The following is a 135,866-nucleotide window of genomic DNA, read 5'->3' as shown; positions in this document are numbered from 1 at the left end:
TTTCTCCCTGAAAGATTGTTGAACTTTGGTGCAAAATGGTCAGTCTACAAAGAAGACACCAAAGACTGAATCCTGCTATCAAAGTCCATTGTAGCTGCACTGGAAATATTTTGACATGGCATACATTTGCCAGGTTATACACAGGATGTTGTGGATTGTGTGTGTGTGTGTGTGTGTGTGTGTGTGTGTGTGTGTGTGTGTGTGTGTGTGTGTGTGTGTGTGTGTGTGTGTGTGTTAGGATGGTTTAACAGGTTATGTGAGGAGCAGCTCATTAAACAGATTGGGGAGGTAGTTTGTTTCCTAGTTGCCACGTTTACAGCATGTGAGCAGTAGTCACAGTGGGGGGTCAATGCTGAGTTGCTTTTGTGTGTGTGTGTGTGTGTGTGTGTGTGTGTGTGTGTGTGTGTGTGTGTGTGTGTGTGTGTGTGTGTGTGTGTGTGTGTGTGAGTGAAAGGACACTTCCTCATTTTAAATGGCTAATAGATATAGTGCTGATTTGTTTGAAAGGTAACATATTGCTTTTGACCATTTGAAAGGTAAAATAGTGCTTTTCACTCTTAGTACAAATGAAGCCTGCGTTAGTTCATTCAAGACATGATGTCATAGGCTACGCCCCAGCTGTACCAGCTGACAGCTTCTGTTTGGTTCACCGTTTAACCAATTCTCCAATCACAGTCATTCTCACAACAAGGCGGTCCGTTTAAATATGGCAGCCTCTCACTCACTGATCTGTTCCCCACCTTGCTGATCGTTGCGGCTGCTGGCAAACGCTTTGCCCCCTCCACCCCAGCCTCCACCTTTTAGATCAATGCTATCATGTATTATAGCTCTGGAGTCTGCATGGCTCAAAAAATGAACATGTTCCCATGTCTTGCTTTTAGGCTCCCTCTTTTACTTCTATTGTTTAAATGTATCTGGAATATTTTATTCCCATGGGGGATTCTGCTTGCTCTTCCTGCTCGGCGTAGCATGCTGCTGAGCCGAGTTCAGGGAGAATTAAATTAATTAAATATTAAATTAAATATTAAATTAATTATAAGAGCGGAGCCTTCAACGCCAAACATAATTGTATGCATTGTATTCATAATACAATAAATGGTTAATTCTATGACTTGAGTGTTCTTGAATGAATTAGCAATACTGTAATATAATGGAATGTGGAATGTGACTTTGGATAGAATTTTCTTTTTTATAGATATTTATATCACTGCAATTACATATAGGCTAACTTGTTGCAAAATCAGTCAGTGGTATGCATAATATTTCTGTCATGATTTTAACACCCTTTGCTCCTCATGGTAAACCATTTTGAGACAACTAGGAATCCTATGGTGGAGACTTGACAGACAGACAGACAGACAGACAGACAGACACCGCTATACCCACCTAGGCGCCATCGTGCAACCGTGTGCCATTGGTTCATACTACATCACAGTTGCTCAAATGACATCACTGATGACATCACAACAATTGCTCGAGTGACATCACTGATGACATCACAATTGCACAAGTAACATCACTGATGACTCTGGACGGAGCTAGAGGGAGAGCGGTGACATGGAGGGATTTGAGTGACTGATGATTCAGTGGGAAATAATTAGTCTTTTTGGTTGGAATGGTGGCTGATGGATGGTATGACGGGATTTTTAAGGATCCACATGAGGTTGGGAAGTTTATTGGAGCAAAAGTCTGAGATGTTCACTCGATGAGGATCTAGAGGTGGTATGGTTGTGATTGAGTGTGTGTCTGAGAGTCAGAGGAAGAAAGCCTTGAAGATTAGTGAGATTCGAGAGTATCGCGCTGTGAAATGTTTCCCGCTCGGGTCAGTAGCCAGAAAGAAAGGAGTGGTAAGTTACGTGCCAATGTCGGTAGATGCCGAAACATTTTTGGAGGTGGAAGGTGTGTGTGTGAGGTGAGGAGAATGACGAGATTTTGGGAAGGGTTGAAAGAAGAGTGTAAATCTGTGCTTAACTTTTGAAGGAGAATTGCCGCCAAGAGTGATCCTTGATTATGTGCGTTATTCACCTTATTCTTTGCCCATACAAGGACGCTTCTGCACGTCATTTTGTAATCGTCTTTCCTGTTTTAGACACGGAAGTAGATTACGCCTACCATAATCATTTTTAGACTTGCCAAAAAGCTGTTTTTTTCAAGCAAAAAAACCCAAACTGTTTTAAAGTTTTAATATTTTTCGGGTGAGAGCGTAACATCTATGTGACCAGTTTATCAGAATAACGCCTATTTGGAAATATTTAACGAGCAGTGAGGACTGGGAACGCTGGCTGTGCTGACACCGGTCGGACTAGCTAGCTATCTGTCAAACCCTACTGTAGGCTACTGGCAGTGAGAAAACACTGTCGACATGCTTTTGTAACTAACGTTAAATGCCGACCGGGTACAGCCATCGGCTCCTCGCAGCAGTAACGCTATGAACATGTAACTGAAGTTGGCCGCAGTGTAGCTTAATTCTGAATGTTGCCAAACTTCATTCATTATTATAGCGACGTTTTGTTTTGAAATTGGCCGCCAACTAGCGCTGAACCGGAAGAACAAATACAATTGCGTCTAATGCGGAAGAGAGAAAAAGTGGGCGTGGTGAATAAGGTGAATAGAGTGAGGCCCCCTTTGTGTTTCTGCTGTCAGGAGTTTGGGCATGTGGCTGCTGTGTGCTAACTAAAAGTGTGCTAACTAAAGTGTGCTAACTGTGTGCTAACTAAAAGCAAGATATGTAGGAGATGTGAGAAGACTGACTGTCAGGTAGCTAAGTGGGATAGAAAGATAGAAATGTGTAAAGAAGGAGCAAGCCAACCTACACTGTGGAGGGAATCATGATGCGGGGTCTGCTCAGTTTCCACGAAAAAGAAAAGGGAAGTGAACAAGATCAGAGAAGAACAGGGGTTATCATATGGTGAGGCTGCTAAGAGGTGCAGATGGGAAGGAAACATATAGCAGGGGTCGGCAACCTTTTTGATATGAAGTGCCATTTTCAATTTTGCTTGTCAATCACTGTGCCACACCAAGACTAATGACTCGCACATCCAAATGTAACGTTATTCCTTCCAAAATCAGGACATTGAAGTAAAGCACTATACACAGCACGGCCCTTCTCTGTCTTGCTCGCTGGCACTTTTCATCTGCTTTCTGCTGCCCAGAGCCATGTATATAGGATATTTACGGTAGTGACCCACTCTCTGCCTCTGATTGGTTGCCTTCTATGGCAGCAGCAGAGCAATTGAGTTGCATCTTACTGCTCTGCTGCAACCAATCAGAGTTGAGAGTGGGTCACTACCGTAAATAATATAAAAAAAATAAGTAACATGCCGCGCAATAAATTGCAAATGGCTGTGAAGTAGGTAATTTGATAGCGCACTTCAACATTTCTACAAAAAATCTCAATTGCGCACTTATTGCTGCTGTGCGCTGCCGTGCCAGTGGTTAACCCTTCACATGCCAGATGTGGCACCCGTGCCATAGGTTGCTGACCCCTGGAATAAAGGATGGAAGTGCATAAGGATCCGGAGAAGAAAAGGGACAGAACTAGTCAGAGTAACGTGATCTGCATGGACAAGAAGCAATTAATGGCCTTCATTGCCATGGTTATAAACTGTGCTGCTCGTTTGAGTGGGAAGATGGAGAGGAATGGGATCGGGCTTGACGCTGTTAAGAAGTTCCTGGATGAGATGGACATATCTGGAGCAGAGATGGTTAAAATACTGAGGGATGTGCGTTTGGGCAAACTCAGACAATTGGCTCTGGGTGAGGAAGAATATTCCCTAACTGAGAGGCAGCAATGTGCTGCAAGGCATCCAGTCTGCTGGAAAGCCATTAAGAAGAAGAAGAAGAATACATCACTGATGACATCACAATCGTGGCAGACACCACCGCCACGCCACCCACCCACTTAGCCAATTTTAACTAAAAAGGTGGAGACTCTGGAGATGATGTGCCACTTGTCCTCTTCTCCATACTTATACTCCCACCACTTACTCTGGAGATGATGTGCGTTCTCCTATGGGTCTATTTGATAGATTGAGACAATTAAAATCTGGATCCAGACTATCTGTAAATTTAGTCACTGTTATCAATATTCAAATCGGTTGAAAAGTAAAGATTGAGTGCAGACTCCACACGTGCTGCCCGTAATGGAGGTAGACTCAGCTGTCAGTCTTAATCCGTTTCACTACCTTAACTCATTCTCTGCCAGGGTCATTTCGGTCTGTGTGCTCCCAGTGCCAGGATTTTGAGCATATTTCCTGATCTTCCAGGACCCACAGAATATTCTATGCTAGGAATAAAATTACACAACATATCTCACAATAAAGCAGAGACTCTCTTCTTACCCCTTGTAAAAAATTGAAACTCTACCATGTTTCCTTGTTTAGTTACAAGCAGTGGAAGTTAGCTTGTTTTCAGACATATACAGTATTTGTTTTCCCAAAAAAAAAAAAAAAAAAAGTTTTTACTGACTTTTACTTCCTGGAACTTATTTACCAGATAGTCCAAGACTGGACGGACCTTGAACAATCTGTCACCTGGGTTTGCTACAGTATTGTCAGTAAAATGGAAGAACCTCAGAATAAGTTGGAACCTATTTCGAGACATGGTCTTTCCGAAATAGGGGGAGCCACGTCCCTTTCCATGTGGGTGACCTGTAAATTATAGAATAGAAATACATAATTACCATAAAATACATATCATAAAAAATACATATATTACAATACATGTACCGTAAATTCCGGACTATAAGCCGCGGCTTTTTTCCCGTTTTTTGGCCTTTTTTGCCCCCTGCGGTGCGGCTTATCTATGGATTTTTCCAGCAAACGGCCACTCGGGAACCTCCAAAATCTATGGATGTTGGTATGAGGCAGAACGAGAGCAAGACAGACATTATGAGAGCGAGACCCTGATTGGATGATGTTGCAAAAAATGTGCCTCGCGACCTGATTGGAGCACTGTGCCACTACTCTCTCTCAGCCACTACGGTAAAACACCCTCCCTCCCTCCTCCCTCGCTCCGGGGGGAAAAAGGCAGCGATTGAGCCTGAAAGACAGTCTGAATGAAATTGAATGTAACATTCCCAATTCTATGTATTACATTCTAAAAAACTAACAGCAACATTTTGGAAGGCTAAGCCACACAACTAGCTCGTTGTAATCTAACATCATGCTTCAAAAGATGGAGAACTGGCTGTGTTACGACGATGGCGGCGATTGAGCCTGAAAGCCATGTCTGAGACTGAGACAGTAGCGAGACAGGAACAACAACAGCAGCAGCAGCAAAGGATCATGCACAAACCCGAGACGAAAGGGATTGTCCGTCAGGGCGCGGACGACTGTGTGTCAGCAACTCCCTCCCGACTACCAGGAGAAAATTACAAACTTCGGCGAATTCACACAAAGAAAGATCAAGGAATATTCCATCGGACCGGAGCAGATCATAAATATGGATGAAGTGCCTTTGACGTTCGACCTGCCTCTCACTAGGACTGTTAACAAGAAAGGTGAATCGTCCATCACGTTGAGAACCACAGGTCACGAGAGAACGAATTTCACTTGTGTTCTTGGCTGCACAGCAGCTCCCGCCGATGGTGATTTTTAAGCATCTCACAATGTGTGATTTTGTCTGGGGATTAGTGACCTGACTTTTGTTTTGTTGAAATGTTAATAAATGGGAGCTTCCCCAAACAGCCATCTCTTTCCCGACAATCCCCTCTGTGCACGAAGCCTTACATATGGTAATTAAACATCAAAACACCCGCGGCTTATAGACCGGTGCGGCTTATATAAGAAAAAAATAGTCACCTTTGAAGGTGCGGCTTATAGACCGGTGCGCCTTATAGTCCGGAATTTACGGTATTTACAATACAATAACATCTTTTTTTGTATGTGGTAAGTGTGATGAGAAACTTTTTGTCCTTACCCACAGGACTGGGACTACTGGACTCCATCGACTCAGAATCTGAAAACACAAAATATCAAAGTATGATAAATATGTGCACAAAATCAAATAAATAATTTACTTTTACAGTTGCCATGTGGATTTTTAGCTTAGCTTGATAAAAGCATAAACAAATGGAACCAAATGAACCAAGCTTATGTTCTCTCTCTCTCTCTCTCGCTCTCTCTCTCTCTCTCTCTCTCACACACACACACTCTCTCACACACACACACACACACACACAGGAATCACACAGGCAGCTGCAGGCAGCCAAATGGCCGCACATGATCGTCACTAACGTATCGATCACAATAAAACAGTACATACACACAACGTTGCACAACACAGAGCTAGTCGAGTCGCTAAGTTTACACAGACGGCTGTGTGTGATCATTTAATCTCAAACGCGATACAAAAAATAGGCTACTTCTTACCATCGTCATCGCTCTCTCGAAGTGGCACCCATTCCTCCTCTGATTCATCTGTGTCAGACGGATCAGAACGCTGTGAAGGGGAGCCTTCGTCGCCCTGGCGGTCCGTCGTGGAGCAACAACAAAAGAAACGCCCGCGTCTTCCTCGCCATCGTCGCCATCCGAGAACTCTGGGTCGGACTCTGTTTCGACCACAGGCTCCATCTGGACCCTGGGCAGGGTCAGCAGCCCCATGGTCTCTTCGATTGTCCGCTGGCGTGGACCGGGGTGCGTGCTGGAACTGGGCCCAGAATCAAAGTGTTGAGGACGCCCAACAGCGCTGCGGCTGCGGCCACGCCGGCCACCGCCTCTCTTCATCTGCTACTGCTAAATAGATTACTGCTAAATGGGTGACTATACTATAAATACTAAACGTGATTTAGCGGGTTCCTTTTATCAGTTTGACTTGAAACAATGTCACAGGCTGGGAAAGGGTCTGATCTAATGTAAACAACCAAAACATGAAAGTACGTCCGAGTACGTCCTTGGCACAGAACGCCATTGTTAAAAGTACGTCCGGGTACGTCCTTGGCAGAGAATGAGTTAAGACTGAGAATATTATTATTTAAATCTTTTCATAACGTTAGGTGGTGCTGTTGGAAGCCTTGCATCGGAGAACCAATCATGAGTGTTGTGGGCGGGCCTGCTTTCTGGGGGCAGTGACGCTCATGCAGAACCGGTGTCTCGCAAAACTTTGCCGCGCTTGCGGAGAAACATATTAATCACTTAGAAACAAACATAACCTGTTAATAGGACGTGTTTCATCCGGCCCCGGCGGCTAGAGGTCTTTCCCCCAGCGATATGCCCGACTCCCGAGGCTAACGTTACAGAGCCTGCTGATGACTTCACAGTAGCAAGCGGACCACTTCCGGGTAGGAATTTTTTTTGTAAAATAAACAACAGGTATAAACTCTCTTTACAGCACATCAGTGTCTTGCTCTATATTGGAACTATGAAACATTGCATTGGCGCTACCAAATAAAATTCTAATAATAAATGTAGGCGTGTCTGCTGCCGGCCGTTCTCGCCGGGCTCAAAGAGACAGATTTTGACAATGACATTCCCAGATGTTTGGTGGTTAGGTGGCGCTGTTGGCACCACCTAACCACCAAACGTCTGGAAACCGAGACTATAATGGAGGAGGAAAACAGGGTTGGAGGGAGGAGGGACTGATGCAAACGGGGAGATGAGGGAATTGGCATGTTATACTGTATGCAACAGGTGATTCAGTTGATTGGGCGCAGGTGATTGAATTGGTGAGGCGCAGGTGATTTGGGAGAGTGGTAGGTGTGGTCTTATAGATCCTGAACTTCAGGTAATAACTCCATTAAATTCACCTGTCACAGGCTTCATTCAGCTGCCTGCTGCTGCTCAACACCCATGCATGCTTGTTTCAACAATGGGGAGTCAGTGAGTGAGTGAGTAAGTGAGTCAGTCAGTCAGTCAGTCAGTCAGTCAGTACGATCCTGAGGCTCATAGACCGGCACTCCTGGGTATGGCAAAAATCTAAGTGAAGATATAGCACTAGGAGTGATGATTCAACACAAATGGCAAAGACAAAAGCAAATCTGTTTCTGTAAAAGGAAATGTTGCATATTTTATCTATTTAAAAAAAAGTGAATACTTCAAAAGCAGGTAATCTTCATTACAAGATGTTCACAGAGCCTAAATAAAACTGTAATAGTCGGTGTCAGTCATAAGGATGCAGAGATGATCTTCATATATCCAGACTCTTGTTTTATCACGCATTAATGCTGCTTCGTTCTTCATTGCTCTGTGCGTCGAATTCTCTTTGAGCGCATTAAAAGAGTAAGCTTGATTAAGAAAGATAGAAGAAAAGATTTGTGAATACAATGGTAACAACTTCAATTTTGAGTGAATGGAGAAACAGGGAGCTTTGTTCTAAGTGCTGAAGTACATTAAACATGAAAACTCGATGGGCTCTATTCTCCCCCTGGCCTTACGGCGAAGTACACCTGGCACGTCACGTACGCGTTCCTCGCGGGCATTTTAATCAACGCGTGTGATCCCACCAGGCGCGCAACGGCACGTATCAGAAGCGTCCCAGAAGCGGCTCGGCGCCCCGCTCCGCTAAAGATACGCGGCAGTTCTATTTTTCACGGATGACGCCTGGAAGCTGCGTCAAGCTGCACAGAGCAGATCGTTCAGGCCGGAAGTCAGACACAGCAACTGCACGAGAATCCGGTCGATTTTCATAATAAAACACCGTGTGCAGACCCAATACCGACTCCTTCTCCTCCCCTCTGTAATCTTTCAAGTACGAAGAAATGCAAGAGTTCTCCTGCTAACAGGCACTGTATGACAAATAAAGAAATAATTTCAGCCTACTTACCCATGGTAGAAGCACAACAATCAAGGGAAAATGACCAAATCAAAAGCAAGTGAACGGCAGACTGTGTTGTTTGTGTGTTGTGCTTTGTACACCATTGTACACACAGTATTGCGCGCGATCTTGCATGAAGCTGGCAGGCAGCGCTCGGAAGCGCTCCGCTTCTGAAATGCGTGCTGTGGGGCATGCTGACGTGCAGAGGACGGAGCACAGCCGGAACGCTGGGCAGACGGGCCTGGTGCGACCAAGGTGTTAGGCGCTAAACTGGCGTTAAACGCAAAAAAACACGCTTTACACCTGCCTTCCACTGACTTAGGAAGTCTTTGCACCCCAAAATGCGCTTTACGCTGAAGAGGCGTGGCGCAGTGCCAGAATAGGCCAGAATGGGCGTTTCGGCCTTAAATACCAGCCTAAAGCGATCTTCCCAAAGGGGGTTAATTTTGCGGTTAACGCTTTTCAAAACCAGGCCTTATTCAGTGCGCCGGCCCTGGGGATGCACCCACGGCATTATTCAATCACTCTTTCTGCCGCTATCTCACTCTCTCTCCCCCCTCTCTCTCACTCCCTCTCTCTCTCTCTCGCGTGTCAATTTCTGCCCCTATAGCGCACTGCAAGCATCAGATCTGAAATGTAGGCTACACCACAGAATGACAGCATCACTATTTTGGGGGAAAGTCCACTAATTTATTATGTAGGCACTAGGCAGACACAATGACCGATGAAAAAAAGCTGTTATACCGTAGTTTTGAGCCCCTGTCATTCAGAGGCTGTTGCATCATCCTACCTGTCTGCCGTGCAGAGGGGGAGAAGAAAAGACAGCGAGAGAAAAGGATGTCCAAACTTTCGCTTATCATTTTGCTCTTGCTATAGTGTAGCGTATTTACATGCTTGCTGTATTTAAACTGCCGTGAGATTTGTTTGAGGAGCATATGGAGACAGACGGGGATGAAAGTTGGCAGAGAGGGAGGGGGGGAGCTCAGAGCGCTTTGGTCGCTGGGGGCTTTAGGGCTTTTCTGACCGGACTGGATCGCTCCGTGGAATCAAGAGCTTGAAATGGAAGAATGTGATTGGTTTACTGCACATCACCAATGGCCACAGTTGTGAATAATTCTATGCTTAAAAAGGCGTGGTTAAATGGTTAGCACCACGCAATCTGGCTGGGAAAATTAGGGAATGCGACCACGCCCACTAATAATACGCCGCGCCGCGCAAATTTAAGGCCAGGGGGAGGATATAGCCCAATGTCTCTAGCCACTTCTATTATTCAGAACAGACAATGAAAACAAAAGAGGCAATTCGTAGTATGTCCACGGATTTGTGTGTCTACTCTGTGTGTGTTTCAGGGTGGTATCACATCAACAAACCGAGCTCTCCATCAGTTTGAAATGTCCTCAGTAGTATTGATGTTGCATTTTTTGACTGCTAAATCCTAAATAAATTGATTAAATGCGGAGGTGTGGTTTTGTTAACTATATGGTGCTGTCTCCTAATAGCAAGCTGTGCTGGTCAAGTAGCTCACGAGCTTGTTACTGTATGCTCGCGAGCTAGCGACTTTGTTCCTTCAGTAAAGACAAAAAAAGGCATTGCATTGTGGTATAGCGGCGAAAATGTAGGGCACATTTGCTGTTCACTAGAAATCGATTGCATTGTGGGTATTTTATAGTGGACTATATAGTGAATTAACAGTTGAGAATTCGTTGCATAAGTGACGTTTCTCCCGCCAGGCCATGTTGGTGTTGGTGTGATGTATTGTGCGAGATGAGAGATGTAGTTGATTGAACAATTTCATACAAAACTAAATGTTACGTTTCAGTTTTATGACAAACTGCGGCTTTCTTGACATGCAGGGCTCTATTCTCCCCCTGGCCTTAAATTTGCATTTATGGCTGGGCGCGGCACTATTAGTGGGCCTGGTCACGTGCATTCCCTAATTTTTCCTTGATGCTAAAGCCAGATTGCGCGGCACTAACCATTTAACCACACCTTTTTAAGCGTAGAATTATTCACAACTGTGGCCATTGGTGATCTGCAGTAAACCAATCACATTCTTCCCTTCCAAGGTCTGATCCACGGAGTGACTCGATCCAGTCCGGTTCCGGCTGCATGCTGTCATCTATCCATGCCAATTTGGACATCTCAGCGCATCACAGATCATAGCCTAAACACCTCTCCCACACACACGCTGAAGAAGGGCTGCTGCCCAAACGTCTGTGTTGCAATAAAAGGATTCAACTTGGAGTGCTGTCCTCCTTTCTCAACGGTCCTAAAAAATCTAATCTGACCCAACCCAACCCGCTTGAGACACGGACCGAGATCAACTCGCCCGCCGTTGTCACATACACTCAGCCCGAGACCAAAACAAACAGTTATTAGACCTAGGAGGACATTATAAAAAGTGTCCAATTAATGCTGCCGCGGCTCAAATCATGGGAACGGTGTTACTGCCATGAATGTTTTTCAGCTTTCATGCTGTTATGGACGTATGCTTATCCCTTTTCGGGCTCTCTCTCCTGCATCTCTGCAGCATTTCCCACCAATTTAGTCCGTCATTTTCCCCTTGGTGCACCTAAAGACACTAGGGCATTCACGACTAGTGAATTTTACTAGTCGACTAGTCGTCCCTAAAGGTAGTCGACTAGTCGACTAGTCGTCTTTTTTTTTATTATCTTTAACTCATTCTCTGCCAAAGACGTACCCGGACGTACTTTTAACAATGGCGTTCTGTGCCAAAGACGTACTCGGACGTACTTTAATGTTTTGGTTGTTTACATTACATCAGACACTTTCCCAGCCTGTGACATTGTTTCAAGTCAAACTGATAAAAGGAACCCGCTAGTTTAGTATTTATGGGTGGAGCCTGTGGTCGAAACAGAGTCCGACCCAGAGTTCTCGGATGGCGACGATGGCGAGGAAGACGCCGGCGTTTTTGTTGTTGCTCCACGACGGAGCGCCAGGGCGACGAAGGCTCCCCTTCACAGCGTTCTGATCCGTCTGACACAGATGAATCGGAGGAGGAGGGAATGGGTGCCACTTGCAGAGAGCGATGACGATGGTAAAAAGTAGCCTATTTTTTGTATCGCGTTTGAGATGAAATGATCACACACAGCCGTCTGTGTCACATAAACATTTCAAAGTTTACAGCACTAATGTAGCTATTGTGTGATCTTCTGTGCTAACGTTAGTTATGAGAGGTAACGTGACAGCAGGTAACGTTACAGCACTCGTTATTCCTGTGTGTGTGTGTGTGTGTGTGTGTGTGTGTGAGAGTGTGTGAGAGAGAGAGAGAGTGTGTGAGTGTGACCACATAAGGGTTCGTTCCATTTGTTTATGCTTTTATCAAGCTAAGCTAAAAATCCACATGGCAACTGTAAAAGTAAATTATTTATTTGATTTTGTGCACATATTTATCATACTTTGATATTTTGTGTTTTCAGACTCTGAGTCGATGGAGGCGCAGTCCAGTCCTAGTCCCAGTCCTGTGTGTAGTCCTACACCACCTATTTCGGAAAGACCATGTCTCGAAATAGGTTCCAACTTATTCTGAGGTTCTTCCATTTTACTGACAATACTGTAGCAAGGAGGCTGCGGCCAAGCCTCATCTGTCAAGAAACCCCAGGGGCCAGACTCTCTCTCTCTCTCTCTCTCTCTCTCTCTCTCTCTGTAGCCGCTCACTGGGCGGGATGGACCGACACAGCTCCCTCAAATACATTCTCTTATTTTTTATTTTTTATTTATTTATTTGGGAAAACAAATACTGTATATGTCTGATGTGTCACTGAGGCAAAAAATAAAAGGCTCAAAAGAGAGTTCTGCTTGAAACGGTGTCCTTCACTAAAAACCTCTTTTTCTCCTATTTCTCTCCCAAGGAGGGCATTTTTAGTGAAAACAAGCTAACTTCCACTGCTTGTAACTAAACAAGGAAACATGGTAGAGTTTCAGTTTTTTACAAGGGGTAAGAAGAGAGTCTCTGCTTTATTGTGAGATACAGTATGTTGTGTAATTTTATTCCTAGCACAGAATATTCTGTGGGTCCTGGAAGATCAGGAAATATGCTAAAAATCCTGGCACTGGGAGCACACAGACCGAAATGACCCTGGCAGAGAATGAGTTAAGAAAGAACATGAGGTATTTACACGACATACATGGACTATCATATCCCCACAAAGAACATCAAAACACAACAAAACAAAACAAGAAAACTGCATAAGATACACAATAATCCAAGAACAAACAAGACTATTTGACAAACAACCAAACAAAAACAATGCATTCAGCTCCTATCCTGATAAGCCTAATGACACTGGGGTAAAAAGTTCTTAAAGTCAAAGTATGTATGTGGTTGCCATATTTTGGGGATGTCTAAGAATCTGCCTTTGCTCTTGTAGTTAATGTTATCCAACGTATGGTAGCTTGAGAGTTAATTCCACCAGTGAACTACAGCTGGGGGATTGGATGCTTTCCAATTTAAAGCTATGCATTTCCTAGCTGCCAACAGGGCAAGATCTATGTATTTACTTTGAATGCATTGTTTTTGTTTGGCTGTTTGTCCAATAGTCTTGTTTGTTCTTGGATTATTGTGTATCTTATGCAGTTTTCTTGTTTTGTTTTGTTGTGTTTTGATGTTCTTTGTGGGGGATATGGGATATGATAGTCCATGTATGTCGTGTAAATACCTCATGTTCTTAAAGATAAAAAAAAAAAATGTTGCTAAAACGACTAGTCGACTACTAAGCACAGTGTCGACTAGTGGTTTTACTAGTCGACTAGTCGACTAGTCTGTGAATGCCCTAAAAGACACATGCTTCCGTCACTGTCAGAGGGACTTCAGCTGTAGGCTACTCGTGACAAAACCAGACATCGAATTTTCAACAGTTAACTTTTGCAGTAGCTAGGCCTAGGTTACTGGCCCCGGCGCACTGAATAAGGCCTGGTTTTGAAAAGCGTTCACCGCAAAATTAACGCATGTTGGGAAGATTGCTTTAGGCTGGTATTTAAGGCCAAAACGACCATTCTGGACTATTCTGGCACTGCGCTATGCCTCTTCAGCGTAAAGCGCATTTCTGGGCATAAAAACATGATATCTTCCCGAGTCAGCGGTAGGCAGGCGTAAAGCGTGGTTTGTTTTCGTTTAAGGCCAGTTTAGCGCCTAAGGCCAGGGGGAGAATAGAGCCCGCAAAGTTTTCTTTTACATTTCGTAAAATGACATGTACTTCGTGGCACAATTCAAACAGGATCAAAAGAAAATGTGTCTCTCACAGGTCACCTCCTTTATACCTATTTCGAGGCTGGTACATAGCTGAAGCAGGGAAGTAGACTTTGGATCTCTATTGTGTTGTCATCAGTGATGTCACTCGAGCAATTGTGATGTAATCAGTGATGTCATCAGTGATGTCACTTGAGCAAATGGGATGTCATGTCACTCCAGCAACGGGCCGCCTTATTATAGTAGTAAGATACTCTTCCCTAAAGTTTTGGAACATTTTATTTTGCCACAAAATTTGTTCAAAATATATTTATTTACCTGGGAAAACTTCAACCAGCAGCATGGCCGCCAGCAGCGCGTGGAGGTCACTGCTGTCCCAGGTGGTGGGGACGGTGAGGAGACCGAGATCCTTCTCCAGGGGGATCCACACTGTCACTCTGATTCCCGGAGATGGGATCGGACCGGAAATTTCCACCGCCGTCATGAAGATCTTTGACGCTGTGAAGGCTCCGATCCAGTGGGAGGAGAGGAACGTCACAGCGATAAAGGGTCCGGGAGGGAAGTGGATGATCCCTCCTGATGCTAAAGAGTCCATGGACAAGAGCAAGATTGGACTGAAAGGACCTCTGAAGACGCCCATTGCCGCAGGTCATCCCTCCATGAACCTGCTGCTCAGAAAGACGTTTGACCTTTTTGCCAACGTACGTCCATGTGTCTCCATCGAGGGCTACAGGAGGCCCTACACCGACGTCAACCTGGTCACCATCCGCGAGAACACCAAGGGCGAGTACAGTGGCATTGAACACGTGATTGTGGACGGCGTGGTGCAGAGCATCAAACTAATCACAGAGGACGCTAGCAGACGCATCGCAGAGTATGCCTTCACATACGCCCGGAACAACCAGAGGAGCAGCGTGACTGCCGTACACAAGGCTAACATCATGCGAATGTCAGACGGTTTGTTTCTGAGGAAATGTCGTGAGGTGGCGGAGAACTTCAAGGACATCAAGTTCACTGAGATGTACCTGGACACCGTGTGTCTCAATATGGTGCAGGATCCCACCCACTTCGACGTGCTGGTCATGCCCAACCTGTACGGTGATATTCTCAGTGACCTGTGTGCTGGTCTGATTGGAGGACTGGGTGTGACTCCCAGTGGGAACATCGGAGCCAATGGCATCGCCATCTTTGAATCGGTCCACGGCACGGTGCCGGTCATCGCGGGCCTGGACATGGCCAACCCCACAGCTCTGTTGCTGAGCGCCGTCATGATGCTGCGCCACATGGGCCTCCACGACCATGCCAAGAAGATTGAGACCGCCTGCTTCAACACCATCAGAGACAAGAAGGTGCTGACTAAGGACCTCGGTGGGAACTCCAAGTGTTCAGAGTTTACAGCTGAGATCTGCCGCTGGGTTCTGGACCAGGAGTGAGGCCCTGCTGCTGCTGCCTGCATGTCTGCTGTGTTCTTCACTGTGTGGACAAAGTCCTTGAAAAGCACTATATAAGTTCATTTATTCTTATTTTTATTCTAGTTTTGGCTAGGCTCGCCCACTGCGCGGGCTCCCCTGCACAACTCGGCTGCTGCGTGGCCTTGCCTGCTCTATTGGCATGCGCAGTGCACATTTGCTCAACTTCGCATTACTGATGACATCACTCACTGATGGCATCACAATTGCTCGAGTGACATCACTCTGCGCCAAATTGCTCAACATAACATCACTGATGACGTCAGTGACTACGTTTACATGCACACAATATTCCACTATTATTAGGAAAATGACAATATTCTGAATTTGATAAGGGTAATGTAAACAGCATATTCCAGTTGCATTTTCCGAATTTGCCCTTTTTCCAAATTTAGCATTTTCCGATTAAGACATCTGGGTTATTCCAGTATTATTTGGGTTTTAGGAGGATTCTTTGATCATGTATACAGCGCATTTGGAAATATGGGTCTCAATCAGGGTTTTTACCGCAGTTTGCGACGCATGCTGCCTGTTTGTGGTCAACTGATGTGTGCTAGAAAGCACTAGAAGAGGCGATATAATCATATAGGCCTAATCCATCATCTCTGGCATGCAAAAAGAAAAGCCGACATTTCTGATCGGGAGGAGATGAGAAACATCGATTTAAAGAGAGAGATATTTAAAGAGAGAGTATACTGTAGTGCCCACGGAAGTCCACAATGCTTGCGAGCCTGCGAGGTAATAACGTAGGCTACTAGCCTACTTTTTATTAAAGACTTGGATGCGCAACGTCAAACTTTCCAGCAGCAAGCTCCTGAAATGGACCAAGTGATGCTCGTAAGAATAGTGCTGCTCTGTTTATTCTCAACAGAAAAACTCCGCCTACCTGAATCTCTCTCTGCCCCCCTTCCCTCACGTGTCGGGGAGGACGAGCTATGGCTGCATGTACACCGGAATATTAGTGGATTATTCATTTACTCTCCGAATATGAGTATGTATAGGTACAGTACCCCTACGGTTAGAGTTTAGGCAAGTAAAACAGCTTGGTTGAGATTAGGGTTATGGTTTTGGTCGAGGTTAAAAGCGATTACAATGGGGTTAAAAACTGGACACGTCAGGTTCGAACCAGCTCTCTCGTTACGAGAAAGTTGCAAGTTACGGCAAGGTTTCGCCAGTATTTCATGGGTTGGGGGGGTGAGGAGGACACGTTCCATGCATGTATAAGACCACCCATCACAGAGGGTTGGTCAGGCGTATAGCTCCAGGAGGCGGTCCCAAGGACTAACGAACGACACCTGCCAAGGAAGGTCACGCCTAGGACACACCAGAAGCGTCTCCGAAACAGCACGTCACGGAAGCGTCCAGCAGGAGCCTTGCCACTCACACCAGAAGCATGCTCTGCGATGGCTTCGCACCACGTCAAAAATAGACCCGATGCCGAAACTCTCGCTGCAGGACGCAAGATGCGTCACGAGGCGAGGCGACGCGCTGCAGCGGGTGTGATCGGTCTCCCCTGTTAACAAGCAAGGACGCAGAAATCAAACTGGCTCCGTGAGGTGAGGCTTCAGCGTTGGATACGCTTCTGGTGTGTCCCAGCTGTAATGAGGCTGACAGGCTAACCCTCGATCCAATTTGTTCCACCAGGTTTCCCACCAAAACGCCTCCGCCAAGGAGCAGCTGCAAGACAGCACAATGAAGCACCGCTGCAACCAGGAGGTAGAAGGGAACGGCCGGACGGAGGCCATCTCCCTTCGCAGTACTTCAAATAAAAAAATGGCCTCCTCTAGTAAATGAAACCATGGAGGGGTGAAGGTCTTAACCTGCTGGCGGGCCCCTGATCCCAGGCTCCCAAACACTGGCCTGTTTGTGTGATGGCCAATAAATTCAGCCTCTGGCCCCACTGTTTCACCCCAACTTCACCTCTGCCTCTTTCCCATCACCATGCGAAGAAACACTGTTGCGTTAGACAGGAATGTGCAAACGGTCAAGGTGTCAACACGTTTTAAAGTCACTGTACTTAAAGAACAGACCTAAACTAGGCCAGGTCTCGGGTAAAATAAAAAAATAAAATAAAATAAAATAAAAATAATAAGAATAAAAAAATACATGTGTGAATGGCAGTCCACCCTGGGTGCTGTGGAGGTGTGTACATATAGACAGTGCAGGCAGTGCGGTTGCACTGGGGCCCAAAGGGCCGTGGAGAGAGCAGGCTCTGCAACAACATATTGGGCAGAGAACGGGCCCTTGCAAATGAATCAAATTGCCACCCCAGAAATATGCATGTGTTCAAATAAGAACACACATTAGATTGTGGTGCCATTGGGCTCTATCTTCCCCCTGGCCGTAAATTAGCATTTAAGACTAGTGATGGGAATTACGGCTCTTTGAAGGGAGCCGGATCTTATGGCTCCGTTCCTTTCCGAGAGCCGTTCAAAATAGCGGATCCTCGTTCTTTTTTTTCTTCTTTTTTTTAGGGGGCGTGCACTACTGTGTATCTGCGAAATCACTAGGATAATGATATGGTACGATTTGGATCAGATTTGATCTTAGAGCCACCACTATTTAATTTTGGTGAACTGCAGCAGCACTAAATTAGTCATATTCCAGACCTCATGTCAATGATCTGCATTGTAAACATGACACAAGGTGACGCATATCATCTGCTTAGTCAGTGAATTTACTTCTTCTATGAAATGTGTTGTGTAAATAAAGTTGGTTTTCCTTGAATGCAATTCATGCAACACTTCGCTGCCCAGAAAGTCGGCAGATAGCCCGTTTTGATATTAAGCTGAGTCCGCCCACCCAGGCCACCCAGTTACAGCATGCGCCCGTAACGAGTGCACCTATCCTCCCTGCTCAGCGGACTAGCAGAGGGAGGGAGGGAGGTCTACACTGTGTGTGTGGTGGGGAGCAGCAGGCAGTGACATTTGGGCACAACATTAAAACGAACGGCTCTCAAGTAGGACTCGGTTCCCTTCGTTTATAGCAGGGGTGCCCACACTTTTTCAGCTTGGGAGCTACTTTTAAAATGACCAAGTCAAAGTGATCTACCAAACATATTTATTTATATATATATACACTAAGTATACAGTGGAAAACAGTGGAAACAGTGGAAAAACAGTGGAAAAACAGTGGAAACTGGAAAAACAGTAAAAAAAATAAATAAATAAAAATAAAAATAAAAAAAATTCTTCCCCTCAATGCCATGCGATCGACCACACTACCTTCGCGATCGACCGGTCGATCGCGATCGACGTATTGGGCACCCCTGGTTTATAGCAAAGAGCCGTTTAATAGATTTGGGTCGTTCGCGAACGTCACATCACTATTTAAGACCTGGTCCAGCGCTATTAGTGGGCATGGTCAGGCGCATTCCCTAATTTGTCCTCGGCGCTAAAGCCGGCGCTAACCATTTAACCACACCTTTTAAGCGTAGAATTATTCACAACTGTGGCCATTGGCGATCTGCAGTAAACAAATCACACTCTTCCCTTTCAAGCTCCGATTCCACAGAGCGATCCAGTCCGGTCAGAAAAGCCGACCAAAGCGCTCTGAGCTCCCCCTCCCTCTTTCATCCCCGTCTGTGTCCATAATGCTCCTCAAACAAATCTCACTGCAGTTTAAATTCAGCAAGCATGTAAATACGCTACACTATAGCAAGAGCATACTGAGAATAATGTTCTAAACGCATCGGCTAGAAAAATATAGCCTATCCCTGGATGTCATGATGAGATTAGATTGGTGAAATTTTGGACAGCATGATATCGCATCGTTTTCTCTCGCTGCCTTTTCTTCTCCCCCTCTGCACAGCTAGACAGGTATATGATGCAACAGCCTCTGAATGACAGGGGCTCAAAACTATACGGCATAACAACTTTTTTTTCATCAGTCATTGTGCCTGCCTAGTGCCTACATATAAATTAGTGTGGCCTTTCTTCCAAAATAGTGATGGTTCTGTCATTCTGTGGTGTAGCCTACATTTCAGATCTGATGCTTAAAGGAGCAAAAGCTTCTGCAAACCTAAATGACAGGTGCGTCGGAGGGGGAAAAACCCGACTGGATCAAAAGAGAATAACTCCTGCACACTGTCTCCAAATGCAAAACGTTTATTTGACAGAATAACGTTTCGGTCCTAAGACCCTCTTCAGATTCTTACAGGGTAAGAGGAGGGACCCAGTTATATAGGCAGGTAGATCTGTGTGTGGACCAATCCCGACACACCACTCCCTACAGCATCATAATTGGAGCCAATTGGCCTGAATTGGCAGGTATGAAGTAGTAGGCTATGACATTCCAGCATTCAAGCAAAATAAATTACATTGAAATAGCAATATTGCAAATACACTTCATACATTATATACCACAATTATATGTCAGTTATGTAGAAGCCTATTGAAAAACAAACATAGCCAGAGTCATAGGGAAAGAAAAATAAGTAGCCTAATGATTCTGGAACTAAAGGGAATCCTCCTAGGAAATGTCGATATAAACAAGAAGAGAGAGAAATAGAATTAGAGGAATAAAGTTAAAATGTATATAGACTATACAAGTTATCAGTGGTAACAAAAAACATAAATCTTCCTAGACAACAATTCAAAGTAATCACAGCATGACTTGGAGGAGTAACTCATCATTAAGGCCCTTGGGTGACATGGTTTCTAATGTATAAATCCAAAAAGCTTCACGTCTCTTGAGCAGAAGGTCGTGATTGCCCCCTCTCGACGGCAAGCTGACGTGTTCAATGCCACAAAAATGTAGAGTAGAAATGTCATGTTTGGCATCATTAAAGTGTATGGCAACTGGGTAGTTGCGATCATTCCTGCGTATAGAGCTTTTGTGTTCTGATATACGCTGTTTGAGTTTTCTGGTGGTTTCCCCCACATAAACCAGGCCACAGGGACAGCATAGCAGATACACTGATCTGATGCTTACAGTGCGCTATAAGGGCAGAAATTGATGCGCGAGAGAGAGGGAGAGAGAGAGTGAGAGAGAGAGGGGGGAGAGTTGGGAAGATCGCTTTAGGCTGGTATTTAAAGCTGAAACGCCCATTCTGGCCTATTCTGGCACTGCGCCACGCCTCCTCAGCGTAAAGCGCATTTCGAGGCGTAAAAACATGACGCTATCTTTCCGAGTCACGGGTAGGCAGGCGCAAAGCGTGTTTTTTTTCTTCTGCGCCAGTTTAGCGCCTAAGGCCAGGGGGAAGATAGAGCCCGTTTGCTATCCCCTTGAAAGGCAAAGCCATCTCTGTCATGTCATTATGGTATTTATTTTTTTGTAAAATAGTCAGTATCAATCTATAACAAAATGCTTATTCAACATAAAATCAACATGCTCCTTAAATTACTGTTACCATGTGTCAGACCGCTATCCATGGTTCTGATAGCTTTCTCTGACCTCTCTATTCGCCCCATAGCCTAAGTAACTCATTCAACGGTAAAATCAAACACAAATAAATAAATAAATAAATAAATAAATAAATATATATATACTGTATATATGTGTGTGTGTGTGTGTGTGCGTGCGTATGTATGTATGTATGTACAGTATATGTATGTATGTATGTATAATATATATATATATATATATAGAGAGAGAGAGAGAGAGAGAGAGAGTATAATATATATATATAATCATCATCATCATACAAAAGGGAGTAAGTGGGCTCTGTTTGTTTGTTTCAATTTCTGTCCCACATTGGATGATGTCATCAGCGAGTGACCTCACTGATGCCATAGGCAATGTATTATAATCAGTGACATCAATATTGACCAAAATCATAAGCGCGTGACATCACTGTCAGTGCGAAATTTGCGCTGAGTGACGTCACTCGAGCACTCCATGATGTGATCAGTGATGGTCACTCGAACAATTGTGATGTCGTCACTGATGCTAAGTTTAGCAATTGTGTACTGCGCATGCCAATAGAGCAGGCGAGGCCATGCAGCAGCCGAGCAGTATGTATGTATGTACTTACTGTATGTATGTATATAAAACCGTTTCTGTCATCATTCATCAGAAGATGAACATAGAGGGCACACTCTCCTCCATAATTGCCTGACTTGGTGGCAATGATGCCTGCATCTGGAATGATGCCTGCACCTGGCAGTAATGATAGCAGCAAATCTTAACTTTTAACCATCTTTCAAAAGATCTCATTTGCATGTTGTGAGTTGTTAGTAAATAGGACGCTACCTATAATTAGCATGGCCTCACCAACAAGTCATTATTATGCAAGGGGGGGGGGTGTTTACATCTGTATGGTCAGCACAGGCAGCATTTGTATGTATTTTTCTGCCAACACTATAAGATAAATTCTGCACACAGTATTCTAATTAGGAGGAGGGGTGCAGAAATAACTTGGCACCACAGCAATGAAGGATTAAGGCAGACATTTGAGGTGCATGAGGTTACCATTATATTGATCACCATGTGACTGCTTGATCCATCAATGACTTTCTTTGTACAACGAGATACACCGCAAGCAGGAACTATGGCCTACAAAGTGAGCCCCTTCGTATAGCCAGACAGGTGAAATAAGTGTCCCAAAATACCATGGTAACCTTCCAAAATGTAAGCCAAGCCAGGAATGAACAGTTTGGAAATTGGAGGAGGTGTTAAAAATGTATGCATTTATTTGTAACTTTGGTAACACTTTACAGTACTCTAACACAAAAATTGGGTAGTTACTGAGGAACGAGTCAGGAACGAACCATTAGTTCATGATTAGTTCATGAATAGTTAATAGGTAGTTCCTTAATGGTAGTTACTTAAAGTCGAGCTGAACCCAAAAATGACTTTTCTTTTCTTTTAGTTCAAATACCTGGGTATGCAGTGCACCTATTGTTTTATTTTCCTGTCAACCATTTTATGTGAAGCACTTTGAATTGCCTCTGTGTATGAAATGTGCTATACAAATAAACTTGACTTGACTTGACTTGACCTATTTAATGATGTATGCAAAGAAAATCACAACAATCTAATTTATTTCGTTTTTCACACTTTTTCGCATCAAAAGTTAATTTTTTAAGATTTCATTGATAACAGTAATGTACCGTTTGCTGACGTCACCTAGTACTATCAAATTTCTACCCCATTTCAACCAATCATATCACGACATGCAGCTGTCAATCAAATCTTCATTTCAGGATCATTTTCTCTTCCAAATGTGATCCTAGTGCCTGTCATCTGGCAGAATTCCTATCCCATAAACTAACTACTAACTTGGCCAATTGTTAGAAACATGAACAAAAAACAAAAACTATAATCTCTAAGAATGCAAAGAAATGTGACTGGCTCGTTAAAACGCACATTCCAGGGATATTGTATTTACACTACAGTAGCGATAATGGCGCGCGCATACGAGAGCTTGGTTGTCAGGGGTTGCACTTCGGAGATTCCAGGCCGACGTGCTGCACTCTCCGCTCGGCAACACGAAGGCAGCTGGCTGCCTGTGGCTTGCTGAGCTCCACTCCTCTCGTCAAAAGGCTCTTCCCGAGGGGAGCGCCACAACACACTGAATCCCACTCGATTTGGAGGTGGAACACGCCAGGATTGGCCAAAACCCAATCCAGTACCCAGAATTGTCAAATAAAATCATCGACATGATACTATGACCCGCCTCTCAACCTGTCATCTTAGACAAACCATGTTTTTCAGTCTGAAACGGACTCATATGCATGTGACGAACAGGTTCAGTTCGACTTTAAGAACCGACCATTAGTTACCATAGTTGTTATTAGGGAATTAATCATTAGTTCATGATTACTTCACCATTAGTTACCATATTGGTGCCCCCTCAAGTAAAGCAGGCCATCATACTTAGTTGTTACTAGGGAGTTCATCATTACTCCATGATTACTTTACCATTAGTTACCATGTGTGTGGTAGAGAATCAGACTAATAATCTTACGATCTTGGGGCCAAGGGTTCAAACCTCACCTGGAACAACTCTTGTATTTATTTGTTATAGGTAGGGTGATGGTAACTAATGGTAAGATAATCATGAAGTAATGATGCATTCCCTAGTAACAACTAAGTATGAAGCCCTGCTTTACTTGAGGGGGCACAAACATGGTAACTAATGGTGAAGTAATCATGAACTAATGATTAATTCCCTAGTAACAACTATGGTAACTAATAGTCTGTTCTTAAGTAACTACCCATTAACTACATATGAACTAGCGGGAATGTTTTTTTTTTTAAGGAAATAATCATTACTTACTGGTTCGTTAACATGGTAACTAATGGTCAGTTCTTAAGTAACTACCATTAACGATCTTTAAGGAACTACCATTAAGGGTCATTAAGGAACTACCCATTAACTACTCATGAACAAGCGAAATAAAAAATAAAAAATATATTTTTTAAGGAAGTAATCATTACTTACTGGTTCGTTAACATGGTAACTAATGGCCAGTTCTTAAGTAACTACCATTAAGGAACTACCTATTAACTATTTATGAACTAATCATGAACTATTCATGAACTAATGGTTAGTTCCTGACTAGTTCCTCAATAACTACATTTTTTGTGTTACAGTATTGTAAAGTGTTACCGTAACATTTAAACCTTTATTTAAGCAGGTAGTTATTGGGATTAAACAACCCGTTCCCACTCCCAACTGGTCAAATACTGACGTTCGGTCAGGACCTGTTGGCGTTGCTTTTTAATGCACCGGGTAGGCCTTTTCGTGTCATTGTGCGCTGGGCAGTAAGGCCGTTGTGGACGGGGTGGTGGATGGGTGTAAGCTTTGCCTTCACTGGAGACCGGCGTTCGACTCCCCATGTGTTCAAAGTCTACATTTCAAACGCAAGTCACATGTAATGTTTTTATAAGTAGGCCTGACCCAAATCATTTCTCTAAACTTAACCAAGTTGTTTTAGTTGCCTAACCATAACAGTTGTTGGCTACGGTCTTGTGCCGTTGAAAACTGATGAAAAAGGTGGGACCCACTAAGCCAGTGTGACGCGAAGCGGGGTCCTGACCAAACGTCACCATTTGACGAGTTGAGTGAGAATGTTTTGGATTAAAAACTCTCCTTACTGTTTTCCCTCTTTTCAACAGAGGACAACATACAAATCATATTCATGCGCCAAAATACTATCCAAATAGCAAAGAGGTAAATGAGCACTCAAAGAACAGCAGGTCAATAGCGCATCAGCAGGGGCCGGGACCAAGCCTAAATAGATTTTGGTTAAACAAAGCACAGACAGCCCCTCATCGAGTCTGCCTACAGATCCTTCATCATCATTTAAAACTCGCAGAGACCAGAGACTAGCTCTTTCAGTTTGAAATCATTTTCCCAAGAGCCCCAAGCAGAGGGAGCAGAGTACATGAAAGCCTTTTGGCCTAATTCAGTTTGGATCTAGGAGACAGAGAGCAAAAACAATTCCATGACCACTGACAGCATTTTTCACAAGTTTTTTTTCTAGATATATAAGCACAAAGATGGGGGCCACTGTCAGTAATAAACCTCATGATACGCAATGCCAAAGTCATGGCGACATACAGTAATTGGGAGGTGGGATGTGAATATAAAACATTGCTTTAATAACGTGTGGGCATGAAAGAGGTGGCAGCCAGTCTTTCTTGAACAACAAAAGAAAAGCCATGACATCAATGAAATCGCGCATCACGCTTTAAGACTTATGAGATTCCCTTTTCTTTGCGTTCATAACAATTTAGCTCCAGGAAGTTTCCAACCTCCAAGTTGGCAAGAATCCTGCATAACGCCATGTAAGCACAGTGCACAGATGAATTGTAAACAGTGTTGGTGTGTAAGTGTGCCATATGCTTAAGGTGTTTACAAATTGCGGCTGGAAAGTAATATTGTAGGAATAATGGAAATTAATTATTTATCAGGATGGCCTTTTGTTTTACAAGTGACAGGTTTTAGCTTAAGCATGCCAAGCAGCTACTGCAATTGCTGCAGCCTATATGCTAAACGCCGCTTTATCCTACAAGTTATTTATATTCTCAGGACACAATCACAGGCATATAATTACATGCGTTTAATCCAGCAGTACACTATAATGACTGAGTAACACTTCTCTATATACCTGCAGCGTGTTTCACATTTGTCAGGGTTTACAAACACATTTGTTTGTTCATTGTGTGATACAGAATCAATTGGATGTGGAGAGTAATTTCCAGAACTTTCACGAAAAATTCTCCAATTAAATTACGTACAGTAGCATGAGTGAAATGTTTTGAAGAGTTACAGCCTGAAGGAAACATCGCTTCTCTAGATTCAGTAACTAATTACACTTTCAGCTTTCTATGTACATTTATGTTTCTTTGTAAACATGGTGTTGGAAAGGTTTACACATTTCATATTTGCCTAAATATAGTCTTCTCAGTTCTCTTGAAAATGGGAGATATCTTGATCACAACAATTGCGACAGGTAGGTACTATACCATGTCTACAATCGTAGTGTTTGGATTGCTATACGTAAAACAAGTTGCTCTAAATTCCATGATTTCACAAGTAAAAAAAACAACATGCTTATACTTGATTAACATGATAATAGCTACACTTAATTCTGTTTATACGGTAGATTCCTTTTTCTCAAGATCATATGAGATGTTCATTATTGTAACTGATGCAACATACTGTGTTACGGTATAACACAAACCTAGACTGCAGAGCCTGAGGGCAACAACATGCATCTATCTATCTATCTATCTATCTATCTATCTATCTATCTATCTATCTATCTATCTATCTATCTATCTATCTATATACTTATCTATCTATCTATCTATCTATCTATCTATCTATCTATCTATCTATCTATCTATCTATCTATCTATATTGTAACGAATCGGGTATTCGTCCAAGGAACCGGAGACTTGAAGTTGGTACAAGGCTTTTATTCTTTGGCTACACAACAGCTCCTAGCGGTAGCTTAGCCGCTAGCTCTAAACACACGTCTGGTCAGCTCTCTCTCCTGGCTTGACTGACTTCCGCCACGCGGCCGCTGGTCCCATATACCCCTTCCCCCTAGGAACACACCCACACATATCAGTTCCTAGCTAAACACAGAAACACCACATTACACGTAAAACCCCGGTTCGCTACAATATATACATTTTGCAATGTGGGCTCTGTTCTCTGTTCTCAGTTTAAATTTTTGTCCCACTGATGATTTCATCAGTGATGTCATAAGTCACTGATGTCATCAGTGATGCCAAAAGACAGATGGATGTGAACTTAAGGGACACACACACACACACACACACACACACACACACACCCGCATGCGTAAACTTAACGGCAATAACATTTTGTGAGCAACACACACACCTGCACCCAACAATAGAGCAGGCGAGGCCACACAGCAGCTGAACTGTGGGCGAGGCTGCGCAGCGCCCGAGCTGCGTATGTGAGTGGAGCTGCAGGGCCAGCTCAATGAGCTGCAGGGTGGGTGATAGCGAGCCCACGCAGCGGGCGAGCCTAGGAATGGAGTGCACGTAGCCCTAACCCTAACCACTACACCTGGGGCCTGTACTACGAATGTTGTATAAGAAGATCCAGGATCTGTCCCTTGATCTGGTTTGTCTAAACCAGATCAGCTTGATTGTAGTTAACTTGTACTACGAACGTCGATTGCCACTCGTTAACTCGAACCAGGTTTTTCTAATCAAGCTCTCAGCTCGTGCACATAAAAATGCCCGTGCACTGGAGCTCGTGCCCACAAAAGAGGCGTGGTTTTTAACAACTGCCAATCAGAGTGCAATATGGACTGCTCCAACTCCTACAGCGCAAGACACGCCTATTTCCTCATTGAATGAAACCGCAAATGCAAATCTGCGTTGGATATTATTACTGTTCCCGAATGACTGTCTAAAGTGACCACTTTTATCCACACCAGTAATTTCTTTGAAGAGCGGTTTCGTAGGCTATCTACAGCTCTCTATCTACAGTCTTTTGTGGAAGCAATGTGTAATCTATCTCAGTCCAAAATCCGTATGTAGCTATAGACCATTTAGGCTCAATGAATAATAATGATCCGTGTCTGTACTTTGTTCAGTATATTGTATTTCAATTTGTAACCGTCAAATAAAATAAAATAAAATAAAATAAAATAAAATAAAATAAAATAAAATAAAATAAAATCAATGTGTTTAGTCGCACTGATTGAATAATTCCTATAGGCTAATCAATAAAAAAAAGAATGATAATAAAATAAAATAAATGCTTCTGAACTGAATTGACACGGTACGTGCGGGCATAGATTTCATTTATAAAAAATAGCCTATTTTGTGGTCACATATTGTCAGCAGAGTCGCATATCTCCATATTTCATATAATGATGCTGGAAATATGAAGTTCAATCAAATCATACAGGCCAAAAGCAACAGAGTTGCAGCTGCAAAATGCAGGAGTAGCCTAGATATGAATCATCTTAATATGGGATCGCCTGTGTGCAGGTGATCCCATATTAAATTGCTTAGATGTAGTAGGCTATTCCAGCATGTAGGCTATGACCATTTCAATTCCAACCCAACGTCAGTCTCAGCTCCGTTGCGCACACGGCACCGTGCGCTTTGGAGACGTTTATGTAACCTTTTTATGCCGGTTTAGTGATATTTCTCCACTCACTATTCAGCTGCAATCGATCAGCGGGATCAAACAACGTATCTAGGCTACTTAAAAGCACAAAAATGAATACCGTAAATTCCGGACTATAAGGCGCACCGGTGTATAAGCCGCACCTGCAAAGTTGACTGTTTTTTACATATATAAGCCGCACCGGACTATAAGCCGCGGGTGTTTTGATGTTTAATTACCATATGTAAGGGTTCGTGCACAGAGGGGATTGTCGGGAAAGAGATGGCTGTTTGGGGAAGCTCCCATTTATTAACATTTCAACAAAACAAGTTGCATATTTGCATAACGTATTCAAGTGTTACCATTTAGTGCAATAGTAGCTACAGAACATGTACTGTGCTGTGTAAATTTAGGGGTCCTTGGCATGAAAAAGGTTGAAAACCACTGATCTACATTATAGCCTACAGTAGTACCATAACAAAAAACAAAGCTTACAGCGCTTGACGAGGCAATATCAATGGCTAAATTAAATGCGTTTTTTTTAAAGTGCAAAATAAAGTGCCTGTAACACGACAGTAAGCGCGTAAGCCTAAAGTTGCAGTAACACGGCCAGGGCCGTAGCTAGCTATGAGGACGGGGAGATCCGGACCTCCCTTAATATTTCAGAGATTTTTTTAATATTTCAGATTTTTTTTTTTTTTTTTTTTTTTTTTTTTTTTTAGCCTTTATTTAACCAGGTTTGTCCCATTGAGATCAAAGATCTCTTTTACAAGAGAGACCTGGCCAAGAAACAGCAGCAACACAAAGTTACAACAAACAAACAAACACATAAACACATACAATTGAAAAACATTAAAATGATCAAATAAAACATTTGCATACAGACAGCCTGTTCTCAAGAAATTTTACCATAGCCTTAAAACCATTTAAGGTTACTAAGCTATTAAGTTTAAGATCAGACTGCAGACTGTTCCATGCGGTGGGTGCAGAGAACCTAAAAGCTTTCTTCCCCAATTCAGTTCGGACTTTGGGAACAGAAAATTGTAGAGTGTCCTGAGAACGAAGATTGTAAAAAAATAAAACAATCTGCATGGAAAACAGGAAAAGCATGAAAAACACGGGATCGCTTTTATTTTGAAACGAAAGGCAGGTCAGGCAGGAAGTCATCTGACGCCGCGTCCGCGGTAACTTGATTCTGAGAGAGCAGCAGCATGGTGGTGAGTGATGACTGTCTGTCTGCCTGGCGAGATAATTGAAGGTGAGCAAGCTGCGAGACAGTAAGCGAGTGAACGACAGACAGTGAGTGACACACACTGACAGATTTTTTAGCAACAACCAAGAAAGTAAGTGTCTAGTCTGTCCAAGTAACTTTGTGTGTTGTGTACGGCTTGGGTTGTGTACCTGTGTTTGTAGGTGTCATTTTGATATGAATTTGGCTAAAACAGTTTGTGTTTGTTAGTTACAATTATGTTGACAGGAGAGCTGAGCAGGTGGTGACATGAAAGAGAATATACTGAATAATGACATCACAACAGTATAATCCTAATGTTGATTTAAAATGATATATTACTCTAAATATGGCTTAAAAAGGGGGGGGAAAAAACTCAAATTTTTTTGGCGCCGCCGAATCCGCCTCCCCTTGCTGGACCTCCCCTATTTCGGAACCCTGGCTACGGCCCTGAACACGGCTGCTTAAAATATACGGTAATCAGCCTACCAGAAAAGTCATTAATCCTCGTCTTCATCTTTTAGGCTAAGGTGCAGTACACGGCTGTAACCAGAAAAGTCAAGTCATTAATCCTCATCTTCGTCTTCTTCCTGCGTACTAAAACCACCAAATCCTCATCTTCAGTGTCGGAAACGAACAGGCTCAGGGTGGCTTCGTCAGCCACTCTCCTCTCTCCTTCGTTGTCGCTCTCAAAACCAACGAACTCCTCTTCGTCACTGTCGGAATCGAACAGCCTCTGAAGGCCCTCAGCTGTGGCGGCGTCCTCCTCTTCATCACGCAGCAGTCCAGCCTTTCGGAACCCGTTGGTGATCGTGGATGTTTTGACACTCCTCCACGCTGTCAGGATCCACTGGCAAACTTGAGCCTTCAGTCGGATCTGAACGGCACCTCGGCCGTCTGCTCTCTGTGTCAACACCCTGATGCCAAGGTTACGTGCTGCTGCTCGATTTCCTTCTTTCCTTCTTCTTCTCGCCGCCATCGTCGTAACACAGCCAGTTCTCCATCTTTTGAAGCATGATGTTAGATTACAACGAGCTAGTTGTGTGGCTTAGCCTTCCAAAATGTTGCCGTTAGTTTTTTAGAATGTAATACATAGAATTGGGAATGTTACATGCAATTTCATTCAGACTGTCTTTCAGGCTCAATCGCTGCCATTTTCCCCCCGGAGCGAGGGAGGAGGGAGGGTGTTTTACTGTAGTGGCTGAGAGAGAGTAGTGGCACAGTGCTCCAATCAGGTCGCGAGGCACATTTTTTGCAACATCATCCAATCAGGGTCTCGCTCTCGTAATGTCTGTCTTGCTCTCGTTCTGCCTCATACCAACATCCATAGATTTTGGAGGTTCCCGAGTGGCCGTTTGCTGAAAAAATCCATAGATAAGCCGCACCGTTATATAAGCCGCAGGGGCCAAAAAAGGCCAAAAAACGGGAAAAAAGCCGCGGCTTATAGTCCGGAATTTACGGTATATAAAAACATATTCCAAAGTGGTAAGTAGGGCTTAATTAAAATAGCCAACAAGTGCAAGGCTTTAGTCCTTGATTAACATTAACATTGATTAACATTACTCATTCAACATTACAATTCGTGCTCCTTCCTAGATGGGAAACTCATCCAGAAAGGGGTTGGCCATTTTTCCAAACTGCTGATTTGATTGGTTCGTGGGCGGTGTATTTAAGGTCTAATCTTATCCTTGCAACTTAACCTGCTGCGGACCAGGTTAAGTGTGAAGCATAAGTTGCTATGGAAATATATGTCGGTAAGAAGTTAACTTGCATTGTAGTACGCCCAAACCAGGTTTAAACCTGAAGTTACCTCGCTAAACCACTAATCTTGCTTTGTAGTACAGGCCCCTGATTCACGTTAGAGTCTCGCTTGAATTACAGATTTACATCTCTTATGTAATACAGAGAGTGCAGGCGGGCATAATTAGACATAGTGCTATATTTAGGTTTAATTACATCAGTGAGTATTGTTGGCTTGGCGTTTGATCACTTATTTTTTTATGAATTCAGTATTAGGAGCAGCATTGATATTGATTGTTGATTGTTGATAACATACATGCATAGTGAAATCTCCACTTTCTATACACAATATTTGCCTTGTGAGTTATATATTCCTTTATTGTGTGAAATGGAATTGATTGGTGTATAGCCATCATAGACTTTACAGGGTTCACTTCAGTGGGGGAAATTACTTGATATTATAGACAATGCATGTTATTGGAACAGGCATACAGACTAAAGCAAATATCTACATTGGGGGGGACTCTGACATGAGTTAAGCAGATTGGGGTTGCTGTATCAATAGTGGCCATGTGAATAAGGTAAGAGAGCTTTGTGATGGGGCTGGAGTGCCTGCTGTCACTGGGTTCAGAGATATGAGCTGGCCTGACAGGCGTGTGATTTACAGCTGGGGCAAAAATGGTAAGTGAATATTTTATGGAAACTCTGTCTTATGCCATGGGTCTTATGCCAAGCTCAACTTTTTTTTACTATTTTTATTAGAACACATGAAATCAAATGGTGGCTGACACATAAACATATATTTTTTTCTTTTTTCTCTCTTTTTTTTATTTCTTATTTTTGACATCAAACACACATAAAATAAAATAAGGTGAAATAAAATCCCTCCCACTAATGAACAAAAGCTAAATAAAATAAAGTACAACAAAGTGAGATTAACACAGTTGCTTGACACTTATCACACACTGAGTTACTAACAGACTTGTCATTCACAGTCCAGGGAAGTGAGTGAGTTGATATAGGAGAGTACATACAAAGTCCCATGTGGAAGTTGTTGGTTGAGCCCCTTAGGGTGTATTTAACTTTTTCTAGGTGGAGAAAAGACATATAAGTCTTATTTTATAAGTCTTCCAACCGAAGATTTCCAATGAAGCAGTATGCGTCTATGGGCTATGAGTGAAGCAAATGCTAGGACATCACTCTCTCTAGTCAGACCAGTAGGCTACACCGAAAATACAGTAGGCTAATCAGAGAAAAATCAGACCAAAACCTAGCTACTAGAACAGGAATAAAACATGTGTATGATCAGCAGTTGACGAGGAGCACCCATCGCATGTATTGCTCGTACATGGGAACAGTTTACAGAGTTTGGCCTGGGTAAAAAATGTAACCTATTCCAAAGCTTGACCTGAATCAAAGTCAGGCGAGCAGCACATGAAGATGAGGAATTCTAAGCTCAACTTTTTAACGTGTCTCTTACCTTCCTGTGGAATTTCACATAAACAAGCGTATAGTAACAGGTGAATATTTGTATGTTCTTGGACAGAAACCACTGTAGCCTACTGTTCCTGCAATATGGGGACTTATGGTGAGTTATCAGACTGATTTTTATCTCCTTTATACTCTAGGCTAGTGATTCTCAACCCTTTTTATATCAAGGATCCCTAATTTAGTCCACATTGGGGCCACGGACCCCCCATTTAATGACATTTTGTGTCTCAGTCAGACCCAAATCTGAAAATGTGTCCAGAATTCCTAAGGCTAATTATTTATTTACTTGGTTATTAAAAGCACACTTCTATCTTACAGCAGCACATAAAGGGTTTGCTATCTGAGCATAGAGCTGCTGCCTGCCTACCTATAGGACCACAGTAGTAAAAGCCTCCCACATCTTGTCAACTATAAATTCTTCTCGGTGTGAGTGATGCTTTCAGTAGCCATGGAAACCGTATAATACATACCCCTCCCTCTTTCCCTCCCTCCCTCCCTCTCTCCACCGCCCCCCTCCCTCTCTCCCCTCTCTCTCTCCTCCATCCACACCAGGCGTACTTTGCGCATGTACGGCCAGCTAAACCGAGCATTGCATCGACTACAAGATGGCGATAACACGGCTGGCTTGCCTCCTGACTCTGCTCTCAACTCACTGTAAGTACAATCAAATCATGTCAATGTGCATGTATTTGCCCCTCTGTCTTCGAGGGAGTTATGTTCTTCAGATCATATGGACTCTCCATCTTTCTGGTTGAGGTTTTTATAGCAGAGAAATACATTCTCTCTGGACGCAACTAACTTAACGGTAAACTCAAGCCAGACGGACAGCGCGAGCACAGGCATCCACTGGAAATAGAATGTAGCTCAAAGTTACATTTATTTTCGGAACAAAATGATAAATGTAACGTTATAGTCGCTGTTTTCGCATGACTGGACAATGAATGTGCGGATCAAGCTCTCGATAGCCCACAAACCCTAGTGTAATCTATCGAGTAGCTTCGCTCTTTTAATAGCATTCGGATAACGTTAACATATTAAAATATGTAAAATTGTTAAATATCTGTGATACAAGTGGGCATTGGGCACAGGACGATGCTAGAAGGCTGTTTTGAGCTCTCGCATTTAGTTCAATCAGCTTTGGTTCGGCACATTTCGGAGTCTGGTTGAGCCTCCACGTTTTGTTTGCCTTCACCTTGTTGAAAAAGTTGAACCACTCAACTTCGGAGAGTTTATGTATGGGACTTCAATATGAATGAGGTCTGCTTGGTGCCTTGTACCGTTAACTGTTTGGCATTGTGTTTGGGCCGTGAGGATGGTGGTAATGTTGAAAGTAGTGATGCGATATAACGGTTTTTCCTCGGGGGAATAAGCTGCTGCTGTCCGCGGGAGGAGCCAGCCCAGCCTGCCCCCTCCTCCCTCTCAGACCACCACACAGGCAGCGATGGAGAGCTCAACAAAAACAGATAGCAATATCAATCAAAATCAATTCACTTATGCCCTTTTCCCCTTAAATACGCTCAACTTTAGTTTATTAGATAAAAGATAGATAAAAGCTGTTTTAACATAGCTCGATAAACTCACATCTGTGACACTGACAGTGTAGCAGGTCATTTAAATATTCATGACCTGAAAACCACTGCCGTTTTGTGTGCTTAGAAACCGTGTTTAGCTACTATTTTCTTCTGCTTTCCCCCGCAAGAACACAAATTATTACTTATAGGTATATGCCAATTAATAATTAAAGATTTATTGGGCACGTTTTAATAACTGCTTAAAAAAGGATAAACCACTTGTTGCTGTGTTTTGCATAAGTCTAAAGAAATTTATGGCTTTGATTACACACACACGCACACACACACACACACACACACACACACACACACACACACACACACACACACACACACACACACACACACACACACACACACACACACACACACACACACACACACACTTACTTTACTTGTGTTACTTGGTAGGCATTTACAAAATGATACATTAATTGGCATTGGTAGTTGAATGCTATTCATGCATGAATAACTGTAGGCTAAGAACTTGGCTATAACAGCGTAGCATGAGATGTAATTGCTTGGCTTGTTTCCCCTCTAAGTATATGAAGCAGGTCTGAGAGACAGACAGAACAAAGGGGAGCACAGATGTCAGAACCTGCCTACAACTCCTGTGATCTTTCAAGTGTGTGGATTGGCTTATTCTCTGTGATTTAATTATGGATAGCAGTGGAGCTTGTTTCAAATCTGTTGCTGGAGTCTGACCACTGTCTTCATATACCTTAATGTTACTGTACATAGCATGTTTTCTCTCTCTCTCTCTCTCTCTCTCTCTCTCTCTCTCTCTCTCTCTCTCGTGATACATTTTAAAGTACTGTTAATGGCCTAAGTAAACCTGCCATAGGGCATGGTGTCGGCACAATTGACATTTTCACAGGGGGATGAGCTGGCTAAGATTTAAGAATTTATTTTGTCTTGCCTGGATGGGATTTAGCCATGTTGTCAGCTGGCTCACAGCCAGCATCTCCACTGTCTTTAGAACCAGGCCAAATCTGGTTAGACTGCAACTGACCAAAGCTGGCCACAAGCCATATTATGAATTACTGATTGATTGGTGCTGATTAATCTTGTTTCTCATAGAAAAGCTTGGATTGAAATTCAGGTTTTGATGTTTCACAAAGTGAGCAAATGGGAGAATAATAATATTGTTTTGCTTCTTGCTCAATAGATGTGCTTGTTATTTTCAATTCATGGCATTCTTTGGCTATCTCGCCATCCAACCCCAGCCATACCAAGCCTCGGCTACACCCAAGCCAGAACATAGAGAAATATCAGCTCACTCCTCTTTCAAGCCAGCAAAAGACTAGGGTGGCTGGTATTATAAGTACCCATGCTTACTGCAGACTTTCCAATTTGTCCTAATGGAATGCATTAACATTTTCCATTGTTGGCTTTACCTGAACCTTTTTACTTTATAAAATTCCAAAGAAAGCAGTACACACTTAGGAAGACATCTGCAAGGACCCTCCTGCCAAGAGCATAGCCAAGATATGTGGGAGCTTGGATGATGCTCAAAGTGGATTAGTACTGAGCTAATGTCAACTTTGAGATCACTGCTTTGACTCTTATAAGAAACACCTGTGGAGATCTATACACTTAAAACCATATTGCTGTATTTTTGATCATACTTGATGATAATACACCTTCAGCAAATTTTGTGACAAAGATCATACACTTTTTTAATTAATAAATGAGTTAATCGATGGGTCACTCTCCAAAATTGGTTCAATGTTCGATTTATTAAGTCGGAGGTATTAACTTTACGAATTTAGAATGATTTTAGTAAACATATACGAACTGCATAGCTACTTAAATGCTTTTTACATTTGTTTTTTGGTTGTGGGACAGCAGTTTGTACCAATCCTGGAGAATGACCTCCTCAGTCAGACCACTTTCCTGTTTGTAGCGTGCTGCAGACAGCACACATCACTCCGGCCGTGTCTGCCTGCACTACACTCTTCTCTCCTGACGACACTCCTGACACAACTAGATATTAAGCAGGCTAGATATCCGTCAGACCTCTGTGACTGGTCGGTGAGTGCTGGGGGAGCTCTGTGACTGGTCGGTGAGTGCTCGGGGGAGCTCTGTGACTGGTCGGTGAGTGCTCGGGGGAGCTCTGTGACTGGTCGGTGAGTGCTGGGGGAGCTCTGTGACTGGTCGGTGAGTGCTCGGGGGAGCTCTGTGACTGGTCGGTGAGTGCTCGGGGGAGCTCTGTGACTGGTCGGTGAGTGCTCGGGGGAGCTCTGTGACTGGTCAGTGAGTGCTCGGGGGAGCTCTGTGACTGGTCGGTGAGTGCTGGGGGAGCTCTGTGACTGGTCAGTGAGTGCTGGGGGAGCTCTGTGACTGGTCGGTGAGTGCTCGGGGGAGCTCTGTGACTGGTCGGTGAGTGCTCGGGGGAGCTCCTCGCTCACGTCTGTGGACAGTTCAGACTTAATAAGCGAGCGCTGATTTGCGAGCGCCGAGCCAACGTGATTTGCCTCTGATCAGTCGGGTTTGTCACCGAGCCCCCAGAACAGCTCACCGAGGGACTCGGAGCGCATAGTGTGAACTAGCCATAACTGGCTTTTGCTACTTGACATTCTAGTGTCGAAATTGCATAATTACTGTCAAAGGCATTGGACAACCGACATTTTTATGACTTGACATTGTCATTGTTTTAACCCCATGACTCCCAGACTAATTCAGTTTGAGCCCTTTGTGTCCACAACAAAGTCTCCTTATCAGAATAGATAAGATAACGGAGAAAGCTGTCTGCTAGATTGTTGTTGTTCTGACTCCCCTGTGTTTTCCCCCCCGATAAGTCATTGCATCATGCAGAGAGCTTTGAGAACACCCACTGCCCTGCACATAACTGAGCCTGCTGCTCACCGAGTGACGCTTCCCGGCTTCCCAGCACACTCTTCAAACATTTGTCTAAATGAGAGCCAAGCGACAGCAGCTTTCTCATTGTATAGCAGCATGTGTGCGGCATAGCTGGCTGGCATGTCAGGAGTCGCTACGCGGCCACAGGATAAGTGCTGATGGTGCCTCCTCCCCCAGGAGGTGCATGTTGTCAGACCCTACCCAAAGCTTGTGAGCAAATGTTGCAGCACTCTGTAGAATGGCATGTTGGGCCCCTGTGGGCAAGTCGCATAGTCTGACATTTTACTGCAGAGACAGTAAATAGCGGAGTAAAAACAGGGACAGCCCATAAACAGAGAGGAAGTCCCTTCCTGCTCAGCACTTGTTACAATGTCATTCTCCTACCTGGTTTTCAATGTTACAATGTCATTCTCCTACCTGGTTTTCAATGTTACAATGTCATTCTCCTACGATTACGATTACGAAAACTTTATTGTCCACAAGTGGAAATTCGTCTTTGGTTCCACCGCAGACATGTCTCAAAAGATAAAACACAACATATACACATGACAAACACATGAAAACACACATACGTACCTGGTTTACAATGTTACAATGTCAGTTTCCTACCTGGTTTACAATGTTACAATGTCATTCTCCTACCTGGTTTTCAATGTTACAATGTCATTCTCCTACCTGGTTTACAATGTTACAATGTCATTCTCCTACCTTATACATGTATCATACGTAACAGCCTATCCTACTAGCACTAGAGTGCTGTCAGTTTGCTTTCAGCTCGAGTGGAACAGCAGAGAAGTAGATCGGTCTTTTTCCACTTTTGAAGGACCTGAAAGGCTGCTCTCTATGCTTTGTTTGACATTTCAGTGTAATTATTTTTCTCAAAACCCCCAAACTCTGGCGTCATCCCGAGTGAATAAGGGCAGCAGAATGTCTGCGTAACAGCAGTCTTTCCATGAGATCAAGTCGGAGTAGCACATGGCCCTCTTACTGTGGAATGATCCCAAACAGCTGAGCAGGAGTGGGTGGGAGGAGTGGGTGGAGGTGTTTTGGTCAGCATCGCGGACGTGACCAGAAATATCTGCCGCGTCCCTCCCAAACCTGAGTGTGTGTGTGTGTTAGCAAATGCAGCATTCCAAATAGAAAACACATGGAGGCAAGACCTTCATATCGTATTTGCACTGACTTACAATCATAACCACCTGTTTTCCTAAGAGATGAAAAGGGACCCCTGGTGATGCGTTGGCTGAGGTCAAAGGAGAAGAGAATGTCGTAAAGAAAGTGAAACAGTGTTGTTGGTGGAAGGAGTTTAGAAAGTGTGCTGCATTTGACGATGCATCTCCTGGGACAGATATCTGTTTAAACTTGACACAGAGAAGAATTCAGCCCCCCTATCCTGCTTCTATCATTTTCCCTCTCTCTCTGTAAGCTGTAGCAGATGCTGAGGTTGAAAGGCAAACACATAACATGCTCACGTTCCAGAAATGGCAAGCATGTGCATGCTTCAAATGTCAATAAGACTAGCATGTGAAAGAACCACTGGTCTGCACAACTAGAACCCAGCCTCCAGGCAGAACATACCAGCCAATAACTCCATATGAAAGTATTAGAACGGCCACGGCCTGACTCATGGAAAAAGGAACATAATTTAGTGTAAGCTTTTGTCTATAAAACTGGTACGGCTGCAACTAATGATTATTTTCATTGTCGATTAATCTGTCGATTATTTTCATTGTAGATTAATTGATTAGTTGTTTGGTCTAGAAAATGTCAGAAAATGGTCAAACATGTTGATCAGTGTTTTCCAAAGCCCAACATGACATCCTCAAATGTCTTCTTTTGACGACAACCAAGCAAGGAAACTTGCTGGGTTTTTTTTACAACCTGGACCTTATTTCCAGCTTTATATGATTTGTAAGTCACCCTGATAAGTTCGGTTTGATTCCCATGCACTGAAATGATAATAGGTTTTGAACTGCAACTTGAAAAAGGGGCATGTGAAATGCTTGTATTTATGTCCTGTAAATAGCTTATTTTCTGACATGTAGCAGCTCATATCATTATTATATCATAGAGACAATGAGAAAATGAACAATCTATTTACCTTGCTGCAGCTGGCTCAGCTCGGTTTGCTGTCCATCACATTGGTAGATAGCAGCTCCTGTTTGCCCAGTTCCTCAGGTTGTAATCCATATATGACGTTATTCCAACTCAAATAAATATGCGCGGCCGAATTCAAATGCATCGTCCATAATCTCGAAATCAGATATTATCATCGGTGTTTAGCATGCTATGCTAGCTACAGATTGACTCAACTCTGCCCTGCAAGTCCCACATCCGGGTCCAAGGGTCATGTCAAAGCACTTCCGGGGGACTTGCAGGTCTGTAGCTGATCTGTTGCTAGCCTAGCATGCTAACTGCTGATATTTATCTGTTTTTGAGAATATAAACGATTAATTTGAATTCGATGGCCACCTGTATTTATTTGAGCCGGTCCGGAATAACGTCATATGGATTACAAGGAGCGGGGGAAACAGGAGCTGCTATCTCTAATCTGACGGACAGCAGAGCCAGGGTGAACCAAGTTTAATACATTGTAAATGCTCTCATTGTCTATATCAGACGTGGGCATTATGCGCCCCGGGGTCCAGAACCGGCCCTCATGATGGTTCTGCCTGGCCCGGGAGCTCTAAGACAAACCACGCCATTTTACTTATGAAGCTAGAAAAATCTAATGAGATGACCTAAATTGGCTCTTTGAAGTGATTTTCAATATAATAAACGCTGAATCTAGTGATAAAATTAGAGGTTGACAATGTTTTTTGTTTTTGTTTAGTTTTTTTTGCCCCCGGCAACAATGTGGGTTTCTCATGTGGTCGCCCGGGGAAAATAATTGCCCACCCCTGGTCTATATGATTTAATAAGGTTATGAGCCGCTGCGTTTCAGAAAATAAGCTCTTTACATGATGTAAATACTAGGGCTGTCAAACTTCCTCAATAATCCAATTCGATTTTCATTGCTTTTATTATTTTAATATTAGATTTCTTTTATTAATTTTTAATTTTACCTATAGACTTAAAGGCCCATTCCGTTGGTTTTGGCGAGAAATAAATGTGCACAAAGTGTTTATTATTGGCACTGAGTGAATGCGCCTTGACGTAACTTAAAAATGGCGACCAGGGGCGTTTCTCTCCGACCAGCCGTTCAGAAGATATATGGAAAAACCGCAGTTTCGAAGTGGATAGCATCTCCCGCCACAGCTAGAGGATGTGACGTCTCGCGCGTTCACAAGCTTGTGCTCTTGTCCTAGACGCTAACAGGAAATGGCTGAAGTAGCTTTTAACATTACGTTCGTCGCTAGCTGCTAGCTAAAGGAAACAACACAGACTCCAGAAAAAGTCCAGACTAAATAAATAAATATTTATCTAATGAAGCCCGTCTGGCCAGACAGCAGCAATGTGACCGACATCGGGGGGAAACTATAGAGTCAGGACTGTGTTTTCGGTTCATGAAGGGAACTTGCTGCTTGTAGCTACTGTAATGTGGTTTTGACCAGATAACGTTAGCTGCTTGCTAATGGATTTTCAAGATTCAAGATTTTTACTGTCACTCCGTAGTACAAGTATCTGACCACCTGGTCAGAAACTCTGCTAACATTACTGTCTTGTGTGAAGTAATGCAACCCTAACGTTACTACCGTTATGCTTATGGTCATGGAACATTATTGTTTGACTGCATTTAGCTGCGGTGGTGAGTCTGCCTGAACGTTAGCTTGATGCTATATGCGGCTAACTAATAGATTTAGCTATATTTATAGAAATTACCACCAGCCCCATTAATAACGTTACTGTCTTGTGTTGATAATGAATCTAACAGTCGGAAATATGCCTAACGTTAGCCTACTGTCTGTTATGTTTACGGTACATTGTTTGACTGTACATACAGGGGGAGCAGGCTATTTCCTGGCTTCTGCTAACATGAGTATCCACTTCCCGCAGCCAGCAGGCTCTGACTGCTGTTGGCTGCATACTAGTAACGTTAGCTTGATGCTAATCGCGGCTAACTAATATTAATTTACATTTATAGAAATTACCACCAGCCCCACTAATAACGTTACCGTCTTGTGTGGATAATGAATTTAACAGTCGTAAATATGCCTAACGTTACTGTTATGCTTATGAAACATTGTTTGATTGTTCAGTTTGGTCAACTCCAGGCATTACAGGGTACCGTACATACAGGGGGAGCAGGCTATTTCCTGGCTTGTGTTAACATGAGTATCGACTTGCCCGCAGCCAACGCAAGCCAAAACACGACCAAACATGCCACAATATCGTCCCCTAATTCATCCAGAATCCTTCCTGGGCATCTCGAGGCTGATCTGACCGATAAATTGTCCAGGTTGCCGTTTTCAAGTGACTTTTATGAGTTAACGTTACAAAGCAACGAACAGCTCTGCTGTTGCCAGGCAACTGCTTGTGCGCGTGCGAGTATGGTGCCCGCGCGTCAGCTCGTTCACACGCTGCCTGCAGTTACACTAACGGCCACCGGCGTCAGTAATAGTGAGTTTTGACGGATTGGGCCTTTAACATAAAGCCTAATCAGCATGTTGTTGTTATGTACCATTCTGTCCACTAGAGGGCAGTCCAACCACTCAAATGTCCTGTGGTAACCTGTAACATTGACCATTGAATGAGATAGATATGAGAAGATTAAACTACATGAGATAGATAGATGACATGAGAAGATTAAACTCGTGTCACATCCATCTGTGGTCAAGGCGATCTTTTCTTCACTGATCATTTTTCATACTGAGCCCAACTGAACCCAGTAGCCTAAACGGAAGCTAGACGATTTTATTTTCAAAATAAAAGCGTCAATACTGCATGACTCACTGCGGGTTAAAATTGACTTTTTGAAGGCACAACATTATGTTAATTTAAAACAGGTTTCTATGCAAATGTTTTCTTTTTTTCCTCTTTGGTAGGCCTACTTGTGGTATTTCGGATCACACCAAAAAAAAAGTTGCAATGGTACTTTTAGTTTGAAGGTTGGAACGGGAGTTTTCCGTTCTATCCTGGCTGACTTGTCAACTGTAATCAAATGGTCTTTAGCATGTTGTCTTTCATGAAAATTGTCCCTGGATTATTCACATGCGCCTTGGTATCAGAAATATCTATTGTATGAAGAATGACTAGCTATTTGACTGCTTTTGCCTCTGCCTGATAGTTTTTCATTTGATATATTGACGGGATCCACCACTTCCGTGAGTTGATGCAGAGTGATTAATTAATTATGCACGACATTTAGCGGCACTTAACGCAGATTAGCAACTTGTTATGTTTGTTGAATACCAATGCGATTGATTCACTTGTGCCATATGAGGCTGTATTGGGCTACTTGAATGCTCCCGGTGCAGGGAGATAGTCTGGCAGACTACTGGAACGTTACTGTACACTGTATGAGTGCATGCTCACTATTGTGATTCCAGACCTATGTTCCAGACTCAGAAAGTTCATCACATGTGACAACATGATTCACATTGTCACGGGTTAGGTTCTAAAAAGAGATAGGCTCGTGTCTAGATGAACTGGACCCGCAACATACCACGGCAGAACGAAATAACCACAAGGCTGTCAGATGGAAAGTTACCGTAAATTCCGGACTATAAGGCGCACCGGTGTATAAGCCGCACCTTCAAAGTTGACTATTTTTTTCTTATATAAGCCGCACCGGACTATAAGCCGCGGGTGTTTTAATGGTATTTTTTGTTTTTTTTACAGTGCACACAGTGTCCGCGGTGTGGTGAAAAGAGGGCAAGAGAGGAAATTAAAACAGAAGTGGATTTATAGTTAGAAAGAGTGCTAAAGAAGAGAGAATTCCGTTTTTTATTTTTTTTATTTTAGTTACTCACAGTACTATTGACCAGTCCAACTCAAAAGATATTTGGCAGTTTCACTTTGAGCTCTTGTTCCGCCGCTGTCCATCAATGGTTATGACGAGTCTCGCTGGGTACAGTACGCCAAAGCGATATCCATTGACTTTAACCTTTTCGATGATGCTGTTGTATGTTGCGCGTTTCTGTTGCACCAACGCGGAGAGGTCCTGCCGGACGAAAAAGCGCGTACCCTCCCAGGTGAGGGGCTTCTTCCCCGCAGCCTGGAGGATGAGTTGACGGTCGGGCCAGCGGAGTAGGCAGATGAAGATGGCCCTCGGTGGCAGGCCGGGGTCTGGACGTGGCCGAGGCGCCCGGTGTGCCCTGTCCACCTCTGGTGGTTTCTCGCCTTCCTTCAGGTCCAGGATGTAACACAGGATTTTGCCACGAAAGCGTCCATGTCACAAATCTCAGCTCCCTCTTTTACATTGATCAGGCGAATGTTATTTCTTTTACTCCTGCTGATTAAGTCATCAACCTGCGTGTGCAGCGTTTCGATGTTTTTGCATTTTATCCACTTTCGGACTCACTGTGTTGTTTTTGTCCTCCAGTGCGCTGATGCGCTTTTCCGCATTAGAAACTCTGTTCACGGTTGCATTATTTTCTTTAGTGAGTGAGTGGATGGACTTCTGCACGTTTTCAAACTTGTTTTCAAGCTGCTCAAACCTCTGAGCGATGTCGGACTTAATCGATAGTGTTTCACGGAGTAAAAGTTTAGCCCAAGCCGTGTATCTCCAGCCTCCAGCAGGTGAGTCATTTCCTCATTCATGGCGGTGATTGCTTCGTCTTTTTCTTTCTGCTTACCTGTGTTGTGTTATGTTATGTTATGTTATGTTATGTTGTTAAAAGAGGGCAAGAGAGGAAATTAAAACAGAAGTGGATTTATAGTTAGAAAGAGTGCTAAAAAAGAGAGATTTTTTTTTTTTTTTTGGAAAAAATCCATAGATAAGCCGCACCGTTATATAAGCCGCAGGGGCCAAAAAAGGCCAAAAAACGGGAAAAAAGCCGCGGCTTATAGTCCGGAATTTACGGTAGTAAAAAGGGAGTTTGACTTACCCAGCATACAACATGCTGATTAGCCAAGGCGAGACGGACGAGATTCGCCATATATATATATTTAAAAAAAATATATATATATATTTGTTTTCCAAAATAAATAATATTCAAGGTTTATTAATATTTATGCAAATCGAATAATAATCGAATACCGAAATTCGTTTCAACAGCCCTAGTAAATACAAGCATTTCACATGCCCTGTTTTCCTCGTTTTCAGGTAGCAGTTCAAAAAAATTTAGCTTTTCAGCGCATATATCAAACCGAACTTAGGGACTGTTCGTTATTTATGAGAGGGGGGGTATGGTGCAGAAAGGGGGAGGGGTATCAAATATTTTTTTGAGTACTGGGGAGGGACTTGTGTTTTTTATTTTGGCTTTAGGGAGGGTTATACAACATTCATTTTTTGTATTTTGTATATATTTTAAATGCATTTTTTCGTTCCAAAATTCGTGTTTACTCCCCTATTTATATCTATGGTTTACCTGTATGGTGACTGGACTTGGTATCTCCCATTCCTTCCTTTCACGTAAACCGCTGCTCCTATGCACTGTGTACAGGCCCTCTCGGTCCTGCTGTTTGCTTGGTGCATTGACTGGAAACGTTTATCATCGCTTTATATTGTTTCAGAGCTGGAATTGTTGACACATATGCAGTTGGCTAGACTCAGGGCCGGTTCGTACATATAGGCGACCGCCTAGGGCGGCACTTGGAGGGGCGGCAAATTGTGCGCCTTCACTTGCAGCTCTCCAAATATTCTCCAGCGCTCTGCCTCTTCCATTCTCTCCCCGCTGTCCGCGGGCACGAACCGCCCGCCCTACTATGCCTCTGATTGGCTTACCCTGATATTCTTACCCTAACCCAACCAATCATCACTCCTCATGCCTAAACAAGCACTACTACTAGCCAATCAGAGGCAGAGGAGGGCGGGTCATCATGTATTCTCCATCCCGCTTGAATGAGGAAAAGGGACATACCGGTAGCCTACAAGTAGACTAATTTACATCATTAACTTTAGGTTAAGATAGCCTAGGCCATGTGCTCATATGTGTGTACCAGTATTAGTGTAATCAGTAAATTAGCGCGATATTTCTAACGTTGTTTCTGGGTTCCAAAACAATCTGTTTCCCTGTGCGGTGCGCAGTGCGCACTTTGCCTGCCCATTCATTGGAGAGACCAAAATTCCAAGATACAATATCTGAAGTTTCTCAAAGTTGAAACTACCTCTGCAGTAGTAGCCTACAATGAAACAAGACAGACTTAATGGACTGGCAACAATCTCCATATAAAATGAACTGGCAGAGGATGATATAGAGGATGATTGGATTTATTTAAAGACCTTTGCTGACGCAGCCCCCGCTGGTGTCCACTTCTGAAAGGTAAACAAGCTTTATTTGCCAACAGCTCCTAACAACAACTCGCCTTTGTTAAGTTGTGAATCTGCTGATGATATAGGCTATAGGCTAAATACATTGTGCGTCTTATATTACTGTGCTTGCGCCGCCGTGCGCACATTCCGTGTTTTATGCACATGAGAAAGTGGTAGATAAGAGAGATTTGCATAGTTTGAGGGTCTGAAAAATGTGATTATTTGGAAAATATCTGTGCTGTATCATGACTGCTGTGGTTATTGGAGTTATTATGCAGACCTGTGCAGACCTGTGGTGCGTTATTTTTGTAGGTAGGATGTAGGTAGATCTACCTACAAGATCCTACAAGGATCTTGTAGGTAGGATGTAGGTATGGATGTGCAAAATGCCTGCATATTGCGTCATGCATACTTTGATGCTGGTATGGTGTTGCCAATTGGGGGCGGCATAATTTGTTCTCGCCTAGAGCCGCAGAATGGCACGCGCCGGCCCTGGCTAGGCTACTGTAGGCTTTATAACTAGGAGATGAGTTATTGGGCTGGGTAGTAGGGATGTTCATCAATTATCGAAAATCGATAATTGATCGTTAAGGATTGGAATCGATCCTGTGGCATTTGGATCGATTTTTTAATTATTAAAATTTTTTTTTTTTTTTTTTTTTTTTTTTTTTTTTTTTTTTTTTTTTTTTTTTTTGGACTAGGTTTGGGTGGAATTCGTTCCTCCTCGCCCCACTCCATTGCACAGCCGACTAACGTGAGGTGGAGCTTCATATAGTCTCTAGTTTTCTGGCTGGGCACGGGCCTTTGTGCCAACAAAACTGATTTAAACATGGGATAATTCACACCGGCATGCGCCGGGGACAGCAGTGTTGGAGGGGAGACACATTGAAATAAAGAGTTCATTGAGGAGAACACGTTGTCTTTCATATTTTCTGCCATAGGCATTCATTTTGTAAAAAAAAAAAAAAAAAAAAAATGAAAATATTGAAAATTTTCTAAGTATTAATATGATCGATAATCGATAATTGATCGTTAATTTTCACCAATTATCGATTTTGGAAAATTTTCAAAATGAACATCCCTACTGGGTAGCCTACTAAACATTATAGGCCCCCCGCCCCCTCTCTCCCCCAATGTCATAGGGTGCTATCAAACGTAGCCAAATCATCGGAAAAGGTCATATTTTCTTCAATACTACCTTTGGTGTGAATATGATAAAGTGTGGTTATTTATGGTGGAGGGAGGGTCATGCATTTATCTCCAGTCACTCAGGGAGGGACATGGAAAAATATTTATAGATCTGGGGAGGGTGAAGGAAAAAAACGAAAACAAAGTCGCCCCTGCACCATACCCCCCCCCCTCTCATAAATAACCAACAGTCCCTTATCAGGGTGACGTAAAAATCACATTTAAAGCTGGAAATAAGCTCCAGGTTGTAAAAACAATCTCCTTTAAGAAGCTGGAACCAGATATTTTGTACTTTTTTTAAAATAAAACAATTATTGGCCATAAACATAACTAATCGATTCATCAATTAATTGTTGCAGCTCTAAAAAACTGTCCAGATTTACAATCAGAGGTGTACACAAGCAGATCCACCACAGTGATTCTCCTTTTTCATATCAAGGAACACTAAATTCGGTCCACATTGGCGCCACGGACTCAACCAGACATTTTGTGTCTCAGACCCAAATCTGAAAATGTGTCCTGAATTCCTTGACTATCTGTATTGTAAGGAGATAGATAACTTCTTGTCAATTTAAATAATGGTGAAGTTGAACAATTCATCAATTTGCTGGGGACTCCCTGGCACTCCCTCTGAAGGACCCCTTGGTGGTCCCCGGACCCCATGTTGAGAAACCACTGATCTATGAGAAATGGACATAATTGTCATCCTGTCTAGGATAATGAGCTTCTGGGAAATATGGCCCTTCCTCAATAGCAGCAGGCTAAAGTGTTTGTTTATTTTGCCCAGACATTATTATTGGATGTTTAGGCTTATCAACAGGATAATCTCTTGAGATGCCTCTCGACTGGCTGTCTGAGTTAGGGGCGGTTTCCTGTTTGACGATGTTTATCTGTGGTCACATGGTCCCTAGGGGGAGGAAGCAGCCAAGCAGCTTCCCTGCTGGTGTGCTCACTGGATACTGACGGAGTGTATCAATAGGTCAACAGAGACCACCATCGATCAAACATTGGGATGCTGTCAGCTTAGTGAAATAATTAGCGCTGTCATTAACGGCATGGCCGAGGCAGTGAACTACACATGGATCTGTCGGGCTGGGCTCCACGCTGAGACTCACAACCCGGATCATCGCTCCCAATTCATCCTCTGTTTACCAGGCTGTAATAAAAGGCAATTACAGTCTAAAAATAGCCAAAAGCCAGAGTCATATGACAAACCTCAGGTGCTTGATCACAGTTCATTACAAACCATTGGGCCCATAGTCAGAACCTACTGTAAATATGATTCAGGACAAAACATACTATATAGACTAGCAACATCGAAAGCAGTTTTTGAGTTTGGTGCTTTTCACAGTTACTTTGCATGACCAGGAAGCTTTTCACCGAAACATATGAAGTCAGTTTTGCACAGTGCTTTCAAATAAATAAAAACATAAACAACAATCATTAAACAGCATAAGCAGAGAGTGATACATACTGAAATGTAAATAAAAGGCATTCAAATTGGGTAAAAGCAACTTCCAAGGTTATTGCGAAAAGGCAAATATATAATTGCATGCGTGCAGCGTGCTATGATATTTTCACACCTATCATACTGCATCACCACCTGGTCACAAGCCTCACAAACAACTATAAAACCCATCGTATCTCTATATAATCAGACAATAAACATCATGGACAAAAAACCAATGAGGTGGCACCATTGTCACAACTTGGGGAAACACAAAATGCTCAGCTTTGAAAGTTTCATAAGCTATCTCAGGAATGCCTTGACGTAATTTCATCAAATTTGCCTCAAACATCGCCTTGGACTCAAGCATTAACTGATTAGATTTTGGTGGTCAAAGGTCAAAGTTCAAGGTCACTGTGACCTCACACACCCAATTTCCAAGCTCAGTAACAGAACATCTCAGGAGCGCCTTGACGGAATTTCTTCCAATTTGAGGCATAAATCTGCGGTGCGTTCGTTCTAGTTTATATTTGATTTTGTGTATCTGGTTACTGTTACCTTAATCAGTTAATACAAAGTACCGGTACATCTTCAGAGAAGGACAAGACGTCAGGCTGTAGGGCCCTACAGTACATTACTTCTTTATTAAATTATTCTATAAGCATCAAGAAGCTCCCTTTTTCTATTTACTATTTACATTGGCCTGCTGAGCTACCTTGTTGCCACTTTTTGATTTTTCCTTTTCCATATAACCTCAGACAAGTCAACACCAAGTTCCTCCTGCCAGCTGCCACGCCTCCTTCATCCTCTCAGTGGGGACTCTGACATGGTCAGGCACTTCTTTTTCTAAATCCCATTCTCTGGATTATATTAAAGAGCCCATGAAATAGATTTCCATGTAGCCGTTCACACATGGTTATGATAAAGAGGGTAGAAGCTCTCCAGTAAAGACAAACACAACTTTGTATGTTACCTTGGAAACAAGATCCCTAAAGCTCAGAAGGAGATGTCAATCATAACGTCCCGCCCCTGAGTGCATGAGGTTGAGAAATTTGCCCTACACTGGGTTCGCAGTGAGAATGGAGAAATATTACCTGTGGCTGCCATGAGTGCACATTTCTTGGCCTGAGTCATCTCCTTGGATCTCCTTATGACAGGGGTACCCGGGTACCGGTACTTAGCTTAGCGTTTCAACATAGACATATTTCACTGTCTTCATGGGTTCTTCTTGAGTGACGTGTGTAAGTGAAATTTCCTGCTATTCGCTCTAAATTATTCCAGTTTATTACCAGAATTCATCATATTCTGTGTCAACATTATGATTTTCTTTTTACAACAAAGTAGTCCCTAAACCCTATGTGGGTTTCGACCTCAGTAATGATCTATAACAGTTATGCTAAAGAAGTGAAATCTCAAGTGTTTTCAGATGTTGTAATTATTTCTTAAATAAATAAATAAATAAACAAATAAATAAATAAATAAAATGTGAAAAAAGTTAATGACAACACCTCACCAGTCCATTTGTTTGGTCTTGCTACTCAGAGAGACTGTCACACAGACACTAAAACTATAATAAAAATAATACAAATAATAATCACTGAAGTAGACCTACTAGATGGACATCGTAAGGGTGTGTCAGAGATTGAAAATGCTCCTCCATTTCCATCTACATGCAACATTTAGTAGTCTGTAAATACTGAGAGAGCTTGCACACCTACAGTACTGTATGTCCACTGACCTCCAGTCCCACATCAGCCCTGCATGGTAGGCTACTGTCAGACTGTGTGTGTGTGTGTGTGTGGGGGGGGGGGGGCAGCACCTGATCTGTAGGCTATCATGTACAGTAGCTATGGCAACAAACAGCATCTAGCTTTACCAGCCAGTAATCAGGCACACCCAATGCTGTGATATCCACGACTGAGGCGAGGCTGTCTGACATTCAAAGCCATTTGGGTGGATAGTTGGTTATTTATAGTAGGAATTGCATGCAGCCCCAATCGGCAATGTATAGCTAGGACGTCTCTAGGTGGTTGCAAGGGTGTAGTAACTGGTTGCTAGGGTGTTTCCGGCTGGTCTCTACGGTGTTTGTAGACGGTTGCTAGGGTGGATTAAGTAATTATGGGCGGGCCTATGTGAGTAGAAGCGGGAGGAGCCAAGGAATTCAGGGGCGGAAGAATTTTGACTGTTGACGGAACAGTTCAAAAGTTATGGACCAAAATGTAAAGAGGGCTGTTATAGCGCCACCGGCAGGTCAATAGGTGTAACTTTGTAGATCACAGCAATGAGTAAAAGTGGAGATCTGAGAACAACCGCTTAACTAAAATGAAATATTTCTTGATGTAACAAGAAAAGGCATGTTGAGGCATCATCTTCATGTAGTAGCCTATCTCTTGAAAGAGATACTTCAATAGCTGCATACTTGACAGGACAGTCTGTCTGCAGAGGGGGATTTCAGAGTGCTTGTGGTAAGACATGACACAGAAATGTTGGTGACCATCCAAATGGAGTTAGTAAGTAGCACTGAATATAACGTGTGCGCGCGCGCGCGTGTTGTGTTGTGTTGTGTGTGAGTATGTAGGGGTGATGCCCTGGATTTCTGAGTGAAATGTTTCTTTCTTATGTACTTGGCATTGCTGCTTTAGTTCAGTGAGACATTCACCACCAGCAAAAGCTCAGCATCGAATCATCCTCAATCATTCTTAAGGCCGTCTCAAGCTTAGCTTAGAAAACACAGTTAACTGCTGACTGCTACGCGATGGCAAATTAGATTTTTTTGTTTTACGGTAGGGGTGCACCGATCACGTTTTTTGCCACCGATCACCGATTGCCGATCACCTATGAGAAATATCTGCCCAACCGATCATCGACCGATCACCGATTACCGATTACCGATCACCGATATATATATATATATTTATTTTATATTTTGTAGGCTAAAGGAAACTGCCAACATGAGACAGATGGGAGTTCAACCGTTTAGTTGTCAGTTCTCTTCAGTACAGTACAGCAGTATAGGCTTTTTACAGCATTATGACAGGAATAGTAGGATTGTGTGTGGTCTGGAAAAAGGAGGCAATAAAATATACAAACAGGTCAGTAACCAAGCTTGCTGTTATATAGGCCAATTATAGTGATAATTAACAACTAATAATATATAAATGATAATTAGGTAAACTGTAAGTCAGTTACTCTTAACACATTGACTGCCAGCCGTTTTTTTTTTTGCTGTAGGTAGCTTCTGCCAGGCCGTTTTTTGAGGATTCTGGCTCATTTTAAAAGAGCCGAGGATTCTTTTCTGCTTGGAGTTTGTGAACACAAAGTTCAGAAAAGTACTAATAGAATGTGTGCTTTCTCTGTCTAAAAGAGTTAGTTTGTAGAGTTAGTAGTTATGTAGATATTAGCCGTTGAGTACAGCATGGTTTCAGCTGTCTGAGAGTGAAAGCTGAGATAATCGCAGTTTTGTGAAATTCAATCAAACAGGCAGAACAGTCACTTTAACCATTTATTTTTGGCATCAGTGAGAGATTAGACATCCAAACAATATAGTTCCGAACGCCCTCTCCTTCAACTCCTCCCTCCATGGGCGTGTCTAGTGGCTTTCAGCCTGCGTTTGTCACAAGCGAGTGCTCTGCTGCTGCTGCTGCTGCAGCGAGTTCGAGCAGCCTCCCTCCCTGGCAGCGAGTTCGAGCAGCCTCCCTCCCTGGCAGCGAGTGTGGATAGGTCTCACTCGTCTCTTGGGTTTGAGAGCCCCGATGAAGCCCCGTGCGACTCTAGGCTTATGCAAATTTGCAATCCCCCGTGTGCTGCTGCTGGCGCGGCCCGAGAGCGGCGAGTCTGGTGACTGATGACTGTAAAATCGGCAAGCCATTTCCTTGAGAATGGAGGAAGCAGCCGCGGGAGGCGGCTGCTTTTGGTTGACTTTCTCTCTGTCGGGAGGGCACCGTCGCCACCTAGCTGGTCGGTAAAATAGATTATACACATTCAATACTTCCAATATCTCCATAGGAGACGCGGGGGGCATTGATCCACGTAGCACCGTCAAAAAAAAAAAATCGACGTATTAAATTTTTGACGTATTAATACGTCAATGGCAGTGAACCGCTGGATTTTTTTTGACGTATTCATACGTCAGTGGCAGTCAACGTGTTAAACACCAGTCTTGAACCATGACTAAAGCCAAAGAGCTCCCACTCATAGAACCGGGGTTATGCACAATAACCGTCATACATTGGGATCCGCATCGAACGAACATCAAAACGACCCGCCCATCGAGGCCGAGTTACAGTGTTATAATTAGCAGCACTATGAGTGCGATCTACATAATGGTGACAGGGTTACATGACGGGAGAAACAACAGAATCACAAGCTACACACGAGCTAAACTCCATCTGAGTAGTGGCATTAATTAGCGCATCCGTCTGAATGGAGCGCACATCCACATAGCAGCACACTTTCGCTTCCTTCAAAGTGCCCGCGGGAACATCAATGCTTGCGTGGAAATTGTCTGTGTGTGCGCGTGCACTACCCCGACTACCACGTTAATCTGGGACTTTAATACACACGGATTTAACAGCATGCAAATGCCTCGGTAGGCGGGAGGACTGGAGGTAACTTCTCTGCTGAGTCTGCTGTAATCACCAGCTGATTTGTGTGATTCAAAGACGCAAGAGGTGTGTTGACAGTCTGGTGCGGTGTGTGCATGGAGGTGAGTACACTGATGAAAGCAAAGCGTGTGCTTTGCAACACAATGATATAAACGTTAGAGCACAATATGAAAGTTAAACGATAGACATTGAAGACATGAAAATGGGCTGCCTCATGTTTCTCACGTGCAGCATGATCGGCTATGCGATCGGCAAAATTAAAGGAATATCGGAAACAGCAGATCACATATTTGAGGTCCAAATCGGCCGATACAGATTGCGTGCAGATCGATCGGTGCACCCCTATTTTACGGCTATCAAAGGTTGTCACTAGCATTTGCTGCAACTGCCTTCACCTCGATACAGCGCTCTACCGGTTAGAGCGCTGAGGGATTCAGATGCTACTTTGACTATGTTCTTGTGACAGGTTGCAAGACATTACACTTCAGAGCACGGCTAGTTCTTTCTTCTTGACCTAAAATACATACTGTATCTTTATGTTATACTAGCAAATGAGAACAGACAAGAGTTTTTTTCCCCATGCAAATCAAACAACAGAGCTATGGAAGCTACGATCAATAGCTCCTCTGCTGTGGAAACCCCACCAGTGCCATCAGAAATGCAATGTGCATTCAGCTGAGTGGCCAGATAGTGTTGGCAGATTGTAACCAGACCATCTGGCCATATGGTGTTAGGGCTATCCCTTCTCAGCTACTTAGTGGTAAAGATGTTTTTAACTGGAATTGATAGCGCTGTTATGCTATTTTAGAACTTGGCAGAAAATATCATCCAAATTATATAGAACATACAAATGGTATTGATCTGTGAAACAAATGGCCTTTGGCCTTTTAGGCCAAATGAAAATAAAAGTTAAAAGTCCAGACAAGATTAATGTAATTTATTTATTTGAGCGACAATGCACATTAATGTAAATGTGCCAGTCTTAGCCAGATGGCTAATTTTCAACTGCTGTCCCTTGGAACTCCAGTTCGAATTGCCAGTGCCTCACACACACACTGACAGGAGTCTTTTGATGGTGGGAGGACACCCACAAGAACACGGGGGGAGAACATGCTAATTCCACACTGAAAGGACCTGTGACAGACCGGGGGTTCGAACCCAGGACCTTCTTGCTTTGAAACAGCTGCACTAACCACTGATCCACCCGTGCCGTTGATGACGATCATGAAGGCTGGAACAGGAATAAATAGTTAAAGAGAGTTGAACCGGTTGCTATCTACTGACTGTAGGAGTGTTAATGGCATTTCCTGATTCTGTCAGAAAAGATGGTGGGTACCCGGCACTCGCTCCATGCTCTTCAGGCTTTGCTGTGAATCATGCTAGCAAGACGGAGGAACACGGTGGAAGCTCAGGGACGGCCCACACAGTCCAGTTGCCACATGTGTTTGAGGACATGCTCTGGATAAGTACGTGCCTCAGATATTTGTCAGGATGCCAGGCATAGGTGGCGAGTTTGGGACATGGTGGCCCTGGTCTGAGCTCCCAACAGTGGGAGCAGCGTTGCCTGCCTGGGGGGCTCTGGTTTCTGGTCGAGTGAGAGAGTGGGAAAGAGAGAAGAAAGCCATTTGGGTGGTTTTCATCGTGACTCAGTGGTTTTGTCAGGCATTTGTCATCGTGGTAACAGGTCGCTCAAAATGGCCATGCTGCTGCAGCCTCAAAGCTGACGAGAGACTTGAGCGTTAAGATGAGACAGCTTTATAATTTTAGCTACAGAGACTAGGTGGGGCACTGGTGCGATCAACAGGACAAGCAGGGCTTGGAGGAACACGGTCTTTTACATGCATTTTCGGCTACTGTTATAGTCGGGTTTCCATCAATGTATTTTGATGCGCATTTTGAAGTATCACATTAGAAAAGGTTGATGGAAATAGCCTGGTGAACCACCCTGATAACATGATGCCACATTCTGTTTCAGTCTACGTATAGGTCTGGACTCCAAGCCACTCCACAGCCATTTCAGTGAGCAGGAGTACTTGCCTTGACAGACAACTCCTTTAGCCAATCAGCGTCGCCAAATCCACTCGAAGAACGGTGAAAACGTCTTTTCCGAAACTCCGCTGGTGCATACTCTTGTTCTTGTTTAAAGCCGCCCTCCAATGTATTTTGTCATTTTTAAGATATTGCATAATGTTTCTGACCATGATTAGCCACACAGTTTGACACTTATTTTTTGACAAATTACCTACTTTTGTGCTCAAAGTAAAAAAAAAAAAAAAAGCTGTTGCTAAAATGGAATCATGACGTATGACTCACTGGAATGCTATAGCGATACATCATGTCAATTCGATTCTGACTGAGGACGAGCTAGTATGTTAACCAGCTAGCTAATTAGCTACGTTAACTAAGCCCGCTGCCTGCTGGTGTAACAACGTTCGCCGGACTCAAAACGCCACTGAATGATCAATTCGAGTTAACTGTTAATCAGTTCGAGTCACGCTCTTTCCATTAAGCCCATCAACTTTAAAATCTGTTGGCCGGTTGTTGATAATAAAGCAATAATGCGGCATCATCTATGGCTAACGTTACGTCAGTTGGTACCGGATGTGTGGTTCTCGGCTGTTACGCAGAGTACTGAAGGCAGAGTATTGAAGGCAAGAGACGAAGCTCTTGTGCTTTTTTGACAACAGCGCGGCTGCCATGATATTGCAGTGGAACAAACTATTTGCCTATGGTATATATATATATATATATATATGTATATGTATGCCATAACGGCACTTATGGCTAGGTTGACTAAGTAACGTTAATGCTACCACTCGTTTTGCCAGCGTTTGGCCCTGATTGGTCGCTTATGTTGTCAACTACGAGGCAGGTGATTGGCCCATGCACTTTGTAATTTCTGGAAATGGCCAAACTGATCTGCAGAACGAAACAGAATCTGAGTTCATGTGATTAGTATGGTTTACCAGGCTGTAATGGAAACGCACCTGATTTGAATTTTGAGATTGTCGGCTTTTCAAATGTTCGCTTAGAATTGACACAAAACCTGAATGGAAACACGGCTAATATTAGCCTGGGCTCAGTGGTGGAAATCTAAAGAGGTGGAGAAGAAATGAAGCAGACATGGAGGATGAGCCAGTTGAATGTTCTACATCCCATCTGCGCTCAGGGATTTCCTGATGTTTATGCCTGTAAAGGTTATAATTAAACTAAATTGTCAACTTCTCAACATTAAGCCTCATATCCTGCCATGTAATACAGCAGACATCCCCAAATGGACCAGTTTATCTCTTCTGCCATTTCCTTTCTCAAGACTGCCTCACTTCCAAAGCGAGATTAACATATTTATACGTTTTTTTATCAGAGCTTACAAGATGACCCATCATGGAACACGCAGTTCCTCACACAGCCTCAATAATCACAGAGCATTATTACCAGGGATTTTCTAAGACTTGGAAAGGATTGCCTTAACGTTAAAAGATTCCACAGCAAAGAGGAAATAAAAGTCAAGCCGTTAATGCAGTTAAAGATGGTCAAGCCCGTATTACCAACTATATGGGCAGGGTGAGTGCCCTGGGGCATCAGCTGCCTTGCGGGCATCAGCCAAAAATGATTCCACGGCTAATTCTACTGTCTTTCAGAGGCTGTAGCGGGCTCATTTTTAAAGCTAGAGCGAAGCTACTGATATCATATGAAACTAGAGGATCTAAGGCATCCATTGATACCAACCATGACATGCTAGCTTGTCGGCAAGGGGGGTAAATACCGCTCCAAACTTAGACAAAACTTTGGCAAGGGAAAAACGGACATAGCCATATTCAAAGGGATCCCTTGACCTGTCACCTCAAGATATCTGAATAATAATGGGTTCTATGGGTACCCACAAGTCTCCCTTTACAGACATGCCCACTTTATGCTAATCCATTTTATTCTTAAAAAAAACATGCAGTTTTTTGCATCCATTATAAATGTGTTATTTTTGCCTATTCTGAATTTTTCTGTATATAGGACCCCTAAACAATATTGGAATTGCAGAAATTGAGTTTGACTGGAAAGCTGAGACTCTTGTAAATTCAATTAGCCCAATTGTATTCATATGTGATGATGTTAGTCCCCATCATCTACATTGTGTCTTGTGTCTGGTATGTGTGTGTTGAGGCTCTACTTTAGCTATACAGTCATGTAAATCTGTGGTATTTATTGCCATAGTAAATTTCACTTTGTATGTGTGTGTGTGGGGGTGGGGCGCCCTGGGGTATCACACTGTGTTAATCCGGCCCTGTCAACTGTAGGAGCAGCAACAGGTGATTGTTTATGCTTAGGTAGTTAAACACAAGTGATAGCTGTAGGAGTGAAACTGCACACTGTTTGTAAGGTGCTTGACTAGTGTCGGATATGCTTGCTTAGCGCTTACCTTCAAACAAAGAGACATCCCGTAGTTATTCTCTGGAACCCAAGAATACAGAGCACAGATGTGTGGCTTCTAAAATATTCAACATACAAAAGCAAAGAGCCAACAAATAATTTATTGGGAAAATAGAGGAGAACAGTAGAAAACAGGAACAAAAGCCATTTAGTCGGTAGGGGTCAAGTTTACGGTGCTCGCACAAGGCCTCAGAAAATGTGGGTGGAGAACACGAGGGAAAACAACCACCCAGCCCCCCCCAAAGTTGAACCCAGAACTCCCCCAGAGCCATCATCCATTCTGGCTGGATCTGGTTTGAGTGAGAACAATGATCGTATGGTTTCATGAGCTTTCCACACACAATTTCAGAGGGCATCTGTATCTCTGGGCTGATGATGTGTGCCTAAGCGGCCTCCGTCCAGCCCATATACCCGGTGTAAGGCTGCCCCCTCCCTGTGCTTCCCTGTGCGCGGGTTATTCATGCAGAACAGTTTTTATCCCAGATCATCAACAACACTCAAGATCATCAGTGCTCACGTCTGTGGGGGCGGCCTCCTTCAGGGCAAGCATTAGCGTGGCTCTCCAGCCAGACACGCAGCTCAGCTGAGGAGGCCTGCCATGAAGCGCTGGTGTCCAACCTAAAGGTCCCACATGTGAGTAAAACAGCGATGACGTATGAGACTAAACCACTTAACGCAGTGATACTCAACTGGCGGCCCACGGGCCGCATGTGGCCCGCTGTGTGGCCCGCGATGGAATTGCAACAAAATATATACAGTATTTTTTTTTTTTTACAGTGCACCTGAACGCAACATGCAAGATACCCGCTGAATAAGTGTCCAAATGTTCATGTCAGTCTGGAATATGGAATATCTTTCAATTGTCAAATACCGCCGTCTGCTCGCTACCCAGGCACTTATGTATGTACTTAACCTAACTAACTATCCGGTGTACACAACATTGTCAGACTAAACTTTGGCTGACACCCCAAAAACCTACAATCTGCTACAGAAAAATGTGTATTGATTGTTTATTAACTGGCCCCTGGCCTTCTATCATTTCACGAAAGTGGCCCCCGGGCAAAGCAAGTTGAGTATCCCTGACTTAACGTCTGCTCCGTTATACTGTTTTCCCTTCAGTGTTGAGTGGGGACGCATTTAAGCAGACCCAGCCTGGCCTTTTGCCAATCAGTGGTAGTGGTCACTTATCAAGGCTGGGCTTGCTCCAGAGAGTTCAGTCCTGTCTGGATATTCCTCACCCAGGGCAACAGGCAGATGAGTGACTCTTAATTGATGGAATATTCCGCTCACCATGACTAATGTTCAGTTGTAATCACCGCCTATTAACGGGTTATTCTTTCCTACAGTACAACACAGCTGAGTCATGCCGCAGTTACATTGCTCGTCCTGTAGTCAAATCTGTGCCATTTAGACGGTTGAAAGGGAGCGCTGAAATAAAACCCCTGGGTTTTGGATTTCCTCGCTGGATCCAGGTCCAGATGCGGGAAGGTCTCTGCTTTCCTATCGGCACGTAAACAACGGACAAATGCATTATAGTCTGCTTAGTAACACATTCCTTGATTCTATATAGCTATATATTTAGCTATAGGGAAATAAATGATGACATTTAAGAACACTGTCGCACAATTTTATTGTGTTGGCATCCGATTTTGAATATTGATTTTCACCCTGACGACATCATTGTTGTAAAAAGGAGAAAATATTGACAGGAGGAGCAGATGTCTGGCGGTTTTTCCCTAGTCAGCCATAGCAGACAGAATGCCACAGTCTGAGCACTTGTGTTTGACGCAAGCAAAGACAGCAGGTGACTATTAAGGTCAGCAGCTGTCCTCTATTCTTACCATGAAAGCACTTTGGAACATGGCCATTGTTTCCCGGACCAGTAGGTTGCGCTGTAACTTTAACAGCACACCTTTACTTCCTGTGTGGCTGTATGACATGGCACATTGTTGCAGCCTGGAAACAGAGCGGGTGGCACGGCGCGCTGGCCCCGTCCGGCCCTCTGATGCGTTGGGCTGGCATTTCCCACGCAGGATTCCTCCCTGAGCAGGTGATGGACGCTAGGCTCCAGCGGGGAGGTCAGATGGTTCCCCCATCCCTCCCCAGCTGTTGTCCAAGCCACATTCCCTGTCCGACAACTCAGGCGGCCTATGCAAACTATTTGAGTCTAGAGTATGCCTTTGTGCACATTTGTTGTCTGAGGGGGCTGCTCACTGGGTAACGCTTGCCCCGGAAATTGCAAACTTTGATGTCTCAATAATGTATTCTTTTTTGTTTTGTGTTTTTCGATGTAGAACGTACGTTGTGTTCACATTTAGCTGCCTCTTGAAATGATTAACCAATAGTTAGTATGATTTATTTCAAGTTATGTGTTTAGCAATTTGGAATTTGCAAGTCTCACAAGTTCATTATGTGGCTTACTGGCTTATGAGAGTGAGCGCCTCCACCCTTCTCCACCATAAGTTATTTTGTCAGGCTGGCGTAAACAAACACCAAAACACAACCCATGTCCTTTCAATCCTCTGCAGTTTGGGAAGCAGTGCAGTTTTAATGAATGTTGGTTTAAACTATATATAACTATATATATATAAACTAGGGCTGTCAGCGTTAATGCGTTAATCGCGATGCGATTTAAGGGCCGACCATAACGCGTTTTTTTTTTATCGCGTTAATCGCATGCATTTTGTTCCTTCATCACACCCGTACTTGTAGTCAAGCCGGTCGCAGCGGTTTCCTGTCTCCTCCCTGTGCAGGCATGGAAGAGAAAGACAGCAATACGCTTCTAAATGGCTCGTTTTACTTTAAAAAACTCCCAAATGGCACAGTGGACAAGTCAACAGTAGTTTGCACCTTGTGTAAAACGGAATTAAAATATCACCGAAGTACATCGAGTTTGAGCTATCACCTAAAAGCTAAGCATACCACAGCAGCTAGCGTCGCCGTAGCCTCAACGCGAGACTCATCAGTCATTCTTCCTTCAGAGTCTTGGATGCGCGGGTCCTCTAGTCCAGTGGTCCCCAACCACCGGGCCGCGGACCGGTACCGGGCCGCAACGCATTTGGTACCGGGCCGCGAGCCGGTCCCCCCCCCAATTTTTTTTAATAATAATAAACATAGGCTATAATATTATAGGCTGTGTGTGGTAGTTGAAACATAGTTTCAAGTTGACGTTTATTTATGTTTGTAGTTAAAACAAAAACATAAATACTGTATAGGCTACATACAGTACAACACAAAAGGCTGTTATTTACCCTTTGTCGCCACCTGGTGAGTAAATATATATGTAACTAAAACCATTAAAATTGAGAACCGGTCCGCAACCTTTTTTTCCATGTATCTACCGGTCCTTGGCACAAAAAAGATTGGGAACCCCTGCTCTAGCCACTGGGAGGTCGGCTCCAATGGCATCACGCGATAATCGCGATATACACGTTATCAATATACACAGTTTCCAATACCGAGCCATTATTAATATTCACATGGAAGTGCCAAAGTTTTTAACTCAGACACAGCCTTCTTCGGCTGTGTCATTTTGGGTTTCGACTGCTCCACAGCGCCGCCGCCGGAAGTATCGGTTCTGGAGCGTGTACTGCACTGTTTACAATTGTGCATTTATTTTCTATTCAAGATATATTTTGTAGACATTGTTAACTCCTGTCTACATTGCACTTCTATTGAATTGAAAATAAATCAAAAATTCAAGATCACAAAGTACATTATGCCTGAATTATTAATATCGAATTAAAAATGCTTTGAAATGCAAAATAATGACATTTCAAACATGCGATACAAAGATGCGATTAATCGCGTTTAACTATAGACAATTTATCGTTTGACAGCCCTAATATAAACATAATTTCAATCATCAGATTCCCTATTAGATTCAAACGTCAGCATGGTTAAAACACTTGTGAAAATGTAAATCAGGTTAATTAATCTATTATTTAACAATTAAAAGGAAGTACGGTAGTTGCATTATTGTAGAAATGAATATTCCTAACTTTTGAATTTTCAACTTCTTGCGTTCAAAAAGAGCTACACCTCATCACCACAATTGTGCTGTTGGAGTTGACTGAATGTGTACTTGTTACATAACATGAGTACATACCTAATATTCCAACAAGTTTGCACATCAACCAGAAATTGCTTTCTTCTGAACAAATAAAGTAGAAGAGAAAGTTGTAGCTCTATTTAGATGATCTTGCCCTCAGGCTACTTTCTCTATTCTCCTTGTGTTAAATGTGGGGGGGTATTTTGAAAAGCGACCCCAGTCCCCTCAACCACGCCTGTCAAAGCTGGCTTCACCTGTGACCAGTCGTCCCCCCACGCAGTCACACACTTTGGGTGACCTCACATTCTACACTCCTCTTCATGTACTGCACACACTCATGCTGACCAAGCAACAATGAAACAGGCAGAATGGCCTCCCACATCATTATAGAAAACGCAGGCCAGTTGCCATAGTTTGTGAGGGGCTGGGTTAAAGGAAATCTTTTGTCGTTGTGTAAATCTTGAGCAGCGGTAACTTGTTTGACCCCTGACCCCTCTGCGTGACAGTTAGTGATTGAGTGCAGCTTCCCTGCTCACACAGTCAGCAGCAGTCACTCTTTTCCTTCTGGTTATGTAAGGTATGAAATGGAAGCACACGCACAAAACTTATCTTTACGTTATATTTGCTGAATTAAAATGGCATTCTCCAGGCTCTACTCTAAGTAATGGGGAGTGACAGGCTTGATTTAGAGGCCTAAGCCGTCATACATCAATGCTTGTGATGAAGCACAGTAAAAGCACACGGGGGCTGGTGGATGGGGCGGTGTTATTAATTTCTCTCCTGCTCGGGGTTTGCATGCCTGCATGCAAAACAATGAAATGGAACACGGCATACAGATGAAACGGCTTCTTAGGAAGAAACAGCTTGTTCAGGGATGAGTCTGAGTCAGCTATTGACCGCTAATATAAGTGTTTCGAAATGATTGAAGATCCAAATCAGCACATTTTTCTTTTCACTACTAGACACGGGACAACCTTTCTGAAATCAGTGTCTCAGTCTGTAATTTAGACATCCAACATGTCAACTATTTCACCCGTCAGAAAGTGTACAGAAGGCAAACATGGGGAACTAGCCCATTGGGTTTGTATTGTCTACACAACAGAGTTCAAAAGGGGGAGGACATGTATGCATTCAACTGGCCTAACTGCCACGGTTTGCAGCGTTCCTGCCTCACTATACACAAGATGGCTTTTGTTCTCGGTTGCACACAAAGGCCAATGAAGGAGTTGTGCTGTGGGGAGCCGGTGCTGGAAGAGTATAGACGTTAGAAAACACTGGGGTTTGTTCCTCCCGGGCTGCTGTTTCAGGGCCGAGAGCATCTCCATGACTGAGCTGAAAGCTGCTGGGAGGCCCTATTATGAAGAGTTGATGAGCTTCCTGCTGCCCTCTCACACATTGTGCTCCTGAGTGCCACGACTGTGAGGCTACACAGCTGAAGACGTGACTGTATCTGGCTCCACTCCTGTGTGCATTTAAAGCCAAGCTTACACTGTATCACTTTCTGATTTGGGAGCCACATGACTCATTTTGAGTCAGGCCGAATTGAAGCTTGGTCGGGCGTCGTTTGCTGTGCAGTGTCCAGAGGGGAGCGAGGACAGATTAACTGCTCCTAATCATGACCAATAAGAACGAGACAATGTTGGCAGGAGAAAGACGCTCAACTTCAGCTGCCTATTTTTTTGTTCGGATTGAGCTTTGTTATTATAACTTGTGTGTTGGTGCTGCTGACTTGCATGTCTGTGAGAGAGGGACAGAGAGAGATATGAGCCTCGCTAGCTGCCTTGTAGCTTTCAAATGAACCTTTATTGACAATTGTCAATAGCCAGAACAGTCCGCAGGGGCCGACGAGCCATTTTATTTTCTATTTTACACGTACAGTGTGAGGACATAACTCGTGAGCTTTGGCGTAACATCGCACATGATTTACTCGTACAGCAGGAGATGGAATTCAACAACACTTCTAAAATCGTACAGGGTATGGGAGCCATGAGGCACTGCTACATTTGTCTGTTGGCGTTCACTAGGGCTGCAACTCACGATTATTTTCATTATTATCGATTAATCTGTCTATTATTTTCTCGATTAATCGATTAGTTTGGTCTATAAAATGGTGAAAAAATGTCGATCAGTGTTTCCCAAAGCCCAAGATGACGTCCTCAAATGTCTTGGTTTGACCACAACCCAAAGATATTCAGTTTACTGTTATAGAGGAGTAGAGAAAAATATTCACATTTAAGAAGCTGGAATCAGATAATTTTGACTTTTTTTTCTTTAAACTAGGGCAAATTCGGCCCAGGACCACGTGTGTCGTGTGGCAACCGCAGGGGCAGGCATCCCTGGGTTGTGGCTAGATGGGGGACAGCCACGGATGGAGTGACGCAAAAGCGTGGCAATTGTTATTCCATTTTATTTGTGTTACTTCTTGTATAGTGTCATGATGAAAGCAAAGATACAACAGGGTGAGATACATCCCCCCAATATTCAAATAGCCTATAATAGTGTGTGTGTGTGTGTGTGTGTGTGTGTGTGTGTGTGTGTGTGTGTGTGTGTGTGTGTGTGTGTGTGTGTCATGTATAGGATCAGCCAAAAAAAAGGCAAATTAAAGGTCCAATCCGTAAGTTTGGGGGGGAAATAAATGTTCACAAAGTATTTTTTTATTTCCAATGAGTGAATGCGCCGTTCCGTAACTTACAAATTGAGCCCAGCCGCGTCTCTCTGCGTTCACCCATTCCAAAGATATCGCTGGAGAATTCTGCTCCTCACGGGTAGAGATTTCCCGGGAAATTTGCCGGGTTGTGACGTTGTGCGCATTCACGAGCCTGCCTCTCATAGTGGCAACGAAACTCTATGAAAACCTTCAGGGGATGAGTGTTGGATACTCTTTCTGGAGTATTTAATATCAACTAGATTAATAAATAGAATCTGAGGAAATTGATTATAGTAGTTATTTGGTTCCTTATTATTGAATTATGATTATTGTGTTTATTGTACGATAGGAATTAATTGTTGGTGTGCATCGAATCACAGAGAGGATAGATTGTAGTCCACACTCCAGATCAGTGGGTGGCGGTAATGCACCCGAAAGTGGTTTTCCAACCGCCAGGCGCTGACAGGTTCTGCACAGCCTCGACTTGGAGCCTTGCCGCCGACTAGCGGCGACAGCGAGACTGTGCATACTCGAACGTAACTCGGCGCGTTGGCTGCGGTACACGTCCAAAACACTAGGTGGCTTGTGTGGTACACTTATGTCCATTACATATGACGTTATCATGTCGTTTACCAAGAACTTGCAATCATGTCGGTGGGGGGACATTTTATTGTCCCTCCATTTCAAAACTCATTCCGGTGAGCCTGCAGTAGGCTTTGCTAGATGAGGGACAAGCACTGCTAAATGAGGAAATGGCCTTATTCCTCACAACAACTACGTCAGCAGATATGTGTGCGGCCCAAGGGAATGGCCAATCACAGCTCTCGTGCTGGTCACGTCACGTCCGCATTGACGCCGCGGAGTCACATTTTCGAGGAGCTGCACGCCCCCCTCCGCCGAGCTGCGCCGATAGGACGGCCAGCTGCGGCAACCCCTCGGCACAGTCGGCGCTGGCGACTTCGCGTAAGCATAAAACCAGTTTAATGAATGTCCGCAACCAACAACACAGAGTCCAGTGAAAGGTCCACACAGAAAAATAATATTTTAGTGAAGCCCGTCTGGCCAAACAGTAGCAGTGTGACCAGCGTCGGGTGGGAAACTAGAGTCGGGGCTGTGTTTTCGGTTCATGGAGAGACATAGCTGCTGTGATTTTGACCGGCTAGATAACGTTAGCTGCTTGCTGACGCGGAGGTAATGGATGTACCACCCAGTCATTTATTTAACATTGGCTTGATGCTAATCGCAGCTAACTAATATAGATAGCGTTAATCGATTGCCACCAAAGAAGCTCCAGTAATAATGTTACCGTCTTGTGTGGATAATGTGCGAAGGTAATGGATGTAACACCCAGTCATTTATTTAACGTTAGCTTGATGCTAATCATCACAATCTAATAGGGATGTAGGTACTACCGGTACTACCCCCGAACCGCGGTGCTATTGCTGTAGAACAGGTTCTATACTAAGATTTAAAAAGACCCGGTACTTTTCCGACCGCTGCTATGACTGATAATGGTCAATATGAGCCTGTCTCTTTAAGAAATGCGCCAAAGTGAGTGACGTCATATCCACATGTCAAGCGGTGAGGAAAAGAGTTTGAGGAAAAAAAGCAGCTGAGCACTGAGCAGACCCGCGCACATTAAAAGCAAACTAGCAAAGTAGGCTATGGCTAAACACAAAGCCTCTCCCAGCCCAGTTAGTAGCAGCAGCTGTGCCCTTTCACAGTTTACATCTATCGTTATGTAGGCTACTTTCACGCATACTTCAGTCAGGGTTATCGACAGTCCATATTATTGCCTCTGCACGTTTCCCGACGCTACAGTGAGAAAATGCGCTCGTTAATGCGCTCGTTAACTAACGTTAACTAACGTTACAGCGGACTCCGCTGTACTAACGTTACAGCGGACTCCGCTGTACTAACAGCGGACTCCGCAGTAACGTTAGTTAACGAGCGCTCACTGTAGCGTCGGGAAATAATATGGACTGTTGATAACCCTGACTGAAGTATGCGTGAAAGTAGCCTACATAACGTTAGATGTAAACTGTGAGTAATACTGCCTGAATGCCCCACCCATGACAAGAAGTGCTAAACTGGAAGTTGAGATTACTGAGTATAAACAATTTAGAGACATCAGCCCTGCAGAGGATCCCCTGGCATGGTGGAAGCAACACCAGACAGACCTGCCCATCTTAGCTCAGTTTGCTAGACAATATCTCTGTATTCCAGCATCAAGCTGTGCATCTGAACGTGTTTTCAGTACTTCTGGGAATATCTGCAGTCCAACAAGATCTAGACTGACCGAGGAACATGTTGACACCCTCGTTTTCTTGGCTAGGAACCTGAAGAAGACATTGGGATGGGAGGGACTGAGTGAGTAAACTGAGAGTCAGCCAAACAGTGAGTCTGTCTACCACCCATAGGAGAACTAGGGTTTAGACTGAGTAGGCTGGGGGACAGAATGGGAATATGAAGCCAGTTATGCTGCTTGTTGAAGAAAAAAAGATTTGAGTTTCTGCTGCTATAGTGTTTTATTATATTATTATTTATTTTATTTATTTTACTTATTCCCATTTCCCACTGTTCAAAAGATTTGTGTTATGTTACTGAGTGTGTACTTATTTGACAAGTAAAAGTTAGACAGAATTTAAATGCCACCAATTATTTATTTATTGTTGTTATTGGTGTTTCTCTGAGTTTTTGCTGCTATAGGCTAGTGTTTTATGGTCATTTTATTTTCACTGGCATTACTTTATTTTACTTACCGGTATTCTCACTGCTCAAAAGGTTTGTTTTGTTCAGCATTTAAATGCCACACCAATTTATTGGTGTAATTGTTCCCAAACTCTTAAAATAAAGCCAAATCTTGACATTGGACAGTTTCACTTTTTTTTTTTACAAAAAGTATCGAAAAGTATCGAAAAGTATCGAAATACAAATTGGTACCGGCACCGAAACAGAAATTTAGTACCGCTACAACCCTACAATCTAATATAGATAAGGGATTGTCACCAAGAAGCTCCAGTAATAACGTTCCCGTCTTGTGTGGATAATGTAACAGTCGTAAATATGCTTAATGTTACTACTGTTATGGAACATTGTTTGACTGTACTGTTATGGAACATTGTTTGACTGTACTGTTATGGAACATTGTTTGACTGTTCAGTTTGGTGGCAGCCACCTCAGACTGTAGGCTATTTGCTGGCTCATGCTAACGTGAGTATCCAGTATCCACTTCCACATCCACGTCAACGCAAGCCAAAACATGACCAAACATGCTACAATAACGTCCGCTAATTCACCCAGAATCCTTCCCGGCCATGTCGAGGCTGATCTGTCCAGGTTGCCGTTTGGCTAATTTCAGGCTGATTAATAGTGATTTTCTTTCAGCCCTTGGTTTGAAATGGTCCTGCGTTGTAGTCCGTGTGTGTGTAGGTGCGCTCGTTGTAATTCACCCAGCGTCCCAAGCGGGCGGGGGTGAACATTAAAGCAGCACGAGAAACACACCACCCCATCGGGAAACGAGAGGGAATGTCACCAAGCGCCCCCGAAATAAGCTTTCCGTGACATGACATGACTGACTGAGTGAAAGAATGAATGAGTGAATGAATGAGCGAGTGAGTGAGTGAGTGAATGAATGACTCACCCCAAAGAACAATGTCTTGACCATGCGCTGCGCACGTGGTAAAAATACTCCAAATGATTCATCGATTATCAAAATAATCATAAATTATTTTTCTGTCTACTAAACTAAACTCCTGCTCATGCTGTGGATATTCAGCTTCTTTTTGATCAAACTAAACTTCTGCTCGTGCTGTGGATATTCAGCTTCTTTTTGATCAAACTAAACTTCTGCTCGTGCTGTGGATATTCAGCTTCTTTTTGATCAAACTAAACTTCTGCTCGTGCTGTGCATATTCAGCTTCTTTGGGGTAAAGTCAAACTTGTGTGTGTCCCTAAAGGCTGCATGACAAAACGCACCCTTTCAGCACAGCTCTTTTCAGCCCACAGCAGCATCCTTGGAGCATGCAGGAAGCGAGGCAGATTAACCCTTTTGGAGCTGCTAAGTCAACATGTCTCTGCTCGGCGGTGTTGCCTTATTGTTCAGCTGTCAGACGAGCGTTAGCTCATCATAGCGGCTGTACTCACCGTCCGCACACTCAACAATGGCCGCTTATCTCTGCAGGCTACGCCACTCTGGCTCAGCGTCCCCCTATGTCTCTGTCAGTGTGCCGGACAAATAGGGCCTTATTAGGTAAAGGAACCCGCTGGCTGGTCAAAAAAGGCCCATGTTAATATCCAGCATCCAGATCAGCCTGACGTCTAGAGATGGGACTGGTCCCATGTCTTTATGTTGTAAAGCAGGCAGGGTAGCCAAACCTTTTTAGGATCAGAGCTACTTACAAAAAATAAAACTAGTCACGAGCTACTTCTTTTCCCCTTGTCCGCCTAAGTACATATTTAGACAATTTGAACAGTATTATATTATTTATTTAACATCATTTAATAATGTTATCATGTTAAATACTGTAGATAGATACTGAGGTAGCTATACATGAGTGGGATTTAGTTTATGCATTATAAATAAAAAAATACATTTTTGGATTTCTTTGGCGAGCTACTTATTGATGGCCCGAGATCTACCGGTAGATCACAATCTATCTATTGGCCAGCCATGTTGTAGAGGAATTATTTATTATCATTTGTGCCATGCACATGGAAAGCTTTAGGAAAGGGTTAATATTCCTGTGAAGGATAAGGGATGTGATGGTGGATGGGTGGGTCCATCTGGGTGTGTGAATGCACTGGGTGGGGGAGGTTTTACTGTGGCAGAGTGGACAGGCAGTGGAATGTTGTTATCCGGGGATTTACCACCATGTATTATTATCTGACCGCTTCATTGTTGACTTGGATATAGGTTAGTAGACACTAGCAATAATCATGTATAAACCCCAGCTCTTGTGATCAGTTTAAAATGCTCTCACAATCAGTGTGGACTCAGTCACTAGATGATGTTTCCCATAAGCCAATGCCACAGCCATACAAACATTTATTTTCATCCCGCTTGGAAAAGGCTAGGTGGGAATTGCATTCCTAATTAGGATTAAGGAAGGGCTCAGCCCGCCTGGACTAGAATGCCAGGCATTTGCAACGAGCGCGGCTGATGCCATCTGTGCAGAGCGTGGTGAGGAGCTCATTCTGCCACAGAGTGTGGTGAGGAGCTCATTCTGCCACAGAGTGTGGTGAGGAGCTCATTCTGTCACAGAGTGTGGTGAGGAGCTCATTCTGCCACAGAGTGTGGTGAGGAGCTCATTCTGTCACAGAGTGTGGTGAGGAGCTCAATCTGCCACAGAGTGTGGTGAGGAGCTCATTCTGTCACAGAGTGTGGTGAGGAGCTCAATCTGCCACAGAGTGTGGTGAGGAGCTCATTCTGCCACAGAGTGTGGTGAGGAGCTCAATCTGCCACAGAGTGTGGTGAGGAGCTCATTCTGCCACAGAGTGTGGTGAGGAGCTCATTCTGCCACAGAGTGTGGTGAGGAGCTCAATCTGCCACAGAGTGTGGTGAGGAGCTCATTCTGCCACAGAGTGTGGTGAGGAGCTCAATCTGCCACAGAGTGTGGTGAGGAGCTCATTCTGCCACAGAGTGTGGTGAGGAGCTCATTCTGCCACAGAGTGTGGTGAGGAGCTCAATCTGCCACAGAGTGTGGTGAGGAGCTCATTCTGCCACAGAGTGTGGTGAGGAGCTCATTCTGCCACAGAGTGTGGTGAGGAGCTCATTCTGTCACAGAGTGTGGTGAGGAGCTCATTCTGCCACAGAGTGTGGTGAGGAGCTCATTCTGTCACAGAGTGTGGTGAGGAGCTCATTCTGTCACAGAGTGTGGTGAGGAGCTCATTCTGTCACAGAGTGTGGTGAGGAGCTCATTCTGTCACAGAGTGTGGTGAGGAGCTCATTCTGCCACAGAGTGTGGTGAGGAGCTCATTCTGTCACAGAGTGTGGTGAGGAGCTCATTCTGTCACAGAGTGTGGTGAGGAGCTCATTCTGTCACAGAGTGTGGCGCCATTTAACACAGATTTCCGTGGTTGCAGCTCCAACTGAAGTATGGGATTTGACTTTGATGGCGGCCCAAAAAACAGTCGCAATGAGTTGAATTAGCCCCTTCCCCACGTTAGATCTCCTTTAAACTGACGCCACGGACCTCCACCAATTCATTGGGACGTCCAACATGTGTGGCATGTCAGATTGTTCGCATATCAGAGATGCTGCGCCAGACAGTGGAGGCCTGCTGCTCACCCGCTTGGCTTCATGCCTCCATCTGTTTTGACAAGGCATTCTCCTCGGTGGCCTCGGCAAGAAAATGAGCCAGCGATTATTTCATCACAGGAGGATGGTGAAGCTTCCCCTGTATGGCTGTGAAAGGCAAGGCAGAGCTACCGCTGTTTACACGTCTTACCTGGGAGGCTTCCCTATTAGCAGGCCGCGGGGGCCAGGGCCGGCGCTGACAGACACTATAAATAGTGTCCGGGCTTTTTTGGATGCTAACCTGTTCTCACCCCAAGTGAGGAATAAGTCATGGATGTAGGCCCGCTACCTGCGCTTGTCCGCTACGCCATCACTCAACGTCACTGACGTCAAAACCTGGACACTCACCTACTTAGCTGCATGCCCAATAGATGCACAGGCTATTGGACACTGTTAAATAAATGTTTATAGATACAGGCCGTGAACTCCTATCATTCATCTGTTATTATTTCACCCCTCGAAGGCTTGTAATATGATCACGTCTCACACTACTTTTAAATTTCCTGTTGACATTGACTCACACAAAATGTAAAGTTTTTTTTTTCTTTCTTTTTTTTAAGTTAAACGATAAAAACACTCTAACCTGACACGGGATGGAGGCTACATCCTGCATAAAACGGTATCCAACGGTATTTCGATAATCGTTAGTTTTATACTTGAACAAACAGAAAATATGTAATACCATGGCAAGGGTTCCAGTAAATCACTGTGAAAACAGAGGCAGGAGTAAAGTTTGGTGCTGTGCTGTCTGTGGAATGACAGACCTCTGGTCTTTGTCTCAGATGTATAAACCTATCTCATCTCTCTGGCCCGTCATGTTTTCCATGAGACCTCTTGGCTGTTTTGTATCCGGTAGATTTTCGGTCTGTATTCCCACTCTGTAATGTGGACTGTCTTTAGTCCTGAGACACACAATAACCATCAACCATTGTTCTGTTTAATTACGCATTCATTCACTCCTACAGCCTGAAACTGTGTCACACAACAAAGCTCTCCATTGGAATGCATTGACTGTTAGGGCCATGTGAAGAGGCAGTGTGACGTCACGCCAAACAACAGTAGCCTACTATTTTTATCCAGCAATCAGGATCTGATTATCTCACTGCCAAGATGTTTCACATGACTTTGTCAATGTGTCATATTGTCTTTAAAGAGCATTCAGAGACTATCAGTGTTTTCTAAATGCTTGATTGTCAGAACTTGAAGGACAACTTCTGGCAGCTCCAGAGTGGGATTATGCTGAACTCTATGAGCAGAGAGCATAAAGAGCAGAGGCCTCATGTTTAACGGCTGATCACACAAACAGTTTGCAGGTGCCACTTTCCACATGGGAAAAGTACCAATTTAATTTAGAATGTGTTTCTATCACCGGGGCAGGCTATACATATAAAATGTATGATGTCAGTGGTGGTGGGGCATGTCATATAAAAAAAATAATGGGTAATAAAAAGGATTATGATTATATAGCAAACATGGACTGCAATAAAAGTGGTACAGTGCACAAAAAGGTTTGCATTTACAGTGAGGGATTTACTGCCACGGCAAGGGAGAATACTCCATTCTGAGGCTGGAAGGTGTCCTTTAACATGTAGAGCTGGACAACTCTGATCCAGCTGTTTTATTGCCACCCGCAATGAATGCGCTTGCAGGACGTCAGAACCTGTTTACCATCTCAGAACATGACGTCAGAACGTTGCTTCGCCAGCAAAACACCAGGAAGGCGGCAGGGCCTGACGGCGTGGCCCCTGCTACATTAAAACACTGTGCTGACCAACTCGCACCAGTCCTCACTTCTATATTTAACCAGTCACTTCAACTCTCAATTGTGCCTGCTTGTTTCAAGTCAGCTGTAATCATACCAGTCCCCAAGAAAAATAACATCACCTGTCTTAATGACTATAGGTCTGTCGCCTTGACCTCAGTCATTATGAAAGTCTTTGAGCGACTGATTTGTAAATATCTGTGCAGCATCACACTTGATCCCCATCAATTCGCTTACAGAGCAAATAGAAGTGTGGATGATGCTGTGTCCCTTTGTTTGCACTCTATTCTTCAACACCTGGGGCCGGTTGCACCAACTGGTCTTACACTGGTCTTAAGCTAAGTTGGTCGTAACTTTACGACCTAACAGCTATGCCGGTTGCACCAAGACGACTTAAGCCTTATTTTCACTAAGACCAGGCGTAACTCCTACGCCTCGTCAGGAGGAGGCGTAGCAGAGATCTCCGCGGAGACCTTTTTGACCGTCATCGTCGTAACACCGCCAGTTCGCCGTCTTTGAAAGCACGACGTTAGATTATAACTAACTAGTTGTGTGGCTTAGCCTTCCCAAATGTTGCCGTTACTTTTTTAGAATGTAATACATAGAATTGGGAACGTTACATTCAATTTCATTCAGACTCCCTGACACTAATCGCCGCCGCCATTTTCCCCCGGGGCTTCCACAGGAGGAGGGGGGTGGGAGGAGGGAGGGTGTAGTGACGCACATACAGTAGTGGGTGACGGCGCGAGGCACATGTGGGCCAATCAGAGGGCATTCCCCGACAATTCACATGAACGCGCATTGCTACGACCAGCGTAGTTAAGACCAGAGTAAGCCGTGTTGGTGCAACAGGCGTAAATCCATGGTCTTAACTAAGACCGACGTAGGAGTTACGACCAGGCATAGTTAAGACCAGTTGGTGCAACCGGCCCCTGGAATCTAGATCCACCTATGCCCGTGTTCTTTTTGTTGATTTCAGTTCTGCATTCAACACCATCGTTCCTGTGAAGTTGATTCACACTTTACAGGAGCTGGGTGTTAATGCATTTCTGTGATGGTGTAAAAACGACAACCTGATACTTAACACGTTCACTGCCAATGACGAGTTGACTCGTCAAACACAATCCAACCGTTCACTGCCAACGACGAGTTGACTCGTCAAAAAAAAAAAAATTTTTTTTTTTGACGGTGCTACGCGGATCAATGCCCCCCACGTCTCCTATAAAAATATTGGAAGTATTGAATTAGTATAATCTATTTTACCGACCAACTAAGTGGCGACAGTGCTCTCCCGACAGAGAGAATGCCAACCAAAAACAGCTGCGGGAGAAAGCCATTCTCAAGGAAATGGCTTGGCGATTTTACAGTCATCAGTCACCAGACTCGCCGAGAGCGGCCGCGCCAGCAGAGCAGCACACCGAGAGCGGAGAGCGGTGCTGGCGTGGGGGATTGCAAATTTGCATAATAGATTATGTGTGAAACACACTTTGAAACACCCGCAGAATGGCCAGAATCGCACGCATTCCGAAAACCCAGAAACGAACGAGCCTCATTCTCATACTGTAGCCTAGGCGAAAACGCTTTCACGCTGCTGCACACGGGCGCACAAGGGTGGGGGGTTCCAAAAATAGATTGGGTGGGCAGCATAAAGCCTAGAATCGCACAAAGCTTCATCAAAGCTCTCAACCGAAAATCCAAGAAACGATTGAGTCCCATCCACAGTCCACACTCGCCACACTCGCCGACGAGGGGCCGCCAGAGAGGGAGGCTGCTCACTGCTCAGACAGGCAGGAGAAACTGGCTTGTGACAAACGCCACCAGACACGCCCACGGAGGGAGGAGTTTAAGGGAGAGGGTGTTCAGAACTATATTGTTCAGATGTCTGATCTCTCACTGATGCCAAAAATAAATGGTTAAAGTGACTGTTCTGCCTGTTTGATTGAATTTCACAAAACTGCGATTATCTCAGCTTCCTGTCTCAGACACTGAAACCATGCTGTACTCAACGGCTAATATCTACATAACTACTAACTCTACAAACTAACTCTTTTAGACAGAGAAAGCACACATTCTATTAGTACTTTTGTGAACTTCGTGTTCGCAAAGTCCAAGCAGAAAATTATCCTCTGCTCTTGTAAAATGAGCCAGAATCCTCAAAAAACGGCTTGGCAGAAGCTACCTACAGTAAAAAAAAAATGGCTGGCAGTGAATGTGTTAACATCTCAAAAACCAAAGAGCTGGTCGTTGATTTTAGAAAGAGCACCAGCCTCCTTCCCCCTCTTTCAATCAATGGAGAAGTGGTAGAGAGGGTCACCTCCTTCCAGTTCCTCGGGACCACCATCCATGAATCCCTTTCATGGGATCTCAACACCAGTCTCAAGATCAGCAAATCCCACCAGCGACTCTATTTCCTGCGGCAGCTGAAAAAGTTCAGGGTCAGTCAAGCAGCCATGACCCACTTCTACAGGTCTGCTATTGAGAGTGTTCTTACTTTCTCCATGCTTGTCTGGTTTGGTCACACAACCACTCAGGACAAGACTCGGCTGGAAAGAGTAGTATGCCGAGCATCTAAAATCATCGGCTGCAGTCTCCCCCTACTTACATCACTCTTTTCCACAAGAATAATCAGGAAGGCTAAAAAAATCATAGCAGACAACTCTCATCCGGCACACTACCTCTTTAATCTCCTCCCATCAGGCAGGAGATACAGAAGCATCAAGAGCAAAACATCTCGCTTCAGAGATAGCACCTACCTCCTTGCCATTAGACATCTGAACTTGCACCGATTCATTGATTATGTTTGACCTATAGCACTTTAAACTGTATGCACTTCTGCTGAATATGATGCTGCTGGATACTGTTCCTGAATGTTATTTTTTTCTTGCGTTAAATGGTTATTTTTTGTACTGTATGGTGTGCTGCTGCACTGTCTTTGTCTTTTCTCTGTGAGTGAACCAAGACAAATTCCTATCAAAAAAATGGCTTCCATATTTTCTGTAACAAAACAGTATGCAACAGCACAGAATACTATTCATGCTACACAGGTTTCGCTATATTTTCTAGTGACATATAACCAAGGTAACATTTTCATTGCATAAGAATCCCATGTTAATTATGTAATCGGAGGGACTGTGTCCCATCTTACTCAGGCCCTCAGGAGATACCAGCATACTCAAAGTCAACTTCACCACACTGAACAACTGAGCAAGTAGGGCTGGCATTGCAATATATCTACCGTATATTAGCTATATCGCTATCGTGATATGAGACTAGATATTGTCTTAGATTTTGGATATCGAAATATTTTGATATGGCATAAGTGTTGTCTTGTGCTGGTTTTAAAGGCTGCATTGATTACAGTAAAGGTATGTCAGTTTTTGAACTCACCATACTGTTCTAGCTGTTATTTGCCTTTACCCATTTAGTCATTATATACACTCTACTGATTTATCAAAAATCTCATTGTGTAAATAAAGTGAAAACACCAATAGTCAGGGAAGGAAACGCTGTCTTTGCATTTTATTCTGATCACAGTCTTGTTTTAATGAAAGTGCTTGTGACATCTCACATGTTTTGACTTCAAACTGAACATTTAGCCCACTTCATACAAAATACCGAGATATATATCATGTATTGCCATTCAGCCTAGAGATATGATTTTTGGTCCATACTGTATATCGCCCAGCCCTAAGAGCAATTGGGAAATAATATGTGTTTGTTAAGGCTTGCCTTTATTTGCTTATTATTTATTTTGCCTGTTTTATCAAGAACCAATGGCATAAATAGGAGCTAAAAGAGTTTATATCATGGAAAATGTTACTTTGATGATTAACTATGATCCCCTGAGGGAATGTTCATCACTAGTTATCTCTGTGCCATAACTTATCATGCCTTAGACCTCTGTGTCAGAGTGGATCAGAGTGTCCCTTTTTATCTGCATGCTATGTTGCCTTAACTGTCCCTTTTTATCTACATGCTATGTTGCCTTAACTGTCCCTTTTTATCTGCATGCTATGTTGCCTTAACTGTCCCTTTTTATCTACATGCTATGTTGCCTTAACTGTCCCTTTTTATTTACATGCTATGTTGCCTTAACTGTCCCTTTTTATCTACATGCTATGTTGCCTTAACTGTCCCTTTTTATCTGCATGCTATGTTGCCTTAACTGTCCCTTTTTATCTGCATGCTATGTTGCCTTAACTGTCCCTTTTTATCTACATGCTATGTTGCCTTAACTGTCCCTTTTTATCTACATGCTATGTTGCCTTAACTGTCCCTTTTTATCTACATGCTATGTTGCCTTAACTGTCGTTCAGCTTTGATCTGTACTTCTGTTCCCATATCAGCCAAGCCGTCACAGACTTGAAAGATATTTAAGACCAGCCAAACTGTTTGTTCTTCGCCGAATGCGTACAGCCTATGTGCAGGGTGCATCTCTTCCTATCATGAGACTTTCATTTTAATAAATATATACGCTATTAAATAATAAACCTCGAAAAGTTTCGGCAGCAATTTATGTCTAAATGTAAGTGTGTGTAAATGAGATATCAGGCTTATGCATACAACTTTAAGTTGGATGAGATTTATTAACTCATTCTCTGCCAAAGACGTACCCGGACGTACTTTTAACAATGGCGTTCTGTGCCAAAGACGTACTCGGACGTACTTTCATGTTTTGGCTGTTTACATTACATCAGACACTTTCCCAGCCTGTGACATTGTTTCAGGTCAAACTGATAAAAGGAACCCGCTAGTTTAGTATTTATGGGTGGAGCCTGTGGTCGAAACAGAGTCCGACCCAGAGTTCTCGGATATGGCGACGATGGCGAGGAAGACGCCGGCGTTTTTGTTGTTGCTCCACGACGGAGCACCAGGGCGACGAAGGCTCCCCTTCACAGCGTTCTGATCCGTCTGACACAGATGAATCGGAGGAGGAGAAATGGGTGCCACTTGGAGAGAGCGATGACGATGGTAAAAAGTAGCCTATTTTTTGTATCGCGTTTGAGATTAAATGATCACACACACAACATTCGAGTATAATTGTCACGCATTGTTTATAACTTATGCCGCCGGCATGACTCGCTTCACGTTTCCTCTTGCCAGCTCTCCCTCTCAAGGGAGAGCTCTGTCACACTCAAGGGAGGGGGAATCACATGGATACGTCAAACGCGTCAAACCGCGTCACACACCCGTCCCCAGCAACCAAGGCGAAACATGTGTCACATAAACATTTCAAAGTTTACAGCACTAACGTAGCTATTGTGTGATCTTCTGTGCTAACGTTAGTTATGAGAGGTAACGTGACAGCAGGTAACGTTACAGCACTCGTTATTCCTGTGTGTGTGTGTGTGTGTGTGTGTGTGTGTGTGTGTGTGAGAGAGAGAGAGAGAGTGTGTGAGTGTGACCACATAAGGGTTCGTTCCATTTGTTTATGCTTTTATCAAGCTAAGCTAAAAATCCACATGGCAACTGTAAAAGTAAATTATTTATTTGATTTTGTGCACATATTTATCATACTTTGATAAATACTGCGGCTAAGCCTCATCTGTCAAGAAACCCCAGGGGCCAGACTCTCTCTCTCTCTCTCTCTGTAGCCGCTCACTGGGCGGGATGGACCGACACAGCTCCCTCAAATACATTCTCTTATTTTTTATTTTTTATTTAACAAATTTACCACGAGAGGGAGGGGGTTGTGGGCACTAAAGCAGCCCGTTTTGGTGGTGGTGTGTTGATATCTGGTGACGGCAGAGGGCGTTTGTTTGTTTGACAGTCCCAGGTTCGGGGTCCGGGCGCTAGTCCGACCTCCCGCTAGTCCGAACTCGTGACAACTCAAGCTCAGCCAGTTCTCTCTCCCCAATTTCACCATGTCGTTCTTTGTTCACTTCACCTTCATCTTCATCTAACCACTGCTCAAAACTCAATCCACCCAGTAAATCAAACGTTACTACGAAATCGGACATTTCCTTGTTAGAGATCGGCCATTTCCTTGTTAAAGATTTGCAGACTGACAGGCTAACAGTGGGCGGAGTCAGCACAGGGAGCGGAGTCAGCATCAGGGAGCGGAGTGATACTGCGGTTGGAGCCGAACTGTAGATTGTTGGCGTATTTACCACTGTTGCTAGCCAATCAGAATCCAGTATTCACTCATGCTGTTGTAGAATTATTTATTTGGGAAAACAAATACTGTATAATGTGTCTGATGTGTCACTGAGGCAAAAAATAAAAGGCTCAAAAGAGAGTTCTGTTTGAAACGGTGTCCTTCACTAAAAACCTCTTTTTCTCCTATTTCTGTTCCAAAAAGGGCATTTTTAGTGAAAACAAGCTAACTTCCACTGCTTGTAACTAAACAAGGAAACATGGTCGAGTTTCAGTTTTTTACAAGGGGTAAGAAGAGAGTCTCTGCTTTATTGTGAGATATGTTGTGTAATTTTATTCCTAGCACAGAATATTCTGTGGGTCCTGGAAGATCAGGAAATATGCTCAAAATCCTGGCACTGGGAGCACACAGACCGAAATGACCCTGGCAGAGAATGAGTTAAGGGCGATTTGTGTGCAAGTTTTCAGACATCGGAACTTTTTTTAAACATATGCAGATTTCCTCATTTGTATAAAACCATTTTGCCCGGAAAGCGTTCCGAGTAGAGGACACAAGGCCCAGATATCTGCCCTGATGGTCCAAAGCAGCGCCTGGCAGGATAAAGGCACAGTGCGCATCAGGTGGAAGAGTGAAAGTTGTGTTTCCTCCTCTGTGGTCCGGTCCTGTGAGCTACTCTGTGGTCCGGTCCTGTGAGCTACTCTGTGGTCCAGTCCTGTGAGCTACTCTGTGGTCCGGTTCTGTGAGCTACTCTGTGGTCCAGTCCTGTGAGTTACTCGGTGGTCCGATTCTGTGAGCTACTCTGTGGTCCGGTCCTTTGAGCTACTCTGGTCCGGTCCTTTGAGCTACTCTGTGGTCCAGTTCTGTGAGCTACTCGGTGGTCCGATCCTTTGAGCTACTCTGTGATCCAGTTCTGTGAGCTACTCGGTGGGCTGGTCGTTTGAGCTACTCTGTGGTCTGGTCCTGTGAGCTACTCTGTGGTCCGGTCCTTTGAGCTACTCTGTGGTCCGGTCCTGTGAGCTACTCGGTGGTCCGGTCGTTTGAGCTACTCTGTGGTCCGGTCCTGTGAGCTACTCTGTGGCCCGCTCCTTTGAGCTACTCTGTGGTCCGGTCCTTTGAGCTACTCTGTGGTCCGGTAATGCGAGCTGGTTGCACTCTGTGGTCCGGTCCTGTGAGCTACTCTGTGGTCCGGTAATGCGAGCTGGTTGCACTCTGTGGTCCGGTCCTGTGAGCTACTCTGTGGTCCGGTCCTTTGAGCTACTCTGTGGTCCGGTAATGCGAGCTGGTTGCACTCTGTGGTCCGGTCCTGTGAGCTACTCTGTGGTCCGGTAATGCGAGCTGGTTGCACTCTGTGGTCCGGTCCTGTGAGCTACTCTGTGGTCCGGTCCTGTGAGCTACTCTGTGGTCCAGTCCTGTGAGCTACTCTGTGGTCCGGTCCTGTGAGCTACTCTGTGGTCCGGTAATGCAAGCTGGTTGCACTCTGTGGTCCGGTCCTGTGAGCTACTCTGTGGTCCGGTCCTATGAGCTAGTTGCACTTTGCTTGAGGACAAGATGTAGACACTAATGCTGACGCAAAGTGACAGGTTCCCAGGCATTCGGTGACACCATCGCGCACCCCCCCCCCCTTCCCCCTTCCCCCCCAGGCCTCTCATTGGCTCAGATCCGGCCTGGTCTCTGACCCTGCCTAGATCAGAGGGCTCTGACCAGCAGTAAGGCACATGGGTTTGGTCTTGGCTGGCCTGGATCATGGCCCGCAGCAGCCTCGTATGCAAATGATGAATAAATGAATAAGAAGGAGCGCTTCCGGGGTGCTGAACCGTGTTTGAGTACACCTGGAGGAGATAGCTGAACCGTGTTTGAGTACACCTGGAGAAGATAGGATGCAAATGAACTAGTCATTCCTGACAGCAAGCCACAACTTCTAGTCGTGGCTGAATTAGAGTATGGTGGAATGGTTTGTAGGTGTAAACAATAAACAAGCAGACATCACCTTCAGTTCAGGATAAACATCTGAAGAGGATGACTTCTGGTGTAATTGTGGCCAGTGATGTGAGTAGCCCCTAGTAACAGTCTAGTAACAGTCTGCAGTTTTTTTATTGGATTTTTATGAAGTCAGATCACTTCGCGTCCACATTTGGTCTGAAAACTTCCATTGCAGCATCTCCCCTGGCTGTATTTTCTGCAACAGAATATCAACGGAATATTAATCACCAACTATTTTTTATAATAAATGAATCGTTTCGAACTTTCGACTAATTTTTAAGAAAAACAAAATTATCTCGTTCCAGCTGCTTAAATGTGAAATTATTTTCTGGTTTCTGGTTCTTTAGTCTCCAATTACAGTAAACTGATTATCTTTGGGTTGTGGACCGTTGGTCAGGACAAAACAAGACATTTGAGGATGTCCTCTTGGGCTTTGGGGGGAAGGTGATCAACATTTTTTCAACATTTTTCACCACTAATTGATTAGTCAAGAAAATAAACTAAACATTGATTGATAATGAAAATAATCGTTAGTTGCACTCCATTTATTTAAATCTGTCCACTTGACTTCATCCTGCTCTTCCTTTCAATCTCTTTACATGTACATCATGTGCATACTATGGCTGGATGGTGTCAGGACTACAATGTGAGCCTGCCACATCATATCTGAAGATTATGATTTTGCTCCTCAGCCACATAGCCACTAAGTCAGTGCATCCAACTTGGTGGAAGTTACGCTTTTAGTTAAACTAGCAGTTGTATCAAAAGATTAATTGTTCTTTCATAGGATAATTACTGCCCGCAATGAGAAGAGAACAAGCAGTAATAACCTGCTATTAAGTGGGCTACTACTGGTATCCTGCTGTGAACTTTTTTCTCATTTGAATAATTGCATCCAAGGTAGCATTCACAAAACTACCTGCACATTATTCAGATTATGAGATTTATTATAACATGAGGTTTTTTTCTCACCATAATGAAAACCATGATTTCACAATGTGTGTTGGCTCATTAATGTTGTTGTTTTAGTAAACACGTTAAAAGACAAACGCTTTACAGAAGACATACCAAACTACATGTACGACCCAAATAGTGATGCACGTACTGAACCTTGACTTTTGTGATCCACCCGTAGTATATATAATGTACACAGTGGCAGTGCTGTACAGTATGTGATGCGATTATATGTAGGTTTAATATAGCTGCGTGTTGTACATACGCTTGAAGTTTGCTGCTCCTACATGGTCACAAGCTACTCTGCGTCGGTCCATTTCTGAGATCAAATGTGGTGACATTTGCTTAGCAGCTGAGGGCGTGGCGTGTCTGAGGTATTTACTTTGTGCAGCTTGCCTTATCTTTGCTTTCCCGCTCTATATATAGTCAGACCAGCAGGACGGAGGACTACAGTATGAAGGTGCTCCTGTGGATTCTCTAAAACATGGTCCTTTTGATTTGGGCTTTCAGATCTGCCTCATGTCTAACACACAGATTGACAATCCACCCATATCATAGATAAATCTGTTAAATGTTGAGGCGTACCACTTAGGGCTGTAATATATTGCTATTACTGTATATCGATATTGTGATAAGTGATCATTTTCTGGAATCACAAGACCTTTACCCACTTATTCATTATATCCACATTACTAATGATTATTTATCCAAAATATCATTGTGTAAATATTGTGTGAAAGCACCAATAGTCATCCCTACAATATTGCCGCAATGTCGATATATCATCATCGGTAGGTATTTGGACCAAAATATTGTGACATTTGATTTTGTTGATTTTTGATCGCCCAGCCCTAATAATAGTGCTAGTGACATCTCATGTTGCTTTGGCTTACTTACAACTGAACATTTAGCACACTTAGTAGAAAATACATATTTATCATGTATCGCCATTCAGCCTAAAAATACTAAGATATGATGTTGGTCTATATCGCCCAGCCCTAGTACCACTGTGCTATCCATTAACATGACAAAGTGTGAAAAGCAATGTCACACTTTACAAACCCAAATATGTTCAACTGCCTTGAATTACTTAGACTTCGGCTTTGTTTGTGCCCTATACAGTAACTTGCATCTTTTTTCAGCACAACTCCAGCTTAAGAAAACAAAAGTCTGTGACTTAAAGGGTTAGAAAAAGCTTTTCTCAAGCCAGTGGAAGGTGATTCCCCCAGTCGATCATACGAAGAGATTACTCGACCAGAAATCTTAATATGGTTGTATCAGTAATGGACCGACAGCGGTAATCTGAAATGTAGAAAGAGCCCTCGCCTCCATACATTCACCCACGAGGTACAAGTCCACAGAGGTAAAAATAGAGGTGCAGGGGACAAGAACGTTGAGCTGCGGAGATGAATGTACATCGAGGGACAGGAGGGAGTCCGACACTGTTGGATGACCACAGCTGTGACAATACAACCTGGGGTCACTCTCCCTGCCAGCTCGGCCCTACAACCACTCCCTCTCCTTGTCACCATGTTGTGGAGGAAGGTCTGTTTGGCCACTTTCTCCCACTGCTAGGAAACAGGTGGGAGCCCATCTAGTAGTGGTCACTGGAGGGAAGTGGGGGAGGGAAACAGCAAGTAAGACAGTATAGGAGCATCCGGTTACTATGGAAATGTTACAAATATTGCTATGGGAACTGGAGCAGCAGAGCCTGCTTTGTCTAGATCGAGTTGGAATCATCTCTCAGAAAGAAGCGTATGGTAATATGGGATGCTCTTATGAATACATTTGTCAGGCTTTGTGTCCCAGCTGACATCATAGACTTTTATCAAGTGGAAATTAGCATCTCCTCAGGGTAACGCATGTGAGACATCAGAGTGGTTCTTGTCTATTTCTGCTTGCCTGTCGTCTGTGACCGATTGTTGCAACGCGGTTTAAATATCTACATTAAAAGGGCCATTCCACTGATAGTTCACACGAATAGACTTTCACTCATAACTTGGCTGTAATGTGATTCATTCCCTAAATATTTTATTCTATGTTTACTATAGACGGTTTTAACTTGACAACAAAAACATTCTAAATTGAACCCCCGCTCACTTCCTGTTGCAGTGTTTGCTATGGACATAAAAGAAGAAAAAACATTCAAGTGCAGGACTGACCATTCTGTGAAAACCGTCTATACAGCTGAGCAGCGAAAACAAAAGTAACGATGTCGAGTGAATATTTCTGCAGTTTGCCGAATGCTGAGAAAAAGGAAGTGCTGTGGGCTTGCGCTCTGGTGAAAACCGTCTATACTTGATTGTAACTTTAATACATTTGTTTTGTTTGTTTGTGCACTTTTCACTCTAGGAAATTATATATTTTAAACTATCACTGAGGCTTTGGGACATGCTTTTTTTATTTCTTTACTTAATATCAACTTGCAAGTGTCCCTCTTGGTGACATAATTCTGACATCATTGTCAAAACCTCTCAATAACTGTCAATCTGGCAAGGCTGTTTATATACTGTATATTTTACTTTCCTTTTAAACTCTTCCCTTGAAGCACACTGCCTTACACACTCTCCCAGCGTTGGTCAGATTCTGCTCGGGGCTCACACTGAACTTTCTGCATTGTGACCAGAGACGTAGCGGTCAAGTGTGCAGTGCCAAAAACTGTAGGCTATAGTTGACTTGAGAAGAGAAACATTTACACGCCTTAAGAGCTGTTCTGGGTGCTCTCAGAAGAGAAACCCCATCAGAAACTCCTTAAAGGGATGTAAAGTGAAACCCCGCAGCAGACTTGGCAGCCACTTTTCACAGCATGAATTGCAAAGGGAAGCAAAGGGCCTTTGAAATGGGCAGGACCGTATTGAGGTCTTCCTAAAGGACTGATGTCGTTAGGGCCCTTGGAGGAGGGGTGGAGGCTAATCTAATCTAAATCTAATCTAATCATCTAAAATGATTAAATAGGCCTATTTGTTAGCTACAGGTTATTCTGGGCAATCCCATAATAATTATATATGTTTTTCAAAGAAATTTCCATAACAATGTTATGAATGTGACATTTCACAGCATGATCCATCTCCTTTCTCTGTATGGTTGTGGCATTCAGTTCAATTTATGTTTCATTGTCTTTAAAGTAGAGCCCGACCGATACTGGATTTTTGAGGCCAATGCCGATACCGATATTAGGGAGTAAAAAAATTCCGATACCGATAATATCGGCCGATATTCTTTTTTTTTTTTTTTTTTTTCTTTTTTAATCAAATGTTTATCCCCCATTAGTGCTAATCCCCCATTAGTGCTAATTTTTTATTTATTTATCCTGGTTGCTGCTCCACCCTCTGCCGATCTGGGGAGAGCCGAAAACTGGCTCCATGCTTCCACATGGGCAGTTAGCCAGCCGCTTCTTTTCACCTGACGGGAAGCTTCACCGGTAGGACATAGCACGTGGGAGGATCACGCTATTCCAACGAGTTCCCCTCCCTCCGAACAGGCGCCCTTAACGACCAGAGGAGGCACCACATCAGCAACCCTCAAATATCAAACACTTGACAAAGATATGATTGAGTTGACATGAATTGAAATATGTAATGTAGGCAGGATATTTTACAGCTTATTAATAAACTCAATGCAATGAAACAGTAAACTTAACTGGGAATTTAATAATTATAAATAACTAGAAATACAAAAACACAATAGAACAAATAGTTAAGAAAAAATATCAAATATACACAACATGCTGTCCATGCTGTCTATAACTTATATATATATATATATCAAAAATATCGGCGCCCGATATCAGCCGATACGATATATCGGTAATCGGCCAATATCGGCCGATAATATCGGTGAACCGATACATCGGTCGGGCTCTACTTTAAAGCTAATAAGAAATACATTTAAAACAATCTGACTGATAATCCTCTGGTACAAAAGTCTTAAGACTTCTAAAAAAAAGTCCCTTGGTGTCATTCAATCCCAAATTATTTCCAAAAATGGAAAAAAGATTTTCTTGTGAACGGTTAAAATAGGGGAATAATGTAAAACTGTAGGCCACATTGCTTCTATTTGAACACAAATGCAGGTTCACTTTTGGATGCTGAGGATGACTTCGTTATGGACTTACCTTTAATTTGATTCATATCTCATAAGAGACTAGAACGCACAGATTTACATTGCAAATTACCCTATTTGTTTGATCGTCAATGTGTTCTTGTTGAGAATGTTGGTAGTGTTTGATGTGATGATGAACAAGCTTTTAATTTAATTTAATTTAATTTTACTTATTTATTTTCTAGTGTGGTATTTCAGTCAGGAAGACTCAAAGCACCCAGTTGAATGGGACAAGTGGATGTTTGTTGAATACATTCTGACCCAGGTCAGGTCTTTGGATGGACTGAGTGAACAGCAGAGAGTGATGCACTTATGTCTGAAGAGGCTAATTGGAAAATGGTGAACCAGTGCACTCAATAGAGTTGTTTGTTGCTACAGTATCATGGCCACAGTGATAGACCACCATTTCCAAAATGTGTTTTACTGTTCAGCCATACTGTTGTTTGCTTCTTTGCATGTTTCTTTGCATGTTAACCTATGTTTAAAGTGGGAACATGACGATGGTATGTAAGCTGGAGGAATATTACTGCTATCTAGGCCATGTTCTCCATCTAACATTAGCTACAAGCAGTGAATATGTATAAGTCCTCACTCTTTGCACGTGTGTTTGGATGCACATGCTCGCTCAGTGTTGCTGCCTTGCTGATGGAAAGGTGTGTAAGCCACTGCTGCTCCTGCAAGCCTTTAATATAGCATCGGAAATCTGACAGATATTCTGCAGTGTTGTCATTTTTACAAGCTATGCAAAGATATATCATTCCGAGGACGCGACCTTGGAGTCGTCAATGGTTGATATGCCCGGGGTTGTCAGCGAGCAAGAGCGCTTGATCTGCAGCAAGTGTTTTACTGGAATGACTGTGACTGAGTCCAGTTTGACCCTGTCAACACAAGGTGGGACTGAGTCCAGTTTGACCCTGTCAACACAAGGTGGGACTGAGTCCAGTTTGACACTGTCAACACAAGGTGGGACTGAGTCCAGTTTGACCCTGTCAACACAAGGTGGGACTGAGTCCAGTTTGACACTGCGACTGCGTTATTTCGAATCGCACATAGGCTCCGCAATAACCACGCCCTGTGCCCGCCTACGCAGCAGTCAAGCGCTGGGGTTGGCCAGGCGCAATGCTCACAAACACTGCAGGGCTCGCAGCCCAGCGATTTCATTAACCAACTGAATAGCTCTTGAGAGAGGACAGCGATTTCATTAACCAACTGAATTGCTCTTGAGAGTAGGGATGGGCATTTCTAGCAAAAACACTATTCGAAATTCGCTGGCCAAATTCGAATTTAATTCGAAATTGGAAAAAAAAAAAAAAAATGTATATATATTTTTTTTTTGTGAGTGAAATGTTGCATTGTCTCCCCTGATTCTAAGTCTACGGCTTTATTAATTAATATAAAAAGCTTCTGCTGTGGATTTTTAGCTCAAACAAGCATTGCACCACTGAAGTAAAGAACATGTTACATGACATTGACATTTTCGAAAATAAAAAACAGTTTTGACAATCATGAGTGGTTCATTAAATATTTAGTAGGCTCAGGTCTGAGTGCCAAAGGGGTGCCAAAGTCACCCCCTCTCCCTCTTCATGGGATTTCATCCGCCATTCATTTTTCCATAAACCTTGCTTAAAATGCTTATAAAAATTGTTTTACTTGCTCAAACCAAGCGATTTGACTATACTTAGAATCAGGGGAGACAATGCAACATTTCACTCAAAAAAAAAAAAAAAAAAAAAATCCCGAATTTCGAATTTCAATAATAAAAGTCGACCTTGATAATAACAACGATTATTCGAAAATTCGAAATTCGATGCCCATCCCTACTTGAGAGCGGACATTGAAATGAATTATGGTCACAAACTGAATGGGTGAATTGGGTGGGAAGTGAAAATGGCTAATTTATGTATTCAAAGCAGACCTTCAAAACAGGAAACCCAGAGATATTACTCTTGGGGTTGATGCAGGTTGATGGGATTATCTCACAGGGCTTTCTGAGGAGAAAGATCATTATTGCCTCAAATATCAGATTAAGACGAGATGAAAAAAGTTGCGCTATAAGAACAATCTAACTGTGTTAGTTTTGCTAAGAAGTTTTGATGGAGAAAAATTATTTAAACATTCTTAATTTACCCTTTTACCGAAATCATGTTGGCAGCAGCACGGCGACCTGCATGCAGGCTGAGGCCTTGTCAGTGTGCTTCTAGCGCACCTGGAGCTTGTCAATAAATCATCGTCCCATTGGCTCACGTGAGCATGGGCACCTGGCCAATCCCAGCGCTTGACTGCTGCGTAGGCGGGCACAGGGCGTGGTTAATGCGGAGCCTATGTGCGATTCGAAATAACGCGTCAACACCAGGTGGGACTGAGTCCAGTTTCACCCTGTCAACACAAGGTGGGACTGAGTCCAGTTTCACCCTGTCAACACAAGGTGGGACTGAGTCCAGTTTCACCCTGTCAACACAAGGTGGGAGCTGCACAGGACATTTAGACTCCCCATCCAATCATAGCTGCCGACCAGAGGAGGAAAATGAATTGCTCCATTGGCACCACTTGGGCAGTGAACGGATCATCAAATCAATGCAGCAGTTCAAATATAATGAAGAATATTAACCGTTTCACGGGCGGCCGAATGAACAGCGTGCTTTTGGTTCGCTGGCTGAGAGCCATGCTCCCCATGTGATGGCTGGAAGAGTCTGTGCTGGAAAAGCATTTCACAATAGCAACTGGTAGATAGTTAGCAAAACTGCGCGCGTACTTTGATGTCTGTAGCTTCCAAAGGGGCGTGGGAAATATCCTGCATAGGCACGAGGGGGAGATGCTCCACGGGGAATATCACCAGGTTTGTTAATTGAACCTTTCTATTTATACCGGCACCACCTCACAGAGCGCCGCACAGGAGAACCTCCCAAGGGGAACAACAGAAGAGAACAGGGGAATCATTACATACTGCAGACATCTTGTGTGCCTTTTGTATTCTTCTGCGAGGGGGGTTATCAGGGCATTACACTAAGATCACTGTGAAAACACAGCAGCCATCTTGAGGAAGCCAAGGAAGATTAAAACAAATGTTTGGTGCAGATTTGCAGATTGCCAGATCTCACACAGCTACAGTATGTCCTGCCAAGAAGGGCAAAAAAGACAAGGCAAACAAAGGAAAGAGATGTGTGGCATATGTAGGTCACTGAACACCTGCACGCTTTGAGAGCTAATATCACACACATTAGGCACAGACCCGCCACGCAGCGGCTGCTTTCAGAGTGTGGAAGGGAGCGTCTGTGGCTGTAGTCTTTATGGTGTGTGTGTGGGACCATCTGTGGCTGTAGTCTTTATGGTGTGTGCTTGGGACCATCTGTGGCTGTAGTCTTTATGGTGTGTGTGTGGGACCATCTGTGGCTGTAGTCTTTATGGTGTGTGCCTGGGAGTGTCTGTGGCTGTAGTCTTTATGGTGTGTGCCTGGGAGCATCTGTGGCTGTAGTCTTTATGGTGTGTGCCTGGGAGTGTCTGTGGCTGTAGTCTTTATGGTGTGTGCCTGGGAGCATCTGTGGCTGTAGTCTTTATGGTGTGTGCCTGGGAGTGTCTGTGGCTGTAGTCTTTATGGTGTGTGTGTGGGACCATCTGTGGCTGTAGTCTTTATGGTGTGTGCCTGGGAGTGTCTGTGGCTGTAGTCTTTATGGTGTGTGCCTGGGAGCATCTGTGGCTGTAGTCTTTATGGTGTGTGCCTGGGAGTGTCTGTGGCTGTAGTCTTTATGGTGTGTGCCTGGGAGCATCTGTGGCTGTAGTCTTTATGGTGTGTGCGTGGGAGCGTCTGTGGCTGTAGTCTTTATGGTGTGTGCCTGGGAGTGTCTGTGGCTGTAGTCTTTATGGTGTGTGCCTGGGAGCATCTGTGGCTGTAGTCTTTATGGTGTGTGTGTGGGAGCGTCTGTGGCTGTAGTCTTTATGGTGTGTGTGTGGGACCATCTGTGGCTGTAGTCTTTATGGTGTGTGTGTGGGAGCGTCTGTGGCTGTAGTCTTTATGGTGTGTGTGTGGGACCATCTGTGGCTGTAGTCTTTATGGTGTGTGCGTGGGAGCGTCTGTGGCTGTAGTCTTTATGGTGTGTGTGTGTGGGACCATCTGTGGCTGTAGTCTTTATGGTGTGTGCCTGGGAGTGTCTGTGGCTGTAGTCTTTATGGTGTGTGTGTGGGACCATCTGTGGCTGTAGTCTTTATGGTGTGTGCGTGGGAGCGTCTGTGGCTGTAGTCTTTATAGTGTGTGTGTGGGACCATCTGTGGCTGTAGTCTTTATGGTGTGTGCCTGGGAGTGTCTGTGGCTGTAGTCTTTATGGTGTGTGCGTGGGAGCGTCTGTGGCTGTAGTCTTTATGGTGTGTGTGTGGGACCATCTGTGGCTGTAGTCTTTATGGTGTGTGTGTGGGACCATCTGTGGCTGTAGTCTTTATGGTGTGTGCCTGGGAGCATCTGTGGCTGTAGTCTTTATGGTGTGTGTGTGGGACCATCTGTGGCTGTAGTCTTTATGGTGTGTGTGTGGGACCATCTGTGGCTGTAGTCTTTATGGTGTGTGCCTGGGAGCATCTGTGGCTGTAGTCTTTATGGTGTGTGTGTGGGAGTGTCTGTGGCTGTAGTCTTTATGGTGTGTGCCTGGGAGCATCTGTGGCTGTAGTCTTTATGGTGTGTGTGTGGGAGTGTCTGTGGCTGTAGTCTTTATGGTGTGTGTGTGGGAGCGTCTGTGGCTGTAGTCTTCATGGTGTGTGCGTGGGAGCGTCTGTGGCTGTAGTCTTTATGGTGTGTCCCACACCGTTGGCTCTAGTCGGCGGCTTTTTTCGGCCAATTGAGCATGAATCGCCGTCGGTGAGAGAAATCACTCTGATTGGCTGGTCAGCTGGTCAGCTGTTAAGTGAAGCAGTGCACGAGAAGAGAGAGCACACACAAAACATTCTTCTCATTTTTCAACTTCATCTCATCTGATCATTCCAATACAGAAATATTTTCACGGCGACGTACCTTCAGGAAAGCCCCTTGAGCCTTGAGCCTGTCTCTGTATGATATCACCCATTTATTGCGGTTTCTCCTTCTTTTTCCACCTCCGCCTCTTCCTTTCTTCTCCCACAAGCAAAAGACCAGACAAGGGCTGACAACACCAGCGCCATCTGCAACTTTTTATCAGACACATTCTCGATTAGAAGTAGCTCTGTTATGAAACCATCTAAGTGGTGAGTGGTGTGAAAATGATGGGCAACGCTGCTTTGTTTCATGTAATATGTATCATAACAATGGTTTGTATATCCACAGTCCTAATAAGTCTCATGCAGGTGCAGAACATACATGGTCTGTAGTCTTTGCTGTGTGTTCAAGTGCAATTCTTGGCCCAGACAAAGGTGACATGAGGCGACGCAACAGTTGGCCTTAGTTGTCCGCTAGTTTTTTGCCATTGGCCCCGGTGTGTGTGGGCCTTTGACACTATCCAAGGAGTGAGAAGAAAGGACAAAACAGACAAGATAGGTATAACATGATGAGAGGACAAATCACAGACAGGAGATGGTATAACATGATGAGAGGACAAATCACAGACAGGAGATGGTATAACATGATCAGAGGACAAATCACAGACAGGAGATGGTATAACATGATGAGAGGACAAATCACAGACAGGAGATGGTATAACATGATGAGAGGACAAATCACAGACAGGAGATGGTATAACATGATGAGAGGACAAATCATAGACAGGATAGGTATAACATGATCAGAGGACAAATCATAGACAGGATAGGTATAACATGATCAGAGGACAAATCACAGACAGGATAGGTATAACATGATGAGAGGACAAATCACAGACAGGAGATGGTATAACATGATGAGAGGACAAATCACAGACAGGAGATGGTATAACATGATGAGAGGACAAATCACAGACAGGAGATGGTATAACATGATGAGAGGACAAATCACAGACAGGAGATGGTATAACATGATGAGAGGACAAATCACAGACAGGAGATGGTATAACATGATGAGAGGACAAATCACAGACAGGAGATGGTATAACATGATCAGAGGACAAATCACAGACAGGATAGGTATAACATGATGAGAGGACAAATCACAGACAGGAGATGGTATAACATGATGAGAGGACAAATCACAGACAGGAGATGGTATAACATGATCAGAGGACAAATCATAGACAGGATAGGTATAACATGATCAGAGGACAAATCATAGACAGGATAGGTATAACATGATCAGAGGACAAATCACAGACAGGATATGTATAACATGATGAGAGGACAAATCACAGACAGGATAGGTATAACATGATCAGAGGACAAATCACAGACAGGATAGGTATAACATGATGAGAGGACAAATCACAGACAGGAGATGGTATAACATGATGAGAAGACAAATCACAGACAGGATAGGTATAACATGATCAGAGGACAAATCATAGACAGGATAGGTATAACATGATCAGAGGACAAATCATAGACAGGATAGGTATAACATGATCAGAGGACAAATCACAGACAGGAGATGGTATAACATGATCAGAGGACAAATCACAGACAGGATAGGTATAACATGATGAGAAGACAAATCACAGACAGGATAGGTATAACATGATCAGAGGACAAATCACAGACAGGATAGGTATAACATGATCAGAGGACAAATCATAGACAGGAGATGGTATAACATGATCAGAGGACAAATCACAGACAGGATAGGTATAACATGATCAGAGGACAAATCACAGACAGGAGATGGTATAACATGATCAGAGGACAAATCACAGACAGGATAGGTATAACATGATGAGAGGACAAATCACAGACAGGATAGGTATAACATGATGAGAAGACAAATCACAGACAGGATAGGTATAACATGATCAGAGGACAAATCACAGACAGGATAGGTATAACATGATCAGAGGACAAATCATAGACAGGAGATGGTATAACATGATCAGAGGACAAATCACAGACAGGATAGGTATAACATGATCAGAGGACAAATCACAGACAGGAGATGGTATAACATGATCAGAGGACAAATCACAGACAGGATAGGTATAACATGATCAGAGGACAAATCACAGACAGGAGATGGTATAACATGATCAGAGGACAAATCACAGACAGGATAGGTATAACATGATGAGAGGACAAATCACAGACAGGAGATGGTATAACATGATCAGAGGACAAATCATAGACAGGATAGGTATAACATGATCAGAGGACAAATCATAGACAGGATAGGTATAACATGATCAGAGGACAAATCATAGACAGGATAGGTATAACATGATCAGAGGACAAATCACAGACAGGATAGGTATAACATGATGAGAGGACAAATCACAGACAGGATAGGTATAACATGATCAGAGGACAAATCACAGACAGGATAGGTATAACATGATGAGAGGACAAATCACAGACAGGAGATGGTATAACATGATGAGAGGACAAATCACAGACAGGAGATGGTATAACATGATGAGAGGACAAATCACAGACAGGAGATGGTATAACATGATGAGAGGACAAATCACAGACAGGAGATGGTATAACATGATGAGAGGACAAATCATAGACAGGATAGGTATAACATGATGAGAGGACAAATCACAGACAGGAGATGGTATAACATGATCAGAGGACAAATCACAGACAGGATAGGTATAACATGATGAGAGGACAAATCACAGACAGGAGATGGTATAACATGATGAGAGGACAAATCACAGACAGGAGATGGTATAACATGATCAGAGGACAAATCATAGACAGGATAGGTATAACATGATCAGAGGACAAATCATAGACAGGATAGGTATAACATGATCAGAGGACAAATCACAGACAGGATAGGTATAACATGATGAGAGGACAAATCACAGACAGGATAGGTATAACATGATCAGAGGACAAATCACAGACAGGATAGGTATAACATGATGAGAGGACAAATCACAGACAGGAGATGGTATAACATGATGAGAAGACAAATCACAGACAGGATAGGTATAACATGATCAGAGGACAAATCATAGACAGGATAGGTATAACATGATCAGAGGACAAATCATAGACAGGATAGGTATAACATGATCAGAGGACAAATCACAGACAGGATAGGTATAACATGATCAGAGGACAAATCACAGACAGGATAGGTATAACATGATGAGAAGACAAATCACAGACAGGATAGGTATAACATGATCAGAGGACAAATCACAGACAGGATAGGTATAACATGATCAGAGGACAAATCATAGACAGGAGATGGTATAACATGATCAGAGGACAAATCACAGACAGGATAGGTATAACATGATCAGAGGACAAATCACAGACAGGAGATGGTATAACATGATCAGAGGACAAATCACAGACAGGATAGGTATAACATGATGAGAGGACAAATCACAGACAGGATAGGTATAACATGATGAGAAGACAAATCACAGACAGGATAGGTATAACATGATCAGAGGACAAATCACAGACAGGATAGGTATAACATGATCAGAGGACAAATCATAGACAGGAGATGGTATAACATGATCAGAGGACAAATCACAGACAGGATAGGTATAACATGATCAGAGGACAAATCACAGACAGGAGATGGTATAACATGATCAGAGGACAAATCACAGACAGGATAGGTATAACATGATCAGAGGACAAATCACAGACAGGAGATGGTATAACATGATCAGAGGAGAAATCACAGACAGGATAGGTATAACATGATGAGAGGACAAATCACAGACAGGAGATGGTATAACATGATCAGAGGACAAATCATAGACAGGATAGGTATAACATGATCAGAGGACAAATCACAGACAGGATAGGTATAACATGATGAGAGGACAAATCACAGACAGGATAGGTATAACATGATGAGAGGACAAATCACAGACAGGTAGTGTATAACATGGTCAGAGGATGAAACACAGACAGGATAGGTCTAAGATGATCAGAGGATGAAACACAGACAGGTAGTGTATAACATGGTCAGAGGATGAAACACAGACAGGTAGTGTATAACATGGTCAGGGCAGGATGTGTCTAACAGACTGGAGGAGTGATTCGGGAAACTCCGCTCACAAAGCACTCACTCGGCACTTCCTGACCTTCTATATGGCCCAAACCCTTTACTGGCCGTTACAGCTCTTTCTCTCTGTCGCCCAGTCAGGAAAGCTGCGTCTCTGGCTGCAGGAAGGCAGGAGGATGAAGATGATAAATGGATCTGTCAGATATTTAGTTATCATGATGAACTGGTCAGTCTCTTCTTCGCTCCATCCAAAAAGCAAATGCACCTGTGTTTTCATATCTCAACTAACAAAATGGTAAATGTTTTTTGGATGATTGAAAGAATTTGAAGTTCAACATGAGTCAAAGCTTATTAACTCATTGAGTGCCATGGACGGACATGTTCGTCATTTCAAATAGTAACGTAGAGTGCCAAGGACGGACATGTTCGTCAATTGCGTTTTTTGACGGTGGGGCGTCGATCAAAGCCTTCTGCCTCTCCTGTACAAATATTATAGCTATTGGAGGTCTATAACCTATTTTACAGAACCCTTATGTGGCGACAGTGCTCTCCAGGTTAACAGAAAGGCAGAGAAAAACAGAGAATAAGTCGTTGGGGAAACGGAAATCGCATCGCATCCGTATGCATCGATATGCATGAAGCGTTTTAACGTTAGATGTGCCTGCAGCAGGCAGCAGCCAATCTGCTCCCACAATTGAGCTCCTCCATGTCCGCTGCACAGCCCATTCGCATGATCAGCCGTTATTATTCTCAACTGGAAGCATACAGTAGTAGCCGGTGACAAACACACGCGGAAAAAGCTGGATGTCGCCGACGCGCACCCTTCACAGTGCAGACAGAGCAAACTCAGCAGAGAGCCACCTCCCATACAGGAGGAGTGTGCAGTTGAGGCGGGGCGGGGCGGGGGGGGGGGGGGGGCACGCAGTACAGCACACAACACTGACCCAGACAGACCCAGGCAGCAGGACAGGGTTGGCAAACGCAAGCCAGAATATCCGATGCCCACCAGCAGCAAATCAAGATCAGCAAGAAGCTGCAACCAGCAGCGCACGCAGGGGCCAGCGCTGCTGGTTGCAGCTAAAAATATTATTCTGCCAAACAAAATTCCCTGGCCTTCACTGTTTTATTGAAGGAAATTATTTTTGAGGTGTGACTACATCAGAAAATTAGCTTCAGAGTCAGTGATGTGTTTGAAATGTTTAATTTCACAAAAGGGCCATTATCTCAGCTTCTAGAAAAAAACTGCTCTTTTTTGTTAAATCAAGCTATCTTCTCCGGCTGATAACTAAAGAACGGAAAATGATATCAATAAACCTGTTTTTGCTGATGATAGAAAAGAGTCTCATCGTTCTTTTTGCGTGTTCATTGTTTACATAGTAATATCACACAATATTCTGTGGGCCTCGAGAAATCACTGAAAACACTCTGAAACTCTGGCACTGGGAGCGTCCGTTCTCCAAAAGTGGCTGGCACTCAATGAGTTAAGCAGGTTTCAGGAGCAGGGCCATACCTCAGCCACGCCTCCTATGGCTACGCTCCCCAGGTGCGACCAATCTAATTTAACTATTATACTGACCTAACCCTTTAGTTTAAAGAGCCATCAAAAACATCACAGAGGCTGCGGAAAAAGCTTCAAGATGGCTGTGGATCCGAAGGGGGGATCCGTGGAGTAGTGGGCCACTTGAACACAAGTCTGGGGCTGATCACCCCTGACTAGGGTCGCCCAGGCGAGGGTGTCTGATGGTCAAAGACCCGAAACACCCTATGACCCCGGGTTCATCACTGATGATGTGTCCAAGTAGCACCAAGAGGTGTATTCTAATCTAGAACTACTCCCTCTTGGCTTCTGCATTCAGCACCCCTCCCCCCCCCCCCACCCTCTTCTCTCTTCCCATCTCTCTCCCTCTCCTCTCCTCCTTCACAGGACACTAAGAATTGTGTACATTCAATAAACTTGTCATTCATTTCTGCACATTCGATCGTCGATCACCCGCTTATTGTAATAAATCTGTTCAACGTTCCTGGTTGATGTGTGATCCTTGCAACGAACCTGAAGTGGTTGATGGTGTGGTCCTGGCTAGTGAATCTGGCTTCTTAAGAAAAGAGAGAGAGATCCGTATTCCTTTGGAGGATGTACATTTAGCATTTGAGGCACCGCCTCCTGATTTGTTTACCCATGTTCTCTGCCATCCACCCCCAGGACATGATTAGGAATTCAGCCCTCCTGCCTGGATGACTTTTTAGTGTGCTACTGTGCACTGTGCAAATGACTTAAGGCCGTGTGTACTAGTTACAGACTGTATGGCTTCTACTGGATTATTCACTGTTTAAAGCCACCTCTTTCACTGTGCCTTGCTCATCTTTAAGTCAAGGCAGAAGTCAAAGCAAGCATACTTTCATAGAAGGCATCTTGACAAAATGTATTTATTAATGCTCAATAGACCCTTTTCACTGGGCCATTTTGTGTCGAAAAAGGCAGGGTAAACAGGGGCAAGCAAAACACTATATATATATATATATATATATATATATATATATATATATATATATATATATATATATATATATAAATTCAGCCAATCAACAAGTGCATAGTAGCTCAAATGCCTAATATTCCTCATTGAAAAAGAAAAAGAAAGCGGGGGGATCATACATGAAGTATATATACTGTGTGTGTGTGTGTGTGTGTGTGTGTGTGTGTGTGTGTGTGTGTGTGTGTGTGTGTGTGTGTGTGTGTGTGTGTGTGTGTGTGTATTATATATATATATACATATATATACATTTAGGGCATGGCATGTGTTACTAACTTGCTGTGTCTATGTTCTTCACAACAATAATAATTTCAGACAGACTTTGAGTCAAAGTCTTGTTTTCCTGTTTACTGGCTTTACAGTGTGGGTGGATGTAGGTGTTTACTGGCTTTACAGTGCGGTGTGGATGTAGGTGTTTACTGGCTTTACATTGCGGGTGGATGTAGGTGTTTACTGGCTTTACAGTGCGGGTGGATGTAGGTGTTTATTGGCTTTACAGTGAGGGTGGATGTAGGTGTTTATTGGCTTTACAGTGAGGGTGGATGTAGGTGTTTATTGGCTTTACAGTGAGGGTGGATGTAGGTGTTTACTGGCTTTACAGTGAGGGTGGATGTAGGTGTTTACTGGCTTTACAGTGAGGGTGGATGTAGGTGTTTACTGGCTTTACAGTGCGGGTGGATGTAGGTGTTTACTGGCTTTACAGTGCGGGTGGATGTAGGTGTTTATTGGCTTTACAGTGAGGGTGGATGTAGGTGTTTATTGGCTTTACAGTGAGGGTGGATGTAGGTGTTTACTGGCTTTACAGTGAGGGTGGATGTAGGTGTTTACTGGCTTTACAGTGAGGGTGGATGTAGGTGTTTACTGGCTTTACAGTGAGGGTGGATGTAGGTGTTTACTGGCTTTACAGTGAGGGTGGATGTAGGTGTTTACTGGCTTTACAGTGCGGGTGGATGTAGGTGTTTACTGGCTTTACAGTGCGGGTGGATGTAGGTGTTTACTGGCTTTACAGTGTGGGTGGATGACGTAGGTGTTTACTGGCTTTACAGTGTGGGTGGATGTAGGTGTTTACTGGCTTTACAGTGCGGGTGGATGTAGGTGTTTACTGGCTTTACAGTGCGGGTGGATGATGTAGGTGTTTCCTGGCTTTACAGTGCGGGTGGATGTAGGTGTTTACTGGCTTTACAGTGCGGGTGGATGTAGGTGTTTACTGGCTTTACAGTGAGGGTGGATGTAGGTGTTTACTGGCTTTTAGGGCTGGGCGATTAATCGAATTTTAATCATGATTACGATTTGGGCTGTCCACGATTATGAAAACAAGATAATCGACATACAACGATTTTGCGGCTCTTGTCACTCTCGTTCTGTCTTGTGTTGTAAATCAAGTGCACCCCTTCCTTTGCAGCGGTGTGCTCGGCCCCTCCCCCAAAGCCCAAAACACACACACACCGCTCGAGTTGGGAATGACTGTCATGTGAACAGAGAGCCACTGCACTTCTCCTCGCCGCTTATTTCCGTGGTAGCACAAGAATAAGATGAGAGAAGTCACAGAAAGAGAGCCGCTGGTCGAGAGGAGAGGTAAAACAACGTATGTGGGGTGGAAACACTAGTATGGTTTCGCCGAGTTTAAAGGTCCACACATCAAGAGCGATGCGAATATACAGCACGGAATTGCGATGCGAGTTTTGACCCACCTGTCAATCACAGCCACAGACTTGGAACAAACAGCGCAAGATATGTGCAGTCGTGGCTGCACCTCGCAACACGACCTCTCCCTCTTTGTTTAATCACTTGAAATCCACTCACAAAGTGGTCTATGACCAAGCAATAAACGCTAAACGAACAAAAATACAAAGCCCCATCTAGTTACTGCCACCGCATACAGTCATCGATTCAGTCACTACAATGCGACCGCATATTCAACAGCTAACGAGCTCACAGATAAACATTAACAATAGCCTATTATGAACCTAAACGACGTAAGTCGCTTTGGATAAAACCATCTGCCAAATGAGTAATTTAATGTAATGTAAACGAACGTTACTAGCGTTCTCATTTGGTTAGTTTTGAGGTTTAAGGACTACTAGTTCAGATGTTTACCAACATATTGAATGTAGATTCATAGTTGCAGTTGGTTGTGGCAGTTCACTGCAACATAGTAGGCCTACATATACTGTATATTTATTTTAGTTTTTATTTTATTTCTAAATCTTTGCACTTATTATTTATTTTCACTTATTTATTTTCAATTATATCTAAAATCCAAAGACATCCAATGTTAAATAAAAAGCCAGTGTAAATGTTCAATAAATTCATCATGTTCTCAATGTCAATGAGTAATCGTGTTAAATAATCGTGATCTCAATATCAATCAAAATAATCGTGATTATGATTTTTGCCATAATCGTGCAGCCCTACTGGCTTTACAGTGCGGTGTGGATGTAGGTGTTTACTGGCTTTACAGTGCGGGTGGATGTTGGTGTTTACTGGCTTTACAGTGCGGGTGGATGTTGGTGTTTACTGGCTTTACAGTGCGGGTGGATGTAGGTGTTTACTGGCTTTACAGTGCGGTGTGGATGTAGGTGTTTACTGGCTTTACAGTGCGGGTGGATGTTGGTGTTTACTGGCTTTACAGTGAGGGTGGATGTAGGTGCTGTTTACTGGCTTTACAGTGTGGGTGGATGTAGGTGTTTACTGGCTTTACAGTGTGGGTGGATGTAGCTGCTGTTTACTGGCTTTACAGTGTGGGTGGATGTAGGTGTTTACTGGCTTTACAGTGCGGGTGGATGTAGGTGTTTACTGGCTTTACAGTGCGGGTGGATGTAGGTGAACTTTAGTGACCAATCTTTTTGACTTGGGGTTTTATGTGCTTCCTGGACAGCTGTTTCCAGGGCCGACCTCTCGAACTCACTTAGGCACCTAATCTGCACTAATACCCTCTGAATGAAGGAGGAGGGTCAGGCCCGGGATAAATCACTCCATTAGCCGTTTCAGACCAAAGATGAAATTAAGTGCTGGTTTTAATGGGTAGCCGTAAAGCTAAATTAATCACTAGCCATCATTTATTGTCAACTTTGGATTCTATTACAACATGGCACGATGTTGTAATATTATGGACTCTTTTTTTTTTTAAATATGTTTTTATTGGGCAATTTTCAATTTCCATACATAACAAAACAATACAAACAGAAAAAACAGACAGAGAAAAACAACAAAGAAAACAGAGGGTATCCCCCCTCCCCCCTCCCCCCTCCCGGTATGGTAGACATTTCGCTATCTTTCAAATATAAAATAAAAGTAAAGTCAACTACAGGAGGTAATATTCAATCAAATCAAAACCAATAAACAAATGTATGTGGAGTGGACATAATGAAGGTGATATTAGAACCTTATGAAGCCAGTACCAGTCAACTATCCAAGAGGGTGTAATGAAGGTATATTATGGACTCTTAGCATACCTGGCCTACATAGATTCATTATTAACTTACACAGTAGGCTACTTACAGCACATCCATGAGTAAAACATAGAAGGAAAGCACATGACAGACTCCCAAACACCAAACATACGCCAGCTGTGCAAGCAAATAGATGATTTAAGTATAACTGACAAGTCATTTCATTGAAGATTATTTTTCAGTCATTCGTCATCAAAATCAGGTTTACATTTGAACGAGAAAAACTCCGCTCACAAATGTAGCGATGAGGCGCTGTCAGAGACATGAATGAGTTGACAAACGGTGATTCCTCTCCACAGCGTTATTAATTCTGCTCTTCTGCATGAGAGTGTGGAGCGATATCTGAATAGCTAGTGGGCTTTGACTGGGTGGACGGTGTTTTCACTGTCACATTGCTGAAAAGAAGGCTGATCCCCGGCCTTATTTCTCTGGAAAACTTCTCCCCTGGCACTTTAGCCTACTCTTCTTTCTATTAATTTGATTGGGACTTTTTTCATTCGATAGGCTACAGTAAAATGTATTCCACTTGGGGCCTACGTTTGTTGTCTTTGTTGTGGCAGCACAGTAAAAAAAAATCGATGCATTATCAAACATTTATTGAAATTAGCGTTAGCAGTCAGTATGAAAATTTCAGTGCTCTTAAAAACTAGTGCTCAACCGGTGTACTGTTGAACTACATTTCCTCTGAAGTAGCTTGGGGGAAGTAGATTGTTCTGTATTATGCACGTATTTAATTGCTATTATAGCCCTATCGATCAGATGAATGGCTATCGAGATAAACCGCTTTTGTGTTGCCAGTAGGTGGCGCTATGCCAAATTGCATGGAATTCAGCTCCCTGCACTCCGTTGAGTCTCCCTAAGTGCACTCCCCAAGTTTTAAGTCGATCAGATGAATGGCAATGGAGATAAAGCACTTTTTGTGTTGCCAGTAGGTGGCGCTATACCAAATTGCACGAAAATAGGGCACTACACTGCACAATAGGGCACACTCCTAAAGTTTGAAGTCGATCCGACCAACGGTTCTCGATGGCATGCAGCAGATGATGCTCATCCATAAGCAGTGGTGGAAATGGCCAGGTTTTACTCTGGGAACCCTACTTACACAGGATGGGGGTTCCTGGAAGTGGCGTGGCCCTAGAGGATATTATTTCTGAATGCGTGACTCATTATAGCCTACCATTATAGCCACGTAAAGATCTCTTAGAAATCTCACTTAACTAAGATCACTGAGCTCTACTGATTATTTCCCCTTGATTTTGGCAGACTTGATGACACATGAATATTAATGCTGCTTATTCAGCTTACAAATACATGTTCTCCTACTATTCTTTGTTCCTTAATGCTGCCCTCTCTCTCCGCTGCATTGCAAGACATTTTTTTAATTGGAACCTGAGGTGAGATGCTGCCCCCCCCTCATTCTCACAGCAATGTTTACTTTTCTCCATGCTTTTCTCACTTGCCATTCACTCTCAACGACCCTACTTACAGCTGTGTTTACTTTTCTCACTTAATGTCTATGACCCTACGCTCAGATCAGTTGGAGCTTGAAGGAGCGCAGAATTGAAGACAAATGTATTAATATTGATTGAACGTGTTTCACGTCCGAATTGCACGAAAACATATGCAGATACAAGAACTCAGAAAAACCTTATTGATCCCTGAGGGGAAATTGAGGAACAGATGAGGCCTAAAGAATGTGTTGGAGCGTAAAATGTTAAACTTTCCAATGAGCTTCTTGAAGGTCTTTTATCGTCAAACCAACGTATGACCTACTTTTGACCTACATGCGGCGTTGACTACCATCAACACCGGGTCAAAACAAGCTGTCGCCTGCCCAAAATTAGTAGATTTTTGGCATTCCATATTTAAAAAAAATTCTGATATACTGGAAATATCCATTGAACCTCTTGCCATAATTGCAATCTTTGGTGTGGTCCCGCGTGATCTCTCCCTCAACCAATGCAGTAAAAAGATGATAGCGTTTGGTACACTTCTGGCTAGAAGACTTGTACTCCTTAAATGGAAAGACAAGTTTCCTCTAACTTTCAATCACTGGGTCAGAGATCTTATGTATCATCTAACCCTAGAAAAAATCCGATACGCTACAAGGGGTTGTGCTCTCGACTTTTATACCATCTGGCAGCAGTCCTGGACCAGGTAGAGAAAATGGACGCTTCAAGCATTTCAAATGTATAGATTTACCCCCCCCCCTCTCTCATATATTTATTTTCATTAATCTGTTTTTGTTGTTGTTGTGTTTTTTTTTGTGTTTTTTTTTCCCCTTCTGTGTGTCTTTGTGTATTGATATACTGTGATGTATGACATGATGTATGTGGTGTAATAGGCTAGGGGTTCTCGTGGGATGGGTTTTTGTTTAAAAGTGTCAAGTGTATTTAAATCTGTATTTTGTATTTTGTATGATATACAGAAAACGAATAAAAAAACTTTGAAAAAAAAAAAAAAAAAAAAAAGCTGTCGCCTTAAGAGTGATTTGAAGAAAGTCTGGGTTAATCAGCTTAGGCTGTCTGCTTTAGCAGGTGACCCTAGACACTGCTGTGTACAGATGACAGTTGGTGGAGGCCAAAGCCAACCTTCATTTACTGAGTATGAATGAGGGGCCCACTACTACCACCCCCACTACTACTACCACCACTACTACTACTAATCAGTAGGCTAGAAAAGACAGGAGAAAATCCAACAGAGAGGAACAGCTGAGTTAGGAGTTGGCAGCGGCACAGGCTGCACAAATGGAGATGAGGCACTCTGCAGATTTATAGTGACATTACAATCTGGAGAAGTGACCCTGCCTCCAAGAGCCAGAGCATCAGAAACTGTTTGTGAGTGCTTGGTTTGCAAACTTTGCATTAATGTTGGTGTGTGGACCACAGGCTGCCAGCATGATTCAGCACTACCCCCCCCCTCTCTCTCTCTCTACCACGGACCAACCCAGATCATTCCAGGGTGCTCTCTCGTGCCATTAGTCCCACATGGGCATCGGCATCAGGCCCAGAGAGAGATGGAGAGGGAGAGAGAGAGAGAGGGAGAGTAGGGATGCACGATATGGATTTTTTCAACCAATACGATAACCAATAAATATCTACTTCTCCTGGCCGATAACCGATACAATAACCGATCATTATTATAATAAAAATGTATATATTTAAAAAAAAATTACCTGTATTTTATGCACACCTGGGTGCAAAAAAAAGGCAGATGTAGTGAGCATAGCTCTGGCCTAACCAAATCTAACTGACATCACTGTGAACACAAAACAAAAGAAAACTTCTGATATAATATGATTGTTTTAATAAAGTGTATCACTCAATTATAGTCAATACAAAAATAAAGGCTTTTATAGAACGGGAAGCCAATGACTGCTTAGTCTGCAGATAAAACACAATGACAAAAGGCATAGTAATTTAGACTCTTATTGTCATGTGATGTTGACTGATGCTTTTTATGTAGCCTAATGTGCGTGACTGCACCTTTGTGTTCCTTATTATTGGCTCTGTCCAGCAGCTACTGTAGCTCAAGTCAGGTTAAGTCAAGTTTATTTGTATAGCACATTTCATACACAGAGGCAATTCAAAGTGCTTCACATAAAAGCACTTTCAACTCCAAAGTCCCTTTGTTATAGTGCTAGCGCGGTTAGCTTAACGTTAGCGTGTTGTTTTTTGGAGTTAAATATACAATCCCTGGATGTTTCATTTCGGGTAAAGGGGTTTCCATTAGTTTCTATATGTTTACACCAGCTCTATGAGTATGAAGTGCTTTTGCGGGGCTGTTTGATCACAAGCAGTGTCAGTGTGTCTGCCAAGCGGGCGACCCTGAAGTGTAGGCCGCGCTACGAGCTAACGCTAACACTCGCTAAGCTAACATAAACAACAAACAAATCCGCTGCATCATCGCCAGCTTTGGTTTAACGTAATAGACGTTTGCCTTCCTGTCGGAACCCATGCGGGACATGGATTGCAAATTACAATAGCTGTGATAATCTAAACTGTGAAAAACTGCATTGCAGCAGCCATGTTTGGCCGTCGCAGCTGTGATGTCACGAGCGTGAGACAACAATAGCTCTGGTCCGAGGTAAAAACAAAGCCTGATTATCGGCTGTTAATTTATCGGAAAAAGGCCATTATCGGAATAATAAATAATAACGCAAAATGGCCATATCGGCCGATAATTTATCGGTCCGATAATTATCGTGCATCCGTAATGGAGAGGGAGAGAGAAAGAGAGAGAGATATGGAGAGAGAGAGAGAGAGAGAGAGGTCTAGGCAGGCGGCTGAGTCACTGGGATGGTGAGCTTGCCCCGAAAAGGGCACATGCCTCCATGCACAATTATCCACTGTGCATAGAAACAGCTCCCCCACCCCTTATCACACACACACACACACACACACACACACACACACACACACACACACACACACACATATACACACACACATGTTTGACCAACAAGACTAAAAATGGAAAGTAGCATAACAAGGCCAAAGTATGTCGGAAATGCAAATAGTGATAATTCCACAGATGTGAGATGGGGAGACAGTGAATGGGTTTGACGTTAAAGTGAAGTTAAACTTCTTTTTAATTGGCTTTGTGGGTCAGAAACATGGCCGAAGGAGGGCGTCACTCACTGCCGATGTCAGCTGGTACAACGCGTGTTAGCATGACAATTCATGCTCCAAAGAGTCTCATGTTTCCTCCCTTGTGTTGCAGGCTACTTCACCGTGTTGGCGGTGGTGCTGAAAACAAACGACGAGTCGCCATGGACCAACGAGTTTGAATGTAAGAGCCGACGTGCCAACGTCCCCGCAAACAGACGCAAATGTAGACGTTCTTAGCACAGCAGCTTTGACACGATGAGACTCTCATGTCCATCCTAAATTAATTTCCTGCCATGATATCACTTCTTCCCTGTCTCTCTCCCCCTCTCCCTCCCCTCTCTCCCCCTCCCCCTCTCTCTCTCTCCCTCCCTCTCTCTCCCTCACTCCCTCCCCCTCTCTCTTCCTCTCCCTCTCTCCCTCCCTCTCTCTCTCCACCCTCTCTCCCTCCCCCCCCCTCTCTCTCTCTCTCCCTCCCCTCTCTCTCTCTCCCTCTATCTCCCTCTCTCCCTCCCCCTCTCTCTCTCTCCCTCACTCCCTCTCTCCCTCCCCCTCTCTCTCTTCCTCTCCATCTCTCCCTCCCTCTCTCTCTCTACCCTCTCCCCCCCTCTCTCTCTCTCCCTCTCTCTCCCCTCTCTCTCTCCCTCTATCTCCCTCTCTCCCTCCCCTCCTCTCTCTCTCTCTCTCTCCACCCTCTCTCCCTCCCCCTCTCTCTCCACCCTCTCTCCCTCTCTTTCTCTCTCTCTCCCTCCCCCCTCTCTCTTCCTCTCCCTCTCTCCCTCCCTCTCTCTCTCCACCCTCCCCCCCCCCCCTCTCCCCCTCCCCCCTCTCTCTCTCCTCCCCCCCCCCCCCCCCTCTCTCTCTCTCTCTCCCTCCCCCCTCTCTCTCTTGCAGCAATTGAATTATCATGTTTGATTGAGTCCATCTCCACTACCAACCCCAGAATTGAATGGAAGAAGATAGTACAGGATCGGGGACCTACTTATGTGTTCTTTGACCAGAAAGTCTCAGGTAAGGTATAAACGACACACATTTCCAAGTTTTTTTTTTAATGGAATGAAATCAGGCGCTCTTGTACTTGTTTTACTGTAATGGCATTTCTGAACATGTTTCTCCTCCTGCAGGTGATTTGGAGAACAGAGCACGGATCCGAGAGCCTGCAACATTAGTGATAACTAACGCCACAAGATCAGACACGGCAAAATATCGTTGTGAAGTCACCGCCAAGGACGACACCAAGACCTTCGATGAGATCTTGATCAACCTCGTTGTAAGAGGTAACCCTGCTCTAATATCTCAGAAGAAAATCTTTGAGCGTAACTTCCCTTTGCTTCGAATGAAAAAAAAACAAAAACAATCCAGCCATCATTGTGTCCTTAAAAGCGAAGGCTCGCTGGGTGCGTCACGCTGTGGATGCTGTAAGCTGAAACCGCGTTGTAGGTCGAGCCAACCCTTTGGCATACATTGGAGGATGCGTTTGAGCAGACCTGCCCAGCTGCAAAGGCGTGTTCTGGGCTATAAGGGGAAACCTCTGAAACTGCATCTGCTCTAAATTGCAGTGCTAAAGAAAGCAAGCGCTGCGTGTTTTGGTGGCAGCGTTTGGCACGAGCCAAGAACCATGTACCCGTCTAGGTCATGTCACGCCAGAGTGGCATTGTTTGTAACACTTGTTTTTCCTTTTAAAAAGTCAACCAGAGCAGCATTGTGAGGGTGTTTTCTTCTGTTTAGTTCTGGAGCAAAGAGCTCCCCTGAGAGGATCAGTATAGTGACGACGTTCATGTTTCGTGTCACCCGCAGTAAAGCCGGTGGTGCCAAAATGCAGCGTTCCAAAATCGGTGCCTTTCGGGAAGTCAGCGGAGCTTCGCTGCGTGGAGGAAGAGGGCTTCCCCAAGTCTCAGTACCAGTGGTTCCGGAACCGGGAGGAGATCCCTAACGACCCAAAGACCAGCCCCAAGTTCTTCAACTCCTCGTACATGCTCAACTCAGAAACAGGAACTCTGGTTAGTATGCGTGCGTGTGTTTGGACAAGGGCATGTTTGAGAGGCAAGGGCGGGGTGAGGCGGGGATGGTGGCTTGACGCCCAGGGGTGGGGGCAGATATTTTGGGGAGACAGTTGATGGTGCGAGAGGGCTCGAGCCACGCGGGGAATCTGCTGTCCTCGTTTGCACATTCCTCAATTCTCTCTCGCTTCCCAGATGGACCCGAGGGCCACCAGGCTCAGCCTGCATGCTGGCCTGTTGAGACGCTGGCCAGACAGTCACACCATTACAACATACTACTGGCCAGACAGTCACACCATTACAACATACTACTGGCCAGACAGTCACACCATTACAACATGCTAGTGTCCACTGTCTGTCACATGATGAAGCTCTAGTGCAAGTTCAGCCACCACAGATCTCCCCTACGGAATACGTCTAGACAGTTTACAATCATATCTGGAAAAGGCAGAATATCAGAGGATGTTTCAGCTCTTTTTTTTGGCCTGTTATGTGTATATTGTTTATAATATAAAACAAAACGGGGGGGGGGGCAGTTATACAGTTTGATAACATCTACAAGACAGGCAATGCACAAAAAAGTGTTATATCTGCTCCCTTCATTGGGAAAACAATCCATAGTTTGATATAAACGACTGCAATTTGTGAAAGGTATTAGCATTTTATATTAGCTTGGATTTGAAGGAAAAGATGCCGACTTGATCATTTCATGGTGGAAAAGCGGCCCTGCACATGAACAACCCCTGTGCCTCCAGAGACTAAGTCCAAGGAGTTTGTCATGTTTTCCTGTCATGTGCCTCTCTGGGAAAACCTAATGGTGAGTGAGCTATGAGTCGGACAGTCATTACGGAGACTTTTGATCACACTATTTTACGATGATATTGTTACGATTTTTAAAAGGCAAATCTAATTCAACAGCACAAGCCTATTTGGTATGTTGCCTTATAGTCTGACAACTCTGTGAGTGCCTCCATACCAGGGGAATCAGTCAGGTAACAGAAGACGACAGGAAATGACACCTCTGGTGGCCACTGAGTCAGATTGTTCCTCCGCTCTGTCATTAAATATGGACAGCAGTCTTGTCCAGTTCTCATTTTTCTCTTGACGTTGCCTGTCTGTTGGGAGCAAACACTTGGTGTAATTGGGTTTTTTAGCCCCCGTGTTACCTCCAGCTTAGTCGGGCGTCCATACCGGCACAATTGGCCGTGTCTGTAGGTGGGAATTAAGTGTACCGTATTAATCCTGATCGCTGCACTACTGCCTCCTCTGGATGGTCGTGGCGCCTATTTGGGGGGAGGGGGAATAGCGTGATCCTTCTGCGCTACACCCTGCTGGTAAAACTCCTCATTGTCAGCTGAAAAGAAGTGGCTAGCGACTGCACATGTCGGAGGAAGCATGTGCTAGTCTACGACTCTCCCCAGATCGGCAGAGGGGGTGGAGCAACATGACCGGGACACGGTAGCAGGGAATTGGCCAGGTACAATTGGGGAGAAAACTGGGGGGAAATCCCCCCAAAAAAGGTCCAGGGTAGCACTCTGTCCCTTTCGTCAGTGACTGTTTTCCCCCAAGCTGACTCCACCAACGTCTCGCCTCTGTGGCTGCAGACCAACTGCATCTATTATAATGAGCAGTCAAATAAAAATAAAAAATAAAAAGGAAAAGATGAGACGATACAAAACATCACATTTGTTTGGAAATGCTCCAGTGCTTATTGACTATTGACAATATCAGTTACAGTCAGAGCAGGGTTTGGTATTAATCTCTGTGTGGGTGTGTGTGTGTGTGTGTGTGTGTGTGTGTGTGTGTGTGTGTGTGTGTGTGTGTGTTCCTCCAATGCAGAAGTTCAGCGCGGTCCGGAAAGAGGACACGGGGGAGTACTACTGCCGAGCGAAGAACGACGCCGGACACTCAGAGTGTGGACCCCAAATGATGGAAGTCTGTAAGTGCGTCAGTCAGTGAAGATATGTGTACTGCTGCTAAGGCACAAGCAAAACAGCTGCTAAATACAACTGATAGAAAAGGCCAATTTGTACCAATAGTGTCTTTGATAAATATTGTGTCATTCAATTAAACATCAAGAGCCCTATCTTCCGACAGGCGCTATCCCCTAATAGCGCTTGCGCACCTTAAGGCAGGGAAGATAGCAGTCCGCCTTGCGCCGTCCGCCAGGTGTTCTGCCGAGTTTTGCTCCCCCGCCCAGCAGCAAAAAAAAGCATCCCCAAGTGAGGTCATGTGTATGCCTTCGCTCTGTTGTCTCTGCTGTGTGTGTTGTTGTTTTTTTAGCCCTGCCTGTTTTTATTTATTATGTTCTCTATTAGGCACTCGGTCACTTTAGGTTCTGGCTTTTGCACACGGTCTGTTAGTATCTTTTTATATATTTTTTACTGTGTTTTTCTAATTGTCTACTGTGTGTTTTTATTGACTGTATGTGAGACGGGCTTGTCCGTTACGAGAGTTTTACCTACCTACCTACCTCACAGGAGCATACTTGTAATGATTTATACAGAAATGTAACTGTTTAAAAGTTATATAATTGCCTGGTAGATGTGACCTCCCTGATTTCTAAGTTAAAACAGCCCCGAAATATGTTGGGGATGCAATTCTCGGCGGGGTGCGCAAACGTTCATGCCACGTGTCGCAACTCGCAAGCGCAAATTAGAGCCGTGCCAAAATCATCTGCGCCCCAAAATGCCTGCACAAATGGGATTTGGGCGGTATTAACTACCAGAATTATTCACGGATGTGGCCAGGCAATGCTGGCCATTACGTCATTCAAAACCAATCAGATTCCCGTCTCGCAATGGCTGTTTGCGCAAGGCATGCAATATGCTGTAATTCTCTCCATGCGTAATAGAGTGTACTCACTCATGCGAGGGCAGAGAGAGCTTATTGACAGATCGTCTGTGGTGCCAACGACCCTCCGGCTTATGACGGTAAATAGCCTATGTCTATTGTCCAACAAGTTTTCTCAAATAATTTCCCTCTTTGTGATGTGATAAAAGTTTCTCAGTGAGTTATAGTTGATTGCCTCACTGAATTATCTGCTAATACCCAATTTTAGCAGCATAATTTGATGTCCTGGCATGGCAAGGCTGTGCGTAATGACATATCCAAAAGGGATTTTACTTGCACTGCGCTGTGCTGCACGGAGATTATGGTGTGCAACCCAGCGCAGCGAGGTATTTGCGCGTAAGAGGTCCTTTTCAAAGCTCTTAGCGCAAAGTAATTGCGTGCTGCTGACGATAGCATAATGCCATCTATCACCACATTTTAGCGCTGAAACGCCAGCTTTGGCTTGTGGCAGCCAATGCCCAGTACAATTATCACAGGCATGTGCTTGTGTCCGCCCCCAATTTGCATTGCGCACGGTGTTAAACGAGCGCAAACGCTAAATTTGCGCTTTTGGAAAGATAGGGCCCCAATAGTTACAAACCACTATTTCAGCCTATATTTTAAAATCAGATTCAAATCATCAAATCGCAATGCGACTAACCCAATTTTAACTTCTTTGCCTCATCACTCCACAGATGACATTAACATTGCAGGGATCATACTGGGAGTGCTGGTGGTGGTGGTGGTGCTCTTATGTATAACAGTGGGGATCTGCTGCGCATACAAGCGAGGCTACTTCGCCAGTCAAAAACAAACAGGGAACAAGTAAGTAAGAAGTAAGACTTCTTCAAACGTGCCTGCGCAATTATTATTCGTTCCTAACCGGCACTACCTGGACCTGGCGTCTGAAAAACCTTAACTATGTGCTCTGCCTCTTTCAGTTACAAAGTTCCGGCTAAAGGAGAGGGAGTGGACTACGTCAGGACGGAGGACGAGGTCAGTAGATAATAGTGGAATCTGTCAAAGGAGTCTGTAAATTATCATATTAAAGGGGCACACAGCTCAATTTATAAACTCATGTTATTCCTACGCTGAAGATGGTCTGATCAAAACAGGAATGTCTCTCCTATGAAGAAAGAAAGCAGAGAATTACATTTCAACCCTGTGATGTAATTAACACGTTCACTGCCGTGGACGAGTTAACTCGTCAAGCAGAAACCAACGCTTGACTGCCGTGGACGAGTTAACTCGTCAAATTTTTTTTTTTTTTTTTTTTGACGGTGGGACGTGGATCCAAGCCCCCTACGTCTCCTATAAAAATATGGGAGCCACTGAACGTGTACAACCCATTCCACCGACCCACTAAGTGGCGACAATGCTCTCCAGATGAGAGAAAGCCAAGAAAAAACAGCAGTGTGAGGAAGCCATTCTCATGAAAATGGATTGGCGAAAACGCTTTCGCTTTCGCGCTGGGAGCTCGCGGTGGGGGATTGCAAATTTGCATAATAGATTATGGGTGCAACACACTTTGAAACACCAGCAGAAAGCCCAGAATCGCACGCAGCTTCATCAAAGCTCACAACCGAAAACCCAGAAACGAACGAGCCCGATTTTACAGTCTAATCCAGACTCGCCCGACGAGCGGCCGCGCCAGCAGCAGCAGCACAGACAGACAGGCAGCAGAAACTCGCCTGTGACAAACACTGCAAAGCCACCAGAGACACACCTACGGAGGGAGGAGTTTGAAGGAGAGGGGGGTGCGGGTGCTGTTATGGAGGAAATTGTTCAGAACGATATTGTTTAGATGTCTGATGTCTCACTGATGCCAAAAATAAATGGTTAAAGTGACTGTTCTGCCTGTTCTATCGAATCACGCACGCACGCACGCACACACACACACACACACACACACACACACACACACACAGAGAACACAATACAGTATACACACTTGCCCAAGGGCACCCATAATCACAGGCACGTGAGGTGGTTCTAAAAATCCATTTATCTCAAAACTCTCTGAAAATCTCTGAAACCATGCTGTATTCAACTGCTAATGCCTACATAACTACTAACTCTACAAACTAACTCTTTTAGACAGAGAAAGCACACATTCTATTACGGTAGTTCTTTTGAGATATTTTGTGTTCACAAAATCCTAGCAGAAAATAATCCTCGGCTCTTGAAAGATGAGCCAGAATCCTAAAAAAAAACCTTGGCAGAAGCTACCTACAGTAAAAAAAAAAACTGTTGGCAGGGAATGTGTTAAGATGTAAAAGCTATGGCAGGATAGCCTGGTAATGGCAGGATGTTTCTTAACTGCAAACGTTTCCTTGTTTGCAGAAAAACATTTAGCAGCGCTACCAATTTGCTGGAATGGAACTGCTCCAGATTTAATTTAAATTAATCATAGACCCGACATCATAGAATCATAGAATCGACAGACCCGAAACACCTTACGACCCCAGTTAACATCACTGATGACGCGTCCCAGTGCATGCGGTACTATGTATTTTTTAACATAGAATTATGGCTCCCCTGACCAGTGACACTTAGGAATAGACTAGGTGACAACCAGGTATAGATTGGTGACAAGCTGGAGAGACAGTTGACGGTCGGAGAGACGGCATCCGGTACGGGATGAGTTTAGCACCCCAGCCTGGCTCTCTCGTGAGGGAGAAATCCACAAACGCTACGGATTAGCCTCCTGAAAGTCTGTGTAAAGATCGGCACGGCCTGGGGTCCTTCAGGCTAGAGCGAGGTGCTCGGCGCAGGCGAATGATGTGCAACGCACAGGCCTTCTTGAAGGCATCCTCTCTGCCTCTGGATGCCTTTGCCCCGGGAGGGTCTGGTGAGACAAAGGAGGAGCGCGGCCGGGAGTAAACAGACTGGGCCTGATCAGCCCTTCCGTGGGCAACGTTGCAGACAGAGTAGGAGGGCTGATCCATGAGCGGCTGCTTCTTGGACGCGGGTCGGGGTCTTAATCGGCCTCGGCTGGGTCTACTGGGCGAGGGTGTATGATGTTTGACAGACCCGAAACACCTTACGACCCCAGTTAACATCACTGATGACGCGTCCCAGCGCATGCGGTAGTATGTATTTTTTTTTAACATAGGTTTATGTTGATGAATATTGATTGAATTGGCTTAGACCAGTCATTCCCAAAGACTGGGTCGCAACCCACAGGTGGGATTTTATTTGGGTTGCCAAATAAATTAGCAGAATTTCTAACATAGTCTTTTATTTAAAATGTATATCTTAAATATTGGTTTGTTTTACTGATGAGAGGAAAATGAAAGCCTTAACTATGCCTAAAGGCACTTTTGTCTTATTTATTAAGTTAAAAATCTGTACATGTTTTCAATAACCCATGCATAAAACAAAGTTGTGATTTATCATTATATATCTAACATAATATCTCTTCGATTGGCTGGTTTATGTGGTAGAAATTACCTATGCCAGTAAAACATATTTCTTGGATTTAATTCTCTCTCATTCTGTCTATGGGAAAGAATGTGGTCTTGTGCTGAGAAAAGACTTTTAGTCTTCCCAGCAAGATAAGCACAAAAACCCTTCTGGATGTTCCCAGATGTATCAATAAATGTTCCTCGTGTATCTCTCATTGTAACATGTTGGAATGAGAACTCCAGTTTTCTGTTGTTTTCATCCTATAACAAACAAATCTGACCTTGCAGGTCAGCAATGTCCAGTATAAAGACATGAGACAGAATGATGCTCTTGCCTTTTCTGCTCCTATCATTTTGATGAAGTGATTTGTGCCATTGTTCAAACAATTCAATACAACAAGAAAGACCACTCTTTTCTGTCTGTTTTATTAGTCTGCCATCAGAGTTTACCTATTCAAGATAATATAAGGTGATGCAGAAATGGCAGTAAAATGGTCAGGAATGTTCATTTATGCACAAATCTGCTCTTCTCACAATTGATAGATAAGGCTGGCCTATTGTCAATTGGGTCATGATGGTTTGTCATTTTTTTTAAAGTGGGGTCGCCAGAAAAGAAAGTTTGGGAAACACTGGCTTAAAGCAAGGCTTCCCAAACTTTTCAGCCCCCGACCATTGTGCAAGAGGCTCGCGACCCCCACTATCCGCAGATGTGGTTCAAGCATACAAACGTTTGTGCGCACATGAGAACTTTGGAAACAATAACAATTATGGATAACATGTGGGGCCCTATTCTCCCACAGGCCTTCGGCGCTAAAACGGGCCTTAAACGCAAAAAAACGTGCCTTGCGCCTGTTTTGGGACGATATCAATATGGCTTTAGGCTGCCAAATGGGCTTTAGGCCGAATGGGCGTGGCGCAGTCCCAGAATGGGCCAAAGTGGGCGTGTCGGCGCTAAATACCGGCGTACTCCTATCTTCCGACCTGCCGTTAATTTAGCGCCTTGCGCCTTTGAAAAGCAGGCCTATTCAATGGGCCAGTCCGTCCCCTCTCTCCTCTGTCACCCTTCTCTGTGTCACTCTCTCCCTCTCTCCTACTGACAGGAGCAGGCATTGGTGTGCGTTTACCAGTTTATTGTGAAATAAATCCTTCCGCGTTGAGTTACTGTCACAAGCCTGTGTGACAACGCTTCCAGCCTGGGTAAAACAACTCCGTCCGTACCGCTTTGAGGCTGCAGGCAGTCTGACAGGCACAATACGACTGTCTCTCTCTGACTGCCTGTGAATGCCCCAGCATGCAATTGGGTACTAAATTTCGCTACTAAATAGCAACCAAATGAGGCGAAATAGATATAAAAGGTCGATCTAAAATAATGTGTAATGGTAACACAGCCTGCAATTGTAGAACATTTCAATATTGGACCAAATAAATCATCGAAATTAAAACACCACCCTAAGTGAAACATATATGTCCTCCTGGGCCTATATATACCCCTTGTCGAGTTAACGTGATTTAGAGAAGTAACAGCGGAACGCGCTTCGGAACGCGCTTCTAATGGCATCTGCTACACTGTGATGTCCCTCCAATAACTTGGCCCTATTTCACATTTAGTTTTACAATAAAAACACATTTATGCAATGACTTGACATAATGTAGGCTATATTTATGTGCATCATCCTTCCTGCAGCAGGCGAGAGAAAATGATATCTTTCTGGACAAACTTTCACCAATCTAATAGGCTATATTTTTCTAGCTGATGCATAGAACATTATTTTCACTTTGATATTGCTATAGTGTAGCGTATTTACATGCTTGCAGTATTTAAACTGCAGTTAGATTGGTTTGAGAAGCATCATAATATGGAATAATAGCCGATATATGGAGACAGACGGGATGAAGGGAGGTGGGGGGGGGGGGGGGGGGGGGGATCAGAGGCTTGGGTTTCCTCTGGTTTTGCGGGACCAGTGGAATTGGAGCTAAAAAGGCAAGCGTGCCATTCGTTTATTGCACTTATCCAATGAGCATGACAGTGCATAATTTTACGCCTAAAAGGCGTGGTTGTAATGCTTTGGGCTGCATCTAGCGCCAGCACAACGATATCAAGTGCGCCTGTCCACGCCCACTGCTTTGATCTGCGCCTGCCGCTCGGCCTAGAAACTGCGCCGATGCAACGATAGGGCCCAAGCTCTTCACAATATTTTTTACTTGTATTTCACACATTCTGTAGTTCACACATTCTTTCCGACAATTTCACACATTCTGGAAATCAGAGGGCTCTATTCTCCCCCTGGCCTTAGGCGCTAAACTTAGCCTTAAACGCAAAAAAACACGCTTTACGTCTGCCTACCGCTGACTCGGGAAGATAGCATCATGTTTTTTAAATGCGCTTTACGCTGAAGAGGCGTGGCACAGTGCCAGAATAGGCCAGAATGGGCATTTTGGCCTTAAATGCCAACCTAAAGCGATCTTCCCAACTGCCGTTAATTTTGCAGTTAACTCTTTTCAAAACCAGGCCTTATTCAGTGTGCCGGCTCCCCTACCAAACGCCACACACAGACATACATTTGCATCTCTCCCAGCATGCATTGAGGCTTAATACATTTTGACAAGAAAAAGCGGTAACCCTTTATTTTACAGGTACCCTAGTTACATATGAACTATTTGTAATTACACATGAACACCAAATGTAATTACACAGTAAATACCAATAGTTATAAATGATGTTCATATGTAGTTACATTGTAACAGACCTGTAAAATGGAGTGAGTCTGTTCAACTGTAGTTCATATGTAGTTACATGGTAACAGACCTGTAAAGTGGAGTGAGTATATTCAACTGTAGTTCATATGTAGTTACATTGTAACGGACCTGTAAATTGGAGTGAGTCTATTCAACTGTAGTTCATATGTAGTTACATTGTAACGGACCTGTAAAGTGGAGTGAGTATATTCAACTGTAGTTCATATGTAGTTACATGGTAACAGACCTGTAAAGTGGAGTGAGTCTATTCAACTGTAGTTCATATGTAGGTACATTGTAACGGACCTGTAAAGTGGAGTGAGTCTATTCAACTGTAGTTCATATCTAGTTACATGGTACCGGACCTGTAAAGTGGAGTGAGTCTATTTAACTGTAGTTACATGGTACCGGACCTGTAAAGAAGCTCTGGCCTGGGACAGAGATTGCTAAAAGCCAGTGGGGGATTCGAACCACTGAACTTCAGATTGCAAAGCAGGCGGCTTTAACCACTCAGCCACGAGGGCTTTCCAACTTTCTTAGTGGAGTTTGAGAGGATAACTGTATGTCAGTCAGATGTAGTTGTCACTTCCTAGCTTTGTTATTATAAGCATAGACTTGGGGGAAAATGTTGATACTTTGTTAGTTGTAGCTTGAAAGACAGGCAATATTGATTAATGTGAATGCATTTCTGCAGTGTGACTGTGCCAAAACCCCCCCCCCATGAGCTGTAAATGGCTCATGGGACTATTTACACCACAATTCAGAAAATTATTAGAATGTATTTTTTTATTTAAAATCTTTAAATATAACTAAATGTTTCTAGAGCACAGTGCATACAATTTATTTAGCAAATAGGGGATTTATAGACTTGGGGGGGGGGGGGGGTATAGACTTTGGGGAGAGATGATCCGGGGGTCTGCTGACCAAAGGGGTCTTTGAGGGGCTTCGACTGGGTCCCCAACAAATTGAGAAATTGGGAAATTGATGGGGAAATGACTCATTTACAATAAGCTAACAATTAGAATGTAGAAGAATGGCTATTTTGATTATAGTTTCACTGTTACCTCTATATCTACAATACTTATACTATATATATATATATATATATATATATATATATATATATATATATATATATATATACAATACTTATTATAATTTTTGTATTGGAATTCTGGACAAAATCATACCTACAACTAAATAAAGTATCAATATTTTCCCCCAAGTCTCTGTGTATAATAACAAAGCTATGAAGTGACAGCAACTACATCTGACTGACATACAGTTATCCTCTTAAACTCCACCATGAAATTTGGAAAGCCCTCGTGGCTGAGTGGTTAAAGCCGCTTGCTTTGCAATCAGAAGTTCAGTGGTTCAAATCCACCACTGGGTTTTAGCAATCTCTGTCCCAGCCCGGAGCTTCTTTACAGGTCCGGTACCATGTAACTACATATGAACTACAGTTGAACAGACTCACTCCACTTTACAGGTCCGGTACCATGTAACTACAGTTGAACGGTCTCACTCCACTTTACAGGTCCGTTACAATGTAACTACATATGAACTACAGTTGAACAGACTCACTTCATTTTACAGGTCTGTTACAATGTAACTACATATGAACTACAGTTGAGCAGACTCACTCCATTTTACAGGCCTGTTACAATGTAACTACATATGAACTACAGTTGAACAGACTCACTCCATTTTACAGGTCTGTTACAATGTAACTACATATGAACGTAATTTATAACTATTGGTAATTACTGTGTAATTACATTTGGTGTTCATGTGTAATTACAAATAGTTCATATGTAACTAGGGTACCTGTAAAATAAAGGGTTACCGAAAAAGCAATCAAATCAGCCTAAGTAGGATAAGTTGTAGATAGAAATAATATTTATGTTAACACAACATGCAATTCTAGAACATTTCAATATTGGACAAAATAAAACATAAAAATCAAAACACAAATGGTTAGCGCCACGGATTCTGCTGTTTAGTGCCAAGGAAAAATTAGGGAATGCGCCTGACCACGGCCACTAATAGCGCCGGGCCAAGCTATGAACGCAAATTTAAGGCCAGGTGGAAGATAGAGCCCACAATGTGTAACTTAGACCATAGGAAATTATAAATTCTTAAATAGGGTGGAAGTAAGGGAGATTTGAACCACTAGAGTGAACAATTATCCGTGAATCTCTGCAAAAATACAAAATGATCATGTATGCAATCTCAGGAGTTTGAGACATCTTTATTAGCGATGCCTTTCCTTATCAACTTTCAACTGGGAAAAAGTTAGCATGTAGTTCCGTTGCAATCTGATGTTTTCTTCAAGCTTTGCTCATGTAGTCTTTTGTTCTTTGCAGGGTGACTTCCGACACAAATCCTCATTTGTGATCTGAGGAGGAAGAGGAGGCAGAGGAGGAAGAGGAACGATGTGCTCAGGAGTCAGAGGAGGAAGAGGAGCTATGTGCTCAGGAGGCAGAGGAGGAAGAGGAGCTATGTGCTCAGGAGTCAGAGGCATGACATTACTGCACTCTGCGTTGTTTGAGCAGGGAGCTGCCACAGTCATGCCCTGAGCTCTCGGCATGACTCAAATCAAACACTTCAAGTTTGCCAAAGGTGATAAGTTTTCACAGGACAACAGTATGTATGTAAAAAAAACAAAAAAACAAAAACAGATATGGAATGGAATTCATTTGTTGAACTTATCACCACCAACTGACTTACTTTGCTAAATTTTGGAGTTCTTACTTTACAGTTATTGCATGGTTTTAAAAGTCAAACACTAATTTACACCAGACGTTCCACCAGGTACAAAAGGAGTCTTTCTGCTCCCAAGTCAATCTACCATGACATATTTCTACTGTAAACATTTTGCTTCAAACCTTTTGTCATTTGTATAACATTTATTTTCTACTGTTGAAATTTGTCAGACTATTTTTGATGGAATATATTTTAAAATGCCTATAGATAAAGGTTTACTTTTTTAAATATTTGTAAAATACTAACACGTTTTTCTTTTTTTCGATTCTTTTTTATTTGGTTGTGGATAAAAAAAAATATTTAACACTTTAACCACTTCGCATCAAGCTGTAAGCATTTACACCTTTGCAAATGAAAGAAAGAAGGAGCTTTGGCAAATGATATACAGTATGACGTGTATTAGCATATCAAGAAGGTTCTTGATCAGCGGTCTTACATATTTAATTTCCGGCTGGGATTGCCCAGTTCATGTTGCGAGAGACTTCCATGTTAATGTTTGTAGATAGTTTTAGACAGTAAGAGGCTTTTGAAAAGTGCCCGTCAAATGCTGTGAAACACTGTACACAATCAGTGCTGCGTTTTCTTGATTTTAAGTGTCCTTCTATGCTTGCTGTTCATTTTGTATATATTGAATATACTGTCCAGGATGGATTTTTTTTTTGCTGTCATAAGTACGTTCAATATTACACTATAATAATACAGGGTTTGTTAGTTAACCCTCTAGACCCGAACACAGCTTGCTGGAATTTTGCATTTCTCATACTTTAATTTTTATTCCAATGGAGATCTCTAGGAAAGTGTCGGTTACAAGAAGTTTACTTTGAAAAACGAGATACCGCACTTCGTTCTGTTTTATCAGTTTCACCTATGTAAAGGCTTCAAATAAGAGCCTCTATTTGAATTATAAACATAGGCAAATTGGATAACGTCATACAGACCACACAGACCTATTTGCTGCTGTTGATGACAGTAAAAGCCCTTTAGAAGGAATTGGCTGTTTTTACTTTGTCGACTCACCTGTTTTCAAGCCATAACTTCTAAGTGAGGCGAATTTGTTGCTCAGCAGCCCAGCCTGGCAGCAGTTCAGTGACAGCTTTATAGCTGGTTAGCATCCAATTTTACTATATCAGTGGAAAATCCCCCGCCTCCTCTGGATATGCGTACATGTATTATTGAATTTACACATCCACTAACAGGGAGAATAATACATTATTGACAATAATTACAGCAAATGTGCAGTGCATTTAGAACTTTTTTTGTGTGCAAATATGTTATTTAGTTAGAGAGTAGATTCCATCTAACATCACTAACTTTCAGGTATATATTTGACTAAATGTTTTGATGGGGGGGGCGAATGATTTGACTTTGCACTGTTGTCTTGTTTTCAAGTTAAACCTAAGATTTTAAAAGGGCAAGGCACCGTTAAATTAGTGCAGTCTCACAGAGAAGCTCATGTTTACTGTAAGTAGACATTACTTTGATGTATTTTGTATTTTGGAAGTACTACTAAAACACAGCTGCTGTGGGGTCTAGAGGGTTAACAAGTGTACTGATTGTATATAGATTTTTATTTTTTTTCTCTCTCTCTCAATATTATGTAAAGTGGTGCTCTCAATATTATGTAAAGTGGTGAAAAGTGTCAAACTTCCTATTTGAGGCAATATGAAACTCTTTCCATTTGTAAGACTGAAAAGATCAGGGAACACCTTACATGCGCTCTATTTTATGATGCATCTGAAACACCTGAAGAAGTGTTTATTTGTAGCAGGGTTCCCACGGGTCCTTGAAGTTTGTGAATTTGGGGGGAAAATCAAGGCCTTGTAAGTTTTTGAAAATAGACATAAATAGACATGGGTCATTGAAATTGCTTGAATTCATATAATTCGTGCAAGAATAGAAATTGAAGTTTTTTTTTTTTTTTTTTTTTTAACACAGCACAGTTGAGAGGTGTTCGCACCTCTCTCTTTTTAATTGTTGTCTGTGAGCGTCTGTAAAGCTGCTAGTTCTCATTCTAAAAATGCTCAGTGTTGTAACAGTAATTAACCGTGATCCGTGTCTCAAGCGATTCCGTGTTGGAGCCTTGAATTTGAGGGAATTGGGTCTGGAAAGCCTTTGAAAAGTCCTTGTATTTGATGTTTAAGAAGGTGTGGGAACCCTGGTGTAGCCTTGTGGGAAAGTCACAATGCTGATTCAGCCCTCGTGTCAGCTTCGTCAGGTGTTGCTGTAACATGGTTTCACTCAGTAAAACGACACTGCGCTCCACCACACTTTTACAGATAATCACCCAATGAAACCTGACATTAGGATCAATTGGGTGCATGACTGTCTCATGCAGCTGCTATGAATCTCTTGTTCAGGTGTCAGAAGAGCGTTAGAATCTGGAGGCGGTGTGAAGTGCCACTGAAGGCAATGGTAGAGACGATCTGCCCAATGTTTGCACATAGGAAGTTGTCGACACTGCTCAGTCTTTTTCCCCCGAAGTTAAGGACCCAAGAGAAGTATTATAAAACAAATGTAAAAGGTGTTATTAACCCAACTTCACAAATTTCACAGGTACGAGCGAGGTATGAAGAGATACAAATCATGCAGCACACAGATGCAGCCATAGATACAGTATTCCCACCTAACAGGTATTGACGGTTTCCGTTTGTACAAATGTCATTCCTCTTAAGTGCCTTCTGCGACTGCCATCAAAAGAGACTTCCCCACAAGCACGCTAACTTCACACTTGATATTGGTTATTGGCTGGCTTCATATTTTGCATCCAGTAAAACTACAAGCATGGCGTTTGAGAGGAATGATGACACCGCAAATTGTAAAGCCAAGAGTATTGTACGATTTCCCTTCTTTACATATCTGCAAATTTGTAAATAGCTTTTTTATATAGATTTGAAGGTGTAGACATGTTGAAGTAGACATAGAAATATATTAGTGCCTAAATATAGTTGGAATTATTTTTGGTAAAGACACATAGCACTATTAGGCAAAAGAAGAGATATATACCCAAAGCGGCAACGCATTACATGACACGTTTATAACACATTTTCGGTTTGCCAAGGTGACCTATATTTTGGAAAAACAGCAACAACCCAAGACACTGCTCCTCTGAGGTCATAAGCATCACATGGACACCATATGGAGGCTGACATAAGGACTGAGTCAGCATTCGGGTGTTATGAATGTGTTATAAATGGGAGTTCATGCAAAGTGGTTGCTGCCATGTTTGTTAACAGACTAGGAAACTGACAAACAGGATGTCATGTGCAGTAGCTAGGCCTGCATTCACCCCACGGATGGTCCCCAAGAGGCCAGCCACCTTTGAACCCTGCAGCGGGACAGACTGTTTCCAGTGTGTGTTCTGTGTTGGAGGGGCAAGCTAAGCCAAATGATAACTGCCAAACAAACAGCCATGTCTTCCAACTCAAGGAGGGCAAAGTTCCATTGAGCTACAGTAGCATCGGTAATCTGTCTTTGATGGGGAGACCGGTTTGTAATGTGTAAGAGCTTCACACAGTCTGGAGAACCTGATTTTCTGAACCAAACTCACACACAGAAGAATGTCCATCTAGGGCAGGGATACTCAACTTGCTTTGCCCAGGGGCCACTTTCATGAAATGATAGGAGGCCAGGGGCCATCGGGCCAGTTAATAAACAAACAATATACATTTTTCTGTAGCGGATTGTAGGTTTTTGCGGTGTAAGCCAGAGTTTAGTCTGACAATGTTGTGCACACCGTTAGGTTAAGTTAGTTAGGTTAAGTACATACATAAGTGCCTGGGTAGCGACCAGACGGCGGTATTTGACAATTTAGCTGGAGCTCAGTCAAACTTTATTTCACGTTAGTTTTTATTGTGAATTAGATTCTAATTCACAATGAAAACATGTGAAATTATTAGAAAATGGTCAGGGGGGCAACTCTGCACCCTGTCGCGGGCTGCATCTGGCCCCCGGGCCGCAAGTTGAGTATCACTGATCTAGGGCCTGCTGGGGTTTTTTTTTGGTTATTTTTTTTTAACCATTGTTTGTGGTTAATAAAACTCACTTCTAATATTACTGGAGAAATGTGTGTTTGCTGTTTATCGTGGGGGGAGAGGGGGGGGGACATATGGACTAGTATTATTCTTGTAGAAATGGTATTTGTATCAATAACACCATTCTTCATCCGCATGATCAGACAGTGTCTCAAGCCAAAGTGATGAGACCGGTGACCAGACATTAAAATAATGAAGTCAGGAATCCAGGAAAGTTGTCTAACAGAATTGTAAACATACATCTTTGCAAGTAGAAGGTTTCCATTTGCATAGAGACTGGCTCCCTGGAAAAGCTCAGATCAGGAGCTCAGTACAGAATGACACACAGTTAAAGGTTTTATAATGTATTCACACATAGCTCAAATAGCATTCTCACATATCTTACATCTCTTCACAAGCTATGTTTTGACCAGTTCACAGAAGCAAGGACAGGAGTTGATGGGGGGGCTGTAGCCAAGACAGAAGTCCAGCAAGGCCACATCAAGTTCAAGTAGTTTATTAATGTCCCAGAGGGCAAATTAGATTACAGCAGGCATAGAGACTTGAAACATAAAAACATAGAAGTGCAAGTGCCATTCGTACAATGACATAAATAAACAGGATAAAAACAACATTAGGACATAAGATGAGCCAACAAATGAGCATACAGTACGTCTGGTGCGGCCGATAAAATAAAATAAAACGACACTAAGAGCGTAAGATCGAGATGATAAAACAGTATAAAAACAATATTAAGAACATAAGAAGAGCTAAGAACATAAAAAGAGCCAACTGCTGGTACAGCAGATTAATTAATCATTTTTCCTTCCTCCAGCAGCATTCACTGCTCAGATGGAGGAAGGGACAAAGGAATATTTGTACCTGTTTTTGGTGGTCCGTGGGACACACAAGCGAAGGCCGGATGGCAGCAGCCTATACTCCGAACTGAGTGGGTGGGCACTGTCTGTGCGGATGGACAGAGCTTTTTTGAGCACCTGTCTGTTATAGATGAGGTCAAGGCTCTCCAGTTGGATGCCGGCTACTTTAGAAGCTGTTTTCACAATTCTCCAGAGGGAGTTTTTATCTTTGATACAGAGGTTACCGTACCAACAGATGGAGGAAAAGGAAATAACAGATTGGATATAATCTCAGAGTGATCTTGTCACTGTGCTCCACTCACGGCCAAAATGACATAAGCTGTCTGTTTATGTGCAATGGAATTTAAGAATGGAATGAAATATGTAACTGTGAACCTGCATCTGCATCTGACGCGGGTTTTGAAGGCAACTCTGAGTCCTGCAAGGGCACCACATGACAGAGCACAGTATGAGAAAGAAAGAGCTGCTAATGTGCCTTATAGGTTATCTGAGGTGTCTGTATTGCCTTTGTCTATGTGACATGCATCTATAACTAATACCAATAACTACTGTGTATGCAATTATTGCTTATTGATTATGAAATGAGCCAATGGAACTTAAATGTTCTACAACAATTACAGTATGGAGATTTCTTTTCACCATCTCTCTGCTACTTTAGACCCAGAGTCTCCTTGCCGCTCATAGAAATCCTATTCAGTCTGAAAGTCCATCAAATGTCCCACTGACACGTCTGACAGGCATCTGTCAATCCAAAGAGCTAGAATCCATTATTGGGAATTAAGCTGTTCCCACTGTCTACAGTGAAAAAGCTCTTTTTGTCATTTACTGGCAGCAAGTTTGCCAACTGGCAGCAAGTTTTCGGGGTAAGGACCATTTCAATCAATGAGCTCAGCGGAGATAATTTAGTTGGCAGTGGAACTGTTGTAAATTTTTATTGAACAGGCCTACGTAGCCTACAAATCAATAAAAGCATGGATAACACAGTCAGTTCATCATGGCGTTAAAAAAAAGTCCTTACGTTTGGGATTTTGCTAAGTATGACTCAACACTTTTGAGCTGACTCAGGCTCATTACCATTACGTGTAAGAAGTCCTCAGACTGTTGACCGCCTGGCTGCTCTGACCTCAAGGCTTTGCCGGCAGATAAAGCTGCACAGTCCCCATCTGTAAGTTAAGTCATCTATCATCCATGTTTCATGAAAGCCTTATTGCCAAAATGTCTACTTTTCAGCAACTAAGAAAAAAAGCTTTGTTTTTAGCTTGATGACAATGCATTTTTTTTTATCTTTAGCCTATGGGATTTGAAAAGGTTTCATAGGCCCATTGAGGAACCATGTGATTCTTCAACTGTTGTGAAAACATGAAAAGCATCAGTAAGTTACAAGGTTTTCACATGACTACGGCGATATGTGACCTATACGTTTGATACCAAAGAGCCTCAATAATGATTTTCTATAATAACAACATTTAAAAACACTTTTGGGGCACATATGTCTTCTAGCCTAAACCAGTGATAGACACAATTAGACCAATAAGGAGATATGCAACAGAGCCAAGTGTATGAGACTGAAGGCGCATGGAGCTATTTATGTGCAGCAGCACAGATTAGACTTGATGAAAGCATAAAGCAAGCCCAAGACATTCCAAAATTGTAGAATGATTCAGTGTTAAAATATTCTCAGATTTGGGTTAGAGACGACGGGCTCTATCGTTGCATCGGCCTATGAACTGCGTTCAACGCCAGACGCAGCGCAGATCAGTGGGCGTGGACCAGCGCACTTGATATTTTGGTATCGGCGCTACACCCAGCATTAAGCATTACAACCATGCCTTTTAAGTGTAAAATTATGCACTATCTGCTCATTGGGTAAGTGCAGTAAACAAATCACATGCTTCACTTTTCAGCTCCAATTCCACGGAGCGATCCAGTCCGGCTTCAGAAAAGCCGAGGGCTCTGATCCCCCCCCCCCTATTATCCCCTCTGTCTGTCTGGCTATTATTCCATATTATTCTCAAACCAATCTAACTGCAGTTTAAATACTGCAAGCATGTAAATACGCTACACTATAGCAAGATCAAAGTGAAAAGAATGTTCTAAACGCATCAGCTAGAAAAATATAGCCTATCCCTATATGATGAGATTAATTAGATTGGTGAAAGTTTGTCCAGAAAGATATCGTTTTCTCTCCCCTGCTGCACAGGTAGGATGATGCACATAAATATAGCCTACATTATGTAAAGTCATTGCAGAAATGTGTTTTTATTGTAAAACTAAATGTGAAGTAGGGCCAATTTATTGGAGCAGACATCACAGTATAGCACATGACAGTAGAAGCGCGTTATGCTGTCACTTATCTAAATCACGTTAAATCGATGATGGATATATATAGGCCCAGGATGACATATATGTTTCACATAGGGTTGTGTTTGGATTTCGCGATTTTCTTTTGTCCAATATTGAAATGTTCTACAATAGCATGTTGTGCTGTTGTGGGAACATGACACATTATTTAGATCTATTTCGATGTACCTTTCTATCTATTTAGGCTAATTTCGATGCGATTTATTATCGAAATGGATTAGCCCAATGCATGCTGGGAGATTTCACATGTCTGGCTGTTGCAGGGAAGCCGCAGTGAATGTTTGCCCAGAATGATCTCGTTCCTTCACTGCACAGGTAGGATGATGCAATAGCCTCTGAATGTCACGGCCTCAAAAATGTCATGTTAGAAAAAACTGTCATGTTGTTAAAATATGTAGCCTACGGTAGAACAACTTATTTTTTCTGAGAGAGAGAGAGAACCGGCAAACTTTTTTTCAAGCAGTCCGTATTGTGCCTGTCAGACTGATGAGTAAGAGAGAGGGAGTGACACAGAGGAGCGCTCTGCGCAACCAGCGCACTGAATAGGCCTGGTTTTCAAAAGCGCAAAGCGCAAAATTTACGCCAGGTGGGAAGATATCATTAGGCCGGTATTTAAGGCCGAAACGCCCATTCTCGCCCATTCTGGGACTGCGCCACGCCCAGTTCGCCTAAAGCGCATTTGGGGGCCTAAAGCCATGTTGATATCTTCCCGAGGCAGACGCAAGGCACGTTTTTTTGCGTGTAAGGCCAGTTTTTGAGCCGAAGGCCTGTGGGAGAATAGGGCCCGACATCTCATCAAACAAGGTCTGTGGCCTTAATGTGGACTCAATTAGGCTCGTTAACATGAAAAAGGTTGAGAATAACTGTTCTCTACTGCGTGGTAACCCATACACTGCATTGCAGTTTTCCTACGGGGCGCTCTGAATGGGCCAGGACAGAGACGGGAGGAAATCCTATTTGACAGAAGGGTGTAGCCCATTTAAAAAATATCACAGCATGATGTGATGCACTGACATGTTTCATTTGATAGTCTGAAGACAAAATAATATTGAGAGTGGTCTTTCACAGAGAATGGCATGTGTAACAGAATGGGGTTACAGCTGCACCTAATGCACTCAGTTGTACACAGATCATTGGCTTGATCCAAGGCCGTAACCACCGATTCAACATTAAGGGGGACGGCTGAAAAATTGGCCACTTTGTCGCCAGATTAGAGGAATATTAACATTAAGATTAGACTGTTGTGATGTCATTATTCACCTTTTCTCACTCACCTCCATGTCACCTCTCCCTCCCTGCCCGGGTTGTAGCGGGCTCATTTTTAAAGCTAGAGTAAAGCTACTGATATCATATGAAACTAGAAGATCTAAGGCATACATTGATACCAACCAGGACATGCTAGCTTGTCAGCAAGGGGGGTAACTACCACTCCAAACTTAGACAAAATTTTGGAAAGGGAAAAACGGACATGGCCATATTCAAAGGGGTCCCTTGACCTGTCACCTCAAGATATCTGAATAATAATGGGTTCTATTGGTACCCCAGTCTCCCTTTACAGACATGCCCACTTTATGCTAATCCATTTTATTCTTCAAAAAAATTGCATGCATTATAAATGTGTTATTTTCGCCTATTCTGAATATTTCTGCATATAGGACCCCTAAACAATATTGGAATTGCAGAAATTGAGTGTGACTGGAAAGCTGAGAGTCTTGTAAATTCAATTAGCCCAATTGTATTCATGTGTGATGATGTTAGTCCACATCATCTACATTGTGTCTTGTGTCTGGTATGTGTGTGTTGAGGCTCTGCTTTAGCAATACAGTCATGTAAATCGGTGGTATTTATTGCCATAGTACAGGGGCACTCAATTAAAATTCATAGAGGTCCAGTTAGAGAAAATGTCCTCAAGCAAAGGTCCGGAACATTGTAACGTACAGTAGCTTGCGTTATGATTCAGTGCCATTGAACTTAGGCTACTTCAATGATTGCAGTAGCCTAATGGTACAATGTCTGTATGTAGTCAACGACTGACTGTTAAATCAAAATAAACATCAACAATGTTTATTTAGTTTTCATATTTAACTGGATTAATTATAAATAACTAGCCTACACTAATAATAAATACATGTTCTTTTCTCATTTCAAGTAAAATAATGGCTGCATTTAAAAATAACATACAACAGAGTGCTTTGGGAAAATGTGCATCTTAAAAGTGTTTTAATTTGAGAAAGAAAATTAACAAATTTACCACGAGAGGAAGGGGGTTGTGGGCACATTTACCACTGGTACAGGGTTGTGGCACGAGGTGAAGCCGAGTGCTATAAAATATAAATGAATAAACTATAAATTTGTTTTCTACAACAGCTACCAAATAATATAAAAAATACACAATTGTAACATCCAATTCATTTATTTATAATCATTACTGGTTTCAGAATACATTTATCCTTCCGCCACAGAATATAGTTCCATACACAAGATCAATGATTGCACTAAACATTTAGTTGCCTTTGAGCCAAAAAACAACTAACCTATTCCTTAACGGGATTCACAGTTATTGATACATTGCCTGTAAAAGTACAGTTATTTAAACAGTTATCTAAAGCAGCCCGTTTTGGTGGTGGTGTGTTGATATCTGGTGACGGCAGAGGGCGTTTGTTTGTTTGACAGTCCCAGGTTCGGGGTCCGGGCGCTAGTCCGACCTCCCGCTAGTCCGACCTCCCGCTAGTCCGAACTTGTGACAACTCAAGCTCAGCCAGTTCTCTCTCCCCAATTTCACCATGTCGTTCTTTGTTCACTTCACCTTCATCTTCATCTAACCACTGCTCAAAACTCAATCCACCCAGTAAATCAAACGTTACTACGAAATCGGACATTTGCTTGTTAGAGATCGGCCATTTCCTTGTTAGAGATTTGCAGTGGGCGGAGTCAGCACAGGGAGCGGAGTCAGCATCAGGGAGCGGAGTGATACTGCGGTTGGAGCCGAACTGTAGATTGTTGGCCTATTTACCACTGTTGCTAGCCAATCAGAATCCAGTATTCACTCATGCTGTTGTAGAATCTTCTTTTCTTCCCTTAACTCCACCTTTTCTCTTGAGAGAAGTGAGTTCCCTATCTATCTATCTGTCTCAGTGTCTGTCTCTATCTATCTATCTATCTATCTATCTATCTATCTGCCTGCCTGTCTGTCTGTCTGTCTGTCTGTCTGTCTGTCTGTCTGTCTGTCTGTCTATCGATTGTTCGCAATGCAAACGTCACATGCCGTTGGGCAGTGAATGTGTGAGTGTGCCCTCAGTCTGGATTTGAGTGTGTTTGCTCGTGTGGCGCTTTCACAGACAGGTTAGGATCGCATCGCACTTCACATGAGACATACTGCCTGGTTTTGAACTGCCCGTGAGAACAATGAATGAACATCTAAGAGTCTGCCTGCTCCGGATTAAAACAAAATCTTTGTTTTTGTTTTTTGAGCACGCCATGTGAAATGACTTATATCTCTCGCATATCTCCGTGTCGGACAATCTCTCGCCTGCAGCACTGGAACCGACTGGAACAGGCAGAATCGAATCGGATATTTGATTGGCTGAGTAGCATCACGTGTGATGATTTACAGCGCATGCATTGGTCTGTGAGCTTCCTGGCAGATTAAACCAGTACCGTAAAGGGTAGAAAAGCATGTCCCGGTTAAAAAAGAAAAGCTCGGTGAAATGTAACGATTCTCAATGATTTGTAGGTTATAGGGCTCGGTCCGGATAGGACGGCGTCTGGGTCCGGATGCGGACCGGAGTCCGGACTTTGGGGATCGCTGCCATAGTAAATTTCACTTTGTATGTGTGTGTGTGTGGGGGGGGGGGGGGGGGGGCACTTCAAGTCTGGGTCACCTTGGGGCATCACACTGTGTTAATCCGGCCCTGATGATGAGCGCATATGAAATAGCTAGTTTTGCAGCTAGCAAAACAAACCGCGGCTAACTGAGGCGAACGGAGGAACTCTCGTCAGATAGAAATAGTTTTGCGGGGTTTTACAGGGATTTGGACAGTTTTCTTTTTAGATAATGTCAAAAGATTATTTCAGTACACTTCCTCCAACGGAGAGGGAAAGGTACATCAAGAAAATGAACTCATTTGGCCTGGAGCAGTGTCCCTTTTCATTGCCCAAACAATGCTGGATAAACGATCCCACACAGTGGCCCGAAGTGAAATACTATGATATGAGCTTTTAGGCATGTTTAAATTAATGAAAATAACGCTGGTGTAACGTCAGACAGATGGCATCAGACACGCTGGCGTTCTCCTATGTCACGTAGTTGCACACAAAGATCATATATATGGAAGATGAACACTCCAATTTACTTCCTTGACAGCTAAATCTACATTTTCTTCTCGCTTCCTTGTTTTGCTCGGGAGTACAAAAAAACTTTAATTAGTGATTTTTTACATTTGTTGTCTGCGCAGCCCACCACACAACAGCTTTTAGCTATGTTTAATTCAAGGAAAACGATGGTGGTGAATGGGAGTGAACGGAGCGATTTCCCCCGTAATGGGCGTGGCCTATTTCATGCAGTGTCTCTATAGAACAATAGCCATCAAGAAAAGCACAGCAGCTCACAGTATGAATGAATGAACTGCCCCTAATCAGACACACAGACTGGTGCGCATTTTCCAACATAACTAACAAGACCAACATCAGGACATCCAAACAAGTTCTGACAGAGAGCAATGTCATTGGACCACATACAAATACATTTGCATATTTCTCCCAGGATGCCGCTTGTTCCTTCCAAACTTTTTACATGAAAGTAACTAACCAAATTAAATGAGTGGTGGTTGGAAATAATAATGAGCCTATTCTTATTTAAACATGCAGTTTTGAAACATTCAATAAAGACACATTAAAAATAGACTATAGACTCGACACCCTAAGTGATACACACATGTTATGGGAGTGGTATATATACCCATTACATCAATTTTCGTGTTAGTAGAATGGTTAGTTCCTTGCTCTGCTCTCCCCTAGGAACAGCTGTATCGCGCAGACAATCTTTATTTTCTTATTTGTTTACATCAATTCATTGGGGGGGACACATTTTATCAGGCTTAAATATTGGGGGGATTTGTCGTTCTCAATGTATATTGCCATTACGGCTCTGGCTTGATCCATTTCAGGACAGTCTGCCAGACAAGAAAATTGGACCAAGTCGAGTTTTAATGATTTGTTTTAATCCAAGATCAAGTCTTTATATTAAACCACATGACACTTTCAATTGTCCCAATACTTTTTTTTTTATCAAGTTTTGGGGGATTTTCCCCCCATTTCCCCCCCGGCTGTCCTGGTCGTTGCACCCCCTCTGCCGATCTGGGGAGTGTTGTAGACTAGCACATGCTTCCTCCGATACATGTGCAACCGCTTCTTTTCACTTGACAGTGAGGAGATTCACCGGCAGGACATAGCACATGGGAGGATCTATTCCCCCCAGTTTCCCACCCCCTGAACAGGCCCCCTGACCGACCAGAGGAGGCGCTAGTGGCCGAGTACAGCGGCCATGACACATACCCCTAATCCGGCATCCCAAGCACAGACATGGTCAATTGTGCCTGTATGGACGCCCAGGGGCTTGAACCTGTGACCCTCTTGTTTGGTAGGCAGAATCTACTAGTGTTTACACTAACACTTGAAACAACCTGCATGCATACACAAGGGTTGGGTTACTGAAAAACTGAAGTAAACAACCAACCGGTGCCAAAGTGGAAGTAAACAACCAGCAGTCGCCATATGATTGAGGCCCACGGCCTGAAATGGATCTGAGAATATTCGATTCCATGTGCTTCCAACGTTTACACGTTCATAATACATATCCGATCTGTGCCACATGAGAGCAAACAATTGGGTAACTTTTGGATCACCAGAGACCCATACCATGAATAGAGGATAAACAGATCCAGGATCTGTCTTTTGGTCTGGTTTGGCTTAACCAGATCAAAGCAATCGAGCTATTCTGTACCATGACGGTGGTTATCAGCTGGGTCTGTTAATTCAAGATCCTTATCAGCTCTCAGCTCGGTGCACCTGAAAATGCTCATGAACAGGACCTCGTGCCGACAAAAGAGGCGTGGTCTGTAACAACTAGCCAATCACAATACAATATGGACAGCTCCGGATTTTACAGCATCAGACACGCCTATTTCCTCATTCATTGAAAGCCACATCAAAGTATTAACGGAGCTTTACTGCATGTCAGAATCAAGGTCTGCATTGGATATGAGTCTGTTACTGAAGGACTGTCTAAAGTTACCGCTTTTATTCACACCAGTCATTTGATCTCTGCTGCCATTTCTGCCTACAGCAGATTAATATACTCAATAAATCCTGCATGTGTTTTTTGTGAGTAGAAGTGTAAACTCAGTCTAAATTTCCAAAATCCGTAGGCCTATTTAGATCATAGATTTAATTTTTAGAAATATAGGGCTCTATCGTTGCAGCGGCGCAGTTTCTAGGCCGAGCGCCAGCCGCAGCGCAAAGCAGTGGGCGTGGAAAGGCGCACTTGATATCTTGGTATCGGCGCTAAACTCAGCCTCAACCATTATAACCACGCCTTTTAAGCGTAAAATTATGCATTGTCCGCTCATTGGAGAATTGCAGGGAAGAGACACACGCTTGCCTTTTAAGCTCCAATTCCTGGACAAATCCGGTAAAACCAGACAAAGCCAAGGGCTCCGCCGCCCCCCCCTCCCTTCATCCGGTCTGTCTATCTCCATATATAGGCTATTATTCCATATTATTATGCTTCTCAAACCAATCTAACTGCAGTTAAAATACTGCAAGCATGTAAATACCGTAAAATACCAATTATTAGCCCGGCGTTAATTGACAAAATATGTAGCCAGACCCCGCTTCAATATGGGACCTGCGGCAGTTTGGGACCTGCTTTAATTATTTTTGTACAAAAATATTGCTCAGCAAAGATTGTAAATAGTATGAAATTGTTTATTTAAACCATTTATTTTAATGAGTTGGCTACAGTCAGCACCCCACACGATTGCTTGTCTATGGGGAGAGCCTCGCCTCCCTCTCACCGCAGCAGAGCACATTGCATGCCAGTTCTGGCCTGTACATGAAATCAAATAAAATTTGAGCTGAACTGTGACCTACCGGTATTTACCACTAAACTTTCTCCGCTGAAGGTGAGAGAACATGATCATCATGTGAGCAGATTATTTGTTGCATGCGCTGCCTCCTCCGCTGTTCATCACTCACGGAGCACCCTCTTCAGTAGCGCACATGTGAAAGAGCGGTGAAATACCAATTAGAAGCGGACTTCTATGCCCGCTGGCAGGGAAATATACCATAGGCACATTTCTCAAAATAATTATTACACCAGAGATGTCGGTTTTAGTGTATAAAAATCTTCAGGAAATGCCTACACAATTTTCAGAATCATCAGATGTTGAGGGAAAACGAATTTTGATCAGCAAGTTTCGTGCATGTGTTTTTTTTCCTCGTTGTTCCCGTTTCCTCGTTGTTCGTATTCTTCATCCGATTTTTCTTCTTCGTTGTGTTTGGGAGATGCATTCAACAGGATGTCGCAAAGGTAAAAAGAAAACATTGAAAAAACTAACCGGGCGTCAAATTGGGACCTGCTTTTATGTACAAAATATGTATCCAGACCCCGCTTATATATGGGACCCGCGGCAATTTGGAAGTCGGCTTCTAATTGGTATTTTACGGTACATGCCTATAATGTCAATTATCTGAATGAAATAATAATACATATTAATTAGGAATATTAGTAATATTAGTAGCCTAGCTAATTTCGGGGGGGGGGGGGGGGGTAATAAAACGTAGAGCTATATTACACATAAATGGGGATTATTATGATAGCCTAAACTAAATTTATGAAACTGCATTACAGCTTCACCCAAAGCCTGAGAAGGGTTGCAATCTTATATTCTATTGTATTCTAAAGTATTTTTTTCTATATATTGTATTCTCCATTCACTTTCCTGTCCCCGGTGCACAGAATCCTGCTTTAGGCCTGCTTTTCAAAAGCGCAAAGCGCTAAAAGTAGGCCAGGTCGGAAGATGGCTGGAAGATAGCAGTACGTCGGTATTTAGCGCCGACACGCCCACTTCGGCGCATTCAGGGACTCCGCCACGCCCATTCGGCCTAAAGCGCATTTGGCAGCCTAAAGCCTATTGCTATTTTCCCGAAACAGGCGCAAGGCACGTTTTTTTGCGGTTAAGGCCCGTAATAGCGCCGATGGCCTGTGGGAGAATAGGGCCCATAGACTCTGAATCAATACGGTGCGTGTGTAGTTTTCATTGAATTAAAAAATAGCCTATAAAAATAGCAGCTCCGTTGCCCACAGAGCACCTTAGTGCGCTTTGGCGACATTTATGGTAACCTTTTTACGCAGGTGATTTGGTGATATTTCTCCACGCAGCGTTCAGCTGCAATCGGCAGGGTCAAACATGCTTGGAGCAAATAAAAATGAATGCTTCACGCTGGAGGAACGATTAAGGAAATGTGAAATATGAAGAACACTGCTGCACATAATAATCACAGAAAGGAGGGCTGGCAAAAAAATGCAGATTGTCTCAATGTTATTCAGCTTGCTTGATTTCACCACCGAAGTTCAGCATCTCCGTTGCGGACACGCACGGTGCGCTTTGGAGACGTATGATTAAATGGGTCTTGGCGGTCGCAAAAGACTCTTCTCTCTCCTGTTCCCTGAAGCTCATTGGTTCTTGGGCGGTGCCTTTTAGGGTTTAATCTTATGCTATGGATATCTCGGTAAAAAGATAACTAGCGTGGTAGCACGGCAAACCCAGGGTTAAACCTGAAGTTACCTCGCTAAGCCACTAATCTTGCTTCGTGGTATAGGCCTCTGTAGCCAGGCAGTCTAAATGTGGCCTTAGTGTCCCGTGGTCTAAATGTTGTTTGAGAAGCTTTAACACCCTGACAAAAATACATTGAAACACTGAATACTATTGGCACAAAATCCAAAATCCAAAAATATCAGTACGGTAAGGGCATCACAGAGGGCAGGGAAGTTGTTGTACTGCTCTTTTAGATTGAAACTTTCAAGCATGCTGAGCTTCTGGCCAATCAATGATGCCAAAGCGGGTGTTTTACATCAGCTGTCGAAGGCAAAATAGCCGCTTTGACATCACAGCATCAGATGAAGGCGTGGCCACAAGTGAAACACACTTTAAAGTTTTAACAACAGCTCTTACATGATTTTTGCTTTATGTGATTTAGTGTTGATTTGCTCTTGAACTAGAAGTTGTTGAGAGGAAACAGAGATGACTCGATCACCAGTTTGGTGAAGGCATGATCCGTCCTACTCTGCCTCTGATTGGCTAACCCTGATATTTTACCCTATTAACCTTAACCAATCATCACTCCTCATGCCTAAACCCAACCTTCGCATGCCTAAACCCAACCCACTCAGAGGCAGAATAGGTCACGATATGCCTTCGCCATGACAAAAACAGCTCAGAGTTGGAAACTATGCAAGATTTAAGAACACATTGTGATTGTTACATGTATGAAAAAGTAGGCCCTTTGTGAATGGAGCCCGCAGTGAAAATACGCCCGTCTTTGTGTGAGACTATGATTGAGTGAAACAAGTCGAATTCTGAAGCTAGTCCTCAGGAGAGACAGCTCTGCTGGGTTCCTATAGAGAAAAGTCATCACCTACTTCCTGCTTCAGCACATGCACCAGCCTAAAAGAATGAGTAACGGTGAACGGCGAAAGACAATATTTTTTTTGTCTCGTTTGAATTGTGCCATGAAGTACACGTTTGTCAATTTAATAGATAACTTTGCAAATCAAGAAAGTCACAGTTTGTGATCAAACTGAAACGTAAAGCCCTGCCCAACGAACTGCGGATGGAAATCACTGAGTTGGAAAGGAGACGCACCCAGTTTGAGCGACTGTCGCAGACACAGGACCACCATCATTTCCTCCACCATGTGATCTCCTTTAGACAAGGACTGGAAGAACATTGCTGTTGACAGCATATAGTAATGTGTCTGTCGGGACAGTGAGAGGCGCTCTGTCTCTGCTCAAAGGCACAGTTGACCAAGAAATGTAGCAGCTGCCTGAGATCAAACTAAAAAGCACGAAAGAACATGCCTGACTCGGCATATTGCGAACTCATCCTAACCCAGAATGGGGAAACAACTGACACATGTATTAAACACAAGACAGGATGTTCCTGACAGTCCAAAGAGATTTGACATGTATGCTGATGTTTTGGCCAAGGAAGGAAGTGTTGCAGGTAAAGGGGAAGACTGGGTGGATTGTCAGAGTGGTCAAAGAGTCTGTTAATAGAAACTTTTTAAGTGAATTGGTCCTCAGGAAGCTAAAGGGCTCATTATACTCGAGCAAGGCTGCGCGAGGCAGAGCTCCGCGAGTCACGTGCGG

The 135,866-nt window shown here is 43.4% G+C and overlaps 1 protein-coding gene and 1 pseudogene across 2 annotated transcripts; both read left to right on the top strand.

Moving 5' to 3' along the window:
* The first annotated feature begins 14,301 nt into the window (after positions 1-14,301).
* On the top strand, positions 14,302-15,393 carry LOC310787576 (isocitrate dehydrogenase [NAD] subunit alpha, mitochondrial pseudogene; annotated as a pseudogene). Its single transcript has one exon. The product of its transcript is annotated as an isocitrate dehydrogenase [NAD] subunit alpha, mitochondrial pseudogene (transcript).
* A 17,638-nt stretch (positions 15,394-33,031) lies between these two features.
* On the top strand, positions 33,032-117,870 carry LOC310773893 (junctional adhesion molecule 3B-like). The gene is made up of 9 exons (XM_083633889.1): positions 33,032-33,095; positions 104,563-104,631; positions 105,342-105,458; positions 105,572-105,724; positions 106,245-106,447; positions 108,287-108,386; positions 109,975-110,104; positions 110,221-110,275; positions 117,789-117,870. The coding sequence occupies exons 1-9, from the start codon at positions 33,047-33,049 to the stop codon at positions 117,822-117,824; spliced, it is 912 nt and encodes a 303-aa protein (XP_083490015.1). The 5' UTR covers positions 33,032-33,046; the 3' UTR covers positions 117,825-117,870.
* The last annotated feature ends 17,996 nt before the right edge of the window (positions 117,871-135,866 follow it).

This window comes from Poromitra crassiceps (genome assembly GCF_964638095.1).
Source record: "Poromitra crassiceps genome assembly, chromosome: 1".
NCBI lineage: Eukaryota > Metazoa > Chordata > Actinopteri > Beryciformes > Melamphaidae > Poromitra > Poromitra crassiceps.
The sequence above is the reverse complement of the archived record's forward strand: the minus strand, read 5'-3'. Positions and strand labels throughout refer to the sequence as shown.

Bases quoted from the DNA above. Each gene is read 5' to 3' on its own strand.
- LOC310773893 (XM_083633889.1), top strand. From the start codon at position 33,047: ATGGCGATAACACGGCTGGCTTGCCTCCTGACTCTGCTCTCAACTCAC. The intron at 105,725-106,244 runs GTAACCCTGCTC...TGTCACCCGCAG, and splicing joins GATCAACCTCGTTGTAAGAG to TAAAGCCGGTGGTGCCAAAA. The intron at 110,105-110,220 runs GTAAGTAAGAAG...TGCCTCTTTCAG, and splicing joins CAAAAACAAACAGGGAACAA to TTACAAAGTTCCGGCTAAAG.